Source organism: Mustela lutreola, chromosome 1, assembly GCF_030435805.1.
Source record: "Mustela lutreola isolate mMusLut2 chromosome 1, mMusLut2.pri, whole genome shotgun sequence".
Classification (NCBI taxonomy): Eukaryota; Metazoa; Chordata; class Mammalia; order Carnivora; family Mustelidae; genus Mustela; species Mustela lutreola.
In genome coordinates this window covers 7,578,362-7,722,041 of record NC_081290.1, presented here as the reverse complement: position 1 = coordinate 7,722,041, position 143,680 = coordinate 7,578,362, and the positions used below count along the sequence as shown (strand labels likewise).

The 143,680-nt window shown below is 44.1% G+C and overlaps 1 protein-coding gene across 1 annotated transcript; it reads left to right on the top strand.

The window, feature by feature from the left end:
* The first annotated feature begins 36,966 nt into the window (after positions 1-36,966).
* PARM1 (prostate androgen-regulated mucin-like protein 1) lies at positions 36,967-136,573 on the top strand. Its single transcript, XM_059159064.1, has 4 exons — positions 36,967-37,151; positions 100,075-100,866; positions 120,753-120,831; positions 132,701-136,573. Exons 1-4 carry the CDS (start codon positions 37,109-37,111, stop codon positions 132,783-132,785), a joined length of 999 nt encoding a protein of 332 aa, XP_059015047.1. The 5' UTR covers positions 36,967-37,108; the 3' UTR covers positions 132,786-136,573.
* Positions 136,574-143,680: the final 7,107 nt, after the last annotated feature.

Sequence of the window (143,680 nt, the reverse complement as noted above, 5' to 3'; positions counted from 1 at the left end):
TGAGGGACATCGCTCCAGAGGCTAAACCAGGGCGAAGCCCACGCGGGGTCAGCGTGGCCTCAGGTCCCGCAGGGTCACAGAAGGATCGGGGGTGTCTGAGTGTCGCAGAGCTTGCGGGTATTGGAACGGGAAAGCCGGCTGCAGAGACAGAGCCGACAGTAAGCTCGCAGCTCTGTGTTACCTTGAACCGGTCGCAGGCTCGGTGAGCTCGGAGCGCGGCCGGAGGTCAGGCAGACGGGAGTAACTGGGCGCTGTTCTCTGAGGGCGCACTGAGGAGTGGGGCCCTGGGCTCTCGGCTCCTCCGGGCCGGAGACCAGGAGGCCGCCATTTGTATTCCCGTCCTCCGGAACTCTACGGAAAGCGCTCAGGTAACAAAAGCTCCTGAAAGCAAACCCGAGCGGATTACTCACCCCGGCCCCGGGTAAGGGCGGTGTAATTCCGCCTGGGGCAAAGACACTTGAGAATCACTACACTAGGCCCCTCCCCCAGAAGATCAACAAGAAATCCAGCCGAGACCAAGTTCACCTACCAAGGAGTGCGGTCTCAATACCAAGGAGAGCAGCAGAATTCCAGAGGAGGAGAAAGCCAAACACGGAACTCATGGCTTTTTTCCTGTGATTTTTTTTAGTTTTGCAGTTAATTTAATTTTTTCTTTTTCATTTTTTTTTTTTCTCGTCTTCGGGTAAAATTTTTTTTTTTTAACTGTTACCTTTTTCTTTTTTAACGATTTTTTACTAGTTTATCTAATATATATATTTTTTCTTTTTTACATTTTTCTTAGGTGTTTTCTTTTTTTAAAAATTCTTTTCTTTTCTTTTTTTTTCTTTTCTTTTTGTTTTTTTTTTCTTTCTTCCTTTTTGAACCTCTTTTTATCCCCTTTCTCCCCACTCACGATTTTGGATCTCTTCTAATTTGGTTAAAGCATATTTTCCTGGGGTTGTTGCCACCCTTTTAGTATTTTACTTGCCCCTTCATTTACACTTATCTGGACAAAATGACAAGACATAAAAATTCAACACAAAAAAAAGAACAAGAGGCAGTACCGAAGGCTAGGGACCTAATCAATAAAGACATCTGTAATATGTCAGATCTAGAGTTCAGAATGACAATTCTCAAGGTTCTAGCTGGGCTCGAAAAAGGCATGGAAGATATTAGAGAAACCCTCTCGAGAGATATAAAAGCCCTTTCTGGAGAAATAAAAGAACTAAAATCTAACCAAGGTGAAATCAAAAAAGCTATTAATGAGGTGCAATCAAAAATGGAGGCTCTCACTGCTAGGATAAATGAGGCAGAAGAAAGAATTAGTGATATAGAAGACCAAATGACAGAGAATAAAGAAGCTGAGCAAAAGAGGGACAAACAGCTACTGGACCACGAGGGGAGAATTCGAGAGATAAATGACACCATAAGACGAAACAACATTAGAATAATTGGGATTCCAGAAGAAGAAGAAAATGTGAGGGGAGCAGAAGGTATACTGGAGAGAATTATTGGGGAGAATTTCCCCAATATGGCAAAGGGAACGAGCATCAAAATTCAGGAGGTTCAGAGAACGCCCCTCAAAATCAATAAGAATAGGCCCACACCCCGTCACCTAATAGTAAAATTTACAAGTCTCAATGACAAAGAGAAAATCCTGAAAGCAGCCCGGGAAAAGAAGTCTGTAACATACAATGGTAAAAATATTAGATTGGCAGCTGACTTATCCACAGAGACCTGGCAGGACAGAAAGAGCTGGCATGATATTTTCAGAGCACTAAACGAGAAAAACATGCAGCCAAGAATACTATATCCAGCTAGGCTATCATTGAAAATAGAAGGAGAGATTAAAAGCTTCCAGGACAAACAACAACTGAAAGAATTTGCAAATACCAAACCAGCTCTACAAGAAATATTGAAAGGGGTCCTCTAAGCAAAGAGAGAGCCTACAAGTGGTAGATCAGAAAGGAACAGAGACCATATACAGTAACAGTCACCTTACAGGCAATACAATGGCACTAAATTCATATCTCTCAATAGTTACCCTGAATGTGAATGGGCTAAATGCCCCTGTCAAAAGACACAGGGTATCAGAATGGATAAAAAAACAAAACCCATCTATATGTTGCCTCCAAGAAACACATTTTAAGCCCGAAGACACCTCCGGATTTAAAGTGAGGGGGTGGAAAAGAATTTACCATGCTAATGGACATCAGAAGAAAGCAGGAGTGGCAATCCTTATATCAGATCAATTAGATTTTAAGCCAAAGACTATAATAAGAGATGAGGAAGGACACTATATCATACTCAAAGGGTCTGTCCAACAAGAAGATTTAACAATTTTAAATATCTACGCCCCCAATGTGGGAGCAGCCAACTATATAAACCAATTAATAACAAAATCAAAGAAACACATCAACAATAATACAATAATAGTAGGGGACTTTAACACTCCCCTCACTGAAATAGACAGGTCATCCAAGCAAAAGATCAGCAAGGAAATAAAGGCCTTAAACGACACACTGGACCAGATGGACATCACAGATATATTCAGAACATTTCATCCCAAAGCAACAGAATACACATTCTTCTCTAGTGCACATGGAACATTCTCCAGAATAGATCACATCCTCGGTCCTAAATCAGGACTCAACCGGTATCAAAAGATTGGGATCATTCCCTGCATATTTTCAGACCACAATGCTCTAAAGCTAGAACTCAACCACAAAAAGAAGTTTGGAAAGAACCCAAATACATGGAGACTAAACAGTATCCTTCTAAAGAATGAATGGGTCAACCGGGAAATTAAAGAAGAATTGAAAAAAATCATGGAAACAAATGATAATGAAAATACAACGGTTCAAAATCTGTGGGACACAACAAAGGCAGTCCTGAGAGGAAAATATATAGTGGTACAAGCCTTTCTCAAGAAACAAGAAAGGTCTCAGGTACACAACCTAACCCTACACCTAAAGGAGCTGGAGAAAGAACAAGAAAGAAACCCTAAGCCCAGCAGGAGAAGAGAAATCATAAAGATCAGAGCAGAAATCAATGAAATAGAAACCAAAAAAAACAATAGAACAAATCAACGAAACTAGGAGCTGGTTCTTTGAAAGAATTAATAAAATTGATAAACCCCTGGCCCGACTTATCAAAAAGAAAAGAGAAAGGACCCAAATAAATAAAATCATGAATGAAAGAGGAGAGATCACAACTAACACCAAAGAAATACAAACTATTATAAGAACATACTATGAGCAACTCTACGGCAATAAATTTGACAATCTGGAAGAAATGGATGCATTCCTAGAAACATATAAACTACCACAACTGAACCAGGAAGAAATAGAAAGCCTGAACAGACCCATAACCAGTAAGGAGATTGAAACAGTCATTAAAAATCTCCAAACAAACAAAAGCCCAGGGCCAGACGGCTTCCCGGGGGAATTCTACCAAACATTTAAAGAAGAACTAATTCCTATTCTCCTAAAACTGTTCCAAAAAATAAAAATGGAAGGAAAACTTCCAAACTCATTTTATGAAGCCAGCATCACCTTGATCCCAAAACCAGACAAGGATCCCACCAAAAAAGAGAGCTATAGACCGATATCCTTGATGAACACAGATGCGAAAATACTCAACAAAATACTAGCCAATAGGATTCAACAGTACATTAAAAAGATTATTCACCACGACCAAGTGGGATTTATTCCAGGGCTGCAAGGTTGGTTCAACATCCGCAAATCAGTCAATGTGATACAACACATCAATAAAAGAAAGAACAAGAACCATATGATACTCTCAATAGATGCTGAAAAAGCATTTGACAAAGTACAACATCCCTTCCTGATCAAAACTCTTCAAAGTGTAGGGATAAAGGGCACATACCTCAATATCATCAAAGCCATCTATGAAAAACCCACCGCAAATATCATTCTCAATGGAGAAAAACTGAAAGCTTTTCCGCTAAGGTCAGGAACACGGCAGGGATGTCCATTATCACCACTGCTATTCAACATCGTACTAGAGGTCCTAGCCTCAGCAATCAGACAACAAAAGGAAATTAAAGGCATCCAAATCGGCAAAGAAGAAGTCAAATTATCACTCTTCGCAGATGATATGATACTATATGTGGAAAACCCAAAAGACTCCACTCCAAAACTGCTAGAACTTATACAGGAATTCAGTAAAGTGTCAGGATATAAAATCAATGCACAGAAATCAGTTGCATTTCTCTACACCAACAGCAAGACAGAAGAAAGAGATATTAAGGAGTCAATCCCATTTACAATTGCATCCAAAACCATAAGATACCTAGGAATAAACCTAACCAAAGAGACACAGAATCTATACTCAGAAAACTATAAAGTACTCATGAAAGAAATTGAGGAAGACACAAAGAAATGGAAAAATGTTCCATGCTCCTGGATTGGAAGAATAAATATTGTGAAAATGTCTATGCTACCTAAAGCAATCTACACATTTAATGCAATTCCTATCAAAGTACCATCCATCTTTTTCAAAGAAATGGAACAAATAATGCTACAATTTATATGGAACCAGAAAAGACCTCGAATAGCCAAAGGGATATTGAAGAAGAAAGCCAACGTTGGTGGCATCACAATTCCGGACTTCAAGCTCTATTACAAAGCTGTCATCCTCAAGACAGCGTGGTACTGGCACAAAAACAGACACATAGATCAATGGAACAGAATAGAGAGCCCAGAAATAGACCCTCAACTCTATGGTCAACTAATCTTCGACAAAGCAGGAAAGAATGTCCAATGGAAAAAAGACAGCCTCTTCAATAAATGGTGCTGGGAAAATTGGACAGCCACATGCAGAAAAATGAAATTGGACCATTTCCTTACACCACACACAAAAATAGACTCAAAATGGATGAAGGACCTCAATGTACGAAAGGAATCCATCAAAATCCTTGAGGAGAACACGGGCAGCAACCTCTTCGACCTCTGCCGCAGCAACATCTTCCTAGGAACAACGCAAAAGGCAAGGGAAGCAAGGGAAAAAATGAACTACTGGGATTTCATCAAGATCAAAAGCTTTTGCACAGCAAAGGAAACAGTTAACAAAATCAAAAGACAACTGACAGAATGGGAGAAGATATTTGCAAACGACATATCAGATAAAGGACTAGTGTCCAGAATCTATAAAGAACTTAGCAAACTCAACACCCAAAGAACAAATAATCCAATCAAGAAATGGGCAGAGGACATGAACAGACATTTCTGCAAAGAAGACATCCAGATGGCCAACAGACACATGAAAAAGTGCTCCATATCACACAACATCAGGGAAATACAAATTAAAACCACAATGAGATACCACCTCACACCAGTCAGAATGGCTAAAATTAACAAGTCAGGAAATGACAGATGCTGGCGAGGATGCGGAGAAAGGGGAACCCTCCTACACTGTTGGTGGGAATGCAAGCTGGTGCAGCCACTCTGGAAAACAGCATGGAGGTTCCTCAAAATGTTGAAAATAGAACTGCCCTATGACCCAGCAATTGCACTATTGGGTATTTACCCTAAAGATACAAATGTAGTGATCCAAAGGGGCACATGCACCCGAATGTTTATAGCAGCAATGTCCACAATAGCCAAACTATGGAAAGAACCTAGATGTCCATCAACAGATGAATGGATCAAGAAGATGTGGTATATATACACAATGGAATACTATGCAGCCATCAAAAGAAATGAAATCTTGCCATTTGCAACAACATGGATGGAACTAGAGCGTATCATGCTTAGCGAAATAAGTCAAGCAGAGAAAGACAACTATCATATGATCTCCCTGATATGAGGAAGTGGTGATGCAACATGGAGGCTTAATGGGTAGAAGAAGAATAAATGAAACAAGATGGGATTGGGAGGGAGACAAACCATAAGTGACTCTTAATCTCACAAAACAAACGGAGGGTTGCCGGGGGGAGGGGGTTTGGGAGAAGGGGGTGGGTTTATGGACATTGGGGAGGGCATGTGATTTGGTGAGTGCTGTGAAGTGTGTAAACCTGGTGATTCACAGACCTGTACCCCTGGGGATAAAAATATATGTTTATAAAAAATAAAAAAATTAAAAAAAAAATACAACTGACATGTAATATTGTATTAGTTAAAGGTATAAAACATAACAATTTGATGTTATGATCACAATTAGTTAACATCCATCACCTTTTATAGCTTTAATTATTTTTCTTATGTTGAGAATAGTTAAGATCGCCTCTCTAAGCAACTTAAAATATGCTGTAAGTATTATTAAGTATGGTCACCAACTGTGTGTCACCTTCAAGAACTTATTTACCTTATAACTAGAAATTTACACTTTCTGATCCCATTCATTCAGAGCTCCCACCTTTTACCCCATTTCTAGAAACCACCAACTGCTCTCTATTTCTATGAGTTCAAGTTTTTTAGATATCACATATAAGTGTGAGATCATACAGTATTTGTCTTTCTCTGTCTCACTTATTCCACATAGCATACTGCCCTTAAAGTCCATCCATGTTGTTACAAAAGACAGGATTTCCTTCTTTTTTATGGCTGAATAATATGCACTTATATATTTAATATATCCAGTAATATTCAGTATATCCATTAGGATATTCAGTATATCCATTAGGATATTCAGTATATCCTAATGGATATACTGAATATTACATGGATGTGTGTGTGTGTGTGTGTGTGTGTGTGTGTGTATACACCCTACTTTTTTTCATTGATTAATCATCAATGGACACACTGGTTGTCTCCATATCTTGGCTATTGTAAATGCTGCAATGCATAAAAGGGGACAGCTGTCTTTGACATAGTACATCATTCCTTTTGTATATACCCAGAAGTGAAATTGCTGGATCATATGGTAGTTCCATTTTTAATTTTTTGAGGAAACTTCATACTGTTTTCCATAGTAATTCCACCAATTTACATTCCCACCAACAGTGGGCAAAAGACCCATTTTCTCCACATGCTCCTCAGCTTTTGTTATCCCTTGTCTTTCTGCTGATAGCATCCTGACAGGTGGGATAAAATATCCCATTGTGGTTTTGATTTGCATTTCTCTGATCATTACCATGTTGAGCAACTTTCAGGGATATGTTGGCCACTTGAATATCTATTTAGGAAAAGTGTTACTTTGGATCATTTGCTCATTTTTTAATTGGATTATTTGGTTTATGGCTATTGAGTTGTGCAAGTGATTTATATATTTTGGATATTAACCCCTGATCAAATACATGATTTGCAAATATTTTCTTCCATTTCATGGATTGTCTTTTGATTTTGTTGACCATTTCTGAGGTTGTTCAGAGCTTCTCAGTTTGATATAGTCACATGTGTACTTTTTTTGTTTTTTTGTTTGTTTGTTTTGTTTTTTAATTTTGTTACTTGCGCTTTAGGTGCCATATCTAAAACAAATTGCCAAGAGCATTATCAAGGAGATTTTTCCCCCAAATTTTCTTCTAGAAGTTTTATGGTTTCATGTTCTACATTTAAGTCTTTAATTCATTTAGAGTTAATTCCTGTGAGTAGAGTAGGATAGGGGTCTAGTTTCTTTTTTCTTTTCTTTTCTTTTTTGTTTTTTGTTTTTTTGTTTTTTTGTTTTGTTTTTGAATATCCAACCTTCCTTGCATCATTTAAGGAAAAGCCTTGTCTTTTTTCCTTGAGTATTCTTGTCTCCCTTATCAAATATTAGCTGGCGACATATACATCAGTTTGTTACTAGAATCTACGTTCTGCTCCATTGGCCTATGTGTCTGTTTTTATGTCAATACCATACTGTTTTGACTGCTGTGGATTTGTAATATAGTTTGAAATCAAGAAGTGTTATGCTTCCAACTTTGTTCTCCTTTGTCAATATTGCTTTAGATTTGGGGGGGGTCTTTTGTGGTGACAAACACATTTTAGGGTATATTTTCCTATTTCTGTAAAAAAATCCATTGGAATCATAATAGAGATTGCATCGAATCTAGAGATAACTTTGGATAGTATGGACATTTTAACAATATTAATTCTTCCAATCTATGAATGCAGAATATTGTTCCATTTACTTTGTCTTTCTCAAATTATTTTTCAATGTCTTATAGGTCTCAGTATAGAAAACTTTCACCTACTAAATTAAATTTATTACCAAATATTTTATTGTTTATGAAGCTATTGTAAATGGGATTTTATTTGTTCATCAGGTAGTTTGTTGTAAGCATGTAGAAAATGCTACTAATTTTTGTATGCTGATTTTTGTATAATGCAGCTACCAAATTAATTAATTATTTCACATAGTTGTTTTTGGTGGAGTCTTTAAAAACTTTCGAGGGCACCTGGGTGGCTCAGTTGGTTGGACGATTGCCTTCAGCTCAGGTCATGATCCTGGAGTCCCGGGATCGAGTCCCACATCAGGCTCTCAGCTCCACGGGGAGTCTGCTTCTCCCTCTGACCTCCTCGCTCATGTTCTCTCTCACTGTCTCTCTCTCAAATAAATAAATAAAATCTTTTAAAAAATAAAATAAAATAAAAATAATAATTAAAAAAAATAAAAACTTTCCAAATATAAAATCATGTCTTATTTTTGTTTGTTTGTTTGTTTGTTTATTTATTTTCATTCCTTTTTTGATTTTTTACTTAGTTAATATACAGTGCAATATTGGTTCCTGGAGCAGAATTCAGTGATTCAGCACTTACATACTACACCTAGTGCTGCTCACAAAATGTAGCCTCCTTAATACCCTTCACCCATCTATCCCATCATCTGCAAATAGTAAAGTTTGACTTCTTCCTTGCCAGTTTGGATGCCTTTCATTTCTTTTGGTTGTCTGATTGCAGAGGCCTAAGTATTCCACTCTATTAAATAGTAATGGTGAGAGTGGACATCCCTTTCTTGTTCCTGACCATAAGGGGTGATATTAGTTTTGTGTCCTTCATATACGGCCTTTATGATGTTGAGGTCTGTTCCATCTACCCCTACTTTGTTGAGGGTTTTAATCAAGAAAAGATGTTGTATTTTGTCAAATGCCTTTTCTGCATTTATTGAGAGGATCATATGGCTTTTGGGCTTTCTTTTATTAATATGGTGTATCATGTTGATTCATTTGTGGATGTTGAACCACCCCTGCAGCCAAGGAGTAAATCCTACTTCATCATGGTGAATAATCCTTTAACGTACTGTTGGATCTGATTAGCTAGTATCTTGTTGAGAATTTTTGTATCCATGTTCATCAGGCCATTGGTCTGTAATTTTTTAGTGGGGTCTTTGTCTGGTTTTAGGCTCAAGGTAATGCTGTTCTTATCGAATGAGTTTGGAAGTTTTCTTTCCATTTCTATTTTTTGGAACAGTTTCAGAAGAATAGGTATTAATTCTTCTTTAAATGTTTGGTAGAATTGCCCTGGGGAGCCCTGGGCTCTAGTTTGTGGGGAAATTTTTGATCACAGATTCAATTTCTTTGCTAGTTATGGGTCTATTCAGATTTTCTATTTCTTCCTGTTTCAGTTTTTTAGTTTATATATTTGCAGGAATTTATCCATTACATCGAGATTACCTAATTTGTTGACATATGATTGCTCGTAATTGTCTCTTATAATTGTTTGTATTTCTTTGGTGTTGGTTGTGATCTCTTCTCCTCTATTCATAATCTTAACCTATTTGGGTCCTTTCTCTTTTTCTATTGATAATATATCTAGGGGTTTATCAATTTCATTAATTCTCTCAAAGAACTAGATCCTTGTTTTGTTGATCTGTTCTACTGTTTTTTTTTTTTCTATATCATTGATTTCTGCTCTGTTCTTTATTATTTTCCTCCTGCTGGATTTAGGCTTTATTTTCTGTTCTTTATCCAGCTCCTCTAGGTGTAAATTTAGGTTGTGTATTTGAGACTTTTCTTCCTTCTGGAGGGAGGCCTGTATTGCAGTATCTGTCCCTCTTAGAACTGCTTTTCCTGCATTCTGAAGGTTTTGGACTGTTGTTTTCATTTTCATTTGCTTCCATGTATTTTTTTAATTTCTTCTTTAATTTCCTAGTTAGCCCATTCATTCATTAGTAGGCTATTCTTTAACCTCCATGTATTTGAAGTCTTTCCAAATTTTATCTTGCAGTTGACTTATGGTTTCATAACATTGTGGTCTGAAAATATGCATGGTATTTTCTCAATCTTTTTGTACTTGTTGAGGCCTGATTTGTGACCCAGTATATGATCTATTCAGGAGAATGTTCCATGTGCACTTGAAAAGACTGTGTACCCTGCTGCTTTAGGATGAAATGTTCTTGAATATATCTGGTAAGTCCATCTGGCCCAGTGTCATTCAAAGCCCTTGTTTCTTTGTTGATCTTCTGCTTAGATGGTCTTTCCATTGCCATGAGGTGTTAAAAACATTATTATTAATGTTTCCTTATGTTTTTTTAATATTTTATTTATTTGTCATAGAGAGAGAGGGGGAGAGCCAGCGAGCACAGGCAGACAGAATGGCAGGCAGAGACAGAGGGAGAAGCAGGCTCCCTGCCGAGCAAGGAGCCCGATGTGGGACTCGATCTCTGGACACCGGGATTATGACCTGAGCCGAAGGCAGCTACTTAACCAACTGAGCCACCCAGGCGTCCCTCCTTATGTTTTTTATTAATTGATTTATATTATTTATAATTGTTAGATCTTCTGGATGTATAGACCCTGTAATTATGATAAAATGACCTTCTTCAACTCTTGTTTTAGTCTTTTTTTTTTTTAATCTAGTTTATCTAAGTATGGCTACTCCAGCTTTCTTTTGTGGTCCATTTACATGATGGATGCTTCTCCATCCCCTCATTTTCAATCTATGGGTATCTTTATGTCTAAAACAAGTCTCTGGTAAACAGCCTATAGATGGAATTTTTTTTTTAACCATTCTGAGACCCTATGTCTTTTTATTGGAACATTTAGTCCACTAACATTCAGAGTGATTATTGAAAGATATGAATTTGGTGTCATTTTATTATTTGTAGGGTTGGTGTTTCTGGTGATGTTCACTGTTTTTTTCTAGTATTTGTTGCTTTGGGTATTTCTTCCCCATTCACAGAGTTCCTCTGAATATTTCTTGCAGGGCTGGCTTAGTGGTCACAAACTCCTTTAGATTTTCTTCATCTGGGAAACTCTTCATCTCTCCTTCCATTCTGAATGACAGACTTGCTATATAAAGAATTCTTGGTTGCATATTTCCTCATTCAGCACATTGACTATATCCTGCCACTTTCTTCTGTCCTGCCAAGTTTCTGTGGATAGATGTGTTGCAAACCTGATCTGTCTTCTCTGGTGGGTTAAGGACTTTTTTTCCCCCTTGCTGCTTTCAGGATTCTTTCCTTCTCTATGTATTTTTGAACTTAACTATGATATGCCTTGGCAATGGTTGACTTTTGTTGAATATAATGGGAGTTCTTTGTGCTTCTTGAATTTTGAAGCCTGTGTCCTTCCCCCAGATTAAGGAACATTTCAGCTAGAATTTGCTCAAATAAACCCTCCTATTATATAAATGTTATTCTGTTTTAATAAGTTGCTTAGCTCCCTAAGCCTACCTTTCTGGCCCATTACCTTTGTTTCCCTCTTCTTTTCAGCTTCATTATTTTCCATAATTTTGTCTTCTGTATCACTGATTCATCCCTCTACTTTGTCTATCCTTGTTTTTATGGACTCAATTTGTGTTTGCATTTTGGTATAACATTTTTAATTTCAGTCTCACTAGATTTAGTTCTTTTATCTCTGCTGTAAGGGATTCTCTAGTGTCTTCTGTGCTTTTTCTGAGCCAAGCTACTATCCTTATAATTTTTGCTATAAATTCTAGCTCAGACATTTTACCTATATATGCATCGATTAAATCTCTGGTTGTCGTTTCTTCCTGCTCTTTCTTTTGGAATCAATTCCTCTGTGTAGAAAGGGGGAAAAAAGAAAGAAAATAAATTTTAAAAAATGAAAAATGAAACAAATGAAAGAAAAAATTAAAAACATAAGATAAAATAAAAAATATATAAGAAGCTAGATCCTAGGTGTGTTTTGGTCTGCTTGTTATGAGAAGCTTGTTAGCAAAAAAGGTTGAAAGAAAGAAAAGAAAAAGGAAAAAGAAAAAAATAGTAAAAATCAAAACCTTATAAAATAAAGTAAAATAATTTTTAAATGCTCTTTCTCTATCTTAAAAACAAAACAACAACAATAATAACAAAAAGACACAAACAACAAACAAAACCCCAAAGGACATTAGATCTTGTTTCCCTTAGAGCTGAAGCTCTGCAGCATTCTGTGATCAGCAGACTTAGTGTGGGTAAGGAGTTTGTGCTGATCTTTTGGAGGAGGAACCTGCTGGTTTGATTTCCAAGTGGAATTGCAGTGGACATATGCCTACAGGACACGGGGCAGGGGGCTGAGTTTGGTGCAGCCACCACATTCTCCACTTGGCACTGTTTAGCTCACTGAGGTGGACCAAACTCATGGATATGCAGAGAAAATTGTTTCCCCGTTCTCTCATCTCTGGAGCAGGAAATGCACGCTACCGCTCTTTAGTGAGCCCTCACAGATGTGCAAACAGTGACCCCTCCTGTGTCCCTGGTTGCCGTCAGAGCCCTGCCTTCACCCTGTCTGTGTCCCAGCTCTCTGCCCACCAAATGGTGCAGCACTCCTGTGTTTCATCTCAGGCACGGCTATGTTTCAAAACCCCACACTTCAGACACCACTGAGTTGCAGACCCATATTGATCCTCTGAGGGAAGATTTCCTTGCATTGTGGCTGTACTGGCTTATAGGCAAAGACACTGGCGTGATCACACAGCAGTTCAAAGTTTACAGTGAATCACATCACACAGCTGGCATCAAGGTTCACTGCCCACAGCCTTTGTTCCTGGTGGGTGGGCAGCTCGATGGTGCCCACAGGGTTTTTGCCTGTGGACAGGCCATATCACCTCTCCCAAATGCACTCCAAATAGGGGAACCTCATCTTCCCATGTGCCCCTAGGAATCTTCATGCTGCCCCCTGCCAGGGCTTGGCTCTTCTCCCCGACCAGGTCACTGCTCTGTTCCTCAGATGCAAACCTGGCTATACCACAAAACTCCCATACCTCTGACTCTGTCCTCCACTGTGTATAGAAAACTGGTGAAATTGTACCTCTCTCCTTTTCTCCTGTCAGTGGTTTTGAGCAACATTTTTCTCATTCAGACCCCTGTGTGTGTTTTCACTCATTTTTTTCTTTTTTTCCATGTTTTTGTTTTGTTTTGTTTTTGTTTTTGTTTTTGTTTCTTCTCTCCTCTGTCTCCCTCACTAGTCCCTCTTTGTTCAGGGCTCTCTGCCCTGGGGAGCACCCACCGCTCTTTTCTTCCATGAATCAACTCTCCATAGTTCCTACCTTCCACAGGTCATTTTTCTGGTTTGTAGACATGGCAGCTTCATTCTCTGAGACTTAGGTATTCAGAACAATTTGATACTTATCTATCTGTGTTAGAAGAGGCAGCCTTAGGATTGCCCTACTTCAGACACTATAAGCCAGTACAGCCACAATGCAAGGAAATCTTCCCTCAGAGGATCAATATGGGTCTGCAACTCAGTGGTGTCTGAAGTGTGGGGTTTTGATTGCCCTACTTCTCCCCCCTACCCATGTTATCTTTAAATAGAGAAAATTTTACTTCTTTTCTGACTCTGATATATTTTCATTCTTTTTCTTATCTTACTGCCCTGACTAGGACTTCTAGTGCTATACTGAATAGGAATGGTGAGAGCATGCTTGCCTTGTTCCTGATCTTAGATGAAAAGCTTTTAACCTTTCATCATTGAATATGTTACCTCTGGCTTGTCATACATGGACTTTATTGCTGTATAAATAAATCTCCCTCCATTATAAATCAACCTAATCCCTGATGGTCAAGCCTAATATGAAACAAGACCTGAGTGGGCCTCTAGGGAAGCAAGCTACAATGCTAGGGGAGCTGGATATCCACCTTTGGATATCCTCTCAGTATGGAGATGTGCCAACCTGCGGGAGGGAAAATGTGGTCAGAGCCCACCATTCCTCTTACCTTCCTAACGCTGTCTCTGGTCTCTGTGGTCCAAGGGGGTGCTCCAGCCTTACCCCATGTTCTGAGATTTTCACAATGGTGTCTTGTCGATGGATAGGTGCTAGCTGGTCTTTCTTTGAGAGGGAGAGAAGTCAGGAACAACATATGCTGCCATCTTGATAGCATCATTGCCAAAAAACCTGCTTTTCTGAGCCATTAGTCAGAATTTTTACTAATATTGACCAGTTCCCCCCAACCTCACTAGCCTAAACAGAAGAGGACTTACTAAAATATGATATGTTGTGCTTAAAGTAAAACAACATGACAGTGTAAAATTAAAGATGTGAGCAAAGGCGTAGTTCCCAATAAGGTGGCTGACTGCTAGTGCACTTATTATAAATGCAAGTTTCACAAGTTGGTAGGAATTTTTTCCTATAAAATGCACATTATTCAACAATATAGGCATTTTTTAATATATTACTAAATAAAACAGGGAAATACAAGGTGTAGTTAGATTTAAAGAATATTTCCCAAAATAATGAAACAGAACTGAACTTGGTAAACTCAAAGATCTCTTTTAACCCCCAAAGTTTGATTAATATCTCAACTTTGTATAAAACTTAACATGCTCCAAGCACTTTGAAAAAGTAAAAATTTTTAAATGTGATTATAATATTTATGGAGTGCTTGCTGTGTGCCAGACCCATTTAAACGTATTAACTTCTTAACCTTCTAAGTGGTTTGGTAATGCAGTTATTATTATTATTCTCTTTTTACAAATAACAAGTGGAATCCTGGAAAGATTAAGTATCTTGACTTCAAGTTATTCTCCCTTTATTTTGCCAGCCTACTGTTTCTCCCTCGCAGGAAAGGGAGTCAGTGGAACTGCAGAGTTGAGGATGGTGAGCAGGAGGCCAGATGAGGTAATATCCTGGGGCTGGAGAGTCAGAACCAGGGGTCTTGCCTCCAAGTTATTGGGTGAGGTTGGGTGGCCCAACCCATAAGTGTGTAATCCAAAACCAAAACCAAATCAATCACACCATGGGTTCGAGAACCAAGAAGCTCAAGCAAGAGCTGAGTTGCCCAAATTCAGCAAGAGAGACCTAAAATAGCCAAATTGCAAACGAATGATTCACTTAAAAAGCTAGGATTGTTGTGGTCATGGTGTGCAGCAAAGGGTCCTCCTGGAAAGGGAGGGAGATAACTCCATAGCTGGCAAGTGACCAGCTGCCTCAGTTCCTATCAGTTCTTGCAGTGCCAGGTGAGGAGGAATCCAATCGGATTGCAGAAAAAGAAAGCACTCCACAGAGTGAAAGACACTTGGGGCCATTGGTAAAGGGCAGCTTTAGGAAGCAGCAGCGATTGAAGAAAAAAGTCAGTGCTTAGGAATGTTTTGGACTCTGCCACTCATTGGATGTATGACTTTGGGGAAAGCCATTTAAACTCTCTAAGCCTTCATTTCTTCTTGTATAACCCTGAAATAATAACAACCATACAAGCCATTTGTTATCCAACCTACAATAATCACACTGGCTGAAAATCACTATTTTCAGAGCAACAGACGTCCTCATCCTGTCACTGGCCCCAGCCCACTCCTGAGCAGGGCTGCATCAACACAGTGCTGTCTAAATGATCTGTGTTGTTGGAGAAAACACATTTAACAGAACCTGGAACATAATAGGAATGTAATCACCGGTACCTGTTGTAAGTGTTGGGTTTCTTATACACAAAGGACAAGGGGAAATAGGAGAGACCTCTCTCTAGGGAGTAATTCTCTTGGACTGACAGATATTCAACTGGTTTCTCTCAATTAACTAAAGCCTAATCCGGCTCTAATAAAATTCATCTTGACTGTCTTTTAAGAGACAAATCTTTCAGCTGCTTTGTGCTTTCAGAGGTTTTAAAACTATACAGTAAGATTCAGTACAGATGTTTGCCAAATTGATTTCTTCTCCCTTGAGTTCTGTGCCTGCTTTGTACATGAGGAAATCAATGCCTGGGGAGGAGGTAGCAGGAGAGAGCTCAAGAAGCACTTTTGATATGATAAATATTTCTAGTACACAATTATCCAAGGCTCCTAGACGTGAACCACTACGTGATACAGGGGCTTCCATGGTTCATTGTTAACTGCCTTTTCTTCTTCATGAATTACTAAAGATGTACAGCACAGTGATTTAATATGTTAACTTGCCTATTGTAGTTTTTACCCAAAGAAATATAATAACTGACTTGAGGAAGGAAGGAAGAGAAGCAGGAAGAGGAGGAAAAGGGGAAGAGGAAAATAATTAAGTAGAATCAACATGGCCTCATCAACTTTGGTTCTGACTTAAACGTGCATTTGAAAAAATAATAAGACGAAATATTTAAAATCGATACTCCCGGAGGATCAGAGATGCATCATTTGCCATATCAATAAAGAACAACTGCTAAAAGCTAGCTGGTTTGTTCCTAGTCTGACACAGCAAGAGGACAGCTTACAAAAGCAAAGGAAAGATACAGCTAATCAGGCCATACTAACTACTCTCATTAGTTTCCATTTCAGATAGCACTGAACCAATTTTTTATGAGAATGAGTGATCATATCAAATCCCTTTGAAAACGTTAGTGCTTTAATTTGTCTGCCTATTAAAAAATAATATACATACAACAATATATGAGCCATCATCTTCTTTTTGTTCTTAAATTACATGCATTTTTCCTTAAAGATTCTCGCATATGATGTTGTGTATGCTTAGAACACTCTCTGAGCTTCCCACCTCTACCTCCATCCTTTACCGCTCAGCCTTTGTCTGATTCATTCCTAACAACATTTCCAACTTTAGTTTCAGAGTCACTTCCCAGAAAGGCCGTCCTGACTCCCTAGACTGGATGAGGTTCCCCTGCATACCTGTGCTCGCAACAGCCTGTGTCCTTATTTTCACTCATCATACAACTGACTTCTTTTCATTTTTTTAAAGATTTTTTAAATTCACTAATTTGACGGAGAGAGAGAGAGCACAAGGAAGGGGAGCATCAGGCAGAGGCAGAGGGAGAAGCAGGTCCCCTGCTGAGCAGGGAGCCCAACTGGGGCTCAATTCCAGGACGCTGGGATCATGACCTGAATGGAAAGCAGACGTTCGGCCGACTGAGCCACCCAGGCGTCCCTTGGTTTCTTTTAAGTAACTGTCTTCCCCTGTTTTTTTTTTGTTTTTTTTTTTTTACCCCCACTCCATTCCAACAAATCCACCCCTCACACTCTAAACATCATAAGATCCTGCCTATGTTTTCATTACCATATGCCCAACATACCGCCTGGCCTATAATACTCAACAAATATTTGTTGAATGAATGGATCAATAGGACATTAAAGGAGAGAACCACACAAGTATCCTGATAGAGATACTATATTCATCAAAATAATACTAGCTTTGATAACAAAAACATCAAAATTATAATGGTTTAATACAATAGAAGTTCTTTGCTTGATCACATAATATTTTAAGGCAGGTGTTCCTAGTTGGGGAGAGGCTCTCTTCTTCATGGTGAGTCAGAAGGTCCCTCTGTCCTGGGAAGGGAAGAGAGGGAGCATTAGAGAAGGCTCATCTGTATCTTAAAAGTCTCAGCCTGGAAGGGACACGGATCACTTCTGGTCACACTCCATTCAAAGGGACTAATCATCTGCCATCTCTGGAGGCACAGGTGCTGAGAAATGGAGTCCTCGTCTGGCTTTCTCCTCCCAGTGACAATAGCACATATGAAAAAGAGAGTCCAAATTCTCAGTGGACAGCTAACATCTAACTAGCATGAAGATACAATGATTGTCTAGGCCAATCTAGACAATTCAAACTGAAACAACCCTCCCTACCAAAAACACAGAAGCCCAAATTCTCGGGTCCACCCATTGCTGGTTAATGACGTACACTTCTGCTCCATTTTGCACATGAAATCAGGGCCCTGTGAAGCCCTTTTCCATACTGATATTTCACATTATTAAAAGTAAAGTCCCCAAAGTTCTCTTTAGCCTCCTTGAAGTAGTTGCAGCTTTATTGCGTTATTGTTATGGCTGTATTTAACAGTGTGTCAACATTCTACAGGCAGCAAAAATGACCTTAAGTGTTTTCAGCATTGCCTTGGCTGCCAATGTTCTCTTCTAATTGCCAAGCCTGCCCTTATTAAATTGTCAGTGGTATAACCTGGATATGGCTGTATACCCAGAAACAGCTTTGTAATAATAGATAAAAGTGTAAATAATTTAAAATAGGATGACACTGGGTTTTAAACTCTAGCTCGGTATATTTTTATGAGTATCAAGGAGAACTAATACAAGAATCTGTAATTGATTTTAGTGAACTCTTGCCACATCCGAAGACAAGAATTACTAGTTAATGTCTTTAGATATTTTATAGGCACACAATGTCAGTTAAATACTAGCAAGTGTACACCCAATGTCAAGTGGAATAAACAGAAAATAACTGCAAGTAATAGTCAAAACAAATGTGTTGAGGATCACAGACTTTCCCTGGATTTACTATAGGGAAATGGATTCCTATTTTAATGCAAATATCATTAAAATCACATTTTCAAAGGAGAATATTCTTGTGAGGTCACATTGATTTAAAAAGTTAACTGTGTGGGGGCGCCTGGGTGGCTCAGTGGGTTAAGTCTCTGCTTTCAGCTCGGGTCATGATCCCAGGGTCCACATCAGGCTCTCTGCTCAGCGGGAAGCCTGCTTCCTCCTCTCTCTCCTGCCTGCCTCTCTGCCTACTTGTGATCTCTGTCTGTCAAATAAATAAATAAAATCTTTAAAAAAAAAAAAAGTTAACTGTGTGGTGTTTACCGTCAAAGATAGATGATGCTGATTCTATGACAGTGGCTACCAAGATGACCATTTCTACTCTCCTGAGTTCTCAGGATGCTCCCATCCAATGGTTGCTGATGCCGTGAAGAAGTAGTTATTCAGGTCACCACTGGTGACCTGTAATATCCTCTCTATTTCAATGAGTAGACATATTATGCTCTTCAGCCAGAGGCAGCGGAGTTGACATTATTTATGTGGCTTTGTTTTCCTTTCAGACAGACTTATTACGACTTTAAAGATCAAGTGAAATGGGAGTCAGTTTTGGTGGAAAAGTTATACGGCTCCAAGTTTGCTCTCTCGCGTGAGTTTCGTCTAGAATGTAATAACATCAAACTTGGTTACATACTGAGGTTAGGTTTATAATAGTGCTGGCATTCCAGTGCTTACCCAAAAAAGTCTATTTCATTGTCTTGAAAGAAAACTGAGTTATCCAAAGAGTTGTTACCCCAGAAGATGGTAAAGCCATCTTTGTTAGTCTTCTAAGTTTTAGATTTTCACTTCTGAGGTCGTAGTGTCTGTTTTTCTTTGGAGACCTCCTTGACCAACAGGCGGCACTTTACACAAATTAAACCAATGAACTCATTCCCCTAAGATTTATAATCCTGTGGGGATAGTCTTAACTAAAAATGGATGAAGAAAAGTCTACTGGAACCTCGTGAAGGTGCTTGCCAAAGAAACAGTTTCTGAGTTCCTGCTGTTCAAGAGGACCCCTGGTTGCTGAGGTCTGATCTATAAATATTCCTTCAATTTTGAGTTGCCAATATCCTTCAAATAAACTGACTTATTGCTTAAGACTTTAAAATTCGTAATCAAATAGTTACCGCAAGGCACCAGATTTCTGAGATTTGACTGGATGTCATTTTTACAGATTTAAGAGTTGAACAGTTCCACCAAACAGAAGCATATGAAAGAAATTCTGTCAAGTTTAAAGATTTTACAGCTGGGTTAAGAGCCAAAGAATGCAATTGAATATTTTTATGCCAACTTCAGTCAAGCCACCTAGATGGCAATAAAGACTTCCATGAGCAGAGCAGAGAGGTGGGTTACATGGACTGGAAGACTAAACACTTTGCCTTATGAAGTCCTTCTAATAATTGGTGTGGAAACAAGAGTCCTGTCATCACCTTGGCTAATATCTTTAGTCATTACACATGTGAGAAGGTATTCTTAAATAGAATTTGGTAACTGTTTCTACAGTGGGTAAATATTTTAACCCAGGAAGATTTAAAATTAAGAAAAAAAAAACATTTCAGAGAATTATATTTAAAATAAACCAATAATAATAATAATAATAATATTTGTGGTTTAGGAATCTCCTCATATTTTGACTTTATATACTACTATTCTAGAAAATTTATCCTATTAATGAAGTTATTTTATAATTATCTTTTACTTTTTTTCCATTTTTATAAAAGATTTCTTTATTTCAGAAAGAGATTGTGCGAGCAGGATTAGGGCGGGTTGGGGGGAAGAGCAGCAGGAGAGGGAAGGCAGACTCTCCGCTGAGCAAGGAGCCCAGGCAGTGGGCCCAATCCCACAACCCCAAAATCACAACCTGAGCCAAAACCAAGAGTGGTTTTAGAAGAGGAGGGGAAACAGGTGAGCCTTCTGACATAATTTTCTTTTAAAATACACAAATATGTAATTTAAATTGGTGATTTTAAGTAGAAAATTTCTTATTTTATATAGTAGTTTAATATTTAAAGAAAGTAAAGAGTCACTGTTTACAAATCTAATTTGTTAGACTTAAATACTTAACAGAATTATTAGACTTAAAAGAATTATTCAAGAATTCAGAGTTTTGTTCACTGAGCCTGACACCAGAAATCCCTAAAAGAGAAATACAAATATTAAATTCATAATTGAAGTTTAAAATGCCATAAGATACTTAACTTGCTTTGTATAAGAACTTGTTACTCCAAAACTTTAAAAATGATACCTAGAATTTGACTAATTAACAAATAGAATAAAATCATAAATTGACATAAAATCATCAGTATTTGTAACTTTAATAAACAGAATAGTCCTATGTTCAAAACAACCAAAAATGGTAGGGGAAGGAACATAAGTTTCAAAACCAGTTAGGTTAGCCGTGTTCGTGTTCAGAGTGTGACATACAATATAAATGTATTATTTAATTTTTTTTTTTAACTCATCCTCGGAGTTAAATTTCTCCAGTGCTTTCTGAATACATGTTTTTTCTCTGAAGACACACGTAAGGTGATTAGAGCTTAAATTTATTCTCCTGAAGCAACCACTATCAAGCTTCATGGATTGCCTACCTTCACAAAGACAAGGAGATGAAATGTGACAGTCAGTTAAAGGGTAGGATGAACAAGGCACTGACCCAGAGGTTGTTGGAGCTGGATTTCTCTCTGAAACCAACTACTGTGTTGGTCACATCACTGAACCTCTCTGTTCTGTAGTTTCCTCATCTGCAAAGTGAAAAAAGACAATAAAACCACCAGGATTTTTCTACCTTCGACATATCATTAATTGTATTAATCCATTACAGTAATTGTAATTATTCTACTATTCTAACAAGAATTTAGACCAAAGACATTAAATAATATCATAAATTGTGATTAACCCGTAAAAAAAAATAGTTTTAAAAGGAAAAGTCATGACTCCTAAAATGAATGCCTATAAAACGTTTTACTCAGCTCCCTAGGAAATGAGAGCACCAGCAAGGTGTTACAATGGACTCGAAGAACTCAGAATATCACACATTTCAAGGCAGATGAGGGATGCTGAAGTGGATTTACCTAGGGATGCAAAATTGGCCAAACTCGTCACTCTCCACAGAGTGAGGTCCCAGTAGAAATCAGAAGTCAGGCTTGATTCCAGCCTCCCCCTCAACGCCACCATGTTACCAGTTAATAGTCCTATTGCCTTTGCCTCCAAAATATACATCAAGTCTGTTTTTATGCCTCCATCCCCACTGCCAAATGCCATCAGCTTTCATCTACCATCACCTTTAAAATTCGTGGCAGGAGAATATTTTGAACTATTCATCTACTTCTTAAATTGTTGCTGTACTTTTTTTTCTTCCTTTGCCCCAATCCAGACAGTCAATCCAGTTTTTATTGCTTGCCGGGTAGGGAGGAGGCAGACAGAGAAGAACGGTAGCAGAGCGAAAATCAGAAGTAGCTTGGTAACCTCGCAGGCCTTTGTTTCCAAAGACATAATTCCTACAAGTGGGAGAAAATTAAAGAGAGAACAAAAAAAGTATCTAGGCCGGAATCATCAAAGAAAAATGATTTCCAGGGGCGCTCCAGGCTCAGTCTGTTAAGCATCTGCCTTTGGCAGTTCATGATTCTGGGGTCCTGGGATGGAGTCCCTGATCCTTGCTCAGCAGGGGGCCTGCTTCTAGAGTCTGCCTCCCCCTGCTTGTGATTTCTCTCTCTGTGTGTCAAAATAAATAAATAAAATCTTTTAAAAAAAAAAAAAAAAGAAAAGAAAAGATGAGAAAAATGATTTCCCTAAAACAGGAAAGAAATTCCCAGGATTTTAGGGCATATGCTGCATAAAGAGAACAGAGAAATCTGAGGGTCTAAATTCAGAGGAAAGACCCTAGGCAAAGTCTGGGGAGGAATGGGGAAGGCTTCAGTCATGAAAAGACTACCCTTGGGCGCCTGGGTGGCTCAGTGGGTTAAAGCCTCTGCCTTTGGCTCGGGTCATGATCTCAGGGTTCTGGGATCGAGCCCCACATCGGGCTCTCTGCTCAGCAGGGAGCCTGCTTCCTCCTCTCTCTCTCTGCTTGCCTCTCTGCCTACTTGTGATCTCTGTCAAATAAATAATTAAAATCTTAAAAAAAAAAAAAAGAAAGAAAAAGAAAAAAATGAAAAGACTACCCTTTCAAGTGTCTGGACAGCCTTGCAAAAACTCCTGCGTCCGCACCCTGACAGCGAGCCCCTGGATTTGAACAGCTGTGCCGAAGGGAATGACTGATTCTCAGTAATAACATGGATTTCAAAATAAATGACCCAATAGCCAGAGGCTATCATCTTCACTCCCAACATTAGTATTGCAGAAAATTGGAACAATCCAGAAAGTTGGGGGTAAATCACAATGACTAGGGTTCAAGTTTTCCACCAGTTTAATGGGATGTGAAGCTTATAACAGAAATCGAGTTAGACAAAGCAAAGAGAATTAAATAGAGAAAACGGGAGGGGAAACAAAATACAAGGGACGTTCGTATCTGTAAATAGGTAAGTCTAGATATTCTGAAAAAAACACCCCCTGCAGCAAACAATTTGTAAGTTGCCGTATAAACGATTGTAAACTTTTCATAAATCTATCACTGGACTCATAAGAAAGCAAAGGCTTCCTTCCCCCAATGACAATAGAGCTGTGTGTAGAGTGGTCAGCGGTTCCTAAAACTGCAGATGCCCTAGAGTTAACGACCAGCTGGGGAACAAGAGATAAGAGCTTGACTTGCATAAGCTGAAGTAATAGGATTAGATTTCTGACCTCTTGCAGGGGTGATATATGACCACATATTTTGTTTTCAAAGACGTAATCCCCTTGAAGGGTGACTATAATTTTAATAAAAAGGTAGGCTAGAAAAAATAATATGTCTGTTGGTAAAAGGAAGCAAAAAAGGTAACCTGTCAGGGCCTCTGCTCAGCTCCAGGTAAAAAAAAAAAAAAGAAAAGAAAAAAATTGTAATAAGGAGAAAATAGTCCCTCATGACCAGAACCAGAGCCCTAACCTCACAAGGGTTTGAGGTGTGACTCCACCTTACGAAGTTCAGGAAACTGCAGGCTAATGGTTTGAAGTTGTTATAGGTTAGAACCAATTCCAGGTACCCAGCAGAATCAGATGCAAATGTCCTAAAGCAGAGGTTGGTGAACTCTGGTCAGGAGGCCAGATTGTCTTTGGATAGCCTGTGACCTCAGAATGGCTGAAAAAAAAAAAATCAAAAGATGTTTCCTAAGACCTGAAAATCATATGAAGATCAACTTCCAGCATCTATCACTGACGTTGTATTGGGACATGGCTGGACTCTCTTGTTTACATGCTGCCTGTAGTCACTTTCACACTAGAGCAGTGTGTTAGTTGAGGAATCGTGACAGCCTGTGACACTATCATGGGACACTCTCTGAATCTCTCACACACTCTGGGACACTCTCATGGCTTCACACTGCCGCTCAAACCACAAAGATGAAGTCACAGCCAGGCCGAGTTTAGCATATCACACAGACCACCATACCACCACGTTTTGGTTGACTTTTTATTATTATTGAATACCCATTGTGTCAAAACAAATTTAAACAATGAAAAGTAGACTCTAAGCATCATACTGTTAAAAAGCAATGAAATGTGGATGATGTTAGCTAATGGAACTGCCAAACATCAGGCTAAGTTCAATAGTACCAAACTAAATAATTGCCACACTCTTACCAATACACAGGATCAAACCCCACAATGGGCACCCCGCTCAACAGGGAGTCTGCTTCTCCCTCTCTCACAAATAAATAAAATTTTAAAAAGAAAAAATATAAAATTTAAAACAAATATCTCATTAAAATAGAATTTTCCATGAAAATTAAAAAATCAAAATGAAGCTGCAACCAAAGGAACATTCTCAGTAGCTCATTTGTTAGCCAAGCGAGGAAAACTGTCTACCAATTTTGAGTTAATTAAAGCATATTTGCTTGCAGCAGCCAAAAATAAGTGTCCGGAAAAAATAAACTAGTTTGGCCTATTAGCCTTTCTGTTGCTCCAAGTGTTGAGGACATTGGGAGCAACAGCAATGGTCAATTTAAAAACCAGGAAAACGATTTCTAATGGTTTTTCCTTGGCTCTTGATGGGTCAGCAGACGCTACCAATGCTGTTCGGTTGTAGTTATTTGACTGGGTTTGAAATGATGGATAAATTAGCCTCTGTGAATGGTCTGAATAAAACTAAAGTCGAGAATATTTTCGAAGAAGATAAAAAAATCCAAACTCAGGGAAACCTGAGGTAGAATCTACTAAGATGTAATACAACGGATGGTGGCAAAAGCATAACTAGAGAAGAAAAAAAAAGCTTAGTTGCATAAATTTACCAATATTATGAAAATGTGAGGTGTTTACAGCCAAGGTTATTCATTATAGTTTTCATTACAACAATTTGTGGAAATCCCTGGGATTTATCATGTATTTTAAGCCCATCATGTCATTGGTGAACTTCATTTTCTTTTATGAACTTCACCACTTTCAGTTGCATGAATATTTTTTTTAATAGAAGCTGAATATCCTAACTTGCTCCCATCATACATTGGTTAAATAAAACTTAGTGTGGTTTTGTGTGATTTTATTTTTTAGCTTAGAGCTGAGAATGGAATTTTCCTGAATGAGAAGACTCCCTTCAATCTCTATTATTGAACACTGAATGACTTTGGAAGTTCGCTCTTGCTGCCCTCTACATGAACAAATTTCTTTTGGTTTCAGGTGACAGAAACCCAATTTAAACTAGCATGACCCAAAGGGGAAATTGACTGAAATGCTCCTAGAATGACGAGAAGGGCAAAGGTGTGGTGGCATCACAGAGACAAGTGTGGCTAGGAACCAGAAAGCCCCAGACAGACCTCATTTCTCCCATTTCTCCTTTTCTCTGAAAATCAGTTTTCTGGATCTTACCTCAGACTAGCTTCTTTTCACAGGCTAGAGTGGTCCACAAGAATACAATAACCCTATCATTTCATCTTCAGAGAGCAGCTCTTAATGGCATTCCCTGGCCCCAAGTTTTAAAATTCTGGGAAGTACACTCAGTAAAGCAAACAGAGTCTGATCCACCATATACCAGTTACTGTGGCAAAACAAGCAGTGTACATGGGAAGATATAGTCAAGGGGAATAAGCATCTCCTTTAAAAAGAAAGAAAAAAAAGGTCTTCTTGGGACAGACAAAACACTTCACATTCTTAGCAAACTTTCAAAGATGTCTGACTACACCAGCAGTTCTCAACGAGTGGTCCACTAACTCCTAGGAGTCCCAAGATCCTGTCAGATCTGCAAAGTCAAAACTATTCTCATAGTAACCCTAAGATGATAGTTACCTTTTTAATTTTATTTATTTATTTACTTATTTATTGGTGGATGTTGACTTATGCATTGGTGCTACAAAAGCAGTTGTAGGTCAAACTTTGGTGTTTTGGGATGCCTAGGTGGCTCAGTCAGTTGTCTGCCTTGGATACAAATCAAAACCACGGTGAGATACTGCCTCACACCAGTTAGAATGGCTAAAGTTAATAAGTTAGGAAATGACAGGTGTTGGCAAGGATACAGAAAAAGGGGAACCCTCCTACAATCTTGGTGGGAATGCAAGCTGGTACAGCCACTCTGGAAAACAGTATGGAGATTCCTCAAAAAGTTGAAAATAGAGTAGTAATTTGTACTACAAAAAATGTAGTAATTTGAAGGGGCATGTGCATCCAAATGTTTATAGCAGCAATGCCCACAATAGCCAAATTATGGAAAGAGCCTAGATGCTCATCAACGGACAAATGGATAAAGAAGATGTGGTATATATATATATATATATATATATATATATATATATATATATACTATGCAGCCATCAAAAAATGAAATCTTGCCATTTGCAATGATGTGGATGGAGCTAGACAATACTATGCTAAGTGACATAAGTCAACCAGAGAAAGACAATTATCATATGACCTCACTGATATGAAGAATTTGAGAAACAAGACAGACAGAGGATAATAGGGAAAGGGAAGGGAAAATGAAAAAAAAAAAAAAAACCCAAGACCAGAGAGGGAGAAAAACCATAAAAGACTCTTAATCTCATGAAACAAATTGAGGATTGCTGGCGCAGAGGGGGTGGGAGGGATGGAGTGGCTGGGTTATGGACATTGGGGAAGGTGTGTGCGATGGTGAGTGCTGTGAAGTGTGTAAGACTGATGAATCACAGACCTGTACTCCTGAAACAAATAATACATTATATGTTAATTAAAAAAAAAAAAACTATCTGCCTTCGTTTCAAGTCATGACCCCAGGGTCCTGGGATTGAGTCCCGCATTGGGCTCCCTGCTCAGCAGGGAGCCTGCTTCTCCCTCTGCCTGCCACTCCCCTTGCTTGTGTGCTCTCTCTCTGACATAAATAAATAAAATCTTCAAAAAAAAAAAAAGCAAACTTTGGCATCTTAACGTAACTGAAGGCAGCAGCACTGCATTATACAGCTAACCATTACATTCCTTACACTGTGCCTGTTCAGTTTAAAGGTGTCAAAAAAAACAAGTTTCACTTAGTAATGTCCTTAAAGAAGTAGTAAAAATCATCAACTTGATCAAATTTCCATCTTAAGCCCACATCTTTTTATAGCCCATGTAATTAAATGGGATGTATGCATAAAGCATGCTTGTTGCATCCCAAAATGAGATGACTATCCCAAGGAAACGCACTTATGTGATGACTTTAAGTTGCAAGATGAACAAACCACTTTTTGGGGGGGCACAAATTTTATTTGAAAAAATTGCTAAGATAGGCAATCGTTATTCAGACTTGGATATTTACATGACATTTTCTCCATGATGTTAGCTTGTGACCTCAAGGAAAACAGTTGACAGTATTTGGTGCCAATGGTAAGATTCAAGCTGTCAAGTGAAAATTAGAATTTGGAGATACTTGGGTGGTCCAGTCAGTTCAATATCTGACTCTTGATTTTGGCTCAGGTGATGATCTCAGGGTCATATAATGGAGCCCCTTGTGGAGCTCCCACTGGGTGTGGAGCCTGCTTAATATTCTCTCTCTCCTTCTCCCTCTGCCCTTCCCCTGATCTCTCTTTTTCTCTTGAAAGAAAGACAGAAAGAGAGAGAGAAGGAAAGAAGGAAAGAAAGAAAGAATGAATGAATGAAAGAGAGAAAGGGAAAGGAAAGGAAATTAGAATTTGGCCAAACTTGTATCCTCCACCATTAACTTAATAGCTTTCTAATATTTAAAGTCTTTTCTGATGACAGAGGTGGAGATACTAACAAATGTAACTTTCTGATGTTGTATATAATAAAATGTGTTAAAATTTGGAAGGTCTTCATAACCCAGTATTTTCTATATGACCAATGCACAATGTTATAAAATCATATGAGTAAAAGATAAAAAGTGCAAGACAGATCAATGGATTTTGATGTATTTGAATATGAAAATTTCATTGAGATGTTTTCAGATTCTACATTGCTGCTCATTTATAAGAATATATTGCTTGTTGGGTTTTGGTGCAGAAAAGCCATAATTATCTGAAAGTGTCCTTAAAATGCCCCTCCCACATAAACAAATGGTTTTTGGAATCCTTGGCCCATTTTTAAAATGCAAGGGGGGTCCTGAAACCAAAATGTTTGAGAAATACTTCCCTAAAATCCACTGGCATACATAGACATCTAGAGACAAGCGATCTTGTCAATGCCTCTGAATAGTAAGGAACTTCTAATGCTATAATGCCAATTGGAAAGATTTTACTATTAATAATCATTTTTCATCATCATTATAACCATTCCTACCAAATAGACAGACTCTGCTCCGTCTGGCGTCTGTTCTAAATGCTTTCTGTGCATTTAATCCTTACAGTAATCCTTTGAAGCAAGGTATCATTATTTATCATCCCCTCCTTTTCATAGGAGGGGAAACTGAGGGTTAGAGAGGTTAGTGAGTTAGTGGAGGGTTAGTGAGGGTCAGAGGCCATGCAGTCAGCAAATCCTAGACTTCTAACTCCTCCACTGTTGGTTAAGAAAGTCCCACAAGCCCAGCTCTGTACTTTCATAGGACGTATCATGAGACAATGCAAAAGATGTGCTTCGTTGAGATAGCTGCTAGCCCGTTTTGAAAATGCACCCAGTCTGAATTGAGATGTTATGTAAGTACAAAATATACACTGGGTTTTGAAGGCTTAGAATGAGAAAAAGAATGTAAAATATCTCATCAACATGTTTGTATTCATTAAACGTGAAATGGTAAGTATTTTAGAGATATTGGGTTAAAAAACCATATTATTAAATACACTTTAATTGATTTCACCTCTTTCTCCTTTTTTACAATGTGAGTTCCAGAAATTTTAAAATTACATATGCGACTTGTATTTTACTTCTTTTGAACAACACAGGTCTGCAGCATCCATGCAACCACATTTCAGACTTGTTTTAATAAGAGTTTTCATTATGTGCATCACCTCCAAGAGGCCAGTTTCTTCCTTCCTGACATATTTTAAGGGCTTCCTTCTTAATTAAAATAAAAATTAGTGACATGTGGTTTTGTGCCCTCAAAGAGCCCATGTAGCTTCAAACAATTTTATTTAAATCAGGGAAGTAATCACATTTCATCATGCCCTTTTAAAATTGCTCTTGTTCAAGCAAATACTCCTTGGCTAAATTCCAAATTTACGCTTTTACACCTATCGCATAACTGCTTTTAATCTTTTTTTCGCCATTAATAGTTAAAAAGAAGGAATCAGAGTTAAGAAGAGAAATGCAAAATGATGGGAGGAAATGTAGCAGAACCCACGGAGACGTTTTTCCAGTGCAATGTGAGAAAAGAAATAAAACGAAGACAAAATGGATCAGTGGCTTCAGGCTGCTGCATTCCTGCCTTTGGGGAGGAGAGCAAGGTGGGGAAGGAGCTGTGAGAGCCAGTTTCAAGCCTTCCCCTGCACCTCAGCTGTAGCAGGGGTGGAATTACGGAAGGGCAGAGCCTGAGTCACATAACCCAATGTGTGAAGAAACAGCTGCAGCAGCAGGAATGTTTTGCTCCTGTACTTTAGATACAAAAATGTTTGTTTGTTTGTTTGTTTTAAATATATCCCCAAAGTTTCCCCTCTAATAACAGATAGCATTGATTGGCACAGGGAACATACATATCTAATCCATTTAATCTTCCCAATAATGCCAGGAGGAAAGGGAGATACAGCAGTGCCAAGTAATTAGAATCATTCAATGAGTAGATGGTAGAAAGCAGATTCAAATCCAGCCTTCAGGGGCCATGGGTGAGACATCAGAACCAGCCTCTAACCACTTCACAATACTGCTTCACCCAGCTCTCTCCACTAAGTTATTCTGTCTCTCCTAGGCTAGGAAGAGTTCCGGAACCCAAAGGTAATGCTTCTCTATTCTCTAACATACATTATTTGACATTATCTGTAAATTATAATAAATTCAGGATGTTGAAAACGAAGTCAACCAAGGGCAATTTTTTAGAGGCTGGTGAAAGTCTACAACCTTAGAAATTCATTTTAACAGTGATCAAAAAAGAGTGGGAGTCAGAAAAAGGCAGATTTATCTCAGATTTTATCCCAGTGGAGTATCATAAAGGAACTAAGAGAATTCTATGAAGAAACTGTTTTTGCTATAAGGCGCAACTAAAGAGTAGCATGCAAATTCCATCCCTGGCCCCACTCAGGACTGTGAATCCCCCTGGTGTAATATCTAGAGCATCTTTTGGTTTCCTTCACACTTACAGTCTCTTTAAGTATATCTCAGCTCTTTATTTTTAAAATTAGTATGACCTTACGGGGTATAAAGTTTAAACAGATTACATAAAATGTTTGAAACGATGCCTGATACATAGCAGAAGCCCAATAAATGTTAGTGGGTATTATTATTTCAAGTATTTAATATAATAATTTATTGCATATATTTTAAAACTCTTTACAAATTCAATTTATTTGAAATGCAAAAAGAGTTCACTTATTACTCCCATCCTCCATGTTTAACCTCATAAATTATTGCATTTTTTTCTGATTGTTCATTCAATATTTGACTCTCCACTACTCGAATATAAGCTTCCTGATGGCAGAAACAATGAACCACTGTTGTGTACATCACAAATATTCCTTGCTCTCTAGCTCTCTAGCTCTCCTCTCTATTTGGGCAGAGAAAAAGATTGTGCTTCCTTGCTTTCTTGGAGTAGCACATGGCCACTGACTTGCTTTAACCAATGAAATATAAGTGCCACTTCCAAGGAAGAGACATAAAGCCTGCATGGAACTCTCCACTTCTCTTTCCCTGTCTCAGTGAGTGTGGAAGTGGGTTTGGATATGGAGGTACAACATTGAGTACCTCAACACAGAGAATAGCTACTCTAGGAAATGACCTGGACCCACAGCAGATGTTGGTGAGCAAGGAATAAATCATTATTGCTTAAGTCTCTGAGACTTTTGGGTGTTTTATGACAGCAGCATAACCTCGCCTACTCTGATTATTCCAACCTGTGACACTCCCCCAGCCTAGCATAAGGTCTGGCATTTAGTAGCTTATCAAATATGTTTTTATTACATTAATAAATTGAAAGTTTTAGGAGCACCTGGGTGGCTCAGTGGGTTAAGTCTCTGCCTTCAGCTCAGGTCATGATCTCAGGGTCCTGGGATTGAGTTCCGCATCGGGCTTTCTGCTTGACAGGGAACTTGCTTCCTCCTCTCTCTCTCTCTCTGCTTGCCTCTCTGCCTACTTGTGATCTCTCTCTGTCAAATAAATAAAATATTTTTAAAAATAAACAAATAAAATGAAAGTTTTAATCATTAGTAAAATTGAATTATTTCAGTTAAAGAAATCAATCATTTTCAACTCTATTCTGTGTACAGTGAAAAGCTTTGGAAATTTTAACTGATTCAGAAGTGGAGATCACCACCCTTTGGGTACCAAACCATAATCTTAGGTATTAAAGTCAGAGTCACATATGCTTTGCACTCCAGGGAGGTTCCATTAAAGTTTTGCTGAATTTCAATTGAATATTTTTTTTTCTTTGCAGGGGTTTTGAAAAATCTTTATTTCTGTCATAGACTTACTTACTTAAATGGCCCTTCTTTAAAGGCACCATTACCTTATATAAATTTCACATAGAAATATACAAATTTCAGTTTATATATAAAATTCATCTGTGTGTGGACCTTGCCCCCATGACAACCAAAACCTAGATACAGAAATTCTTCATAATCATATAGATTATACTAGAAACTGGAAAAACCTCAAGGTCAAAAGCATGTTAAACACGTTAAACACGTTTAGCAATTAAATTTGCAGTTTCTCTGACCAAGGAGGAGGAAAAGGGAATAGGTATTTGGTTGTGACATCTTTTACTTTTCATTCCAACAATGATCAACAAATGAACCCAAACCAAACAACAACAACAACAAACAAACCATCAAAACTATGAACCCATGGGTCACAAATCTTGTCTCAACTAGTACCAAAAGATTGGGATCATTCCCTGCATATTTTTAGACCACAATGCTTTGAAAATAGAAACCAGCCCCAAGAGGAAAGTTGGAAGGAACTCAAATACATGGAGGCTAAAGAGCATCATACTAAAGAATGAATGGGTGAGCCAGGAAATTAAAGAAGAATTTTAAAATTCATGGAAACAAGTGAAAATGAAAACACAACTATTCAAAATCTTTGGGACACAGCAAAGGCAGTCCTGAGATGAAAGTGTATAGCAATACAAGCCTTTCTCAAGAAACAAGAAAGGCCTCAAGTATACAACCTAACCCTACACCTAAAGGGGCCAGAGGAAGAACAGCACAGAAAGCCTAAAACCAGCAGGAGAAGAGAAACAATAAAGATCAGAGCAGAAATCAATGAAATAGAAACCAAAAGAACAGTAGAACAAATCAACAAAACTAGGAGCTGATTCTTAGAAAGAATTAATAAGTTTGATAAACCCCTGGCCAGACTTATCAAAAGAAAAGAGAAAGGACTCAAATTAATAAAATCATGAATAAAAGAGGAGTGATCACAACCAACACCAAAGAAGTACAATTATAAGAACATATTATGAGCAACTATATACCAGCAGATTTGATAATCTGGAAGAAATAGATGCATTCCAAGAGACATATAAACTACCAAAACTGAACCAGGAAGAAATAGAAAATCTGAACAGACCTATAGCCGTAAGGAGACTGACCCAGTAATCGAAAATCTCCCAACAAATAAGAACCCAGGGCCAGACAGCTTCCCAAGGGAATTCTACCAAACATTTAAAGAAGAATTAATATCTATTCTCCTGAAACTGCTCCAAAAAATAGAAATGAAAGGAAAACTTCCAAACTCATTTTATGAGTCCAGCATTACCTTGATTTGAAAACCAAAGACCCCACTAAAAAGGAGAATTACAGACCAATATCCTTGGTGAACACAGATGCAAAAATTCTCACCAAAATCCTAACCAATAAGATCTAACAGTACATTAAAAGGATTATTCACCATGACCAAGTGGGAATTATTCCTGGACTGCAAGATTGGTTCAACATCCTCAAATCAATCAATGTGATACAATACATTAATAAAAGGAAGAACAAGAACCATATGATACTCTCAATAGATGCAGAAAAAAGCATTTGACAAAGTACAACATCCTTTCTTGATCAAAATTCTTCACTGTGTAGGGATGAGGGTACATACCTCAATACCATGAAAGCCATCTATGAAAAACCCACAAAGATTATCATTCTCAATGGGGAAAAACTGAGAGCTTTTCCCCTAAAGTCAGGAACATGGCAAGGCTGTCCGCTATCACCACTGCTATTCAACATAGTACCAGAAGTCCTTTCCTCAGGAATCAGACACCAAAAAGAAATAAAAGACATCCAAATTGGCAAAGAAGTCAAATTCTTACTCTTTGCAGATGATATGATACTTTATGTGGAAAACCCAAGGACTCCACTCCAAAACTGCTGGAACTAATATAGGAGCTCAGTAAAGTGTCAGGATATAAAATCAATGCACAGAAATCAGTTTCATTTCTATACACTAACAACAAGATAGAAGAAAGAGAAAATTAAGGAGTCAATCCCATTTACAACTGTACCCAAAACCATGAAATACCTAGGAATAAACCTAACCAAAGAGGCAAAGAATCTGTACTCAGAAAACTGTAAAGTATTCATAAAAGAAACTAAGGAAGACACAAAGAAATGGAAAAACATTCCATGCTCATGGATTGAGAGAACAAATATGGTGAAAATGTCTATGCTACCTAGAGCAATCTATACATTTAATGTAATCCCATCAAAATATCATCAACTTTTCTCAAAGAAATGTAACAAATAACCCTAAAACTTATATGGAACCAGAAAAGACCCTAATTAGCTACAGCAATGTTGAAAAAGAAAACCAAAGTTGGTGGCATCACAAGTCCAGGCTTCAAGCTCTATTACAAAGCTGTAATCATCAAGACAGTATGGTGCTGGCACAAAAACAAACACATAGATCAATAGAACAGAATAGAGAGCCCAGAAATTGACCCTCAACTCTATGGCCAACCAATCTTTGACAAAGCAGGAAAGAATGCCCAATGGAAAAAGGACAGTCTCTTCAACAAATGGTGTTGGGAAATTGGACAGCCACATGCAGAAGAAAGAAACTAGACCATTTTCTTACATGACACACAAAAATAGACACAAAATGGATGAAAGACCTCAATGTGAGACAGGAATCTATCAAAATCCTTGAGGAGAACACAAGCAGCAACCTCTTTGACCTCAGCTGCAGCAACTTCTCCCTAGAAACAAAGGTAAAGGAAGCACAGGCACAAATGAACTATTGGGACTTCATCAAGATCAAAAGCTCATTCAAGATCAAAAGGAAACAGTCAACAAAACTAAAAGACAACTGACAAAATGGCAAAATGGTAGAAGATATTTGCAAATGACATATCAGATAAAGGGCTAGTACCCAAAATCTATAAAGAACTTATCAAACTCAACACCCAAAGAACAAATAATCCAATCAAGAAATGGGCAGAGGACATGAACAGACATTTCTGCAAAGAAGACATCCAGATGGCCAAAAGACACATGAAAAAGTGCTCCACATCACTCGGCATCAGGGAAATACAAATCAAAAGCACAATGAGATACCACCTCACACCAGTCAGAATGGCTAAAATTAACAAGCCAGGAAATGACAGATGCTGGTGAGGATGTGGAGAAAGGGGAACCCTCCTGCGCTGTTGGTGGGAATGCAAGCTGGTGCAGCCACTCTGGAAAACAGCACAAAGGTTCCTCAAAAAGTTGAAAATAGAGCGACCCTATGACCCAGCAATTGCACTACTGGGTATTTACCCTAAAGATACAAATGTAGTGATCTGAAGGGGCACCTGCACCCAAATGTTTATAGCAGCAACGTCCACAATAGCCAAACTATGGAAAGAACCTAGATGTCCATCAACAGATGAATGCATAAAGAAGATGTGGTATATATATATATATATATATATATATATATATATATATGCACAATGGAATACTATGGAGTCAACAAAAAACCAGAATCTTGCCATTTGCAACCATGTGAATGGAACCCAAGGGGTATTATGCTAAGCGAAATAAGTCAATCAGAGGAAGACAATTATCATATGATCTCTCTGATATGAGGAATTTGAGAGGCAGGGCAGGGGGTCGTGAGGGACAGGGAGGGAAAAATGAAACAAGAGGGGACCGGGGAGGGAGACAAATCATAAGAGACTCTTAATCTCATGAAACAAACTGAGGGTTGTTGGAGGGGAGTGGGGTGAGGGGAAGGGATAGGGTGGCTGTGTTATGGACACTGGGGAGGGTCTGTGCTATGGTGAATGCTGTGAATTGTGTAAGACTGAAGATTCACAGACCTGAACCCCTGAAGCAAATAATATATTATATGTTAATTTTTTAAAAGGAAAAAGAGAAGAGACTATGAGTCCAGTTTAATCTGGTTGTGGAAGAGAGACAAACTTCACAAGTGGTAATGGTGGGGTCAGGCAGAGGGATGCATGTGGTCACAGGTACCGTGATATGACCCAAACAAGTGACAAAATGAAACCCGAGGCCCTGGTACAGGAAAAAGAAGCCACAGGAAAAAGAAAGCTGTTCCCAAGGTCTACAAACAGTCATGAGCTAATTAATTCCTTAAGAAGTATCGTTAATTCCAGCCGCTTCCCACCTCTGGTGACGAGGGGACCAGCAGACTCCTACCAGCAGAGAGAGCGCATGTGGATCTGGCATCTGGCCTGACAGAAGTGTGAGAAATAAGCAAGTGTCAGTTGGTGGGAAGGCCTAGCGCAGGGTCAGCTTTGATCTGCTGAACATACAGAAATCCTGGGCTTTGGAGAGCCAGTACCCTATAGGGATGACCCAGGGTGCCCCGGCAGGCATGCTGTCTGTACCACTGGCTAGTTGCGCGACCTCGGACAAGCAGTTAAACCTTCCTGTGCTTCCACTGCTTCCACCGAAAATGAAGATAGAATAGTGCCCAGCTCAAAGGATTGCTGTGAGAACTTCACTTGGTTAACACCCGTACAGCACAGTCGCTCAGCGCACAACACACTCACTCAGGAAACCTCACTCACTCAGGAAACCTCGGCCTTTGTTTTTATGGCCCTGATGCACAAACTGTTCGATTGCGGGGTCCAGTCCTTAGCAGCCATGGGACCTAGAGTGCATTACGTATCTTCTCTGTGCCTCGGTCTTCTCGTCTATACAATGGAATAATAGTAATTCTTGTGTCACCAGATTGTGAGAAGGAGTCATGATACCACACCTGGGAGGTTCCCTGGCTCAGTTATCCCATGATCACTATTACCTGACATTAGTATCATTTCTTCTGGTAAGAAGCTGAAAAGGATAAAAGGCATCCTGGCTCAGGCACCAGGAAGTGCAGTGGGGTTGAGTGTGGGGGAGGTTTTGAAGTACACGCAGGAACATTTTGAAGAAATGAAAGGAAATTCCCTGGAAAGTAAAGTGTATTCTCTTTTGCAGCAGTGGGGTCTTGGCTCTTGGAAGGGACGCCTAAGACGGCATATGGTCCCCTGTGGTAAGCTCGCATAAGACAAGCTGACATAAATTCCCGGGGGCAGAGATCCGCTCACACTTCTTTGAGTCCCCTCGGTTCCCAGCAGGGTGCTAGACGCCGGGACGTTCGCGGAACCCCGTCCCCCCTCTGTCCAGCAGAGGCCGCCCTGGGCCGAGGCTCCGGGGACCCGAGCGCCGGGAGAGTGGAGGCCAGGGGGTGGCCTCGTCAGCGCCGCGGGGCCCGGGTGGGAGGGGTTTGGCTGGGGCCCGCGCGGCGGCAGAGGCGGCCCAGGCTCGGGCGGCGGGGATGGAGCAGAAGCGCGCCGGGCGCCGGAGGACACGCCGCTGACGGAGCCGCGCCGCGCTCGTCTCGCTTCTCCGCCCTTCGCCCGAGCAGCCCGAGCCCGAGCGCGCAGAGCCGCCCTCGCCTCCCGGCTCCCACGGCCGCCAGCGCGGCAGAGGAGGAGCCGGACGCGCTCCGAGCGCTCGGTCAGTCGCGGAGCTCGGCACCGCACACCGGGGTACCATGGTCTGCAAGGCTCTCTTCGCTCTCTGCATCTTCACTGCAGGTATTTCGGGGCGCCGTCCTACCGGAGGAGCCGGGCGCGCTCGGGGCCCCGGTGGCCGGCGCCGGGGCTGGGGCTGGGGCTGCGGCGGCGACACCGGGAAGTAAGTCACCGCGCGCGGGTGGCCGGAGTGGGGCGAGCCTCCGGAGTTGCGTGAAGGTATGTGCGCACTTGGATTTGGGGTGGTGCCAGCCTGTCGGGATCCTGAGCCGTGTGGGACCCAGGGGATGGCAGGGTCCTTCCTGCCGCAGCCCGCGCCCACACCAACTCCGGGCGTTGTGGAACAGGTGGCTGCGCGACGCGTTCGAACCCCGGGTGGGCGACACTGCGTGCGACTCGAGGCTTCTCGGGTCTCCGAGCCCACCATGCCAGAGTCGGGCAGCACACTTCTAGAGGCGGCCGGACCCGGAGAGGGACGGGAGAAGAGCGGGGAACCGCGTCTGGAAGGCTCTAGCCAAGCTGTGGCTGCGCGCGCGGCCGGGGCTCGGCGGTGTCCCGGTCTCGGGTCCCCGGCGTCCCTCCGTGGTTGCGCGCTGGGGGCGATGCGGCACTAACAGCCCCGCCGGCCGCGGCACCCGGCTCAAGCTCGCCTCCTGGGTTTGCAGTTCTACCGTGTGGCCCGCCGCCTCCCAGAAATGCGTGCGGTGGCGGAGACGGCCAAGTTGGCTCCAAGTGCCCCCAGCCTCGACCCTGATTCTGGGCGGCTTCCCCGCGCGCGCCTCGCTGGTCTCGGGACCGACGGCGGCGGCCTCGGGCAGGGGCTGCGGAGAGAGGAGCAGGAGGACGGAGCTTGGCAGAGTGGGGGCCGGAGACAGCGCGCTCAGCCTGGTGCTGGGGACCCAGTTTTTCCAGAAAATGCAGCCGCACCAGGACAGCCGGCTGTGGACAAGGCGCCAGTGGAACGAGCAGCCCCGAGCGCGCGGACACGGGTGTTTCGATTCGAATGTTCCAAAGCCGCACAGCACAACCCGGCTTGACTTACGCTTCTGGTCCGTGATTTATTTTTATTTTTTATTTTTATTATTTTTCCTCCTGAACTGCCTGGGTTTGTGTTCTTGTGGACACGGGTCGTCTCAGTCCCGTGAAACGAAGCTAGGGGTTTCCCGGCCGCTCACAAAGGATAACGCAATTTTGAGGAAAAGTTTCCCAACTCAAGACTAGAGCGTGTTCTGTTTCGTTTTTGTTTTCTTCCTTTACTTGCTGAAAAGTCTGAGAAAAAGAAACCGTTTGCGTGTTGGGCTCCGCACCGTTTGCAGTCGCGGCCGCGGACGGTTCCCGAACACTCGCCGGCTTTGGCTCGCAGCCTCCGGCGGGATCCCAGCCGGTGTTAGCGGCCGCGTCCCGGAGCACGGGACTGTCCTGTGAGGCAGAACCAGCAACGCTCCGAGCAAGGGGTGTTCGCGAAACGACAGGACGGGTGCCTTCACTTTGCCCCTCACTAGACCTCTTTTCATGACGCCCGAGGCGCAGAACTTGAGCGAGCCAGTAGAGCCAGCGGGTAGGTTTCTTTCCTCATTTTACCCTGCGGCTGGTCTTTTTTTTTTTTTTTTTTTTTTTTTAATCGACAGCTCTGGCAGCTGACAATACCCGGATTAACCCTACCAGGCAGTGTAGTAGCATTTTTTCTAAGGAGCTCAATTTTTTTTTTTTTTTCCCTTGGTCAATTTTAGAGTTTAGTCCGGCTGTTCTGGGGTGAGACTATTGCCCTTGGGCATCGCTGGAGTGAGCGGGCGGGCGGGCCCACTGAGCAGCCTCATCCGTGCACGCATGTTGGGGACTGGGTCAGAACCAAGAGGCTCACAGCCTCCCAGTTCTGGGGCTCTCCTGACCCCGGAAGACTTGGCTGTGTTTCTGGGTGCATCTTACAAACAGAGTGATGAAGCTTCAGCCTTCCCTCTGTAAGGATCCTTGTGGTGTTAGAGCTACTTGCAATAGGCTGGGAGAAAATAATATAAAAATTGGCATAAATACCTCCTGAGACTCTCTGCATCCTAAAGTTGGCTGTTTTCAGAAACCGAAATAACGTTTTTTCTAGGGAAAAACAATTGCTGTGTTGGTCAAGGAGAGAGGGGTGAGGGTTCCTGAAATGAAAGTGCCATTCCCCAGCTCCCTTGTCAAGCCCTGGCTACTTTCATGCAGCAATTGCTCTTTGTCCTCCTGGTCCTCCTTCTCCTCCAACTTTCGGACCCACCCCTCCTCCTTTTCCACCTTCTTTTTAAAAAGGAGTCAAACTCTTAAGGTGATACTTTCTTGAGCCAGGAATGGGGTTTGGCAGGGGGCTTTTTTTTTAGCTTAATAAATCCACTCATTAAGTACATAGCATTTGCTCCTTCCTGACTAACAGACGCTTTCAAATACGTCGGCACTATCAGCAACAATCATCTCTACGTTTATTCACTTGTATCTTAAAAAGAAGGAAAGGAGAAGTATTAGACTGTCTTCGGTCCTTTCAAAGTTGATTGTGGTGTCAAACGATCACGGCTGTTTTATAGACCGTTCTCAAACATCTCTGTGTATAAGGCACATTGGAACACTGCCTCCAAATTAAGTTATAAGGCAGCACCCCCAAGCTTTGGCTACGGACCTGGTGAGGGAGGGAGGATGGCAGGCTTCAGGAAGCTTCTGTCTTCATCCCTGTCCCCTCTGGATTCTCTTCTGTTTTCCCACCATCATCATTACCCCCCTCTGGTGTCCTATGGCCCCATTTGTTTAAAAACTCCCTCACTGAGACATTGGAGAGATACTGGAACTTTCAAAAGGCCCTTTCCAGCACTCAAGGGGGACAACAGGGAAAGAAGCTTAGGTAAAAAGAGGCACAAACCCCATGATCCTACTCTACTGGTACCCTGGATTCTGCCATGTCTGTCCCTACTCTTCCCACAGAGAGACCATCACATCCCACCCCATGACCTTGGCCGCTGGTGATCAAACTCAGGAGAGTTAGACTCCAGCCCGCCACCCAGCTAGAGATCCCATCTGTGGTTCTGGGTTTGTCAGATCGCTCTTCTCTGGCCGACTAACATCTAGAATGTCCCTATCATTGATGGGAGACCCCACCTTACACATTTACAGCTCTGTTGTCACTGCAGATCCTGATATATGTCAACACCTTATCATAAGCATATTAAAGCTTCTTCATGAATCCTATCATAAACATATTAAAAATAAACCAAAAATGCACACACTTTAAGAGAATTGCAAGGTTGCCTGTGGTTGTTTGGGAGCGGGGGTAAAGGGTTACTCCTATTCCTCTGAAATCTGTATCTCAGTCCAAGAAGTGACACCTCCTTCCCTTGAAACCTGACCTGAGAAGGTGGAAGGTCTTCATTGTTATCTAATACATGAGCTGAGGCAGTGTTGCAAAGTGGTAAGCAGGTAGTTTCTGCTTCTAGATCATTCTGCCTCTAGATCGCCTAGGTACAAAGCTGAGTTTGACTACTTAACTAAAAGTGTATTTTAGGGCAAGTAACTTAACCATTCTCAGTTTTCTCATCCACAACATTGGGGAAATAAAACCTCATAAGATTATTGAAAGTTTTAAATGACTAAATGTACTTACAGTGCCTGGAACATAGGAAGCACTCAATAAGCATTAGCTGCCATTGTTTCTATTAATCTTATTAATAATGTTTACTAGTGTTTGGTACCCATTAGGTCATCCTCTCGGAAGCAGGGCTTCTACGTTTGCACTTAAACTATATAAATCAAAGATCTCAACTAATTTACCATCATAGTGCCAGTTGTTTTGGCAAACCTTAATGTGCAAATTAAGAAAATATTCAGCCTAGCCTACTAAATGCCTAATTGGCAAAGGTTAATAATGTGCCAGATTAGATTTAGCACAACAGTCCAAAAGAATGCTCTGTAATAAATAGATGGCAAGTCTCACGAAGGACTTTATTTCTTCCACAAAGTCTTTTGTAAACTGGTGTGTTTCAGAAGCCCAACTCAGCTAAACCTTTAAGTCAGGTTTCCAGAGCCACAAATTTTAGATGATTCCAATCAAAGGACTTAGGAAAAGGCAGCTCCTGGTACCTGAATGATCCAGAATGGCTTTCTCGAAAACCCAGAAGCATCAGTAATGGCCAGATCTTTAATTTACCTTGAGCATTTGGGCCAGGTCTAATTGTGCGTGTGTTTTTATAAGGAAAATATTGGCCAACTATTTACCCTGTTTGTTCAGATTTTCTTAAGCAATAATTTTCCCTGTGGGGGTGGGAAGGTAGGGACATGGCTATCACATCCACTGGAAACAATGGAAAGGTACATTTTAGAAATATTTTCAAAAGGGATTGGCTGTCTTAACATCCAAATGAACTGAATCCTGCCATAATATTTCTATTAATTTGCTTCCTTTCGGAAGTAACTGTCCCTTAAACGGGACATGTTAGTTTAGGAATCAGATATTTGCTTTGCTAATAAGACGCTGGCTGAAACTGTTGTTTGGAAAAATTAATGTTTCATTAGAGGACATTGACAGTTCTGAGAAGAGGTGGGTAAGTGGTAAGTGTGTGCCTTCGGCAACACTGGCTTTTTACTTGGAAATGCAAGGCTAATGGGTTATCGTCCAGTTGAGGTGACTATAAAATAAGACTGATTTGTGTGCAGCATTACTTTGCTTTTAGTCATAGCTTAAATTATTCAAATGACAGAATTTGTGTAACAGCAGATTTTCTGATGTAAGGTTCATCATCATCCTTTTACCAGCATAGCCCATTTCTTTTACCTGTTTTAATGTCATTTATGAACGTTGACACCTTTGCCACTTTTAAGTAACAGAAATCTTTACAACAAAATAGACAATTACGTAATTCTTTTTATCCGTGTTTTCCAATGGTACAGGGCAGTATAATGTCAATTGAAAATAAGCTGTTTTAATTTTCCTTTGGCTAGTATTGCCAGATTTAGCAAATAAAAATACAGATTGCCCAGTCCAATTTGAATTTCAAATAAAGAGTGAATTCTAAGCATGTCCTACACAATAGTCGGGACAAATTTAAACTAAGTAATTCTTCATGGTTCATCTTGAATCCAAATTTAACTGGGCATCCCGTATTTTATCTAGAAACCCTATGTTTGGCTTTTTATCTGCAGTTTGTCTATACGATGGGTTTGATATAGGATTCACTTTACTTTGAACCCTGCCCCCAATCTAGGTTAAGTTGCCTGCTCCATTTCTGTCTGTTCATGGGAAAACTGGGAAATTTCAGAGCAGCTCTCTCTCTCTCTCTCTCTAGTCTATGGCAGTTGCCAGGAATGGGGTTCAGAGGCAGCTCTCCAATGAAATATTTTTAATCTGATTGTATTTCTTTTTTTTTTTTTTCAAGATTTATTTGTTCATTTTAAAGAGAGTTGGGGTGGGGAGGGACCGAGGGAGAGGGAGAGAATCTGGAAGCCAACTCCTTGTTGAGTGCTAGAGCCATAGCTGAGCTGGAGTTAAGGCTCAAACCCTGGACACTGAGATCATGACCTGACCCCAAATCAATAGTCAGACACTTAACCGACTGAGCCAGCCAAGCAATCCTCTAATTGCATTTCCATTAACTGTACATTGTTACGTGTTTCTGAACACCTGGGATTTCTATAGGCTTCCTGAAGCTTCCTTACCTTGCCTCTGGTAATGACTCTGACTTTTCTCTTAAAAAAAAGGCATACGTATTTTAAATGGTAGCAATGTTCTTGCCTGGGAGCTGGAACTAGAAGCCCTCTACAATCCAGCTGGCAACTGATTAAAAAAGAAAGTTATAGAATAGCTTTGGATTTCAATGCTCTTTTCTGTGCCAGGATCTTAATACATCTCACAAATATTAATTATTATAAGGTTTACATAATTCCTGCAGGATAGGTCTATTGGTACACTTGAAATCTGTAGGTATGAAGCCTGAAGCATCATATTAGAATTTCAAGGCAAATTGGAAAACAGCAAGAACAACAACAACAAAAAAAACCCTTAAGCAATTAGACTGAGGTGGAAATTTGCACTTTTGATGGTATCTATGACAAAAATCTGTGAAGTCTATGAATAGGTAACTGTTAAGGGGAGGGGATTGTGGCAAGTTAGCAGCATGATATTTAGGAAAACACATCTGTTCAATACAAAATAAGATGCATAGATGCATGGTAGACCACAACTTTGATGATAATATCTTCCACTTCCAGTCCGCATTCTGCTACTGGATTTTGTTTTCTATCAGGGAGGAGATAAGGACGTAGGAACTTGAACACAGGTGCTGACCATGAAAAGAACTGGAGCAGAGAAAATTTTGTTTGGTTTTGTGTGTGTGTTTTGGCTGTGATTGAATGAAGGTGATCAAAACATGTAACCTTTTAAATGATGATATTCTAGCCGGTATTGTGTTGTCCAGAAGCATAACTTCATTATGGACAATTTGTTCACTTACTATCATGTCCTGTGATGATGCTTCTGCTTCTTAGGAAATCTTTTCAGTTTGTTAGAAAAGCTTTTGTGATCCTACAGATGGACAGCAGACAGATACCTTTCTACTGGTGTTGAACATTTCATTGATTGTTACACACTCCACACCATGTGATTCTTGCTTTGTACTGTCATTTAGATTCTTTAGGAAGAATGATAACAATTATCTAAGGATAAAAGGATGCACTCTTTCTTCACTGTACAAAAGCTACAATGCCTTTTCTGTAGGTGTTTAGGGAAATGTTAAGATGCCATCATTCTATTGAGCTCCTGTAGGGTATCAAATTATGTCAAATTACAGGAAGACTTCAGTACATCCCAGTATTACAATATAGGGGAGTCTCGATGCCCGTTTGTTCATCAGAGGGACATAAAGAAATCCGGGGGGCTGAACACCACTTTGTTGGCCTGGGAAAGGGGGCAAGTCATTGGTGAATCACACACTCTGCCAATGGGAAATTCTTGCTCTCCGTGGATCTGCTGCAAGAGAGGCAACACCAAGATGAATATGGCCATCACCCAACTGATGAGGAACCCTGGATGTTTTGTCTTAAAAATTACAACTTTGATAAGGACAGCATTCAAGATGAAAGAGCCCTGGAATTCTCCCTTTGAAGGGCTATTCAGACAGGTCTGAGCAAGGACATGATGGTTTTCAAGGACATAAGATCATTCATTATTTGCCTTCTAAGAAATGTTGGTGGGGAAGTAAGTGTGATATCAAATTCTGTGTGGAAACTGATAAGAAATGGTTAGTAGGAAGGAGTCATGGCTGTTCCAGAAATTCTGCATAGTACCATAGGAGAGGCTGGGGGGTGGTCTGTTACATGAGACAGAGAGTATGTCAGATGGCTGAATGTGGTGGCTGTGGAAGGATAATTGGGGGGGTAATAAGTAAAATTATTGGGGGCTACTAAAGACCAAACCACCCCCTTCCTGCTGCTCCTGCTGGGAATGGAAAATGCATCAAGTTTCGTTTTAGGTGGAGGGGTTGGGGGAGTGGGGTAAGAGATTCCTCCTCAGACTGATGTGAACATAGAGCCTACTTTAGTACACCTTTTTAGGTTTGTGAAAAGTTGCAAATTGAGCCTTTCAGATGAAACTGTGGTGGCCCTTAATGGCAGGTAAGCAAGGTATTCACAGCCTTGTAAAAGGGGACAAAGAATGAGAAAATGCTTTGAGATGTCAAAAGGAATATGCTGCTTAGTTCAGATCCATTAAGGGGAGCTGAGTGGCCTGGGGGTGCTTACTTCAAGGCAGCCATCTTAGACCTCCACTTCAAAGAGTTCTATTTTGAGCAGGCCCCCCTCACGTGCTTATAGGATGAGGCACACAGCCCTGATATTTATCAGGTGAGGATGAGACTTTTTTAAGATTTTATTTCTTTATTTGAGAGAGAATGAGAGAGAGCATAAGAAACGGGAGGGTCAGAGGGAAAAGCAGCTTCCCACTGAACAGAGAGCCCAAGTGGGTCTCCATCCTGGGATTCTGGGATCATGACCTGAGCTAAAAGCAGATGCTTAACAGACTGAACCACCCAGGCGCCTGAGGATGAGATTTGTGAGAAGCAACAAGGCTGAACCAGGATTTGGCTAAGTCAGGCTGGTATGGAATACCAACTCCAAGATCTCAGTCTTCTGCCTTGTTAAGTTATGATATATACATTGATTACCCTGTGAGTAAGCATTCAACAAATGTTTATTAAATAGGTACACCAACAAATAGAAGATTTAATTTATTTTACTTCATTTGTTTGCCTGCATACCACTACTAGATTGTAAGGTGCAGGGAGAGCAGAAATTTTAGCTACTTTGTCCCCACTGTGTCCCTAACATGTAGAACAGAGCAAGATACATAACGAGTGCTTAGCAAAAATTTGTTAAATTAATTTTTAATTGAGAACCTACATGTACTAAACATTATCCAAGATTCTGGAGAAACAACAATGAAGAAAACAGAACTCTACCATCAGAGTATTTTCATTCTTTGAAGATGATGAATTTTGACTTGGTCAGAAGGAAATCAATGGTTGACTGTCTAATAGTCATCTTAAACTCGGTATGTCTGAGTCTGAACCCCTGGACTTCCCCCCCACACACACACCCCGCCAGGAGGCTAGGCATGAAACCTTCCGCATATCAATTAATGGCAAGTCAACTTTCTCATTGCTCAGGCTGGAAATCCTGAGTCCTCTCTGAGTCCCTTTCTACCAACACCCCTCATCCAATCCTTTCAGATCTCTTTGCCCTACCTTTAAAATAGACATATATTCAAACATTTTTTGCCGTTTCCACTGTCTTGCTCCAGGTGAACCATGTCTCTTTCGCCTGGAATACAGCCGCGGCCCCCTCTCAGATCTGCCAACTGGACCCTGACTCTCCTAATGTCTGTTCTCCACATGGTAACAATTGATCCAATGGGAATACAGTAGATGATGTCATTGCTCAGTTCACGGCTTTGCAGTGGCTTCCTGTTGCATGCAAAGCAAAATCCCGAGTCCTTCATGTGACCATCAAGCCTTACATGAGACCCTGCCCCATTCATTCTTGGACATTCTACCTCTTCTTTGCTCACCCTACACCAGCCACACTGGCTTCCTTAGAGCATACAGCAGCTGGTTTCTCTGTCTAGGACATAATTTTTCAGACAGCTAATTCCCTCACCTCCCTAAAGTCTTTGCTCATTTGTCACCTACCGTGAGATTCCTCCTGACCAGCATTTTAAAATTGCAGTCTGTTCCACCGGACAACACCACATTCCCAGCGCCCCTCCACTGCCTTTTGCCTCTACTTTTTCTTTAATGTCAATTTTCCTCCATCCCCTACCCATTCCTGCCCCCTGGGATTTTGTCTCTTATTTTCTGTGGTTTCCCCAATGCTAAATACTACATGGCACTTTGGGTATACTCAGAATATATTTGTTGAACCGAATGACTAAACATATTTTTGAGAGGCACATGTGACTCAGTGGGTTAAGCCGCTGCCTTTGGCTCAGGTCATGATCCCTGCGTCCTGGGCTCGAGCCCCACCTGCTCTCTGCTCAGCAGGAATCTGCTTCTCCCTCCCCCTCTGCCCTTCTCCCTGCTCATGCTCTCTCAAATAAATAAATAAACTCTTTTTAAAAATACATTTTTGAAGGTTGGCAAAATGAAGACTCAATTCAAATTTTGCCTTAGATCACCCCAAAATGAGACATTTGGCCAACCTGCCTATAATCAGGTGCTTATGCCTAGTGTTTCCAAATAGCTTTTTTAAAAAGATATGAGTCAGCCTTTAGTTTTCTTTGAGGGTTACAAAAGCTAAACTTTAAAATCAGCTTTTTTTTTTTTTTTTTGAGCATGCCCTTACAAAACATTTCTTTTAAAAATGTTGATTTCAGCCCCCTTCCCCACCCCATGGATATCACTTTGAAATAGCTGAAATGTAGGGAAAAGAAGAAGAAGAAGAAAGAAGAAGAAGAAGAAATAGCTGAAACATTTTAAGTTCTCTGGCCAATTAAGAAAATGTCACTTTTGAGCTCAGCTAGAAACGATAAAGATAAATCTCCACTATTTGAACATTTTTGAGAATTTTCTGAATAAAAATAACCTGATGATAAAAAGTGAATTGAGTCTAAATGAAGCATGACGGGCCATTTCGCAGTGATGTTTGAGGACGTTAAGTAGATTCCAGTGCTGCATGTTGAGATGGTAAGAAGAACAAGGCGTTCTCTTGGCCTTAAAGACTGCCCTGAGCCCGCACGGATGATTCTGATGGTGTTGTCGTCCAAGCAGTAGTTCCAAGTGGTGGAAGTGCTGACTGGTATCAGACCCGCATTCCTGTGAATGCTTGTTATCAGCACTGCAGGGCGGCCCCCCTCACGTGGCTGGTGTTACAGTCACCGAGGCTGGCAGGGCTGTCCGCTTCATCATCCAACAAATACTCATGGTACTTTCGGGCTCAAATAGAAACATTTAAGTATTTAGCAACTGCCAAAAAGAACATGGGTTTAGGAAATAACAACATACTTGTATTGAAGCCTCCGGGACAATGGTATAATTGAAGATTACGCTTGCAGAGCAACCTATAAACAAACCAAAGAACAGAAAAGATGACACTTGGGTGCCTGGGTGACTCAGTTGGTGAAGCGACTGCCTTAGGCTCAGGTCATGATCCTGGGGTCCTGGGATCGAGTCCTGCACTGGGCTTGCTGCTCAGTGGGGAGTCTGCTTCTCCCTCTGACTAGACCCCCTCTTGTGCCCTCTCTCTCACTCTCTCAAATAAATAATTTTTTTAAAAAAGAAAATATGGCAATTTATATTAAAAACATCTGCCTTGCTCGTTCAGTGAGGTCTACTTGCCCCTTTTTGAGGGTTACAGGTGCTGGGCAGCTTGAAGGAGTATGGGCTGTACACCGGGGAGTGGCCAAGGGCAGTCAGCCCGTCCTGGTGCTGGGGGGGCCGCATGGGGTGAGATGAGCATGACACCAGAGGACTGGGGACCGTTCTGCCACTTCTCCTCTGTAGGAAGGACTGGGTTCCTAAAGGAAATATAAAGCACGGCTTATGGCAACTCTAGGTTTCATTTTTGAGGAACTGTCAGATGGTTTTCCAAAGTCGCTGCACCGCTTTGTATTTGTGTGCCCTATCTCAATACAGTGATTCAAATACATTTTTTTAAGAGAAGAAAGGAAAAGCCACATGCGCTGACAAAGAGAAGCCTTCCCAGACCTCAAAGACAAGTGTGGCTGCTGAAGGAGGGAAAATTATTACATCACTGAGAACCGTTGGAGTTAGGAGGGATATCAGCAAGTGGAAGATGGGGTTTTTGAAATGAGGAAATTTACAACCAAATTTTGATTAAAAAAATAAAATGTCATTAAGTGAAAGTCATGTCTTATAACACTTTTTCAAAGCTGCCCTCAAGCACTTCTTTTTAACCATTATGGAAACTATAGCAGGCACAGAAATTGGCAAGAATGTATCTCTCACCCACCCAGACCTGATTTCAGAGTCTGTTTTGATAAAGAACTTAAAAAATATTAATATAGTGGCAATCATATAAATGTCTAACTATAAAGTGCTAGTCAGAAAGACTAGCATACATTCAGTGCTCATTCAAATGGGCAACATCAAGCGGGTGCTTAGAAGTGTGGGGCAGTTGGTTCATTTATGTACTAACACATTAAGTGGTTACAATATATTGAACTAACAAGTGTGACTTTATATTTCACAATTATATCAGAAAAGCAAGCTATAGAAGAAATGTACATTGTGATGAAATATTCAAAACATTTTTATGTGTGTGCCTGTAGAGAAAATCACTTAGAAGAATACAGTGGTTATTTCTGGCACCTGAGCTTTGGGTTAGTTTCACTTTTTATGACCTTCTCTTTTGTCTGAAATTGTTTAACTAGTTTGTATTGCCTTCACAATTAAAAAAGGAAAGAAAAATGGGATCCAGGTGGTAGGTATTAGAGAGGGCACGGATTGCACGGAGCACTGGGTGTGGTGCAAAAATAATGAATACTGTTACGCTGGAAAAATAAAAAAATTTTTTAAAAAGATCTTAATCCCTCTTTATCCACACTTAATGTTGCTATCATAACTGCTGGATAGCTACTTCTAACCTCAAAATCTTGATTCAGAAATCCTTCTGATGGATCCCTCAAAAAATACATCTTAGAAAAGCAAATAACTTCAGAAAGGTTTATAGGATATCACTAAGTAATGGGCGGGGGTGGGGGGAGGTTCTGGGAAGAAATTGACTTTAATATTATATTATATAAAACCAGAGTGCTACATAAATCATTGATCAGAACAACCGTTTTGGATAGTATTTTAAGAAACTCTGACTTAACTGATCAGTATTTGAGATACTTTGTTTCAATACTTTGGTTGTCATTTACGGGAGCAATTTTTAAATTAAAACATTATTCTAAGCTTTTCTATAATGAAATCTGTCATCTTAGATAACAAGAAGAAATAGCCCTCAGAAGAATATATGATTTGTTTTCCTTTGACAACATTAAATCTGTTATGTTATCTTTTTAATAAAATAATCAATAAAATGTGGTTTAGGCAAATGCTGGAGCATCCGTTACTAATAATCCATGAGCAGATAGGCCAACCCCTTCATATTCTAGATAAAGCTCAACATGCTGGTGTGGGAAGGAGATTCCACATTTGTAACGTTTTGTAGGTATCACACATTATATGATGTTCATTCCATTTCCAACTTCATTTAATGCCCCTAACAACCCCATGCGATGGACCATACCAATCCCACAGTGTCACCAAGTCTCAGAAGTAATGAGATGAAGATCACACAGTTGGTAAGTGACTAAGCTAGGCTTTAACCAAGCCTATCATCTTTTACCCTCCTTCATCACTACTGTCTTGAATGACCAAATCAGACTATGCAAGCTTAGTCGCCAAAGTTTCTCTCAACTCTGATCCTCTCTCCCATCCCCACAGCTACAGACTTGATTGAGAATCTTGTCATCTCTTCCTAGCCTGCCACGGTAACTCCTAAATGGTCACTGGCCACCCTTTCCCTTCTCACAATCTCTCGCCACTCTTTTGGAAGTCCTTCAGGCCAAGCCAGACTGCCCGTTCCCCTCCCCCCCAAAGGAGCAGAAGCCAACCTAAATCTGCTTCAGAGTTTTCCAGGTGCTTAGACTATGGCTACTAAATCCCATTTCCACCAAAAAAAAGAATGAAGACTCCTGGGAGAAGTGGTTACTTCCAGGGGTGGGCTAGAAACCATGTAAGATGAGTCTGAACTACCTTGTCATACCAGATAGCCAGGAAGCTGTCAAAGACAACCGTGGCTCTGGTGGAAAGGACTCAGAACGCCTTAATGAGGCCCCCAGTGGCCAAAGATGGAGCAAACTGAGCAGCAGTGAGGATAATAACTGCAATGGGCTGAGTCACATTGTTCCAACTCACGAGTTAATTATCATACCAAGACAAAGCAATAATAACACGAAACTTCATTTGTCTCCATTGGAGGATACTAATAAACTGACACATTATTTTGAAAAATAATAGATAAATGGGAAGAACTAAAATTCTTGATCGATCGATCGATTGATCTTATTTTTGCCTTTATTTTACGAGGTGTATCCATGAGCAACCAAATATTAGATGATGGGAGGACCATCTTTATACATGTTTTCCAGCTAGTAAGTGAAGATGGCCCAGTGGAAGCAGGACAGCACCATATGGCATCACCCAGTGAGTTAGTGGTCTTGGCGTTGACCTCCCGTGACTGCCAACATTATGAAGTGTGACATCCAGATACCATATCTCCAGATGGAAGGGTGCAATACCCCCTGTGAAACAAGCCTTGCCACATTGAAAGGAACCCAGATCTGACCAAGCCTCCACATCCAACTATCAAGGCACAGGAAATACAGAGGACCAAAGAAGGTATTAAATAAAACCACAGGAGTGAACTCAGCAAACGCCAGACCACAGAAAACTCTACATGACAAACAGACCAGCTTCTTCAACAAATAGATTGCAAGGAGAAGAGAGAGATTAAAGAGAAAGATGACAAGGCAGGATTTATTGATGAAAAAGAAACTTCAAGAACCATAGCAACCAATCACAACTGGGGACCTTGTTTGGATCAAACCAAAACTGTGGAAATAAATTGTGACCTTCATGAGACGATTGTGAATTTAATCATTGACTAGACATTTGATGATATTAATGTATTATCATTTTCAGTATGCTAATGACTTAACCTGTATGTTTTCAACAGTAGCCCTTATCTTTTAGAGTTACACACTGTTATATTTATATAAGAAGCGCCACTGTGCCTGGGATTTGCTTCAAAATAATATGGGGGTGATATATAGGTGAGGGTATTACAGAAAAAAAATTGTCATGAGTTTATAATTCTTGAAACTGAACAAAGGTACCTAAAGATCCATTATGCTCTCCTCTCCAAATTTATAGATGATTAAATTTTTCCATTATTCAAAGTTTTTAAAAAGAATCTTCTAGAAGCCCCCATTTCTCTAGAAACAAGTCTCAACCCCTTACCAAGGGGCTTACGATCTGAGTTAGGGGCAGAATGAAAGAAAGGTGGTGCAGGTAGTCACCATGGGAGAGGCTAGAGAAGCAAATAGATCATTCTTGTTTGGAAGGTCTTTGCCAGGCCACATAACTTCAGGCCTTTGCCCTTGCCAGTTCCTTGTTCTAGAATGCCATCTCCGTTGTCTGCCGGCCAAAATTCTCTAAGTCCTGCACGTTCAGTGTTCCCCTCCACTTGTTTGCATATGTTACCCCTTTAGACTTCTGGCCCTTGGAGAGCAGGGATCTTAGTCTTCGGTTCGTATCCCTCAGGCCCATGTGTAAGAAGATTACACTTCTCATGTATAAAAGAACAGGAGTCCCCTGAGTTCAAAGACTCCAAACCCCCTTCCACATTGCTTGCTGGCATGCCAACACTTGAGCGCGACGCGGGAAGGATGCGTGATCTCTGAGAGAAGATTCACGTTCACTTAGAGCAGCTGAAAGTGATTTATGGATTGGCAGGTAGAAGGGCGGAGAGCCTTGAAGGGCTGGCATGTCGGACAAAACGGGCAGAGAGTGCAGAGTGGTCTGTGAGCTGGGATATCACGTGGGGAAGGAGTCCCCGGGTCCCCGGGGAAGCACAGAAAGGGTAGGAGATCTGGGTAGCCTGCTCATGAAATTTGGAAAGAAATTGTAACCACTTTCCAAACAAGCCTGCTGTCTTTGGGCAACCATACTTAGCTACACGTATTTATGAAATAGAATTTCACTCTAGACCAGGAAATCCAGAAAAGATTGTCCTTTAAATCTTAGAAGGCCTAGGGGCGCCTGGGTGGCTCAGTGGGTTAAAGCCTCTGCCTTCGGCTCAGGTCATGATCCCAGGGTCCTGGAATCGAGCCCCGCATCGGGCTCTCTGCTCATCAGGGAGACTGCTTCCCCCTCTCTCTCTGCCTGTCTCTCTGCCTACTTGTAATCTCTGTCAAATAAATAAATAAAATCTTTAAAAAAAAAAAAATCTTAGAAGGCCCAAGTAGAGGAATTCAAAAGAAAGTGTGCCCTCCTGGGTAAAAGCGGGAACAGGCCCCTGCCCTCTCTGTTACCCAGCAGCAGAGGACGCCAGCAAGTGCCCTGCCCCCAAACACCACTCCCTCCTTCTGCCGCAGACTGTTTGCTCCCTTGGACTCTGCCCCACTGCCAAGCTGGGGATAAATATAGATTAGCTATTGTCTTAGTTTCCTAGGGCTGTCATAACAAATTAGCACAAACTTGGATGGCTTTAAAAAACAGAAATTTATTCTCTTACTGTTCTGGAAGCTGAAAGTCTGAAGTCGAGGTTTCAGCAAGGCCATGCTCCCTCTGAAGCCTCAAGGGGAGGACCTTTCTTGCTTCTTCTGGTTCCTGGTAGCCCCAGGCATTCCTCAGCTTGTGGAAGCATTAATCTCAGTCTCTGCCTCCGACGTCATAGGACCTTCTTCCCTTCGAGTCTGTCTCTGTCCAGATCCCCTTCCTGTAAGGACACCAGCCATCCAGTCATACTGGATTAGGGCCCGCCATAGTCAGTGTGACCTCATCATAAATTGATTCTTTCTGCCAAGACCAGATCTCCAACTAAGGTCCCGTTCACAGGTACCTAGAGGTTGGGGCTTCATTATAAATTTTTGTGAGGACACAGTTGAACCCAAGTCAGATATATTGTTCTCACATCTAAGCCATGTTTATGAAAGACCCACCTGATAAAAGCAGTTAATAACTTGATCAATTATAAGTTACTTTTATTCAAGATAACAGCTGCAATCATTTCAAGTATTTTTTTGGTTAACTTGTTTGCTTTTTTACTTTTTTATTGCTCTCGATGATAGAAGAATGGTTGATACCCTTTAAATCCGGCATTTCTCAACTAGAGTGCTATGGGCATTTGGAGGGGATGAAGCATGCAGAGACTGCGTCCCTGGTCCCTGACCACTAAGCAACAGTAGTATCCCACAGACATTGTGACAAGCAACATAGAAGAAAAATGGAGGGGTGCGGGGAATAAAAGGAAATGCCTTGGCGTATTTCTAAAGTTATCAGCCTCATTGAAAACCAATGGTGTAAATTAATGAGATTTTTATTGGCTCTCCTTAGGACACAGAGCGGGTTGCACTAAACAATAGCAGTTCTGCTTATGTAGCCAGAATAACTTCAAGAATCCTCTGGATGCTTCCGGAACATTCTGATACTGGCATGATTTGTAACATGTGTGCTTTGGGGAGGCATGGGGCAAATTTGAGGGCATTGTTTCACTTCTTCTCAGCCGTGGTTAATACAGTATTTTTTCTAACTTTTTGCCTGAGGTAGAGTCAGAAAGAGAATAGTAACGAGCAAAAAGTTGCAAGGGATAAAAATAGACTCTGCTCTTTTTCAGTGTTGCTCGTTGCCTGTAGATATGATGCCTTTCCTCTATGTGGAGGGAAAGCTAAAAAAGAAAAAAAAAAAAAAAGCCTCTTTTCCTCTTTCTATGTAATGTGTTATTGGATGTGGGGCATAGGTCACAGAAATATTTCATGGGAAACTTGAGAAATTGTGACATTCCAGAACAGTGGATTATTGTCTTCCAGTGTGAAGTGTGTGTGCTTGTATATGTAACATATGTATATGCATATGCGTGGGTAGCATGTGTGTTTCCTCCTTTCTCACCTACATCATTCCTTACCAAAGTAATTAGAAGAATTTTAAGAGGAGGAGGCCAGGTAACATGGGGAAGAATTTTTTTTTTTTTCAGGGAAAATTAATACTCAAGGAATTCATACATTTTCTATAGTATCTGAAATTCAACTCTGCCTCTGCATAAGAAATTGAATATTCTATATATATTTAATTATCCATAATCATATGCATCCACATCTTCTGATTAGTAACTAGGATATTAGGTAGAATGTGGTTCTATAGCTATTTGGTTTATTTATTTGGTTCTTTTTATTTGGCTCCATAGCTACCTAGTCATTTATTTGGTTCTATAGCTACCTAGTCATTTGTTTCGGAATTATAGATTTCCTTACAAGTCAGAGTGAAAAATCAACACTCGAAATTCTTTTCCCTGGAAAAAATACAATTTCTCTTATAGGAGATTTAATTACTCAGATAGTTTTGCTTATATAGGCAAGAGAAATATTCTAAGAAGAGTGAGAGGTGTGCTGTGTAAAGTCATTACTGATTTGGGTTATTCCCAAAGGAATAAAAAATTTAAGGCTATAAACAAAGCTCCTTGATGAGAACTGAGTTCATGCTGAGATAAAAAGTTACAAAGCAAGAGAACGGCCTCATTATATTTTTAAAATCCCAGGGAAAGCCATTGTTTTGCCAAAGCAATGTGGTAAAGCAGCCTGGGACCCAACATCGGTGCCCAGGAGACTAGGAGTAAAGAGCTTTAGAAGCTTTGAATTTTTTTTCTAAAACAATTAAGATTAAAGGAGTTAATCAGGAAATCTGAGGTTATATAAGGGTTGAGCAAGTCAAGCAGCTCACATATCTGGTTTGGGGCACATGCTTGGGATGACCAAACTTTTCCATGGAAGATTGTTCTTTATGATAATTCTTCCAGAATGAAAGGAGTGACAAGAAACATTAAAGTCTGAAAAACGATCCCCACTGCTGACATCTGAGAACATCCTGGCCTCTCCAGAGACATCTGACCGAGGAAAGCAGATGAGCCAGCTGGGGCTCGAACCCCCAAGGGCCTGACAGGAAGAGGAAGGAAAGTGGGTCAGGTCTGGTGAAACAGCTTGTCTCCCTTGGCAAGTCAAGCTGGTCACATTAGAGGTTACCAATCCCATCGTGACTGGCCGGGCCACCCCATGACCTCCTCTCCAAACTGGACGTGGCAGCTGCATGGACTACGAGGCACTTGAGGCAGAAACTGAGAGCAGATCTGGAATGGAAACTCTGAAGGTCTCAGGCTCAGTCCCCACAAAAAATTCTTCTTGGGAGAGACGAGATCATTCACTATTTTTACAGGAACTACCCTAGAAAAATTAAAAAGCCTTCAGAGACGGTGCATGAAGAGACAGGAGTTCTTGGGGAAAGACCCAGTTTCTCCTTGACCGCATTGTTGTTGGGTTTCTAGGAAGGCACAGAAAACTTGAACTAGGGACACAGGCTCCACGACATGTGCCAGGTAGGACTTCACCAGGTCGGTGCTAGCTAGAGTGACCTCATTTCTCTTCTTTCTTCAGTTGTGCCTAGTCTGGTCAGACTATTAACAGTGGCAACTTGGATTCAAAAGGGCACCTATGTTTTTTGCTTACTGCAAAGGTTTGTTTTGTTTTGTTTTGTTTTGTTTTTCCTTCCAATTTTTAAAAATCCTGATATGGTTAACATACAGTACTATATTGGTTTCAGGCATACAATATAGTGATTCAGCAATTCTACACATTACTCAGAGCTCATCACAGTACGTGTACCCATAATCCCCTTCACCTGTCTCACCCATCTCCTCACTCACCTCCTCTCTGGGGATCATCTGTTCTCTGTAGAGTCTATTTCTTGGTTTGTCATCTTCTGTTTGTTTTGTTTCTTAAGTTGCCCATTTGAGTGAAACCATATGGTATTTGTCTTTCTCTGGCTGGCTTATTTCACTTAGCATTACACCCTCTAGATCCATCCATGTGGTTTGCAAATGTCAGAATATCATTCTTTTTATGGCTGAGTAATATTTCACTGTGTACATACACCACACCTTCTTTGTCCATTCGTCTCTCAATGGACCCTTTGGCTGCTTCCATAATTCGGCTATGGTAAATACTGCTGCAATAAACCTAATAAGGGTGCATGTAACTTTTGAATTCATGCTTTCATTTTCTTTGTGGGTGGGGAGTGGTTTCCATAGTGGCTGCACCAGGTTGCATTCTCACCAGCAGTGCACAAGGGTTGCTTTTCCTCCACTCCTTGCCAACACTTGTTTCTTGTGATTTTGATTTTAGCCATTCTGACAGATGTGATATCTCATTGTGGTTTTAATTTGCATTTCCCTGAGGGTGAGTGCTGTTGAGCACCTTTCCATGTACCTTTCAGCCATCTGTATATCTTCTGTATATCTTCTGGTGAGAAATGTTTGTTCGTGTCTTCTGCCCCTTTTTAATTAAAAACTATTTGGATTTTTTGGTGTTAAGTTGTATGTGTTCTTTCTGTATTTTGGATACTGACCCTTCATCAGATATGTCATTTGCAAATAACCTTCTCCCATTCAGTACGTTGTCTTTTCTTTCTTTCGTTCTTTTTTTTTTCATTTTATTTTATTTTATTTCTTTTCAGTGTTCCAGCATTCATTGTTTATGCACCACACCCAGTGCTCCATGCAATACGTGCCCTCCTTAATACCCACCACCAGGTTTACCCAACCTCCCACTGCCCACCCTCCAAAACCTTCAGTTTGTTTCTCAGAGTCCACAGTCTCTCACGGTTTGTCTCCCCCTCCAGTTTCCCCCAACTCACTCTCCTCTCCATCTCCCCATGTCCTCCATGTTATTCCTTATACTCCCCAAGTAGGTTGTCTTTTACACAATACAATGTTTTTAATAACCCAAATTTGGCCTGTGTTTGATCCAAAATGACTGACAAAATTTTTAAAATGCTGCTATTTTGAAATGGCCCAGTGAGCAATGTGTAGATCAGACTTTGCTGTAAACTCAGTGTTCTAAACCAGCTCATTTGCTTTTCACTTGTGACACTGATGGTATATTCGGGCATCATGTTCAGGAAACATGAGCCAACCCACTGTACCCCAAGAGAGAAATTTCTGTTGGTTGTGATGACAGTGAACAAGTAACAAGCACCAGATCCCCATCTGAGAGTGAAATGTTAGCCTTCATCACCTGGACTCCTTAATGTGGAAATTATATTGTTCACAAATTTTCTTCATTTAATTTTATAAGAATACGCTTTTTTAGTATCAGACTTAAGCAACACTCGATTTTTCTTTTTGATGAGGAATCAGGCAAAACATAAGCAATTAGCTAGTTGCTATGCAAATTCAGAAAGCCTGATTAATACTTAGATCAAAATTCATCTAAGAATTTAGGTTTAAGCCCTGGTAGATAAAGTATCCTTCTAAAAGCATTACCAGTTTGGCTTTAAATGGGACATTGGATTAATTCAATCTATCCTTCCTTGAGACACAACATCCTTTCAAGGTATAAATTCAATTTATGGTATGGAAAATGGATGAGATATGCATAAGCTTGTCTTGCTTAACAGGGATGACGAATTTGATATTTGGGTAAATAAAATACTCCAAATAACTGAGCTTTCTCTTTGCAATACGGGTTGTCGGTTTTTAAAAATGGAAGAACAGTGTTTTTCAAACTATATTTGACATCGGCGGCCAGGTCCCTGATGCGTCCCCAGCTCCATGCGTCCATGTGTCATCTGTTAAATAAGTCTTAAATGCAATAACATTTGGCATCTGCTCTTTACGATCTGCAACAGACTTAATCTGAGGTCCACCAAAGCCTAGATGATCCATGAATGAGTACCAGGAAGTCCATGAAATGCCTAAAATTGTACCCAACATTGCATGGGATTTATGTGTCTTTTTCTCTTGAGAGAAAGAAACTCCATGGATTGCATCCAGTACTTGAACTCTGGGTCGCAAACAAGGAGAAGGAACATCTGCCGTTCGTTCTGTGATTCATTTTACACTTTGGTGATTTACTCTTTCTTTGAAGATCCTTAGGCCTCCTTAGGATGGTCTGGTGCTAGAGGATGGCCCTAGCCTAACGCTAGTGTTACCTCGTGTTGACACGGCTTCCAATGTGCAGACTGCTGTTGTATGTATCCATGTCACCCTCGGATCACCCACAAAGGCAGAGATTGTCCTTTCTGATTACAGAGAAGGAAGTCACGGTGGGTAGGGGCAGAAGAGTTCAGAGACGTGTCCCTGAAGTGGTGGGTTGGTGAGAGCCCTGGGAGTAAGCCATGGGTATTCTGACTTCTCGGCTCTGGGCTCTTTCCATGGTTGTCTGTTCTATAGAATGACATAAAAGCCACATTTTAATGCACGGTGTAGTATTTTGAAAACCACTTGCGTTAGTTGAAGTCTTTAAACTCTAAGCTTCCCAGATACCTGATCCAAAATAAATCAGAGTAGTGGCAAGTATGAATTTCAATTTAAAAATGGAAAATACTACCCTAAGCATATAGGTCTTTCAGGCTTTTGATCCTTAACTTCTGATAAACACGTTCGAATAGCCCCTGTGGTTTCCACAGAGCTTTCTGGTGCAAAACGACAGTCCATCCTCACAAGTTCTCAGCAGTTGGCTCACACCCCCATTATATGGATGAGATAAATCAAGACTCAAAGAAATGAGGCGACATGTCTGAAGTCCCAGTGAAGGTCACTGAGCCAGAATTCATTGCCAATCTCACGACTCCAACTCTGCACCTTCTCATTATACTGCAGCTGTCTTTACAGCGTCTGAGAGTACTGAGCATAGGGAAGGGGTGGACAGGCTGGGTAATACGATGTCACATGACAGCATCTGTGAAAATGTGAGACCATATTTGCGGAGACTCATGCATCGGACAGGAAGCTTTCTGCAGAAGAAATTCCATGGCGGCATCAGCAGTGCATTCCCCGAAGAATCTTCCACCACACCAAGCAAAGAACAATTTTATCTCCAGCCAGCAAGAAAACTACTGAAACTGAAACCCTCTCCAGTCCTCAACGCAGCCTACAACTTTTTACCAAAAAAATAATAATTTTTTTTTCCAGAAGAATACATAGCCTACTTCAAAGCAGGGGGACTACAAGAGAGATTTAGGGCAGAAAGGCTTTTGTCCTCCCGCCATGTCTTACTGGCTTTTTGCAAATTCCGCAGGAACGGAAACCCAATGATTACTCTATTATCTTTTGCCGACATTAAACCTTTTTCCTAAGTAGTTTTATGACATTAAGTGGCTGGCAAAGACATTTTTATGAGCAGGCTGTGCTGAAGGTACCTTAAAATGTAGTGGGAGACGCATGACTTACGTATTTTGATTTTGATTTCTGGAAGACTTACAACTGGGCATAGATATATCAAATAATGGAGAGAGTGTTTGCCAGACCACTCAAGTTCAGCTAGTGGTAGAAAAGCACCTCGGTCGAGTTCTTATTCCAGGTCTGCAAAGAACTTCGGGTTTGGAGCCCATGACCCTGCATTTGAACTCCAACTCAGCCATGTAGCAGACAAGGGAAGGGGGAACTAACCTTAAATCTATAAGGTGCCAGATACCACATTAGGCCTTTTACAGAGATTTTCTTGCCCAGCTCTACAGCTGCCGTGGAAGGTTAGTACTACTGGTCTCTATTTCCAAATGAGAAAACAGAGACATAAGGAGATCCAACAATTTGTTCAAAACCAAAGAGCTAGCGACACCCAAATTTGAGCCCATTTCTCTCTGCCATGAAGTCCTGCCTCCTTTAATTAAGCATTCTTGTAATGAATAATTGTAATTATTTTAATTATTTAACTATTTAATTATACAGCCCAGCGCCTATATCCTGGGCTTCAGTATTTCCATCTGTAAAATGTGATCATTGGACATGACCTTTTGGCATTGTTGGGTTACAAGAGATTGATTCACCCCAAAACAATGCTGCTATGCAGGAGGTCTTCAGTAGATAATATTTCTCTTCCTACACCTTGTTGTGTCCATAGCTCTGTTTTGTTTTTGTTTGTTAGGTTAATCGGTTAGGGGTTTTATTTTGTTTTGAAGATCTGGATCTAGCTCAGTTCTTTTTAAAATGCAGAAGCAAATGGTAACTCCAAATGCAGGGGCGTGGGTGACCTTAGAGAAAAGGAGGGAAAGCAGGGCTAAATTTTGGTTCTCCTGCTTTCTTTAGTGGGGAAGAGCTGCAGGGCAGGGAGACCCACGGCAGGGAGTGGGGTCACGCTGTTCTGTTCCTGCAGAGATTGTGTGGGGTTACCAGGTAACTTTGTAACTGTACACTGGGAATAACTTTAACATCCTTCAGAAAGCGCTGCCATCCGTTGCTTTGGGGAGGGTGTGGAGCAAGACAGTAGCCACGCTGCACCCTGAGAGGCCTGCAGGGTTTCTGCATGTCCTGGGTCACTGTAGGCACTTAGTCCAGAACAGTGCCCAGGCCTGGAGCCTGGTGGAAAATGTGGATACAACTTCACCAGCATTGGTAGGAAGCAGGAAAATCTCCTTGCCTATAAATGACAGCTTGTTTGCAGAGAGATTTGTGTCTCCAAAATAATGATCATGTATGTATGTATACATGTATTGAACTTTGCGCCCTGTTTGAAAGCCCCAGAACCCCCTGCTTGTCTCTAACCAAATGCATCTAACCTGCAAGTTCCAGGGAAATGGAGAGCATCTCGATAAGCTGGAGTAGTTGGAAAAGGTGGTGACTCTTGTCATCCTAGAAAGATATTTGGTATTTTTGTTCAGAAAACATTGACTCAGCACCTTTCCTGAACTGAGGACATAAAAATGATTGAGGCACAGACTTCATCTTGAATGCACTGACAGTCTAGTAGGAAACCAGACTTGCAAATAGATGTCCTAACAGAACCTCCTGGGCTCTGTGCTTGAGGCATAAATGGAATGTATCGGAAACCGAAAGCTGACAGAGTGACTGTTTTGCCTGATGGACAAGTGATATCTAAGAAGGATAAACAAGAAGTTGCCAAGCAAAGGAGAAAAGGAGAGCAAGGGCATCGTACATACAGCATGTGCAAAGGCCCCGTGTCCACCCCAGGAGAGACTATGAGGAGTCCAAGAGGCTTGGTTGTAAGACAGTGAGATGAGAAATCAAGCTTAGGGCCAGGGTGAAATCATCGGGGGCTCTAGACTGTGACAGTCAGTGGGCTCAAGACCTCCCCCTGCCACTTCCAGGTGTGGCTCTGAACAACTGACATAGTCACTCTGAATCTTGTTTTCCTCATTTATAAATAGGGAAAATAACAGCCCCTACCTCTAAGGGCTGTTGTGAGGATCAAAGCAAAATAGCTCATTGCACAATTCTAGCAATAGGAGTGCTCAAAAAACGTCATCTCTTCATTGGTAGCAATAGTTTGTGGTAGCCATTGTTAATTTTACAATAAAATCAATCACTAGGAACATGAATAGTGTTTACATTAGACTCCTCAAGAGTCTCCTTCAAAGAAAACGGTCTAGAACAGTGCGTCCAAAAAAGCTTTCTGTAGTGATGGAAACGTCGTCTTTCTGCCCTAGCTATCACCTGCATGGGCTGCTGAGCATTTGAAATGTGACTAGTGCAACTGGGAAACCAGCATTTTCATTTAATTGTATTTCATTCAAATAGCCACGCATGCGTAGCAGCTACTATATTACACGGTGGAGGTCCAGCATCATGGAATCATAGAAAACTCAAGTTTTTAGGGACCCTAGAGATTGATGTAAACATTCTTCAGACCTCCCCCTCCACACATCATTATCCTAATGTGGAGATGGAGGCTCAGAGAGGGACATTGACTTGCCCAGGGTCACGCAGATCGTTAATGACAAACTTAGTGTTGAAACCCAGCAGGTCTTCGTGCTCCCTGGGCGAGGCTCTTATTATCCTCAAGTTTGGTTGGATTATCTTTTTTCCACACCACAAAGTTCCTGGTGCATAAGCCTTGTGGGATCAGAGCCTTGGGCCACCTCTCCTTCCCTCGCCATAAACATTTCTGCTCCTTTTGTTTCTCAGACACATGCTGCGTCCAGTAGATCCCCAGTAATCCCCAACTCATTGACATATGATATTTAGTCCCTGGTTTTGACAAACGGTAATGGCGGCATTAGGTATCAGCAGCAGCTCATTTGGTACAAAATGCTGACCACTTCTATCTTTATAACTAGTGATGTGTTGTTGTGGTTGTTATACCATTATGATTTTTTTTGTGGCTTTGCCTGGTTGTTAATCAAAACCATGGACAAAAACATGGACCTTATTATACTATTTACAAAACACGAGCCTGGACTATCATTGGAAAACTGAGGCTGTTGAACCATTCATCAGAGTCACGGCTTGAGGAGGGATGATAGTGGGGAGGCATGGGGCCTTTGCACATGCTGTATGTAGGATGCCCTTCCTCTCCTTTTACAAGTGGTCTTTTACAAGAACCACTGTGGTTTGTTATCCTTGAATTCAGAGGCAGGAGTGCTCAGGGGACCAGTATGGTGCCAGGTACAAATGTAGCTCTTTGCTTCTTCGGTGAGGGAGACGTCTCCCTTTAACTGTATCAGATGCTGGTTGGGAATGGTGTCAGGGAGCTGACCTTCGGGTTTGCTGTCTTGCTGTCCTTCTTGAGATGCGGGTGTGGGTGTAGAAGGAGCAGGGTGGTCAGTAAGGGAGGGAGGGCCAGATGTGTTAGTGTGGACCTGCAGTTCACACAGGGCTCTTCCACCTGATTCCAATTTGAGTGGCGCCTATACTATCAGCTTGACTCCTACCCAGGTGATTTCATTTCACCCATCCTCTTGGCATATTACAGACTGGCAGCAGAGTCCCCTGCAATTTCCCATCCAGCAGCTGGATCGTGGCTACTAGCATAACTGGGTTGATATTCTATGAGCCAGTTTCCTCCCAGATTGATTGGCTTTGGGGTTTGGTAACAGCAAGCTTTGAGGATTTGGAACGCAATTTTGCAAATGCTTTGGTCCCAGATTCCACCCAGCAGTTCTTTCCCAGGGCAGAAGTCCTTTTTCCAAGCAAAAATCCTTATGCAGTTGTAAGAACTTTGGATATAGTGCAAACACGAATTCCACAAATCTTCTAGTTTAGGTCAAGAAGATGAACTATAGGAGGCTTTTATTTCCCTTTGTGCCAGTCTAACACATTCATTTGCACAAGCATACCCAGGTGTGCAAGGCTTTGCAAAAATTGATAAGCTCAGTCTCCACTTTGCGTTGCTTTTGGTGGAGAATGTCAGGGTTGTTTGTCATTTGGTAAGTCCCGGAGTGGTGTCTCTTCCTACAGAGCCAAGCGATGAAATGGGGACAGCCAGGCCATTTCGAGCAGAACCAGTTTTTGGGTTGGGCCTGCACTCTGACCTAAAATTATCTTCACAATAGTCCCATTTCTCCAGCTGACTACGGAGAGACAGACTGGGTCATGGGGAGCTCGAGGCGGGACAACCTGTCGTGGGGGCCGGCAGAGGTTGACCTTGGCACGTGGGCCGTGCGGGTGAAAACTCAAGTTCAAAGTTTTCTTCTGTTTGTTTTTTTTGTTTGTTTCAGTTCCAAAAATAATTTCATGAGCTAACACATTCTGACTCTCCCAACGCCTTAAATAAGTTCTGAAAGGACATGAAAGAAGGTCATGAAATCCAGCCAAATCCATGCCTACCTGTAAAGTCCTCTTGTTCTCATATTTAACTTGTGGTTTTTCCTTGGGGAATATTTTAAGATACCAAGAGGGTGAACCAGTGGCTAGACTATTGGGCAAAATGTAGCCATTACTAAGCAACACAGTGATGGGTCCTCTGCTAGTAACCCCAGCACTTGGGTGGGTTACTTAAGTATCCGAACCAGCACAGTGGCCAAGGCAGCAAACACAGGATTCTGATGTCCTGGAAGAGGGCGGGGAGGATGTCTAGCGGTTTCCTTATTTCTGAAGTCTTCCCAGGATTTCTTCCTGCTTTTTATTTTCCTTCTTGCAGAACTCTTTACTTTTAACGTCATCTCTTAGCTGGCTTTCAAAATAAAACTCATCTATGTCTATGACTTCATTTCTCTTCAGCAGTTTATGATATTTAAAGACAAGCCAACCATTATTTATAGAATGTGGTCCCATTTCGGTTTCTCTATTTTGTCTCCTAGAAAGCAGAGGAAAATAGCTCTAAATATATCAGAAAAATTAGACATTGAACTTTCCGTTCCCCCAAATACTACAAATAAAATTAGAGCATTTGTCTCAAGAAAAATTAAGGAAAAGAACATTGCATCATTTGGAAATCAGATTACTGAAACATCAGGTCTAGATAATTAAGTTTGCACAGGTCAGGAAATAAGAAAGTCGATTTATTCTGGTTTTATGCCTCACCCTTTATGTGGGTATTGTATTCTGTAATAAGACTTCTGTGCTTCCTGAATTCTATACCATCTCAACCTCAAAAGAGATTTGAAATTTTCATATGTCATACTCTAATTATTTGTCAGTGTGCAGAGAAGAAGGAAAAGGAGAGAAAAATAATGCTGGCACTTAAATGAACTGAAATAGTAATTAATTGTGAAATCAGACTCTCTCCCCCTGACATGGTCCCACTGACTCCAGAGAGAAAAGGCAGTTTAGGATCAGTCATCCATTGTGTGTTCTTTGACCAGTTTTGCATCCAGTTTCTTTCTTCTTTTTATTTTTTAAGTAACTTTTCCTTTTGATCATTTATTTCTGCCTTTCCATTACTGAAAGGTAGTGAAATACATGATGTAATTTCAGCAGGCTGAATTAAACCAAAGCTGAAGTTTGGGAGGGTGTCAAAATCGTATCTTAGACATACAGGCAGATCTGCAGGATTTGGGTTTCTGCTCCTTCTGAGAGTAGCAGTGTGTTCCCATAGGAAGCAAGAATGTCTCCAAGGACACGATTAATGTCTGGAGGTGTGACGCTCACGCCTTCCCGCCCTCCCTGCCCTACGCCAGAACACTTCAGCCTGAAACTCTGGGAGTTTGGATACTGGTACTTTCCGAAAGCCAAACTCAGAGAGCTTGGATCCTGGTACTTTCACAGCATCACCACGTGCCTCTGATGCATACCTCAAGTGAAAAACCACAATTGTAAAAATATTTCTTTGCAAAAGAAGAGGAAGGAAATGCTGCAAAAGACAAGAGTAGATTATGAGCTAGTTTGCCTGAGCTGTTCATGTTCAAAAATAGAAATAACCTTCCAGACAGAGAACCGGACTAGATGGAATTCTGGCTGGAAGTCAATGGCATGTGGCTGCAGGCTCTCAGGACAGGAGGCTGTGGTCAAGGTGGCCTCAGGGGATGCACATAGGGCTTCAGCTGGTGATGAAGAGGAGGGTGGGGAGTAGCGGCCCATAGCCTCCCACTGCTCCGGCTCACCTTCGGGACTACCCAGAGAGAGACCAGCTCACAGGCCCCTTGTGGTCACGTTGGGGATACAGGGCCTCTTCCTGGCTATTAAGTAGCTTAAAGAGGGTCTGTCAGCGGCATTAGGAAGGAAAGCACAAACCTGAGCTCCTACGGAACACACGAGAAGGCACTTAAACCAGGCCCTCCAGAATGCTGTGTTATCCAACTTGCTGCCGTGCACACACCAGATCCGAATGCCCTTGCCACCCCACCTTCTCCAGGTTGGCCCACGTGGCCTGCCTTCCCGAGTCCCGCAGCAGTCCTATAGAGAAGACGGGGGCGGGGGCAGATGGCCTCCCATGCCATCCTGGGAGCTGAAGGGGCTGTCTTGCTTGTGAAAACAGCTTCTCCAGAGGAATGATACATGTTCTCCAGCAACGGGTAGAAGGCAAGGCTCCGAGGCTGTTTCCTTTCTTCCCTAGGCAGGGAGCACCAAGAAGACAAAGGCCAAAATGCCTGGGGTCGGCTTGATGGGAGCCAATACCGCGGGGAGGCAGTGCCTCGGTTCCTGTCCCGGCAAAGGCCGCCTAGCCGCTCCGTCTCTTTTCGGTGCTCTCGGACACCTTTCTGTCAGGCCAGGCAACCAGAGAGTGGCCAGGGTCCAGCAGGGTTTTGTTTCCTGTGCTTTTGAGATCACAGTGCCCCGCACTCCCATCTGGAGATCTGTGGGCTCAGCTCCCAGGGCTCCTAACCAGGGGCCAAGTGAATCTGGGTGACCTTTTTTTCTTTCTTGTCTAAGGCATTGGCATACTCAGGAAAGCACGGTGGTTCACGGCAACATGACCAGCCCTGGGCACAGGGGTGGGGCGTGGTGAGGGGATGAGAGGGACATTATGCACAGTCTCCTGCAGTCCAGGTCTTGGAATGCTCCGAGTTCAAGGAGGCTTGCGCCCCACCTCACCCCCCATGAGGAATTAGAGGCCATGCCTCTCGGAGCTAAACTTAGAAATGACAGTATGTAGATAAGAGGTACACAGAGGTTCTTGGGTACCAGCCAGATGAGACATTCCAGATCATTCTCTTCCAAGCCTAATTTGTGCCTTGAAGCCAGCCTGCCCAGAAGAGGCACTGAAGAGGGGGCCATCCCCCCACGTGGCCTTGGCCCTCGTACCTGAAAATGAAGAGCTTGGGGAGGCCAGCTCTGAGGCTCTGAGTGCCGCTTCGCTGAATCATACATCACCGCCCGCCCCCTGCCTTCCTCCACAGGTGGGGCGAAGGGGGGGCTGGCTTCACCTTTTAATAACCTACGTGACCCTAACTTTCTCCCATCTGGGATTGCCCTCTTCATTGCAGAAGAAAGTCTTCAGGGAGTCCCAGAAGCCAGAGATATCAGAACACGTTCTTCCTGCAGCACAGGTTGGCGGGGCGGCACTCCTCCCCGCTAGGACCCGAGGACAGCCACCAGCAGAATGGCTTCTTGTCACAGAGCCTTCTTTATTGACCTACGGCTCCTTGACATCAGAGGTCGTAGGGGCTGGGCTGGGGTGTGCAAGGGTGAGCAAGCATGAACGGGGTCTTGACGATATCACGCCCCTGTCTCTGAGCAGGTCGGGGGCGGACACGTTGAAATTCCCGAGTCCTGCCCTGCGGCCTGCCTCCCCTTCCTGAGGAACCGTAGCGCCGAGGAAGGATAAGCTAAGGTTGTTCCCTCAGCTCTGGACTCTGCCGACCATCCACATCTTGTGCCCCTGTGAGGGATCCCTGCCCTTTGTCCTAAATATCGGATTTGTGTGCTCTGTTTTTTTACAATGTTAACAAAAACATGTGTGAGGAACACCGTGTTCATCCCCTTGGTTTTCAGACCACACGGTTTCCTTCAGAGCTGGTCTATGTATCATTGAGTTGTATGTTTATCTGTCTGACCCTGATAAGATACTTTTGGGGACCCTGATAAGATACTTTTGGGGCGCCTGGGTGGCTCAATAGGTTAAGCCTCTGCCTTCGGCTCAGGTCATGATCCCGGATCCCCGGGGTCCTGGGATCGAGTCCCCCATCAGGCTCTCTGCTCAGCGGGGGCCCTGCTTCCCTCTCTCTCTGTCTGCCTCTCTGCCTACTTGTGATCTGTCTTCTCTGTCAAATAAATAAATAAAATCTTAAAAAAAAAAATAAAATAAGATACCTTCGGAAAGAAGCACAAATCCAAGTTAAAACCTTTTTGAAATCTTTGCCTGTTTAAACAGCGCAGTGGAATCCAAATGGTCTCAGAATTCGTAGTGCGGCTCTTCCGTACTGGCGTTACTGGGGCTCTGACATTCTACTGTAAGTAGCTTCTCAGGAACAAGTGTTATGTTTGAGGAACTTATCTTCCCGTTTTACACCATTGTGGAAACTCTCCTGGGAAGCATCCAGAGTCGTTGTCCATAATTCTGTCTTCAGATCGGCAGAAACTCTAAGAAAGTGATGCACTCAGTCTGAGCCTCATCACGTGACTGGTCCTCTGTGACCTCTGGATGCCTGCATTTTAAATGTAAAGTCCTTGATGATGTAATTTTGATGATGCACTGTGTTTCCAGGCAGAGAGATGAAATGAAAGTGTACAGTTTAGGCTTAGGAGAATTGAGGGGCGTCTGGGAGCTGGTCCAGAGTCGCAGAGAAGACATGGGTTTTGCTTTCAGGCAGGTGATGGTTGAAAACGCTGGCTCTGCCCTTATCGGCTAAAGGGTCTTTGTTTCTCTGAGCCTCATTTTCCTCATTTGTAAATGAGACAATAATGCTTCAGAGTGTTATACTCTCTCTCTTTTTAAGATTCTATTTATTTATTTGACAAAAAATGCATAAGCCTGGGGAGCGGCAGGCGGAGGGAGAGGGAGAAGCAGGCTCCCCGCAGAACAGCATTCCCCCGCCCCACCCCGCCGCCAAGATTGTGACCTGAGCCGAAGGCAGAGACTTAACAGACTAAGGCACCCAGGTGAACCTCTCAGAATGTTAGCCTTTTTTTTTTTTTTAAAGATTTTATTTATTTATTTATTTATTTGGCAGTGAGAGAACACAAACAGGCAGAGGCAGAGGGATAAGCAAGCTCCCCGCTGAGCAGGGAGCCCCCCTGTAGGTCTCCATTCCAGGACTCCAGGATCATGGCCTGAACTGGCAGTCAGTTAAGGCAGATGCTTAACTGACTGAGCCACCCACATGCCCCCTCAGAGTGTTATTCTTAAGGTGAAGCAAAGAGCTTCCAAACGTACCTGCCACAATCCATCCCTCAGCAGGTAGTTACATTTTCTCCTTCTTCCCCATTTCCACACGCTTTTAGAAGCTTTCGTCAGTATTTTTGTTGGTTTGAATTTTGGTTTTGCCTTTGTATTTCAGTCGGCAGAGTGTAAAATCTGGGTATTCTCACAGCAGTACACATGTATGCAGCATAACCTTGAAAGAGAATAAGTAGCAAAACCTGCCATTTAGGCGATGCTGGGGAATATATGTGGAAGAAAATAACATATTTTTCCAATAAATGTGAACAGAGTTTTAAAGAGTATAAAAGAGTAAATGATCTCAGCATATAAAATATCTCTGTTTCCCGCATAAAATTCTCAGTATCTTGAAAGCAGTCAAGTTATTTCCCGGCATTAAACCACAGTGCAGGGGTAGAGCTGGGGACACTATCTCTTCTGGAGGACACTGGAGGAGAGACAGGTCTCCTCGTCTGTATCTGAGTCCTGGAAGGGAGGATGAGTTGAAGACAAAGTCCTGCTGTGGCGTCTGGGTCACCTCAGATCCTCCCACAGACCTTCTTGCAGTGGCATAAGCTGGCATAAGTGGCATAAGGGACATTGAGTTGAGCATACATTTTTCAGGTGTAGAAAACCCATAGTGTCCACACACTGTGGATTCCGACTCTGTCCTCTGTCCTGGTGCAAGGGAGCCCAGGCCACGTCCCTCAGGTTTCAGGACCCTGAGACCCTCAGCTCCCTCCTGACCTAGCAAAGAAGTGCTGGGAGAAAGACCCCTGGGAAGTGTGGAATAGCATCCCACAGAGGTCATGTCCAGCTTTCTGGACTTCCACATCCGTGCCAGTCGGGCTCTGTCTGTCCCCTTGCAGGAGACGTGGAGACATAGAAGACATTCATTGGCCACACCAGCCTGTCAGAAGCTTTTCACTTCCTGTTTGGGTTTATCAACAGACACCGTGGAGGTGCCTGCATCTACAGCAGAGTCTCCCGATTTGGTCCCCTGAAGGGGATGCATTTTGGGGCAGCACCGGACACAGCAACGACTCTCTCACCCCACTGCGCTTGTCAGTAAGGCTCTGTCCAGCACTACCCTGAAAGCTGCTGTCCCAGCTCATGTTCCTCAGGAAACAACTTGCACATTTCTCCCGTCCCCACCCCCCCTTTGATTGTCAGCACAGCTTCTGAAAAGCCAGAACAGGTGAACCATAGCTTCCAGTTTTTGAAAGATTTTATAGCCTCTATCAGAAGCATTAAATTTGGGTGTATCATTTTTCTTAAAAGCATCTTTAGCCTAGCGTTAGAGTTCAGTGAGCTCTAATTAGACATGACCAGACAATGTAGTTAATGAGAGCTTGGCATGTCCCAATCAAGCTAGATTATGATTTTGTTTTTGTTTCTGGAAAATAAAATAAAACAAAAATATGGGATACAAAGCTCCAAGAGCAGTAGTTCACTGATCTCAATTTCCTTGACCTAGTCTGTGAGTTTTGAGGACGTCGAAAGACATAAGCCTGCCCGGGAATACAAAGGAAGGATGTGCCTCTCTAGGTTTTGACCCTTGCCAGACATTTTATAGGCGTCCAGGTGCCAAAGTTTGGGAAACACTGGTATCAAGTCACCTTTGACTCCATTCATTGTGTTGATTAGATTAGTATAGTTAGGAGAGGCAAATGAATTGGTAGTTTACCAAACCCTGTAAAATCAACCTTTCAACAATGGCTTGGACATAGGTTTTTTTTTTTTTTTCTTTCTTTTTTTTTTTTAAATGAGCTTTGCATTATTATAGTTGCAGTATATATGTTTTATAGAAAATTAGAAAATTCAGGGGCGCCTGGGTGGCTCAGTCAGTTAAGCATCTGCCTTTAGCTCAAGTCATGATCTTGGGGTCCTGGAATCAAGTCTCACATTGGGCACCCTGTTCAGTGGGGAGCCTGCTTCTCCCTCTCCCTCTGCCCTTCCCCACAGCTCATGCATGCTCTCTTTCTCCCTCAATCTCTCTCAAATAAATAAAATGTTTTTAAAAAAAGAAAATTAGAAAATTCAAACCAACAAACTTTAAAAAAAAAGTTAACTTCCTCTTCCAATCACCCATAGATCACCCCTGTTAAATTTTAATGCATGAGTATATTTTTCAAATAAAGTCACTGTGACCTGGAATTAAGGTTTCAAACCTGGCCACCACTGGTGAATGTGAACTTTAGTCCAGAGGCAATGGCCCTCCATTTCCAGGGACTTCTTTCAGGAATATTTTCGGAGAAGTTCAGTCGAGCTTTAAAAGAAAAAAATTCTAAAGCAATTTCCCCAATGATATGCCTGAATTAAGTTGCCATTATTCCAAGGAGTAGAGTTTAGTTCTAATTCTTTTTATACAGAAAATCATTATCACCTCTGGAGTCAATCAGCTCACTATTCAGAGGAGTCCGGGCCCTGACCCCATAAAGGGTGCTTCCTAGTCTCATGCATATTTTCCTACTTTTCCACTAACACTTTAACAGGGAAAAAAAAAATCAGGTCTCCCTTGCCCTACCTCACTCTCATTAAAAAAATTGTTCCAGGGACCAGATACCATGACAGCTCAGAATCTTATACTCCATGGGAGGAAAACCAGAGAAGCCAATGGCAGGTAGGCACCAGGATCGGTTTTTGGAGGGGGATCTGCACGGCCTCTCACATGCTAGGAGAGTCATAGCAGAGCGTGGCTTTTGTACTAGTGATGGTCTGGAACAAGGTAGTTCAGAAGATGAATATCTCTACCCTTTTCCGGAGGGATGTGTTTGAAATCTTGACCCCTAACTCTTTTATGGGGGAAATCGTTCTGAAATAGATGGTTTCCTGACTCTACAAACAAAGCGGACTGTATGTACATCATTTTCGCATCCCCAGGTGACACGAGGTCATTGTTACAGGAGTGCCGAGATGCAGCAATGCCGTGGGATGTGGGCGTGTCCAGCCACGAGACCCCAGTGGGAGTGTCCTCCCGTGTGCCGGGGGCCATGCCACAGCTGAGGGCTAGTGTCCCTTGTCACGCATCTGCTTCCCTCTCCTTCCCATTTACTCTTCTCTCCCACTACTTTTCCTCTCTTCTTTTCATACCTTAGGCTCCAGAGAGCTCGCCTTTCGAACCAGTGCCTGGAAAATCGTGGAAACTGAGCTATCGCTTCCCTCTGACTATCCTCTCTCCGCCGACCCTTCACCTTCCTGTCTAGCCATCTTCCAAGACTTACCTTGTCTTCAGTCTTTGTGTCCCTGATGTCTTCCTGGCTGTTTGAGGCCATCCTTCTCCTCAGAGGCCATCTGGAGCATTAAGTTAACCAGGTAGTGAGACTTACCTCAGCTCATGTCCTGTGGGAAAAACCGTCCCCTAGTCACCTGGGGTCAGTAAAAAGGACTGTGAGCCCCTCTGAGTCCCAGGCTCCCTACTCTAGTCACAAATAGTGATTTGAAAAATGTAAACCCCCTACCCCCGTAGACCAGAGCTGTATTTTAATCAAACAATAACTTACTGGCTTGACACAGAACTTAACAACCCTGATCATGTTAAAAATGATAACGTTTGCCCAGCCCATGGGGTAAACAGAAGAGAGTGTCCAAGCCTGGTTGCCCAGCTGCCCTGAAAGCTGAGGGGGTATATGTCTACACCCACACTTGTAATCTACTCTTTTTTTTTTTTTTAACCTGTAATCTATTCCTGGCTCTGCATCAGGAAGCCTGATAATAAAGAATTTTCCTGTAACCAGAAGCAGAACTCACTTGCGGGAATGGAAAAAACTGGTCCCCGTGCATTACATGTATACCAGAAAGTTCTCCATTATTTGGGAACATTATTTTGAGTACTAAAAGGGTTGCCTTGGGTTTAGAGATGAACAAGCGAAGAGCATGAAGTGTAGGAAGAACTAATGTTTTCTGCATTTTCACTAATCCAGTACAGATTGTTTTAAGTGCTTTAGGTGGGTATTAGGGAAGAACACCAGCTTCATAAAAGCAGGGGTCCTATCCAGCTCTCACTATTTTTGTTCAACGTGTGAGTTGAAAATGGTTCTCACATTTTGAAAGGTCGTTAAAAGAAATTCACAAAGAAGAAAATGCCGTGTAAATCATATGTGGCCCCAGAGCCTAAAGTACTGACCGCCCCTACCGAAAACGTTTGTCGACTCCCGTCACAGAGGATGGCAAGGGGTAAAAAGCCTCCCCTCCCCCCAAAATCCAAAGGACATGAGTAAGCAAACAGGAAGACTGGCTTGCCAAAACTCCATAGTTGCCAAAAGTAGACAATGAGCCTCAACAGATTCCAGCAAGACAATTTTTCCTTATACTGTGATGAGCAGTAGGGGCGTCGCGTGATGGTGCCGGCACAGGTGCCATGAAGACCCACACAACAGGATGGAACCAGATTGTGCCTCTGCAGGCAGGTGTGCTCCAGCCGAGGAATCCAAGGCCAAGGGCTCAGCACCTCTTAGAGCAAGTAGCAAACAAGCCAGATTCCCCCTTGGAGCTCATAGTCTGAAGGCAGTCACTCTGTGTCACCCTCGCTTACTTAATTGGTTGCATGACTAGCTACAGAAATGGCTTAGCGTCGGAGGGCGGTTGGGCCTTGCAGTTGGGCACACTCAGTAGGGAAGTTTCCAGATGCTTGGGTCTGGGACACACTGTCTTTTCTAGAGGTGGATCGGTGGATAGGTGGATCGGTGGATCGTCTGTTTCGTCCTCACCACAATCCTGTAAAGAAACAAATACTGCAGATCTCCCATTTTACAGATGAAGACACAGGCTCAGAGGAAGGAAAACAACAAAGTAACCTGCCCAAGGTCAAAAGTAACTTGCTCCAGATTACATAGCTCAGAGGAGATTTAACCGAGATCTGTCTGAATGCAGAGCCCTGAGCACACTTGCCTCGTTTAATTCAGCGGGAAACTTAAGACCACAAGGACTAGGCGTACTTTCTATACCCGATAAAGTAATTCATTGTTTTGTCTTCTTGCTGAGATGGCATTTTAAATGCATAGGGCCTGCCATGCATAACCGCTTAAAGATTTACACGTGTTTAGATGCCAGCAAAAGTTTGCCACAAACTTTCCTGGTTTAAAAAAAAAAATGGATTTGGCTAGGTTTTACTTTTCTCAGTTGTTTTGAAAGGTTTCCTTTGCACTATGAAAAGCAAAACACGGATTTAATTACCCTTCTCTAGCTAATGTTGGAACTGCCTAATTACACTAAAAACATTAATTGCAGATATATTACAGACAGCAACTCACAATAAAATGTTTTCTCCTAATTTATCCAGGCCCATCAATTAAGCAAAGTCCCAGGCATCTTCTTCCAAAACCCTTTGCATTATTCTCATTACATTTCCACAAACAAGTAACCGATTTGTATGTATAGCGTAGAAGCAGGTGCAAAGATGGCATGCGTGTGTTGAGTATGCACAGAAAATAACACAGCAGCAGGGGAGGTTGCTGGAAGTGGGGATGGGAATGCGTGCACGTGAAATTCAATGACAGAACTAGGTCTGACATGGGGTATCAATGAAGGGGGCGGGGCTGTTGTATATGACTTTTACACAGCAGGTAACAGAAACCTCTGCAGTTGTTTAATCAAAAGTGGGAGAATTTAATAAAATAATTTGGTCTTGGGTGCCTGGGTGGCTTCAGCTCAGGTCATGAGTCCAGGGTCCTGGGACCGAGCCCCATGTTGGGCTCCCTGCTCAGTGGAGAGACGGCTTCTCCACTACTCCCTTTCCGCTTGCCACTCTCCCTGCATGTGCTCTCTCTCTGTCAAGTAAATAAATAAAATCCTCAAGAAAGAAAGAAAGAAAGAAAGAAAAAGGAGAATAAAGAAATTGGTCTTCCTTATAATATCCACAGGCAGAAAGTTCAGACAAGTCTCAGGTTAAGAGGAGGAAATCTGATGAAGGAGCCAGCGGCTCTGCTCCCTGGGGTCTTGGGGCCCCGCCCCATCTCTGGTGCTGGGGAGCAGTCTAAGGTCACGCTAACAAGCCCAGTTCTGGATTCTGACTGCTGGAGTCACATCACAACACAGGCATTTCTATTAACCTCTCTTTGCCTTAGTTTCCTTGACTATAAATGCTTGAGTTTAATTGAGTTCTCTGAGAATTAAATGAGATAGTACTTGGTCACCTACTAAATGCTCAGTATTATTTGTGTTTCTTTTTGATGTTTGCTTCCTTCTGTTCCATCTGAAAATCTATCTCCCTTTCCTTCTTCTTTATGCATATGGGATGATGTCATCCCAATGTAAACACTAATTCTGACAAACTGCCTAATGTTTCAGTCCCAAATACAATTAATTTTCAGGAGGAAGGGGTTGATTGGTCCAACTTGAGTCACATGTTTACCCCTGGTCTGGTCAGCTGTGCTGGAGGACAGGACCAGTGTTTGGGTGTGACTACAGGGCCCATTCCATTGTTCGTTCTTAGAAGAGAAGACACAACATTTTCATAACACCTTTGTATTCCTTTTAATATTAACAGTTAAAAGTTAGAGGTAGTGAATATTCTCAGAGCCCTATCTATAAACCATAATTATATTAAGAAAAGCTGTGTGTAAAGCAAACCCTATTTAAAATGTATGTAAGAGGACCATGAAATAAGATTATTTTTATGTAAAGATTTCTTTTAAATTTGAAATAATAGCTTCACTGAATATCTATTCTGTATATTAAAAATTAAAATATCTGAGGTTATTTAAGCCAGATGTTGTCAAGGTCAACAGATGAAATTGAAGTTTTAATGTCTGCCATTCAATTAGCTTAATTTCCTTTTGAAGAAACTAAACTTGACAGATTTTGTGCTGCTCGTGGTATTCCCTTATGTTGATCACTAAGGACAGGATCCTTTCTGATTTGAAAGGGATTAACGTCAAATAAAAAGAAGTAAGTAAGGGGCTACTGGGTAGCTCAGTCAGTTGAGTGGCTGGCTCTTGGTTTTGGCTCAGGTCACAACCTTGGGGTCCTGGGATCCCTGGGTCAGACTCCGTGCTCAGCGGGGAGTTTGCTTGAGATTCTCTCTCCTCTCCCCCTCCTGTTTGTGTGCTCTCTCTCTCTCTCTCTTTCTCTCTGAAATAAATAAATCTTAAAAAGAAGGCGTAAGTCAGCATCTACCTCCTTCCAGGGTATTAAATGACCTTTGCCCTCCTTTCAATTATTTAAGATATAAGCAGATTGTCAGTATCCTGACTTTTGTTTGAGCTACATTTATTTCATTAATTCAGAGGTCATTCAAAGGTCCCATGAAAGAAGCCAGGAGGAAGAAGATGTGGTCTTTTCCTTTGGGAACCTTGTTGGGGGAAAAAATGGCCATGTATGCAATGGACACATTCACAGAGTCATGGAAAAGAGATACCACTTGGGCAGTGGCCAGTTCACATTGCTATGAGAGAGACAGACATATATACTTTGACAGGACCATACTGTGGTGGGAAAGATAGCCAGGTATGCACTGGACACATTCACACTATTGTGGAAGAGACAGCCACATATACAGCAGACATTCACACTGCTATGGAGAAATGGATGTGTGTGTACAGTGCACACATTCACACTGCTGTGGGAGAGATAACCATGTATACAGTGGACACATTCACACTGTGGGAGAGATAACTGTGTATACAATGGACATATTCACACTGCTCTGAGAGAGATAGCCATGTACACAGTAGACACATTCACACTGCTTTGAGAGAAATGGACCATTGTTAGTGAACTCTCTAGCATGGAACCTTGCACATTCATGGGTGCTCAGTCATTTCTTGTTGAAAGGATAAACTAATTGGTGCATCAAGGCAGGATAATAAAAGTGCTGTTGGACAAGTACAAAATGTTACAAAAGCATAGAAGAGAAAGAGTCATTCATTCATCAGATAAAGACTTCATTTGTGCTTCTGTGTGCCAGGCACTGTTCTAAGCATAAGCTCATGGCTATTACTTCTGGCTAGAAACTTTAAGAAAATGACATGAAAGAGTTGGCATACATGCTGGACTTTGAAGTTCAGACTCATATGTTTAAAGAGGTGTAGCTGGGCCAAGAGAATTCCAAGAGAAGAAACAAGTGGACATGGCAGCTATGGGGTGAGTCACAATGGCTAAGATCATAACAGTGGTATAAGCCAGAGTCACTGAGGAAAGAGCCTCTGGTGCTGGAGGATGTAGAACGGACTGGTGATGGAGAGGCTGGGTGTCAGGGATGAGGCCTTGAAGGAAAGAAGTGATGATGGCAGTGTAGAGAAAAAATGAACAAGAGAAACACTGGAGGGTGAGAATCTATGGCATACAGAAGACATCATAAATATGAAACTGCTGGAACTAGCAAACAGATCAGATGAAAACAGAGTCCTGAGCTTCAAGCTTACCTAATTAGGAGACTGAAGGTAACATTAATGAAAATAGGAACCACAGGGAGGGATCAGAAAGGCAGGAGAGATAAAAAAGTGAATTGTGGACAGACTGGGCTGGAGGTGATGGCAGAGTTTCCACATGGTTGACAGAGTTTCTAAATCAAGTAAGCAAGGCCTGGGAGTCACTGCAGTAGGTCTTTAAGGGAATGACTTTCACCTATGAGATAGTAATTTCATTGATATCTTCATCTACAAAACCAGTTTTTCTGGCTGGAAGAATTTTGCAACTGCAGTATAAATAGGGATTATTGAGCTCCTTCAGACTATTGTTGGCCTCAGCGCAAAACAGATCTAGCCAAAGATGAAATTTAAAACAGTACCAGAAACAGCAAATGGACCTTAGGCTCTGTCTGTGCTCCAAGGGACAAAGACTTAGGATCATCCAGGAAAAGTCTTGGAAAGCCACAGTTTGCAACCATCTTAGTTGGGAAGACATTGAAAATCACAGCAGAGAGCTGGAGCTCAGGATCAGAAGGCAGGGAGATGGCCAAAATAATGGGAGTCAACCAAGTGTAGTAATTAAGATAATCAGACTAATTTTTTCCAGATGGCAGGTATTTTTTAGCTGTGTTCCTCTTTAAGATGTTTGGCACATAAATTCAAATTTGGGGCCTTCTGGTGTTGTAAAGCTGCCACTTAGGATTTAACAGAGATAATAGTTGAAGCCATCAGATTCAATGGCATTATACAGAGGAGCTCCTGTCTCTTTGTAGGGGTGAGAAAAACTAAATGTGGAGAAAACAGAGATAAGAGAAGGACCACAAGGATGCACTATTACAGAACAAACAGAAGATACTTCAGTCAGCCCTTCCAGGAAACTGTAAAAAGAAACATCCTTTCCAACATTTGCATAGCACAGTATTAGGTGCAAAAGAAGTAAAACAATACATGTTCTGTCCTCTGGGAGCATTTTTTCATGAGCATAAGGGATATATGAAAATTGAAGGAAGGAGGGTAAACTGTGTTATAGGTTACTAAATAAAGTATAAGGAACAGATTTCTACTTCTTTTTTTTTTTAAAGACTTTTTTTATTTATTTGACAGACAGAGATCACGAGTAGGCAGAGAGGCAGGCAGAGAGAAAAGAAGGGAAGCAGGCTCTCTGCTGAGCAGAGAGCCTGATGTGGGGCTTGATCCCAGGATCCTGGGACCATAACCTGAGTTGAAGGCAGAGGCTTTAACCCACTAAGCCACCCAGGTGCCCCCAGATTTCTACTTCTGAACATAATGGAGTAACAGAGACCAGATTTAACTTTCTGCCTTAAACAACTAAAAAACAAAAACAAACAGACAAATTATATAAATCAATGGTTTCCCAGTATTAGACAATAGGCAGGACTCTCTAAGAGAAGGGAAGCAAACAGGATGAGCCCCACAATTGCCTCAGTTTAATACCTAGACAGAGTGTGAGGCTGGGGTACAGAGAAAAAGAGCTTAGGGAGAACCAAGCAATCTACCTGAGTTGAAGAGATAGAATTGAGAATCTTAGAGGAGGACAAAGCAGCTAAAATTCCCAAGGCAGTGTACCAGAAATACACACAAAGAGAGCTCCAGAACCTGAAGAAGTTTCCTTTCAAGTCCTGAGCTGAGTACTAAGAACCACATGCTTGCGTGGAAACTGCTTAAAGTTGAGGTAAGAATCACCACACAAGAACATGATTTGACAGAAAAATTTCTGACATTCATTCAAGACTGGAATTAATTCACGTTCCCAGGAGCCAGAGGAGAGAAACTCCACAATACATGGGGCATTAGACTTAGTACTCAAAAGGATATTCCCTAAATAGAGGAGCCAAATTAACCTTAGCCTAAAGCCAGCTGTGGTCCCACTCAGCAAAGCTTAAAGGTAACCTGTGAAAAGATCAAAATGATTCCAAATAACCATGTTACAGAACAAAGTTCATAAACAGTTTCAATAATGCAAAAATAAATAGATATATAAATAAACACCCAACATGATAAGATAGACTGCCTGCCGCCTAATCAGAAATCACCAGACACATAAAGAGGCAATAAAATACAACTTATAAGGAAGAGAAAATTAATGAATAGCATTTTAAGGAGACATGTGGGAATTTTTAAAAGAGCCAAATCAAATATATAGTGAAGAAAATTACAATGTTGAAAAACCAAACCAAACCAAAAAAATAAAAGCAAAGCAAAATAGCACTAAAGGGAACTAACAGAACTTAGACCTGGCAAAAGATAAATTAGTAAATTTAAGGACAAGATGATAGAAATTTTCCAAAATAAGATAGTGAGGAAAAAGAGCTAAAAAATAATAATTGAAAAAGGCAGCAGTAAATGGGAAGGCCTTTCTGTGTGGCCTCAAGGCCACATGTTCTTGAGGGAAATGGGGAATTCAAGAAAAAATATTTGAGGACCTTATGGCTGAAATTTGTCCAAACTTGATTAAAAACTATAAACTTAGAAATCCAAGAAATTCCATCAAACTCCAAGCAAAAGAAACATGAAGGAAACCACATTAGGCCACCTCTTAATTGAATTGTTTAAAACCAGTGAAAAAGAGAAAGTTTTTAAAGCAGTCAGAAAAAAAATACAATGAAAAACAAAGATAAAAATCATAGCAGATTCCTCATCAGAAGCAGTGCGAATCAGAAGAAAGTGAAGTAACAACATTAAAATACTTGAAAAAAAAAATACTGCCAATCTAGAATTCTGTACCTAGCAAAAACAAACAAATAAACTAACTTTAATAAACAAAGTGAAATAAAGATTCCTTCAGACATGTAAAAGCTAAAAGATTGTGTGTGCAGCAGCAAACAAGAAATGTGAGAAATGTTAAAGGAACTCCAGAAGGAAAATGATGTCATGTAGAAATCTGGATCTAACCAAAGGAATGAACCACTCTAGGAACTCTTTCTAAAACAAACATGGTAACAGCATGTTGTGCTCTCTACAACATAGGTACTGAAAAAGCAAAACAACAACAGCAAAAACAAAAATTAGTAGTCCAGTCCTAAAATGGCTCCCATTTATCCCCAATGCCTGGTATAATCCCTTTCCCTGTGTGTGAGATAGATTTGGAAACTTGCTTCTGGTGAATGGAATAGAACAGGAGTCCTGGGATCTCACTTCCATTTTGCTGACACTCTCTGTTTCTTCTTTCTTGCCCACTTGGATGAAGCAACCCACCATGTTGCGCTGCACTATAGAGAAACCCATGTGTCAGGGAACTGAGGGTTTGACTTCTCGCCAAAGCCCATGACAGAATTAAAGTGTTCAGTCTAAACACTCTTCAGGACCTGAATCCTGCCAACCACCAGATGAATGAATTTAGAAGCAGCTCCTTCCTCAGTTGAATCTTGAGCTAACTGAAGCTCTAGATACTTTGTTTACAGCTTTGTGAGAGACCTGGAGACAGGGGACCCAACCAAGTCCCATATTAATTCCCGACCCACAGAAACTGTAAAATAATACGTGTTGTTTTAAGATACTCAGTTTTGGGGTGATATGCCAGGAGAAGGGAAACGGGATATATACAGGGATAAATGTAAAATATTTTGCCCTATTTTTTTACATATCTTTATAAGATAATTGAGTATTTAAGGCAAAATAATTTTATAACAAATGAAGAAATGAAATGTTGGCAATTTTTTTTTTTTAATTTTTGTGACAGAAAATAGATCAGCGTTGTTTAGAAACAAGACGAGTCAAAGAGGAATGGGATTTCAAGGGGCCACAGGGAAACTTGGAGGCGAAGGATATGTTCATTCTCTAGATTGTGGTGAGGGTTTCATAAGAGTACATATATGCTAAATCTCATTGATTTTGTATGATTTAGGTATGTGCTGTTCATTGTGCATTATTTATATATTCAAAAAGATGTGAATAAAAGAATAAAAAACAAATAATAGAAGTTTGGAGAAGGAAAAAGTCCATGTAGGTTGTAATTATTACCAAAAACAAGTCACAGAGGACAGAAGGCCTAGCAACAGAGTCAGGCTTGGTAGAGTGGTAGAAGGGAAGAAAGGAAGCAGTGAGGCAGAAGGTAGAGTACTCAAGACCAAGAAACAGGAAGTGGTATTGGTGTGCGGACGGGAGATTTAGCCAGAAAACCACCTTCCTCAATCTTTCAAGGGTTATTTCTTCCTGAATATCTCCATGGGGCAAATTCCTATAAGTCTAAGACATAGATAGATCCTATTAATTTCAAGAAATGCTGATACTTCCTGAACCCAGAAATTAAGCTGCTTATACTAAAACAATATCAAATCCCCTTGAAACGGACACTGTCACTTAAGTAAATGACATTAGTTATCACGGTGTGGCCTTCCAAGGCAATTTCCTCTCATCAGTTCCTCTGTGATAAGGCTGAATGCTTTAGTTCAGCCCATTTATGGCTATTGTTGTCCCATACATTTAAAGGTTTACTATTCTATTTTAGCCAACAAAAGACAAAATCGATCAATAAAAGCAATGTAAATAGTGGATCAGATTGTCCTACTGTAGACTTGCAAACCAAAATTACTGGGACTCTTGCCACTCAGAAGATGACCTCATAGGGGATCTTGTTTCCTGGCGCTCGGCAACTTGGGAAGTACCCACCATCCAAAGCAGTTCTCATAAATATGAATAAAAGCATCCTCATAACCAAAAGCCAATATTACATGAAACTCCTGCAAATTTAAATTCTTGTAAGCCAGAAGGGCATACTCTGGGATATAACTATAATGGGAAATAAGCTTAAGGAAGAGCAAATAAGACCAGGTTAAGGAAGGGTTTTATTGTTAGACTAAGAATTGGGGACTTAATTGGGAGGCCTCTGCTGTCTGGAAAAGAGGAGGGGCAAGCTGCCAGGTGTGCTGATGGTCCCATAGACGGCATGAGCAGAGTAGAGTTAGGCAAGGAAGGAGCGAGACGGGAGGACTGAGATGTCACCACAGGGTAGATGACGAGCATGAATAAAGCAGGTGGCAGCGTAATACCAAAGACATGTCATACTAATAATTAAAATCAATCACTTCTTATGTGCCTGGCCCTCTTCTAAGTGCTGATTTATATGAGCTCTACATTGTGTACTTACTACGGGGTGTATACTGTTATTATTTCTAGTTTACATTTGAGAAAACCAAGACACCATGAGAAGAAGTAACTCCCCTCATGGTCAGAGAGCTAATGAGGAGCCGAGCTGAGATTTGAAGAGGGTGGTCTGGCCCTGCCGTGCCATGTTGGCTCTGCAGACCCTCGGATGTTCAGGGTGTATGGGCCCCATCATGGTACCAAGAATGACATGAAAGGAACCCAGTCCGCAAGACCCTGAGGGCACTTCCTGCTCTCCATGTCCATGGCCCCTGCCTTTGTCCAGGACAGTGTTTTTTGTTTTTGTTTTTGTTTTCCTTGAAACAGCCTCCAGCTGTCTTCCCCAGCTCCAGACTTGTCAGCCTCCATTCAATTCTCTGCCCACCTCAGAGCGATCTTCCAGAAGCCATACGCTGATCACCCCCGCCCGACCCCCCGGGTTCAAATCACGGGGATGAAGTCCAAAGCTCATCCGTGCCTTCTAAGGCCCTACACGATCTGGTCCCAGATCCTTTGATGTTCTGGGTTCCAGATATGACATGAGACTTCAAGTTCTCTCATTCCTGGGATTTGGTACATGATGCTCTTTCCATCCAAAATACTGCTCCCTCTTCTTCCTACCCTCACCATTCTTCATGGACGAATTTCTACCCATCCCTTACATCCAACCTGAGCCAGAATTTCCCTCGGAAATTTTATACCAACACCCTGAGCCGCGTGTGCCCGAGGCCATTCCTCTGATGTGTCTGATCAGCGCCCCGTGCCTTCACTAATTACACGGCAGTCTAACCGCACACTTCGTCATTGGCTCACTCCCCTGAATAAAAGCTCTATGAGGGCAGTGACCTTGGTCGTTATTATATCCCCAGCACTTAGCGTGGGACCTGGGACATAGTGGGCTCAAATAACATTTTAAATTGGAGGATTAACAAGGATTGAGTTTCACAGGATATAGAAAACAAAACTGAGAGAGAAATCAAACTTTCTTCTAATACGCCGGACCTAACCAGTGCCACTGGCAGCACCAAGGGGGTATTTAGGAAAATCGTTTTGGGAATTGCTCAGGTTAGACTTTGTTTCAGCAGACTGGGGCCTGCTGAATCTGGTAATAAAATGTCATCCCCAGAAGAACTGGTCTGCGTGCAGCTGGAATGATGGAACCGGGACTCATTTGTGAGTCTGGAGAGCCAAGCTTGCTACTGTTACCGTCTGAACATTTCCCCACCTTTTTAAAGAAGAGAATCTTGCCTTCCCTGTCTTTGCGTGGTACTTTTTACTTAGACTGATTGTGGCTTTAGTACAGTGAAACAGACATTGAAGTATCAATATCAAGCATATTCCTCTCTTGGTTGTGTGTACAACCATACACAAGAAGGAGAATTAATTATCTATGCACGGTTCACAAAGTTTGCTTTCTGCTGTTCTTTGCTTAGGTCGTAAATGAAAGGGCGGATTTCGGAGAGAGACGCCAAAGCCGAAATGCTCTTGATTCAATTACACAGCAAATAGAAAGGCTATTCCTGATCTGGCAAAGAATAATTTGGCTTTTCTATAGATCATCACTTGAGAAGGACTTAGTAAAAGGTAGATTTTCTGGATGAAGACTTGTGACTGCAATTCCAGGCCCGTAGCCATACCAAACCGAAGTGGTTCTGCTTCTGCCTGCAGAAACCCAGCTAAGAGTTGATAAGTGCTTTTAGGATGAGATGTGAATCTGTCATGTTCAAAGTAGTCTCTGAGCTGGAGAGAAGGCGTGTCGATAGTCTGGCTGGCAGACAACCCCTGCCAAAGTGTATGTATGCATCTGTCCTCTAATCTAAGAATGACCCACACATTTCCTTCTAGTTAAATAGACAAGGAATTTCTATGTTTGGCTGGACTCTGTGTGTGTGTGTGTGTGTGTGTGTGTGTGAGCGTGTGTGTGCGTGTGTGTGCAGTCAGGTGTAGCTTAATATTTCACCAGAGTGCAAACAAAATGCTTCCCTTTTAGCCTCCACAGCCACAGAAATACAATTTTCCTTACAAAAAGACCTGAAGGATTACTTGAAAGAATTAGACACATGAGGACCCAAACCCCTGCTTTGCCTCCTGTGGGCTGTGTGGCTTTGCATGAATGCTAAAGAAATTATAGCATATGTATTTATATTTTTAATCATTAAAAGAGCTCCTGCCATTTGCAATGACATGGATGAACCTGGAGGACATTATGCTAAATGAAATGAGCCAACAAAGAAAGAAAAAAACAACTTAGTGATCTCACTTATATATGGATTCTAAAAATGTTAAATATATAGAAGCAGAGAATAGTAGAAGTGTGGTTACCAAGGGGGCTGGAGGTGGGGAAATGGGAGATGTGGTTTAAATGATACAAAGTTGCAGATGCATAGGATAAATAAGTCTAGAGATCTGATGGATGGCACCGTGACTAGCCCAGTTGGCTACACATCTGCCTTTGGCTCGAGTCAGTATCCCAGGGTCCTGGGATGGAGTCCTGCATGGGGTTCCCTGCTTAGTGCAGAGCTTGCTTCTCCCTGTGCCTGCTTTCCCCCTTCTTGTGCTCTCTCACTCTCTGACAAATAAATAAATCTTTGAAAAGAATACTTACTGAATATTGGAAATTTGCTAAAAGAGTAGATTTCGGGTGCTGTCATCCTACACCCAAAAAATGGTAACATACATGAAGAGATAATATGCAAATTAGCTTGACTATAGTAATCGTATCACTCCTTAATCATCATGCTCCTTAAATATATACCACATTTTTTAAGAATAAAATAAAAGGAACTTGCATAAAGGGAAGGGTGATGACAGGAGTAAGGGAAGCCTGGAGGAATTGGTTTGATGGGGAAAGATAAACCAGTTGCTGGACTTACTGAATTTGAATGCAGAGCCCAAAATGAACAGAGCGAGCCCTGGAACCCAGGAGAGCACAGCAGCCTGGATAGGTAGACCTGGGAATTGCTTTTAAAGTAAAGCCACGAGGTAGAGCTGCCTCTGCCCCAGAGGAAGCACGTGTGTGTTCCGGGCATCACCACGCTGTTCCAACATTGCTGGAGGGGATTTAGGAATATATTAAAGAATATATTCAGAAGGTGTCAGAAGGTTCAGAAGGTATCAGATGGCAGAGTCACTTTTTGAATAACTCTTTTTCTGAGCCGCCGCACTTACAGATGCATTCTAAGTAAGTATACCGAAAGCAGAACGACCCGTCAGGTTGAGCTACCGATTTTGAATCATCTTCCGCAATTCACCCATGTTAGCTCACGTCGCCAGCTGCTGTCCTTCCAGATCGATGCGATTGGTAGCACCTGTCAGCCAGTGGCTACAGGGCAGCATTTTAACGGATCCCAAAGACTTCCCTTGGAATTCGCCGGACGCCGCTCACAGGGCCAGGGCACCGGTCGCGTTGGCGTTGCTGATGCTCTTCCCAGCCGAGGTGGCCTGGCTGCTGAGATACTGAGGGAGCAGCCATTGCAAGTCGGTTAACAAATGAAAGCCTGAAGCTCATGTTTATGTGGCTGTGTGTTCCCAACTAGTGATTTATGGTATTTTAAGCAGAGATGTAAACTCTGTGATTAAGGGCAGTCAGCTAATTCTTTCTGGAGTAGTTCAGGAGCAAAAGCCTAAGAGAGTCTGGATTTTTAGGCAAATTAAAAATCAGAAAGCTTTCTTTACACAAGTGACAAATTAGGAGGTAATTAATCATATTAAATGAGGATTCACCGTGGAATTCCTTCAAACCACCAGTTTCCCCGCATCAGTTAAAGAATTTGATTAACATTCATCACCCTCTTCTATCGAGCATGGTTCCTCATACTGATTTCAGCTCATTTGGTTCCTTGCAAAGAACGTTTCCGCAGAGAAGAGTCACTCCCGCAAAGTGAACAGGGAACAGCATGTGAAATGGAAGTAAGATCTGTTCTCACTTAGCTTCCGTCTTCATACCTTCACGTGAGCCATGAGCTCGCACATGTGACTGCAACTCCTCCTGACCGCGGACCCTTCTCTTTCCTCCCGGAAAGAGCGGGCGCTTGGTTCTCTCTCCCCCTGGGATGGTGGACCTCTCTTTGTCCCCGTTGCTCATTTGTTTCATTTCTTAAATTCCACAGGAGTGAAATCATATGGTATTTGTCTTTCTCTGATTTATTTCATTTAGCACAACACACTCTAGCTTCATCCACGTCATTGCAAATGGCAAGATTTTATTCTTTTCTATGGCTGAGTAATATTCCACTGTGCATATGTGTGTGTGTGTGTGTGTGTGTGTACACATATATATGCACATATATGTCTATATATCTTCTTTATCCATTCATCTGTCGATAGACACTTGGGCTGTTGCCACAGTTTTTCTATTGTAGATAACGCTGCTATGAACATCAGGGACCATGTATACCTTTGAATGAGTCGTTTTGTATTCTTTGGGTAAATATCTGGTAGTGCAGTTGCTGGGTCACGGGGTAGTTCTATTTCTCAGTCTTGGAGGAAACTCCAGACTGTTTTCCAGAGCGGCTCCACCAGTTTGCATGCCCACCAACAGAGCAAAAGCTTCCCCTCTCTCTGCGTCCACATGAACACCTATTGTTTCTCATATAACATTATATAACATTAACATTATATAAGTTCAACAACAGTTGAATTTAGCCATTCCGACAGGTGTGGGGGGATATACCTCAACGTGGTCTTCATTTGCATTTCCCTAATGATGAGTGACATTGAGCATCTTCTCATGGTGACATTGTAATTTCTTAAACCTGTTGTTTAGGAGAAAGCTAAAGCACAGAAATTACAATTAATTAATTTGGTGTGTCATTTAATAGGCTACCGATCCCTTGCAGCTCGTTGTTTATCTGCTTCTGTCTTCATCTGTCCAGACTGCTGCCACAAAATCCCACAGACTGGGTACTAAGAAACAGCAGAAATTTCTTTCTCCCAATTCTGGAGGCTGGGAAGCCGAAGGTTGTGGCACAGGCATTGTCTCGTTCTGTTGAAAGTCCTCTTCCTGGTTCACAGCGGGTGTCTTCTCTGTGTCCTCACATGGTGGAAGGGACTGGAAGCTCTTTGGGGATCTGTTTTATAAAAGCACCGATCCCATTCGCGAGGGCCCACCCTCTGACGCAAGCACCTCCCAGAGGCCCCACCCCCCAGAGCTTTCAGGTTGAGGGTTAGGACTCCACATGTGAATTTGGGGGGGAAAGCAGACATTCAGACCACAGTGTCAAGCTTTTGGCATACTTGGCAAAACAGATGATCTGTGGGGAGAAAAAGCGGTCAAGGGGCCATCACGACTGCACCAGTATCAGAGGTCTTTGTTCAGAAGGGTCAGGTGCAGAAGGCATTAAGCATCAACATACCCGAGGGAAAATAGAGCCACCCTGCCACGGTCAGTGGAAAGCCTGTGTGAGACACAAAACCCACTTCCATCGCTTGCAGTACGTCCTCTTCCTGAGCAGGCACTTGACTGGGCCTTGTCATGTTGGACCTAAACAAACAAAAGTCTAACTGCGTTTTTAAAAAGCAAACTGCTGAGCGAAGTCTACAATTTGAAAATAACAGGAGAGTGCCGTTCTGCCGGCGCCGAGGAGGGCAGGCCAGCCGGTCTGGGAATAAGGAGAGGAGGTCCCTGGTGGCCATTCGGCGCTGCTTTCTCAGCAACCGAAGCCCAGCAGCCTCCTTCATGTCAGATCAAGATTCATGGTGCAGCTGCCCTGGAAGTTTCTGATTTTTTTTTCCAATAAAGTGGAAAAACACACATCACCTTTAGCTGGGTTTTGGTTTGGGTATTGTTCCCTTTCTGCAGCATTCTCTAGGTGTGGGAGGCAGCTCAGTCTCACACGCATCAGCCTAGCAAATGCCTCCAGGAACGCTGACAGCTCCCGCTGCCTGTTGCTTCCTGGAAGGATGTGGGGAGCTCTCTGTCCCCGGGGGCTCACAGCCGATGCCATGAAGAGTGATCGTCTCCCTCGGATTGTGCCTACAAAGTGCCTTTTGCAGATTATTAGCAGATTAAAGGAGGTGAAGTCATGAGGGCCCACTTTCCAATTAAACAGAGGTCAGCACAATAGCCTAATATTTATTGATCTCTTACTCTGTATGAAGCACATTGTGACAGGCCTTTGGACGTGGTCTGTCATCTATATTGCAAAGAATGGAAAACCTGACCAATGGTGCCTTAATCTCCAAAGGCATTTATGATTTATATGGCAGGAGGTCTGGAGGTAGGCAAACCAGTCTTGGCTTGGCAAGATCTACAGTGTTGTCAAGGAAAAAGGCTCTTTCTTTCACTCTCATCCCTACTGGATTGACTTTCATCCTTAGCTTCAGAAGATGCTGTCCCTCGGCCAGACATCACATCTCATTAAAGTAAGGAAGGGGGAAAGAGTAGGTACCATGGGAATTCCCCTTTCTTACATATCCCTTTTATAAGGAAACAAAATTTTTCCAAAATCCCCTTAACCTACCTCCCAACAATCTCACTGTGCAGAACTGGGGCTCACAGATATCTCTAGCTGCAAAGGAGACCAGGAAGGGAGCATTGAACTTCCATAGCCTTTATAGGGAGGCAGGCAAGAGGGACTGGGGAGTGGATGTTAGCATAGTCAAGCAACAGTGTCTGCCTTATATGGGTTCTTGATTTCATCCTCACAATAGCTCTGTGAAAGGAGTACTGTTGTTACCCCAGTGTGCAGGCGAGAAGACAGAAATTAAGAGACTTTCCCGAGATCAAGCAGCTGATAAATTGTCTGGCTTATAACTTTCACCATCGCAGTCAAACCTCCAGTAAGACGGTTAGGAAGGCAAGTCGCTGAAATGGATTACCTTCTAGACTCTGAATCCAAACTCTCCTTCCTTCTAGTTACAGCTATTTAACCTCTTTTCACCTTGGATTGCTCGCCTGGAAAATAGGGGTAACCTCCCACTTATGGTGAAGATTAAGTGACTTAATCCTTATAAGGTACCCAGAAAATTTGGCTTGGAAAAGGGCACTAGCAACATGTTAACTAAGAAATTATGAAGCGGGCTCATTTATAACAACCCTAAACTAGAAAGAACCAAATGCCCGCCATTGGCAGAAGGGACGCATAAGTCGTGGTATAATCACACAGTTGAATACCATGCAGCAATGAAGAAGAATGGGTTGTTAACACCCATGACAACACAAGACAGTCTTACAGGGAGTGAAAGAATGCGGACATGAAAGAGTACTCACTCCCATGTACATGAAGTTCAAGAACAGGCAAAACTGATCTACTGTGATGAAAGTCAGAAGAAGAGTTACCTTCGGAGAGTTCTGCCTGCTAGAGGGGGTGAGGGAACTTTCCGGGCTGCCGAAGAGATTCTGTATCTTGATCTGGGTGGTGATTATGCCAGTATACACACAGGTGAAAATTCATTGATTTGTACACTCAAGATGTGTGCCTTATCCTACGTGTATGTTATATTTCTATTTTAAGAGTACATTAAAAAATGTTAAAAAGAAGAAAACAGAGATGATGACGCATCGCTGTTTACACTGACGGGCACTTCTGGAGGACAGTCTTGGAAAGAAAATGGCGGCAGGAAGAGGAAGAAGGGTTATGGGTCTTCTTTCAGAAAGCCTCTCCTGCCCACCCCCTCCCTTCAGCGGAAGCTTCCTCTGAGTCATTTGCCCAGTCATGGAGATATGTTTGCGCTGGAGGCCTCCTCGCCCTCTTGCCTGACCCCTGGGTGGTCAGGGGTGACCTTCAGTGGCGAGGCAGACAGAAGTGCAGCATCTGATTGCATTTCTCGGCGTTATCCTGTGATGAGTCAGATTGCCTACTAACTGACTGAATGCCCGGACGCATCAGCCCAGGATGACCCCAAGGACTGTCCTTCCAAAGGTAGGCTGCCACGGAGCTGACCCCCTGAAGAGCTCCAGCTCTTTGTGTGGAACAGGGGGTCATGGATGGTGCCCTCAGCTGTCCTGGCAGCAATGTGGGGGAAGACGGCAAGGGGGTGCAGGCTGAGCGGGCCGTGGTGCCCATGGCCCTGGGCTGCCTCGGCCATTTGAGCAGTTTGAAGCCTGAAGGGAGATCCTCTGAAGGAAGAGGTTCAGGGTCAGACCAGGACAGTATTAGGGGCTCTCTTACATTTATGGTTTGCAAGGGCTACAGGGGATGAGAAAGAGCTCGTTTGTGATCTGAGCTTATCAGGGGAAGGGGGGAAGGAAAGATATGCCGCCCCCCAACCACGCAAGAGACGCAGCATCTTACAAACACCCAAACACAAAGATCTTCTCTTCTCTTCAATCCCATGAAGATTTTCTTTTTCTTTTGGAATTTCAGTAATTGGGAGAGCAAACAGGAGAGGGATGGGGGTGCTGAATTGCGCCCCCAGGCTGGAAAGTGTGACCAGCAAGCACTCCAAGGGGTGAGGGGAAGAGAGATTCAAAGCCTCGGGTCTGGGTAAGTGGAGGAGTGGCGGCCTCTGCTTAAATTTGGTCACTACAAGTCAACCAAAGTGCTACCTGCGCTCTGTCCGTCCCCTGTGCTTGAGAATGTCTGGAAATCCTGCCATGAGAGTGAGGCCCAGGGAGGGGGAGCCTGCCCACCAAGGCTGCCCGTGGAATGTGTCTGGGGCCGTCTCCATCCTGGCTTTGGGTGGGCCCAGGCCTGGCGCTGGCCTGCAGTGCCCCAGCAGATCCCCGGGGGGTGGGACACGTGTTCCCAGGGCATGGAGGGATCCCCTCGTTGTAGGCTGCAGGGCCCTGGATGGAACGCAGACTGGGCCACAGACACAAAGTGACGTATAGTAGGTACATACTGAGACGTTCTCTGTGCGGACCTTTGCATGTGCTCTCGTCCCAGATCCCACATATGTAGGGACTGGACCTAAGGAAGAGAAGAACAGAAGAACCTGACGCTTGTTCAGAAATTCCCCCACACACACACCTCACGGAGGTGATGGATTGCCTCCTTGCAGCCTGCTACTCACGGCACACACCCGTGTTCCCCGCGACCACAGAGCAGCCATCAAGAAGGGTCTCGCCCTCCCTCCGCTGTCTCTTTCTCTCCAGTGCTCCCCCCGTGGAACCCCTATATGGTACCTGTGGGATTTCAGGTACCAGTGGGCATCCGAGCTCAGCACAGCCGCTGCCTGAGCCAAGCACCACAGTCCCCACACAACCAAGGGTCATGAGTTGTGGGAGAACATCCTGGGACAAAAAACAGTTGTTGCTTCTGGAGGGAGGAAAGAAAAATCTTACATTTTTTTCCTCCAGGAAACCCAACCTTCATCCCAAATGTTATTCTGTCATTAGCCTTCCCAGCAGTCTCAGGAGAGGCCGGTGGTACCGTGAGCCCTGACTTTATGGAGAGAGAAATTGAGTCACACACCACTCAGGTTCGCATTTGTGGCTCAAAAACAGAAGCGTTTTTCCTCTTTTTGGACTAGGATTGCATCTCATTTCCATAAACAAAACACTCTGGAGAATAGGGCTTTTCTACTTCAAACAAGTGTCTTAAACACAGTTTGATGGCTTTGGGACATACACATTCTGTCTAGGCATATGATAGCTGTCGAATACCATATGGTCGGACCAGCCTCTGATTAGTGGTGGTTTTGCAGATGTTAGAGGAATCTTCTGGAGCGGTGGGTGCCCTCAGTTGGGCATTTTTGCGAGTCCGTATCAGTGGCTTCACTCAACTAAAGAACGCAGAAGCCCAGTTTTGATATTAAAAAATATTTATCACCGTAAGATTATTTTTACTCTCTCTTTTTCTGTCCCTTGAACAGAAGGGTAGCCCGTTGAGTAAAGAAAAAGTAAGGCCGGCCTGTGTTTGGACCAACTGATGGATGGCCAACCCCTCCAGGGCTGGCGACTCTGGTCTGTATCACGCCCAGAGAAAGGAAATTCTTGCAGTCTCCAGCGTGGAAACGAGCACGCAAAAATAGCAAACGTCTGCTTGGAGACCCATCTCCAGTTTCGTATTAGCTGATGGTTTTTATGGAACTTACAGACAGATCAAAGGGAAGATGCATTTGTGCTCTCAGGGCCCAGCCTATAAGCCAGAGAACATTTCTGTCTTTCAAAGGGTAGAGAATCCGTGTTTTCACTCAATGAATATTTATTGAGTCCCTTATCTGTGCCAGGCACTAAGACACAAAGACCAAGCTGCACTCCCTATGAGTAAGGCTCCCAGACTAATGGGAGACAAGCATGGAGAGAAAGCATGGCTCGGGATAATGTGTGCTACAATTAAAATCTGTGCGAAGTGCTGTGACCCCCCTCAGTTTGGAGAATACCTTACAGAGGGGATAAGGCTCTCAGAATCGGGCCAGGGAGGGGGATTCGGGGTGGAAAGAACAGCACAGGCAAAGGCAAGGAGGCAGAGAGTCGGGCGTCGTTCAGTTTGTTCAAATATGTTTATTTTAGGGATTGCTTGAATTCCTATTATGAGCCAGGCAAGGAGGATGCGTGGTGAGCAGATCCACTACGGCCCATGGTGCATGTGCATTTTGGAGGACGGAGAGGGAGGCGTGTGTTAAACAAAGCTTCTTGGAAGCAATCACATAGTAACACTCAGATGTCAGACGTCAGTGCTAGGCGGTTAAGGTAGGGGAGGCCCTGAGCCCAGGAGGGCTTGGGGGTGGGGGAGGGAGGGATTTAAGGAGAGAATCGGCAAAGGCCCTTCAGCGAACACTGGTGAGCACTGGCGTGATGAATAGGAGTAACCCAGGCAGAGACCAGAGAGCGCGCTGTTTAGGCAGAAATGCCTGGTGTGTTTGAGGACCTGGTGGGAAGCAAGGCTGGATGGACGGACTGGGCTGGATTGTGGAGAGCTTTCCAGGCCTTGCTGGTGAGGGAGCCAAAGGCTAGCTGAAGACAAAGCGTAAAGAAGCTGACACCCGTCCTGGGTAGGACACATGTGACATTCTTCCAGGAGTCTCCCACTACATTAGTGTTAATACCTTGCTGGAGAGGAAAACAAGCTTAACTTCACAACGGCAAGGCCTCTGGTATCTTGTAGGTATCTGGGGGATGCCTGGGTGGCTCAGTCGGTTAACCGGGTGCCTTTGGCTCAGGTCAGGATCCCAGGGTCATGGGATCGGGTCTGTCATTGGGCTCCCTGATCGGTGGGGAGCCTGCTTCTCCCTCTGCCTGCCGCTCCCCCTGCTTGTGCTCGCATCTGCTTGATCTCTCTCGCTTTCTGTGTCAAATAAATAAAAAAAAATAACATCTTTATTAAAAAAAAAAAAAAAAGCATATGAAACTTCCCTTTTCCTTACTTCTCCCAACTCTGGAGCATATAATCACCATTCCTCAAGACCCCAGTGCAGCAGCTCTTTCTGTCCAAGGGTCCCGTCCCTGGGCTTTAATAAACCACCTTTTTGCATCGAAGACGTCTCAAGAATTCTTCCTTGGCCATTGGCTCCGGACTTCACCCATATTCCAAAATGACATTGTTGCGGGGAATTTGCAGTTTTTGCCTTCGGTCAAGGGAAAACCAGCGCGGCTGCCCATCATCCTCTCAAGCCTCAGGGGGTGTGATGTGGCCCGGCTGGCCTTTCAGGAAGCTCACGGTGGTGGCCGTCTGGCTGACCTCAGCGGTCATTTAGCATGCAGCCCTTCAGCAGCCCTGGGGGCCCCTGTCAGGCAGGCCTGGCGTGAGCCGCGAGACCACAGGCAACGGCAACACTCAGCCTGACTTGGCAGCAACGGGAAAGGGCCCGACTGCGTTTTGATCGAGTTTCACTGAATTTGCCAAAGCTTTGTCACATGTTCCCTCAGGTACTTGACAAGCGAAGGGCAGGAAAGGACATGTGGGGGGTGGGAAGGTAGGGGGGTGGGGGGTGGGGGATGGGTAAGCAACACCCAGACAACCTGGGACGCTGGCACCGGCCCATGTTGCTGTTCATGAAACCCAGGAAAAGGTGACAGTTCGGGGCGTTCATTGTCCACTGGCGGCCAGCCTGGCCGGATGCCGCTGACGCCCCGTGAGGCCAAGAGGTGGAGCACGAGGGCAGAATGCAGGCTTTCTACCCCGGAGTACCTCCGCCTGGGGAGAACTCGCCTACCCAAACCGGGCAACCCCCTGGAAGGCAAGGCAAGAAACTGGGGATCGAGCCAGACACCTTTCTTTCATACACCAAAGAGATAGAAACTTCGATACTGGTCTCTCCCATAATAATGGACAATGTACACGGAAACGAACGATTTTCTTTCCAACTAAGAACCCGCTCTTCTTCTGAGCAGCATTCAGCTCCTTTTGCAACAGAAAAGCTCCAAACTTCTGACCAAAGTTCAGGAAAGGCTGCCATCTGTAAGCCTACACAGAGGAATTTCGGCTTAGGTGAAGTTGGCCATCATTCCTCTAGAACTCTCCTCTGGGCCAAGTCTAAGAGATTTCCTTCCTTGAGTCAGCCCCTTCCAGGCACAGAGGCCTGTCACTGCCGAGGCCGGGCATGCCACATCTGGCAATGTCACTGTTTTGGAACAAAGCACATTCACCTCTAAATTGAAAGTAATGGGTTCGATTTCTTCATTCTAGTTTTTCTGCCATTTCCTCAAGGAAATATGAACGCTAATTCTTTTCTTCCAGGGAAAGTGGCTCTATTTGGAATGGGAAGGTATACAGGGCATTATTTCAATTATTTCAGCTTATTCAGCTGCCTGGCCTCCCGTGGACCCTCCCCCTCCCCTGCTTATCCCATAATGGCAGTTGCTACAGTACATTTTACCACTCTTTTCAGGTCAAGGACACACTGTATGTGTATTGGGGGAGGGGGGCGCAGGGTCAGAGGTGGAAGCTCTAAGTCTGATTCTGACCCTGTAGGATTCTCTCTGGGCCACATAGCCCAGCTCCTGCTCTTAGAAGTATGAGTTCACTTATACCACTCCAGCTTCCACGTCTGTCCTCCATGTATCAAATGAGGAGCTGTGCTCACACAGCATACTCCCTTTCTAGCTCTAAAACAAATTTTTTTAATCCTGAGAAAGTATACATCCTTATATGTTTGACTTATTTAGTTTGGTATTCCCCTGGAAACACAAATCCATCATGAGAAAGTAGAAATATATTTCCTCAGACCATCTCTGTGATTCTGAACGTTGAGGTCCTAGTGGGATGGTATTTGGAGATGGGGCTTTGGGGAAGTGATTAGTATTGGATGAGATCATGAGAGTGGGGCCCTCAGGATGGGATTAGTGCCTTTCTGAGAAGAGATAGCAGAGAGCTTGCCGTCTCTCTCTCTCTCGCTCCACGAGCACATGTGAGGAAAGTTCATGCGAGGACACAGAGAGAAGGTGGCCACCGAAACTGAATGTGCCCACACCTTGCTTGGACTTCCTAGCCTCCAAACTGTGAGAAGTAGACTTGCGTTGTTAAAGCCACCCGGTCTGCATGGTATTTTGACCTGGCAGCCTGAGCAGATGAAGACAGCAGGCATTCCCTAGGATAGTCTTAATGGGCCTTGGAAGTCTTCTTGCTGAGAGAAGACCCAGAGAGGGAGAAGTAGGCTCCCCACTGAGCAGGGAGCCTGATGCAGGGCTCGATCCCCGGATCCTGGGGTCATAACCTGAGCCAAAGGCAGTCAATTAACCAACTGAGCCACCCAGGTGTCCCTAGACTTTAAAGTATTGTAAATAAGTACTCAGAAGGTAGCCATGGGAGAAGACACCTCCGGTCTTCTTTGGAAGCAGGAAGGATAAAAGCTATAAAAGTATATCAGTCAGAGTTAAACAAGGAAATACATATTTCTAGCAACAAAACCAATTACCAGGCATGTTCCTTTCAGCACTGTAATGATTTCCATGGTCCAGCTTTTAGCTCCACTGGAAATGACAATGCAGCTGTCACTCTAAACATCATACACCATAAGTGGCATCATATGTGTTCTCATTCTTTCAGAACCAACTCAAATGTCATCTCTTCTGTAGCTTTTCTAAATGTCATTTGAAAATGACATTTGTATACTTTTGCATTTCATGGCCCCCATACAGAATGTATCCCTCGTACTTCAGGGTTCCCACTATAACCCACTTTTACTTCAGTGAGGCACTTACCACATCATATGACAGGAAGTTGGGGTCCTTTCTGTCTTGCTGGATAGTGAAGTCTCTGAGGGCAAAGCCACGGGTGTAGAAGCTACTCAATAAAAGAATGAATGAATGAACGAATGAATGCTCCTTTGTGCACAGCTCATTTCTCAGGTATCCCTGGTTCCTAAAGGCTCTGACTTGGCTTTCAGATTGCAATAATCTCTGCCCCCTTCTGTCTCCGATACTATCAATAGTAGTTCAACATTGCCATTTTGGGGTTTTAGCCACAGAATAATGAGCCATGGGAGTTACTAGGATGCAGAGCCAATAAGCTCCAAAGGTTGCGTGTGAAGATCCAGCATTTTAATAATATTGTCCCAACTGTTGTTCTGTCCATATTTTAAAGATCTCTTGCTCTGTATTTGTTCTGAAATCATTGGCACTTCCGAGATGCCAGAACTCCACTACCGCAACATGGACTGTTATATGACCTAATTTAGAAGGTGTGCCCTCCTATTTACTAGGAGAGTAACTCTCTTATAGTTTATGGCTTTGACTGATTCCTTTTCAATAAGATAAAACTAAGGACTTCTATAACAATTCAAATGTTAAATTCAGTTAAATATGAGAAAACTGCCTTCAGGATAGATTCTGTAGCACAACTTGTCATCAGCTATGGTGTCTCCTGTGTGCCAGAATGAAGAAGTAAGCAATTTTCCCCCGAATGCCTGAATGCCTCCAAATACATCTCTTGCCCTGTCCTCTGGGCTGGAATCTAACCTATGTTTCATTCCTTATGAATTTTGTCATGGTTGGCCATTTCTTGGATGCTATCTCCAAGGAAATCTCCTCAGAATATGGAGACTTAAAGAGTTGAAGACCTAACATGACATCAGGCATAGGTATGTGTTGTGGTAGAAAGACAGAGAGTGAGGTTGGCTTTGAAAGCAAGGTTCCCGTGCTCATGTAACACCAGGCAGGCAGCCATTCCCGAGGTGGCTCTGGTGGATATGGCCATACTACGTGAGATGTAGAAGAGAACAGAGAGATTCTGGAGTATGTTTGGATAAACTTCTTAAGTTAATCCATCCTCCCTCCTTCTCCTTTCCTTCCCTCCTTCCTTCATTCTTTCCCTCCACAAGGATTTACTGAGCACTTACCATGGTCTAGGCACTGTCCTAGGCTTGGGGGAAAACATTAATGATTAAGACCGGGTCCCTATGCCATCATGGAGCTTACATTCTGATAGAAGAGAGAGATAACAAGTAAATAAATAGTAATGTGATTTCAGGAAGAAACTTCTATTTTATGAAAAAAAAAAAATGAGCAAAGGATATGGTGGTTCATCAAGAAATCAAAAATAGAATTACCATATGATCCACTACTTCTGTTTCTGGATATATACCCAAAAGAACTGAAGGCAGGGTCTCAAATGGATACTTGTACACTCAGACTCATAGCATTATTCATAGTCACCAAAAGGTGGCAACAACCCATAGAAGTCCATCAGTGAATGGATGGATGGATACAATGTGGCTTATGTGTATAAAAGTCTATTATTCAGCCTTTAAAGGAAGGAAATTCTGACATATGTTACAGTATGGATGAACCTTGAAGACATTAGGTTAAGTGAAATAACCCATTCACAAAAGGACAATTATAATATGACTCTACTTACATGCATTATCTAAAGTCGTCAAATCCACAGAGACAAAAAGTGTAATAGTGGTCTCCACCGAATAAAGGAGAGTTACTGTTATTTAATTGTACAGAGTTTCAGTTTGGGAAAGATGAGAAAGTTCTGGAGATGGGTTAGTGGTGATGGCACTGAATTCCACTGAGCTTAAAAATGGTTAAAATGGGGCACCTGGGTGGCCCAGTGGGTTAAGCCTCTGCCTTCGGCTCAGGTCATGATCTCAGGGTCCTGGGATCGAGTCCCGCATCAGGCTCTCTGCTCAGCGGGGAGCCTGCATCCCCCCTCTCTCTCTGCCTGCCTCTCTGCCTACTTGTGATCTCTCTGTGTCAAATAAATAAATACATTTTTAAATGGTTAAAATGGGGCACCTGGGTGGCACAGTCAGTTAGACCTCCAACTCTTGGTTTGGGCTCAGGTCATGATTTCAGGGTTGTGAGATGGAGCCCTGACCAAGCCCACCATCAGGCTCTATGCTCAGTGTGGAGTCTGCTTGAGACTCTCTCTCCCTCTTGCTCTACCCCTTCCCCCAAGCCCTGCACTTCCTCTCTGTCTTTCAAAGAAATAAGCTGGTTTTAAAATGGTTACAATGGTAAATGTTACATGCACTTTAACAATTAAAAAATTCATCTTTTAAAAACGGAACAAGGAGCTGGAGTGGGGATGATTTCAGTTGGGATCATCTGGGAGGGCTCCTCTGAGAAGGAGGTGACATCTGAGCAGAGACCAACCTGAATGACGAGGAGAGCACGGAGCGACACAGGGGATTAGTTTGGAATTTTGTTCTAAGTGCAGCAGAATGGCTTTGGAGGGTTTTGACCAATTAAAGAACATGCGCTGACATACCAATAAAAGATCATACCAGCTGCTCTGTGGAAACAAACTGAAAGGGAGAAAATCCAAAAGGCAGACGACCCATGAAGAGATTGTGGCAGTTGTCTCGGCAAGGGACTGGTGGCTGAGGTGATCTTGAGATGATGGAGGAGGTGGAGAAAAGTGGTTGGGTTAGGATGTATTTTCGAGGTAGAGTCATCCTGACTCACCAGTGGATTTGATATGGGGTGGGGGGAAAGGGGTGCATTAAGGGCGATGTCTCCATTTTTAACTGAGCAACTGACCGAAAGAAGGTGTCAACCACTGAATGGAAATGACTAGAGGAAAAGCTCGTTGGGGGATGGGGAGGGGCCTGGGGACTCAATCTGAAGGTGGTTTACATAAAAAGTGAAATAAAAATTCAAGACTGGGTGAGTGATAGCACTCAGTGATAGAAGCCATTTATTAAGTACTTGAATAAATGAAAGAATTAGTTAATTAAACGGAATATGTAAATGGAGGGAGGAGGGAAGGAAGGAAGAACAGAAACTAATTCTAAATGTTAGGAAATGTGAAGGGGAACCATTTTGCAAAATGATATGATTGTAAAGACCCGAGGCTAGAATTTGAAAGAATTACGTTCCAGTCCCAGATAATAGTTCCAAAACATATTCCTCCCGTCAGGTTTTCTTCCAGGACCTCCTGCCTTTCCCCCTTCACAGAGAATGTGTTCACATCTTGGCTCGACCCAGCAGCAAGCCCACAGCCCTAGTATCCCTGTGCATAAACACACAAAAAGCACACACACACACACACACACACACACACACACAGCAGAGCTCACAACCTCTGGGCCGGGGAACAGCGGACAGAGGAGCTCCTCCAGCTCTGCCCTCACCAACCCCAGATCCAACACTGTCAGCGCAGGAACTGGGGTTCACACACACACACACACACACACACACACACACACACCCCCAAACAATCCAGAAAGTTCCCGGGGAAGGTCAGTTCCCCAGTTAAGGGCAGTTCCAAGCAAGCAGGGGACAAGACAGCTCCTTCCATGTGTTGGCTACACGTGTGTCTCCCTGGGCCTTCAGGCTGGTTCCCACTGAGAGACACAGCGGGAGGAGGGAGAGGGAGTGCGGAGAAGAGAGGCCCGGGTCACCTTCCCAGCTGGGAGGGCGCCGCGCAGAGCGCGAGAGGCCGGTGGAAGCGCGGGGCGCCGCCGGCCCCAGGCGTGCGCGCTAACCGCGTCTGTGCTGGCTCTTCCACAGGCCTGCGGGTGCACAGCCTGCCGCCGTCGGCCCCCTTCCCCGGGTCTCTTCCGGCCAACGCCCTCCCGTCCACGGCCGGCTGGACCAGCGCGCCCCGCAGCCCTCCTGCCTCCCCGACCAGCGGCGCGCCCGGCCACGCGGTCCTCCCGGCTCCGGCCTCGGCCCCGGCGCCCACACGCCCCAGGAACGTTTCCGCAGAGCCCGGAGAAGCGGGCCCGAGCGGCCCAGCCTCTCCCTGGGGAGGCCCGAGCGCGGCGGCCTCCCCCGCCAGCGGCGGGGCGCCCTTAACACCCACACCCTCGGAGCGCGGCCCGAGCACCACCGAGGAGCCAAGCGCGCCCCCGACGGGGTCCCGGGCCCCCTCCGAGGCCCCCGCCGGCTCTCCCACGCTCCCCTCCCCTCAGGCTCCGGCCTCCTCGCCCCCACCCCTGTCGACCTCTCCAGCCGGGGAGGTTTGGTCCGCCTCCCCCACCAGCGCCAATCACAGCTCTGCCCACACCAGCACCGAGCCCACGGGGGCCCCGACCCCACCGGGGTCCCCAACGCCACCGGGATCCCCAACGCCACCGGGATCCCCAACCCCACCGCGATCCCCAGCCCCACCGGGGTCCCCGACGGAAGAGCCGAGCTCTGCGCACACACCCACTTCCCATGCCACAGCCCAGCCGAGGCCCGCGGACACGACGCCCCAAGCCACGGCGCCGGCCAAAGTGACCTGTCTGATGGTGGACATGGAGACCACCGCCTCCCCGGGCGTGATCATGCAGGAAGTGGAGCACGCGCTCAGTTCAGGTGAGTCTGGGTCCCGGAACCCCGAGGTGCGAAGAAAGCAGCCCCGTTAACCCCGCGCCATTGGACTTGAATCAGGGGGGCCACGCCGGCGGTCCATCCGCAAGAACTTCCAGCGAGGGGCCAACGTGGCTTTCAGTCCCTTGGTTAATTCCCACATGCTGCCTCACTGATTGCTCGGGTCCTTATGATTGCACTTCACATATGTCCCCGACAATGTCAGCAGGGGAGACAGCATCCACAGAGGGGCGATCTGTGTGGCTTTTGGCCCAGCTTCCTGGGTTTAAAACTGGCGCCTGCCCTTGGGCAAGTGACTTCATCTTTCTGTACCGTTACTGTTCTTCATCTGTAAAATGGGAACGAAATAGGTTCTGTCGGACATGATTCTTGTGGGGCTTCAGTGAGAGGACCTGTGAAGTGCTTAGAACAGTTCCCAGAGGGGAGGGAGCACTCAGGAAAGGTCAGTTATTAGAATTTTGCTTGGTGTATTAACGGAGTGCTTACCTCATGGAAACCAGTCAAGCCAAGTAGGATAAGGGGTGGGGGGGGGGGGTAGAGAACTGGCTTATTCTTTAAAGTCACTGATATATTTCATGAGAAAGACAATAAATTTTACAGGCCATTGCATTTGTTTGAATTCTCCCAGTGGTCCTCTGAAGTCAGTGTGATTCTTATCTTGGTTTTGCAATCTTGGACATCATGGTGGAGAGAGATTTAGGGTCTCTTCTGAGGTCACATGCCTCTGACATTGACGTAAAGATGGTCAATTTCAGGGTATCGAGAAGGAAAAGGCCTTAGTGGGAGTGTTTGGACTCTCTAGTGAGAAACAGTGAGGTGGGAACAGCCAGAAGGTGAAGGGGGAAATGGAGCTATGGCCCCTTCCCTGGGGAACGCTCAGAACACAGCCACATGACCAGCTGGGGTTGGACGCACAGCATGGCTGTGACTGAGGAGAAATGAACATCTTTTAACAATCGGTAAGGAACCCGCATGAACAGAAGCTCCCATAGGCAGTAGAAGTGGAGAGAGAGGGCTGAGATGAGCAAGACCTGATTCCTCTGGGAAGAGCTCACAGTTTACTGGTAGATAAAATCCCAAAGAAGCAGATATTCTTATTTCAAAGGCCGAGTATATCACTGACCATCCCAATGAGAGAGAGAGAGAGAGAGAGAGAGAGAGAGATTCAGTCACACTGAGATAAAGAAATTAATCACAAAGGTCTTGGCTGGGGTCTGGGGGAACAACAGGGGAGCATAATAGCAGAACCGTTATGAGTCAGGCCTAGGAGGGGGGAACGATCACCAGGACCCAGAAGAAGAGTCTGGTGGAACAGACGACCTTAACAGAAGCAGTGACTCTTGGCTGAGACACTGCTAACCCAAGGTTCATCTCCTGGGAGTGAAGGAAGTAAATCTTCCACTCTCCCCGGCTCCCCTCTGCTATGCAGCCAGAAGCCAAGAAGAGGGAAAGCCACAGCGTTGTCCATCAAGCTCAGCCTCCCGGAGGGCTCATCAGAAGGTTGGAGAGGGGCACAGCCAGTTCGAATGTTGATTTCCTCTGCAGACCCTGAACCCACTAGCACCCTGCTTACACGTCCAGCCAACACTCATCTCACAGCATTTCGATACACTTTCCACATCAAGCCCACGCCCCCACTTGCTGCCTGCTACTCACCATGGCCCCAATGTGCAGGGACCATCTTAGCATGGACACGGTTCCTGGAACAGGGTGGGTGTGGACTGGACCTGGCATCTTAAGGCATCTTAAGGACTGTCCCTAGCAAAGGGGCCAGCAAGATACAGGCTCGAAGAGGTCCTGATCTCTTCCCTCTGTCCCAGAGATCTCCTCCAGATCTCTGTCCAGATCTCTTCTCTCTGTGTCCCAGGGCGGCCCTTCCTGCCACCCCACCATGACATTGTTTCTTCAGTTTTCCAGCTGATTTCCCTTTCTCCACTTGCTGCCCCTCCAGGATAGTCCAGACATGGTAGATGCATATTCCTGAGCACAGACTCTGAGCTTGGAAGCAAGATTCTCCATAATCTGACACTACCTTTCACAGGCTGGGAAGGCCGTCCCGTCCCAGCATTCTGGCCTGTATTGTAGAACCTGTGTCTTGATTTCCTTAAATCTGATCCAGCAGGGTCAAGAAGCACCAAATCAGTGACGGACCTGGGTCATGAGCCGTGATAGTTCTAGGGGTACCGCACCCAGGGAACCTAAGGAAGGATTGAGGGACCGACTCAAGAAGAGATCTGGGGGTAGGCTACAGAGAGATCCGTCCAGGGTACATTTCATAGATCAAGAAGGATTCATCCTGTGACTTAGTAAATCAAAAGATATTTACTCTGCATCTGCCAGTCCCCTGTGCTCGAGGCAAAGAAGGAGAAGACCAGTCTTTGAGAGTTCATAGCTTCAGTAGAGAGAAAGGGCCCGAGTCACTCCTCATACCACTAGCATGACCACATTAGTTTCTAATCTGAGAAGGAACTGGAGTGGGCGCAAGGATCTTTGAGCAGATGGGATACAGTCTGCTCATTTCAAAGGTGAGGAAATTATGCCGCACAAGTTTGGAGTACCTCGCCCAAGGTCACACCGCCCAGTGGCAGAACTGGGCCCAGAGCCCAGATCCCAGAAACCACAATCAAGCCTTCTTTGACCGGGCGGGGATTGTTGAGCTGCTCCTTCCCCAGCCCCTCCGGCCAGCAGCACCCAGAGCCGATGCTGACAGATTGCCAATCGGGGGTCTCATTTAGAGATCCTTGAGCTGCCTTCCATAGTGTCAATAATTATACCACACTTCTGATTAGTGTTTTTGTCTTGTTCTTGATGGAGTTCACATGGCATATTCTTATTCATCCAAGGACTTGTCCACTCAGCAGATACCCAGACATGGTCACCAGTGAATAATGCTAAAACCAAGTGAATGTCATGGCAAGGCGACGTGACTAGGGTCCAAGGGAAGGTTCCAGGATGGAGGGAGCCCATGAGCTGAGTCCAAGGAGAGGAAGGGAATTTGGACCTAAAGAGAGACAGGGCCAGGGAGATTCAGGGAACTGATGGCAAAGTAGCTGAGAACCCACCCAGCACTGCAGGCACCAGAACCGGTCTTGCAGAGGGGCCCAGTGCCCTCCTCAGCTGCCGTTTGTTTCAATGTAACTGAAGATGTGTGTACCCAGCTGTCAACCAACATGGCTCGTTGTCATCTGCAGTGGCTCATTGTCATCTCGCACTGAATAGGTGTACGGTGAGTTCCTGATTTCCTCACCTGGAACTGCTCCTCCCTTGCCTTCCAGAAACCCTGGGCTAGTCCTGAGCTCCTCCTTTCCTCACAGACTCCTCGTGCAGACCGTCCGAGCCCGGGCTCCCCTCAGCCCTCTCCCTCTCCTCACCAGTAGGACTTTAGTAGTCCTATCACGGGTCCCCACTAGCTCTCCCTTGCCAGAGAGATCCTTCCAACACGGAGGACAGACCCTGTTGCTCCATCGCTTCCCCTCCAGAAGCACAGCCAAAGCGGAGTCTGCGCCACCCCTGCAGGGCTCCCACAGTCTAACCCATGCAGCGTCTGCTCTCCTTTCCTTGTCCACTTTCACCGGCAAGCACAGGGAAGCCTTACTATTTCCGGAACACACTAAAGACAATCTTGCCTCTGGTCCTTTGTATATGCTGTTCCCTCTGCCTGAAGTATTTTCCCTCTAGGTCTTCAGTGGCGCTCCCTCCTTTTCACCTGTCGAGACTTTGTTGACGTCCATCCCCACAGTGAGCCTTTCCCCTTACGTCTTTGTAAGGTCGTCTTCCCGTCACTGCTGCTTCCGTTACCCTCACTGACTTTCCTTGGGAGTGCTTACCCCTTCTGACTTTATCTCATTTTTTTAGCAAGCGGGTGTCTGTTTTCGGCCACTAGACTGTCAGCGCCGTGAAAGCAAGGAATTTGTTCACAAAGAGGAGAATGCAGGCTACATCCCGGATCCCTAGAATAGAGCTTGATACGTGGGAGACCCTCATTAACGTTTGCTGAATATGTGAATCAAAGAGTCAGTCAACCAGTAGCAGAGGTTGTAACCTCTCTGAGCATTGGTCATCTCGTCGGTAAGGTGAGATAAGGCTAGTATCCCCGTGACGGGATTACTGTAAGGTTTAATTAAGAAATTTACAGCTTAACAGCTGTTGACCAATGGCTCAGTCAGTGTCTACGATTGTTATTGCACTATGATTTATCATCATCATCATCATCATCATCATCATCACGATTTGCATTTTACTATTTTTACTGTTATTTTTGTTGTTGTATTTATCATAACGAAGAATGCCCAGCGTCTTCAACAAACTTCTACTGAGCTTTGGCTGTGAGGCTGGGTACGAGGCGTTCGGCCATGAATAAGGCATCACTGTCCTCACAGAGCCTACAAGGTAGCATGTGCCCAGCATGGCGAGTAGCCTAGGTTAGCGAATCCCAGACTGCACTGAAGGGGGACTTGTAGAAGCAAGAAACAAGGTTTCAGGACAAGTGTTAGAGGACCTTAGTAACAGGAGGAGGTGGTTTACTTTACTTGCCAGACCATTGAGAGTCATCAAAAGTTTCCACAGAGAGAAGAAAATGCTGAGAATTTTATTTTAAAGATATTCCTGTGGCAGGAATAGGTATGGTAAGTTGCAAGGTATTCGGTATCAGAAACACGGACCAGTTTCTACCTGGTTTCCAGTTTCCCATTGTCACTGATAGACCATGTCACTTCATTACTCTGGCTTTAAGGGCTCTTAACTATAAACCAAATACAAGAAGGGCAGTCTTCCTGGCTTATCATGCCAGGAAATTGTGCAATACTATTATCCTATGCTGAAGAAATGAGATTCATATTCATATGAGTCTCAGAATATACGTGTTCTGAGAGTCCGGCTAGCAGTGGGCACAGGAAAGACCCTGGGTGATCCCCAGAACATTCCAGTTAGGTGATCTTGATGGTATCTGTTCTGCCAAAGAGTTAGGGTTAGGATTAGGTTTCGTTGACTGATATTGCACACCAAGTTATATTGGAGATATCTTCAATTCTTGCAAATGCAAACTTTAAAATTATAGTCACTTTGCTGTTGCAGAGTGAATATTCTCCTTTGTCTGTAAAATCCAAGTGTCCACTGCCTTACTGTGCCACTCACACTTCTCAGGACAAAGGGAAGGCCACATAATTGGGAAAATTGATGAAAGTCTTTGAACTTTAAATTACTAGTCTGAACCCCAGTCTTTATTTGGTAGGAACTTCACTAATCAGTCCCCTTCCATAAATGGCATTTGGCAGACAGAGACATCTAGACAGCCCTGCCACCATACCTGCAAGGGACTTTTAGCTCCACACGACATTTCCTTATTCCATGATGAACTCTTGGGAGGAGACAGAGATCTGAAAAAGAATGAAGTCCTAAAAAAGTGGAAGACTACTTTTTAAAGTACACATGGAAAACTTTAAGGGAAAAAAATGTGTATATTGTTAATACACTGTTAATAACCACAATATTTAAATGATGTATTGTTAAAAATATATATGACCTATTGAAAACACAGAGGTGGGAAGATCATCTAAAAGAATGTTAGGGCGCCTGGGTGGCTCAGTGGGTTAAAGCCTCTGCCTTCAGCTCAGGTCATGATCCCAGGGTCTTGGGATCGAGTCCCACATCGGGCTCTCTGCTCAGTAGGGAGCCTGCTTCCCTCTCTCTCTGCCTGCCTCTCTGCATGCTTGTGATCTGTCTCTCTGTCAAATAAATAAATAAAATATTTTTAAAATAAATAAATAAATAATAAAATAAAATAAAATAAAATAAAAGAATGTTAAACATGGGCGCCTGGGTAGATCCGTTGCTTAAGCAGCTCAGGGCATGATCCCAGAGTCCCGAGATCGAGTCCTGCCTCCGGCTCCCGGCTCAGTGGGGAGTCTGCTTCTCTTTCTCACCCTCTCCCCTCTCGTGCTCTCTCTCTCACTCTCTTTCTCTCAATTAAATAAAGAAAATCTTTTTTTAAAAATGTTAAACATTTACCGATCAGATTCTTTCAGAATGCCCAGAATGTGTCAGGAAGCAGTAATCCTAAAATGCGTTCTATCCATCTTAGGCTCGGTGGTACAGACATCCCATCGTCTTACACGCCCAGGCCTGACCTCTTACCCTAGATGGTGCCGTCACCTTTCCGCGTCGCTCCTTCTTTACTCCCTGTGTCCTCGCCATCACCAAAGTCTTAGCAGCTGCCAAACGCATCCACTTCTCTTCATTCTCCTTCTCGCGTCCAGGCTCCCATAATCCCTTTATGTGATCCTCTGCCACATGCTCCCCTGCCCCAGCCTCGTCCTGCCCATTCTCCACACGGCAGCAGAGGGACGGTTATGCACAGATCTGCTCAGGTCACACATCACCTCACAACGACCTGCATCCCAGCCCCTCCGGGGCCTCCCACTGCCCTGAGGATGACACCCACAGCCCAAAGAGCCCTGTAGGGCGGGGCTGTGCCTGCCTTCCCTGCTTCTTCCTACCCTCTACCCTTAGGTCTTTGTACCTTCCACACTGTGCTCCCTCTGTCCCATGAATATGCTGATATCTCTCTCTCTCTCTCTCTCTCTCTCTCTCTCTCTCTCGACACAGGGCCTTTCCTCATTAGAATGCTTCTCCTGGGAACCCCAAACACATCCCTTCACCCGTTAATTCTAACTCATTCCAGCTCAAACATCACCTGCTCAGGACACATGTCCTGGCCCCCAGCCCCACTCTGTCCTCGGGTACACACTGTCACAGTTCAGTTGTATCTCTTCTTCACATATACTCCTGTGGCTTTTTATTCACTGTTTATGCTGTGTTTCCAGGTACATGAGAGTGTGGCCTTGTCTGTGTGGCTCACAGATATATTCCTAGCACCGAAGGTCTGGTTTAATGACTAAATATCAAACTTTAGATAATAAACTCACATATTTTCTTAGCCTCAAAAATGATGACTTTTGATCGAGAATAAGAAAACACTTTCCCCTATTGTCTTAATCAGTCTGGGCTATGAGGACAAAAATCCCATTAGGGGTGGGTGGCCTAAACTACAGGTGGTTCTGAGAGTTCTGGAGGCTAGAAAGCACAAGATGAAGGCACCTGCCGATTTAGTGCCTGGCAAGACCCCCTGTTTCTTGGTTCACACACAATGGTCTTCTTACTGTGTTCTCCCATGGCAGAAGGCGCACGAGAGCTCTCTGGGGTCTCTTTTATAAGGACACTAATCTCACTCATGAAGACTCCACCTTCACAGCCTAATCATCTCCCAACGGCCCCGCATCCTGCCTCCTAATATTACCTTCTTGGGGGTAAGATCCAACGTATGAGTTGGGGATTGGGTGCAGACATTCAGTTCATAATACCTGCGCACACAGATACCCCCTAATACACAGCCATCGTTATAGACTGTCTGAAGCTCGCTCTGCTGCCACTGTGGGTTCCAGGGCATCCCCCTTCCCACCACAACGCTCTTCCTACCCTGTTAACCCCCTCCTGCTTTTGGTTCCCAAGGACTTCAGAGATGATGAAGTTATGGATTGCTATAAACCCTCACTCACAATTTTTAAATTTTGGACCCACTTTTTGACACTTAGCCTAAACCTCAAAGCTTGTGAATCCCAAGTAAATTCCCACTAAGAAGCTCCAATGATCAGATTTTATTTTAGGTAAAAATTATTCTGAATTCTTGTCTCTACTACTTTTATTTCTCCTTTGATTTACTTTTACTACCTAAATCTTAATCTGAAATCTAACGATGAAATATTTCCAAATTATCCTTTGAAAAATATATGTCAAGGTAATAAAACGAGCTAGTTACCATTTCTGTTGTTACCTGGTAACAGCTCAACTCCATCCCATATTTTAATTGTCTCGGTATCACCTTTCATTACATTTGAACAGTTTCAGTCTCGGTGGAACACTTTTCTTATTTTCTGTCTCAAATACTTTCCCCAGTCATATATGACTAAAGTGATTCTGGAAATGCTTCTCTGAGAGAGTGGGATTTCACTTATAAGCACAGCTGATATCATTAATGAATCTATGGCTGGCTGTCTCACTGGGGAGACTGACTGGAGGAAACTCAATTCTATATCCAGACCCTTTACCGTAATCTTCTCACTCTAAAGATCGTGTCTTTTCATTATCAAATGATAACAGGGAAGTGAAAATGGATCAGCACCAGCCATCGTCTTGATCAGATAAGAGCCTAAATATCGCCCCCCACCCCAGAGTACTGACCAGGGAGCATTGTACTAGGAGAACACATAATGGGTGCTTAATTAATACTGCCCTCGGCATGCCTTGTGCCTCAGGTCTTATGAAAGAAAAATATTGGCCGATAAGAGACAACATTTCATTGAACAGTACCTTGCTTTTATCATCAGACTCGTGGTCTTCGGGTGGGAACCACAGTCTCAAAAATGTAGGTGTGGCGTGCCTGGGTGGCTCAGCCGGTTACGTGTGGGACTCTTGGTTTTGGCGGCGCAGGTTGTGATCTTAGACTGATGAGACCGAGCCCCCTGTCCGGCTCCACACTCAGCGAGGTCTTCTGGAGATTCTCTCTCTCTGCCTTTGCCCCTCCCCCCTGCTTGTGCGCGCTCTCTCTCACACACAAATAAATAAAATCTTGGAGAAAAATAAAGTAAATTTACAAATGAATGTGAATTTACATTAAGATCATAAAATCTCAGTCAGTCCATGGAAGTAGGCCATCAAAAACACTTTGCCATATTTCTGTTTGGAGAGATGGTGCGGTCGTTTTAAAGCCTGGCTCTAGAAGGGCTAGAAGTAATATTCTTATATTAATTAATAATACAAACTCTGGCCTCAGACTGCCGGGTTCAGATCTCACCCACACCACTTGCTGGATGGGAGACGTGGGCAAGTGTGTTCTTCACTGGGTGTCACATCTTCCTCATCTCTAAAACGAAGGCCATAGAGTCGCTGTCCTTGCCGCAGAGGCTGCTCGTTAGGATTAACGGAGACGAGGGTATGCAGTGTGTCTTGCAGAATCCGCACTAAAGTACATATTAGCGATTATTATTACAGTGCTAGCCAGCTCTTCGCACAGATACCCACACAGGCTTGACTCTTCTAGACTTTAATCTTCTTAACCTGGAAAATCAGAATGTTTGTAAAACACTTGCAGACTCCCAAAAGGATTATTACTGTAAATCTTAGGGAATAAGGATCCATTTAAGTACCTGTCTATAACCCCAAACAGAAAACAGTGTATGAAAGGGAAAAATAACTCCATCCACCCGTATTCCGTGATAAAAATAATAAATTTGCACACTGCGTGGCACACGGGGTTAGGACTCTGTTTCTGGCTCTGAGGTTCCTTCCTTCTCACTCATGGCCTTGGAACCGAAGAAATAGCCCTGTGGAAAGTCTTACTTGCTAAGGCTGGTGAACCCTGAAGGAACCTGAACCTCATCTGCCTGGCTTAGTCTCAAAAAGGCAAATGCCAACTTCTCTGGTTTATTTTACCCTCAGGATTGTTTTATCCATGGTCACACCTCACTGTCATCATTGAAATACTAAAGAAATAACAACGAAAAATCTCTCCTTCGGTGTCCATGGAGATAAATGAGAGCTCTTAAGCAAGACGGTGGCTTGCTTCCCGCCATCCATTATTTTTCCCCTCTGAGTCATTCACAAAGGGATGATTCCCAACCTGGTCCTTCAGGTCTTAAGTCCGAGGCTACAAAAGGCGGACCAGCCAGCCTACACTTTCCTCCTCCTGCCCCCTGCCATGCAGCTAGTTGTCCCCAGAAGAAAAGAACCCCCAGGAAATTCTTTTGGATCATTTCAATGCTAATTACATTAAGGAGGCTTTGGTGGCAGAGAGGTTTAGGGATTTCTTTTCCTCTTTCTGGTTGACTCCTAAACCAAAATACCTATGTCCCCCAGTGGAGGAATTTGGTGAGCCAACGTGACACAGACGACCCACTCACACTGACAGATCAGAATTTTCAAAAGAGAGTTCTTCTCATCCAGGGCAAACAATAGGAGGGATTCTCTGTTAGAAATCACTCCAACCCGCCCCCCACTTCTTTATGCCCCCAGGAATCTGAGCTGAGATTCCCACCCATGGCAAGTCGTGCTGCTCTCAGCTCCTTAGAAGTTCTGACTCCCAGCCCAAGCTCAATTATGTTCACTGTATAAAGTAATTTAAAAAACAGTGACGATGGGCTGTGATGCCAGGCACTGTAAATCTGTGCTACAGGAGAGACGGAGAAGAGCAGAACGGACATGGGGCATGTGAGGGGACAGATGCCTGGGCTTAGTTAGCATCATGGACCCAGAAAATCCGGCCTTCCTCCGTGTCTGCACTGCTCCTGGGAGAGGCTGAGGCAGGACTGCTGTCCCCCTATGTCACATTTCCACCAACGTGGGCCTCCACCGAGCAGCAGTATTCATGAAGCTGCCGCTGCCGCACTCCCTAGAGCGGTGGCAGGAGTTGACACAGGGGCTGTTGGCCCCAACTTTCAACCGTCCATTCTCTGTGGCCTCTTCCAGGGGCCTGAGGGCAGCTGCTTTCCCCCCAGCCCGACATCTCCTCCCTGAGCCCGTTTGAGAAACAGGTGGTCATGGGAGCCGTGTTCCCAAAGTATGGTCCCTACATGGGTAGCATGCAAGGTGCTGAATATGTTTTTATCCTAATAAAACCTGCTTTGTTTTCATGTGAATTTAAAAAAAAAAAGAATAAAATAGCACTGAACTCATGACTCCATAGCTTTTATCATTAAACAATATGTAGTAAGTATGTAAAGAAAAAAAATGACTTGATTTAAAGACATATATTAGGAAAATTAGAGTGTGGGTGGTGTGGAGGTGGCAGAAGAAAAGCCATGAGAGTGATACGGAGATGTTTGAACTTTGGAAAAAATATGCCGTGAGGTAGAGGCCAGGATCTTATTATCCTCATTATTGTCTTAGCTACCAGCTTCACTGGGGATCAGTCCAAGAACTAGAGAATTTAAAAAAACTGCAAACCAGAAATCAAAAGCTAACGAGTCCCAGCTCTGCAGTTGATGGAGTCTGATCTCAACCAAATCCCTTAATTTCTATAACCTTCCGTTTTATCATCTGTAAAATGAAGACGTTAGATTCAATGAGCCTTCTTAGAATTTCCTTTCAGCAATAAAGACATTATCCCATTGGATATGTCAAAGTAAAACAAATGTCAAAGTAAAATAATGTCAAAGTAAAACAAAACCTGAATTTGAGAGCCAAAGTCATTTCTGAGATACCCAGCTTGGCTCACATCTCCTCACATCAAGCTTTCTTATTGGTTTTAGGATTTTATGGATAAGAGGTGCCCAGAGACTGTGAGACCCTTGTATTGCACTTCCTGATGAAAAAAAAAAAAAAAAAAAATTTTTAAATACACTATTTAATTTGGAAAGATGCTCTGAGAGGAAGAGTGTGTTTCCTCAAAGTCTGACACCTCGTAAACAATTAACATCAGCTGTGGGAATGATGGAATGAATCTTTATTTTACAAGCAGAGATAGAGACACAACTGAGGCCAGGAAGGCGGGGAGCAGTAACGTGACTTGCCCAAGACTATTCGACTCATGGGAGCGCCTGGGTGGTTCAGTCAGTTGAGCCTCCAACTCTTGGCTTCAGCCCAGGTTTTACTGTCAGGGTGGTGAGATCGAGACCCCCGTCAGGCTCCTTGCTCAGGGCAGAGTCTGCTTACCCCTTTGCCTTCCCCTCTGCCTGCTCTCTAGGATAATTCAATAAAATCTTAAAAAAAAAAAAAAAAAAAAAAGACTATTGAGCTTGTGTCTTATGAGGCCAATCTCTGTGCCAGATCTTCTGGATCATATGAAGTAGAAACGCAAGTGTTCGCGGGATCCAGCCTTAAAGGGTGTATCCCATTTCTGCCCACTAACCGATTGAGCTGGTAACTTCTCGAGTTACTACATTACTTGAGTTTTGGGGAACCTCTTGGAGTCTCTATTTCCTAAATGCCCAAACAGAGATTGACACATCCGTGCCAGGCTAGGGAAGCTCGAGGAAACAATGGCGGCTCTGACTTGGATGACCAGGGCTGCTTTCCTTTATGATTTCTTTACTGTTCTTGGCACAATACTACACATGTCCCCTGAGAACAGTTGAGCCAAGAATGAACTCAGGGCAGTCTCTAAGGAGACTCTGTGACTAGCATTCAGATGGAGGCTCAGCCACATTTCAGGAGATTCTCATTCCCCGCAGGCTCCTTTGGTCTGGGGAGTGCTGAGCGAGAGGAATGCTCCATGACATTGGCTGGAGCCTGCCTGGGACCTTTGAAATGCTGTGGGAGCGCCGTTCGCTGTTCCCAGAAGCCCAGTAGTTCACATTGCAAGTGTCAAAGGAGAGTTGGGATCGGGGGGCCTGAACACGTAGCTCCAACAATTCCAGCTGGGAAGGAGGCTTCATTTGTGTTGGGAGAGACTATAATTGTGAGTAAAATGAAGAAACTTTAAAACCATGACTAACGGACAGTGCCCATTGGTGTGGCCTGGGTTATGTTCACGGCAAACCCTGGCTCCCTAAAGTATAGCCCCTTTGCCCACATGAGAGGGCCGTGAGGAAGAGGAAAGGAGCATTTGCTGGATTAATATTAAAATTAGTTAATATTCATGTTTCCAGGACACATCTTTAAAGAGATTAATATTTTCAGTATACATTCTTAACTATATGCTACCTAAGTAGGTCAAATGCTTAGATAAAAGGGAAGCCAGTCCCCATACTAGGTCTTCTTATTATAAGAGGCAAAGGTTCGGTTTTGGCTGTCCCGCCCCAAAGATTGGACCCCTGATGGGCCCACTAACCAATTCTGCCTGTGAATGAGCATCTAAATCAGCAAATAAACATGAAATAAAAGGTCCCAGTTGTGATAATATTTGGCCAAATTTGATAAAGTTGACCTCTGCCACTCTGTGGAAAGGAATGAGTAAGCAATCATTTAATGATTTAAAGATTTGGGGATGTGGGAGAGTAAGGAGAAAGACTAACTTACTGAGACAAATTTAGGTTTTGCTAGTTAAAAACATTTCTGTGGCTTATTTGCATGCAAGCTGTATGCCTTATAAAGGAGCTCCATATTTGCATCATAACTTCTAATAAAGTCCAATTTTAAAAATAGCTACACTTTCAGAAGAAATTGTATATCCTATGAATTTTTACTTTGGGCCTAGATAGATGAAGAAGTATGTTTGTGTCCCTCGATTTAAGGGACTCTCAATCGAGAGAGAACTGACATAAAGTCATGAGACGGCTCACATAAAACCATTAGTGTAACAGCATATATTGTCTTTATCTTGTACATATGTGTATAACGATCTATAGCTACATGTGTCAGTATTAGCTATATACTAGAATAAGTTTACTAAATTGTGCCATGCTAAGTAAAAGGCAAACTTCTAGAAAAAGAAGGCTCAAGATGAACAGGCATCATTGTGGATGAGTTCTAAGAGGAGACTGGGTTTGAGAAGGTTGCATATCAGCCCTCTGCCCAAAACCGTTCCATGGTCCTCAGTCCCCACACTGTCATAATGTCCTCAAACACATGTCTGGCTTGGAGACTACTCCCATGGTCCCTACTCATTTCCATCACATTCTTTTATGTAAACTGTGGCCTTGGTTTTGTCAGCTCCGTGAATTGGGTGACCTTGGGTAAGTTGCTCAGCGAATCCCTCAGTATTAAGGTCTCTTGAATCCTAAAGTGGGTTATGCAGAGATCTCAACAGTCCCCTCAATCTGTGCTAATTTACAAAGCACTTGGTCTCATTTGGTCCTCCCCATATTCCTGTGAAATGGAGAAGATAAGGATCATCCCACTTTTTAGAGAAGGACAAGGACACCAGTTGAGGGTGCTTCTATCTCTAGACCCAGTGCTGAATATTCAGTCCTGCAAATGTGAGGTATCTATTCTCCGTCTCGCTCACTCCAGCCTCACAGCTTCATTGCTGTCCAAGGCCTGCCCATCCTTCGAAGAACAGCTGCATCCCCGAGATTCTAACTTTTATGGACACCCCCCCCCCAAGTTAGAGGCAGAAATACAGAGTTTAGTATCATCTACCTCCCACATTAACTATCTACTTATCTGTCCACCTAGTCCTGCACTGCTGAATGGTTCCGGAACCTGACAACTGTCTCTGCAGCTGGGTGGTGAAACCTGGGAGCCCCGCTAGTTGCTTCTCCACGCCCTGCACTGTCCCAGCTCAAGGAACCCATGCAGTTTATTCAGGAGAAACTCATGGGATTAATTCGGGATCAGAGAGAGAGAAGCTCAGCTTCTTCCCTTGTTGTGGGGGAGAGTAGGAGGAGAACCAGGAGTGAAATCCAAACAGAATTCAAGGCAAGAAGTCCAAGTATACTGAAATAATGGTAAAATTAGGATCAACCTAGGTGACAGCATCCAAAAGCTGAGATGTCCTTTTTCACTTTGTCTTCCCCATACCACATCCTACCTACATGGAGGGACACACACATGCCCCAAAGCGAGTTGCAGCTAGCGTCTACCCCAGCTCACTTCATACACTGCAATGAATAACACTGGGCAGGGTTCTCAGTGGTCCTTTTGGACCACAACTCATGCTGGAAACCAATGACATGGGCCCGATTAGCGCACTGTTCTGTGACTTGTCCACCTCTAACAAGTCCTGCCTACAGTTACTCTGAATTAATAGAGTCTTAACCAACCTTCACCAGGACCTACAAGAAGACCCAAACCACCACACAGCCCCAAGTTAGGCAGTGCATCCCAGACAACAAAGAGAAAGCAGGTAAGGGAGGGGCTGGGCCACGGGGTTCATCCCTGCGCAGACTCGCATGGACCCCTACAGCCCAGGTTGGCAGGAGAGCCTATGGAGACCCCACGTGGACCCAGGAACCTGTGCTGGGGTCCCAGCAATTCCGGCCATCAACTCTGTGCTTCCCAGCCCTTAGTTTCTCTGTGCCTTGGTGTCTTCATCTGTAAAATGGAGATACTGAGAGTCCCTACCTTGCAAAGTTCTCATGAGCAGGACATAAATTCAAAGAAGTGAAACTCACAGAACAGACCCAGGTCCAGAGTAAGTAACGAGAAAGTGTCGGTTGCAATTATTTTTGTCATCGTTGTTAATGCTATTATTAACATTGTTGTTTGGAGGACGGAGATGTGATCTGAGACTATGACTGTAAGGATGGGAGGGGCTTTTCCTAGTGTCAGAGGCAGAGATCCAGGCCCCCGTGGAGGTCTAACCTCCAGACCCCCACCCCCCACCCCCTGCTCTCGCCTCTCCTCCAGCACATGCACAGACCATATTGTTAGGAAGAATTCTTTTGAAACAGAGGTGCCTTTTCCTTCTGCAACCTTGACTGAAGGAGCAGCCCCACACTCTAAAGTGGTCTCCTGCTCCTCTTCTCCCTTTCTTACCTCCTTTCTAGAGCAGGGAGAGGAAAGAAAAGAACAAGACGTGTCTGTTGTGTGAGAGGCAGGTGTGGGGAAAGAGACTCCTTAGCTGCATGCCATCCTTTGTTCCGGGCCAGCTCAGGGCACAGAACAGACTCAAAGCAGGGTAAGGGATGACCTCTAGGGCAGCCACCTGTCTCCTGGGGGTGCCAGGTCTGACCGGGAGCGCAGTCTTATCGGAGTTGGCTGTGGCACCTCAAAGATTGTTAGCTGACTCCGTTGGGACAGTTATTCCCCAAATAACTCCCCTCCAGTTCCATCATCGGTGGGAACTCGCAGGCACGTGGGGCAGGGGTTGGACCATCGCTGTAGAGTCATAGGAGTAGCTGCTCGGGTGAGACTAGGCCAGGGGATTCCAAGATGGAAAGATAGGAGATCTGCTGCTCGGGAAATTTCTCAGCACAGCGACTGGGCTCAAAAATTGCCAGTACTCACTTATCTTTCTTTCTTTCTTCTCTTCTTTTCTCTCTTACTCTCTTTCTTTCTCTCCTTATTTTTCTTTCTTTTTGCCAGTATCGCATTTACTATTCTGACATTAAATAAATGAGTCAAGTGCCCACGAGGAGCTCGAGACTGTGCCTGGGGTTTAGAGCGCAGAAGAGAAGTGGACGAAAGTGGTCAGAGCCTGCGGGGGGGCGGGGGGCGGGGTGCTCATAACACAGCAGGGAGCGTCAGAAAGAAGCAAGCACAAAGAGCTGAGAACCCACAGTAATGCGATCATTTGCATGGGGGTGTCAGGAAAGCTAATCAGAAGGGCTGGTATTTAGTTAGGTCAAGAAGAAAGAGTAGGAGTTGGCCAAGCTGAGAAAAGGGCCAGTGGAAGTAACCTGCTGGTGCGTGATTACAAGTGCCAAGCCTGGAATGAAGTGGTCTCGGGTTTGAACGTCAGCTCGGCCATTGATCAGACTGTAAAGCCTGAATCAAGTTCTTTTCTCTGAGCCTTAGCTTTCTCATCCATAAAATGGGAATCAATCCACTCATCTTGTAAAGAGAGTCAAGTGACGTGATCGCTGTAAGGCTCTTGGCGTGGTTCTAGCCCAAAGCACCCACAGGTAGAGGTAACTACGGTTGTTCTTTAGTCTGCTTATTTTTGTCCTGCATTGTTGTGAAGCTGGAAAAGTGGCCCCCTGAGAAACCCCAGCTTCTGGAGAGGCCCAGTGTTCCAGGAGGCTTTGCATGGCTCTTTGGCAGCCCTCTGGTCAGGCAGAGCATGTTGGCATGGTGGAATGTGCGAGCACAGTAGAATTTTCTTGCATCTCAGCTTATACGATATACAGATAGGTTTCCTCCGATGCTCTCTAATTCCTTCTGGCTCCAGGGCTTTTCAGCGTGAGTCACACCCAGTGTGTAACGGGCAAATCCCACTGAGGAGGAACTGAAATGCCAGCCATCTTCCCCTTCCCCACTCTCAGCCTCCTGCCCACTAAGGGTCCCTACCTTCCTCACAGGGCAGAGCCTTCCCTGCTCCAGCCGCACCTTCCTCATTGTCTGTCTCCCTGGCCCTCCTTGAAAAAAGAGTAAGTAGGAGGAGAAGGGGAATTCTAGTTGAGTTCAAACAGAACTCAGGGGGAAATGACATTTGTTTTCACAAGGAGGAAATCACGCTTTTTCAGTTACCATAAAAATTCTGCTAATGTGGCTCAGCAACCCCCTCATAGGCTCGAACCATAATGCCCTGAGGTGTGGAACTTCCCAGGATGAGGTTCCTGGCTGCCTCTGTAAGTAGTAGGTGCTCTGGGGGTCAGAGCAGGCTCAGCCCACAAGACCTCCTAGGCTCAGGGCCTGATAGAGATCGGCCTCCAGGGGACCCTGGCTCCCTTGGTTGGCACCGGATGAGAAGAGCCAGTGGCTGGCAGAATAATTAAGATGTCCTGAATATTTAAGCATAGCCTATTTTACCCCACACCTCTTAGCCTCATATCAAGCAGTACCAACCCTCAGAAGTGCCCCTTTGCTCAGTTGCCCTCAGGAGCCCATCAGGGGGAAATCACCTGCTAATCTCAGCTCTGGTGATGGAGGCTGCCCGATGTGAACCAGGAAGGATGGCCTGGAAAACCCCATTGGAGGGCTCCGGTTACATCCAGAGCTAGACAGACAGCCACCAGCCACTGAGAGGGGCAGCGGGTCACTCCGTCACTTACCATGCTTTGAAAAAGAGGAGCACTTTAGTTAGGGAACTGCCGGATTTATCTTTAGGAAGAGGCGATGTATAAATATATCCAGTAAATAGCATAATTGGAGGCGATCCAACTGCCTAGGGTTAGGAAAGAAACTTTGAAAAAGGTCAAACCTACAGTTTCCTGCATTAAACTCTGCCGGAGCAAGAAAGAAGAGTCTTACAGAGAAATCAGCTCTAGTCTGTCTCTTCTCCCGGTTTTTGTGGGGGTTTTTTGTTTGTTTTTTTTTTGTATTTTTTTTTGAGGGGGCAAATTAAATGTAAAGCTCAATTTTTAAACAGCTCCTAATTACAACCACTGTATCTCTGACTCTCGACAGACCATGTCATCTTCCCTTGCAGACATAATCCTCATGTCACAAGTTCCTAAAAGAGCTTTTAAGAGGCTTCAGTGAACGGAATTTTCTCACTTCAGTACAGCTGGAGGCCGTGAAGCCGAGTGCAGCCTTTCCAAGCAGGGGTGGATGTTTTCCCCGAGGGGATCTGACCTTGAATTTTTCCTACTTGATCAGATCTGCACATCTGAGCATTCCATGCCATAATTCTGTCTTTACCGTGGTATAAAGGGGAAGACAATTAACCTGGTAATTATATGAATCTGGCTCTGAAGGGGTTCCGGGTCCGAGGAGGTGAGCAGTGAGCGTCGACGTGTGTGGCCCTTCCGAAATGGTGGACCGTGGTCAGTCCATGTGGACACATCAGGCTCTGGTCTTCCCCTCAGTGTTGGTTAGCAGTGGACCTCTTTGGCTCTCTTTTAGACATTCTCACCAGCAGAGAGAGCCTTCTTTCACTCAGAACTTTTGGGGGTTACTACAGAGTTAATAACTAGACTGATTTGCTTCTTAGCGCTGCTCTAATTCCCTTGGTGGAAGCACTAAGGGGAACAATATACAAAAGCGGTTCCAAAGAGAGGGAAAGAAAGAAAAGGAGAAATGACAAATAACCTACAGATCTCCAGATAACCTATAAATCTCCAAAAATGTGGGGGAGATCCATCACCCTTGAGATCCAGTACACGACAGGTGGGCACTGGTCCAGGGCGGTATATTTTGGATAAGACTTTCACTTGGTGTGCATGGCACCTCATTTAATCCCTCCTAAAGTCATGAGGGCAGGGGGAAGGGCAGCTCTTCCTCCTCGGTTGCCACAGGTGATTGGTGTGCGAGTCAGCGTTACGTAAGTAACCCACACCACACACGCAGCTAATGACATGGGTTCACATATCTGGACTCCAGACCCGTGATGTTCCTTCCAGTGTGGCTGAGTCTCGTCCACTCGCTGAAGTAGTAACACGGTTTCCCGGTAGCCTAGGAGAGCACACGGAGTCCCCGACACCAGCCTTAGTGCCAAGAAGGTCACTCCCACCATTAGGAGACAAGAGCCCAATTGATTCTTTGCATTTCTCAGGTGAAATATAGCCAAAGTATATACATTATTAGCCCAAAACTCACACAGAAAAGAGTGTTGTGCTTCTAAAGTGGTAATCTTTGGAAGCCGTATGGTTATTCTTACAAGGCTACGTGCTCGATGGGTTTTCAACTGCCCCGTTAAGAGTTGCCTTTGGAGCCAGATTTCAGATTGCACAATAAAACATTCATGTTACTTTGTAATTACACCTGGTTATTTCCATTCACAGAAAATAGTGTCACCTCTCAGAGCAGCCCTTGGTTGTACAGCATGCTTGACTTTCTTCTCTGCTAAAGCAAACTCACCTCTCAAGGGTGGAAACTCAACACACTCCCCCAAAAAGGAGTTTTTTTAAAAAGTGCTTTGATTTGATGGCGTCATTTAAATGAGTGCATCTCCAGCCAGGATGGTCCTTTTGAAGTGGACACGACTGATACAGCTGTGCGATTCTGGTTTATTTAAAAACCAGCTGTAGTGCTTTGCAGTGACCCTTGAATAAAACATCCTAAGCCTCTCAAGATCTCACGAGTCGTAGAGAGAGGAGCCAGGGCCTGTAACAGAAGAAAATAAGATGTCAGGAGATTTGAAACCACCTACCAGCAGCAGCAGCAACAGATCGCTTTCTCTCCTAGAACAATAAATGTTACTGGAGGCTGTTTTCTGAACTCCAGGCAGGCCCGAAGGTCTTAATAATTTTGCCATTTACCCAAACTCTTAGAGGCTGAGAAGAGTACTGGTAACAGAATGAAGAGCCCGGTTCCGTCCTAGCTCTGACTTGTGTGCAGACTGAGCAGCAGTGAATGCCCTTCGCTCAACTTCTCCCTGTGCCTCTCCTCCTCCGCAGGTAGCATCGCCGCCATTACGGTGACCGTCATTGCCGTGGTGTTGTTGGTGTTCGGGGTGGCAGCGTATCTGAAGATCAGGTGAGACGCACCCTACTCTTCCTTATGGGGAAGAGATTCCATTTTTCAGGTTCCAGGCGGAGAGCTGGTGTGCCGAGTGCTGGTGTCCTGATAAGCGTGTTAGCTCTTGGAAACGCTGGTCGGGACGCGACGAGGGCCACAGTAGTGTGCACTGGACGGGAACCCACGGTGCGGTGTTTGAACCTTGGCCGCGCTGAACAAGTACACAGCACGATGGTGAGGGAACATGCAGTCAGGAGACGGAGGCCTTGGCCCCCTGCCCATAAGGCCCCTCCTCACCTCAGGAAAGCCCCATGCCTCCCGAACCTCATGTTCTTCATCTGGGAGATGGGGTAGAGACGGGAGCTCAGTGGGTTACAAATACCAATGTTTGAAGTTCCACTGTGGGAGTGTGTCCAGTCTGTAAGGAGGTTTTCACTGATGCTAAAGCAAAATGTTGAAAATACAAAGGAAAGTGTTGTGTCTTCAGGGCGCCTGAGTGGCTCAGGTGGTGAATCGGATGCCTTCAGCTCAGGTCCTGGCCTGAAGCAGGTAACCGGCTTCTCCCTCTCTCCCTCTGCTTCTCCCCTCTGCTTGGGCTCTCTTTCTCTGTTTCTCAAATTTAAAAAATCTTGAAAAGAAGAAAGAAGGAAAGAAAGGAAGGAGTAGTGTTTTCTATAAAATTGGATTTTTTCCCCCTCTGAGGTTATGTCCTTATATTTTTGGCTTTAAAATATCTCATCTCTTTGAAATGAAGGTGATCACGGACGGCAGCTGAGTTTTTATCTGCTTTAGCCAAATAGACAGTTGCCACAGTCTGTGAGCCCCCAACTTTGTGGTCTACTGCTTTGTGAAATCCCCAAAGTCTCCAAAACCACATTACTTACCCCGAACATGCCTAATGGCAAGTGGCAGTCTTATGTGCCAGTCTGTGGAGCGCCTCTAAGGGACAGAAGCCCACGTGCCACCAGGATGAGCACAGCCTCCCTCTGACCTCCGACCCGTTCTCTTGTCAACTGCTGGGGGCATCTTCATGGCGACTCTGGGCAGACCCTGTCACTCCGTCCCTTAAAAGCCCTGGTGTCTTCCTTCTGTGCTTAGAACTAAATTCCAACCCCGCAGCTTGGCCCTCAAGATCACTCATGGAGCCTGCTCTTCCTCTTCTCACTCGTCACTTCTCCCTCTCGCTCAACCACCAGCCGCAGTCACGCTGGCTTTCCGCCCGATTCTCAGAACGCACCAGGCTCCTTTTCTCTCCACATTCTTGTGTCTTGCCCGACCCTCTCTGAAGGCTTTTTTGGTACCTCTTGCTCATGCAAGGTTTTCACATCACGTCCTCCAGAAGACTGCTCTTCCAGTTTGGTGCCTCGTTACTTTTGTCCTGGCTAGGACCACTGTTTATTATTTTATTCATTGTTTTATATCTTTGTTTACTTCTTTATTGTCCCTTTTCCCCATACACAAAAAAATGTTAAGCTCCATGAGGACCCAGACTTGGTGAGCACAGCACTGGGCGCAAAGAAGATACTCAATAAACTGAATTAGTAAACCACATACCTAATCGATCATCCCCTTCACACAGTCCCTTGGCTGCTCTCTCTCATTTCCTCTGCTCAGCCCGGCCCAAGCCAAGACCCACCAGGAACCTCCCCGATCCTCTTTCCCTTCTGTTCTAAGGCGTGTCGCCCAGATCCACCGAGTGATGGTGTCAATTATGAGATTGCCTCGTATTATCACCTCTCTCTAAGGTACGAAGAACAGGACAGCCAGATTTCTAAGAGAAGTTGGAATTAAAGGGCCAGCCTTACCTGTGTCTAAAACCCTTTCCGGAAGCATCTTTGCTCCTTCATAGCTTAAAATAATCTCTTTTCTTCACTAAGTCTGTATTTCCTTGACCAGTAAACGTGATTTTATGAATTTTATCTCACTAAATGATACACTTTTCCGTCCATTTTGTTATTAGTTTATCACTGCAGATATGCTGTTTTCATTAGGAGTTCAATTGGCTTTTATGAGCTAGTCTGGGACCCTCGTTCCCACCTGCAGCGGTGTCTCTTCGTGTCAGGTGCAAGGAGGCAAGAACGGAACTTACCGATAGCCTTCAGAATCACTTTGCAGTCACAGTGGTGAGGTTCTGAAGGGCTGGGTCACAAAAAAATATGACCTCCCCTGGAGTGTGGAGTGGAATAGAAATGCTTTCTTCTTGCCACACACTTGCCAAAAATGCTCTTTATCCTGACTCCAGGCAAGAATTCAGGTTCACCATCTCAAAGCACCAACTATAGACAGGCAGTCTAGAACACTAAGAACTCAGACTGCGGAGGCAAGGAGACCTCAGTTGGAATCCAAGCTCTCCCAGCTTTTAGTGAGTTCTGGAGGGACCTGAGCCTGTCTTGGAGCCTTACTAACCCTCACTTCTCCTTCCCCTGTAAGATGAGGGCCGTGGTATTACGTGGTAACACTGTTAGGCAAATTCATGGACACTGCTTCCCAAGTACACAGCCCTGCCATCACCATCACCAGAGTGGTCAAATGGAAGGAAGGGCCCCCAGTAAAGCAGTTGCTTGACAGTTCCTGAGCGATAGCAGTGTGCCAGGCCCCCCTCTAAGCACTGGGGGCCCACCAGTGATGAGACACGATCCTGCCATCACAGGACGCACTGCACTTGGAATGTTTTGTTAGCAGGTCATTAAAATCGGTTCTAATGAGTGCTGATTAAAATTGCATAACGTTTTATTTTAAAAATTTAAAGAGTGTTTTCTCCAGACATTCTCAACACCAGATTAATTCAGTGGATGATTAAAATGAAGCAGTCACTGTTGCTCTCCCCCATGTAGGTCCTCCTCTTTCAATGCAGGAAGGCCCCAGTGGGATGAGTTTAAGATGGTTATTTATCTTTGGGATTATAAATTTAAGGACGGATCAAGAGATTAGACCCCTGTTTAGAAAGCCCCTAAGGAAAGCCCCTTTCTGCTGCTCTGTTAATTATTTTGGCAAAATGATAACATAAGGAGGTGAAGAGCCCTCGCGGATTTTAAGGCTGTGCCACAGCCCTTTCAAGTGTTACTTTGCCAGATTCTTGGAAAGCCCCACTTGTCTCATTCACCAGAAGTACACGCGGGTCAGTTGACAAGTGCGTGTGTGTGCGTACGTATGCAGAGACACACACGCGGGTGTCTGTACCTGAGGTGACGTTTCCCCTTGGCTGGAAGTTTATTCCCTTCCTATGATCCCAGTTTCTGAGGAGAACCACATGACAAGAGGTCTGTCTCCTGTGGTCCTTCAGCTCACTTGGCTGGAGCAGGAAGAGACTGAAAGCCCAGCCGGCGGGGAAACCATTCGCTCTGGCCTGTAGCCAGTGGGCCGTGAGCCTGGCCCAGCCTGGGTCCCTGCAAACGCCAAAGAAGAATCTTCTTCCAAGGGCAGCCCCACAGCCAGGAGAAGGGCATGTTGTAAGCTCTGCTGCCGGCTCAGTAATCTCACCTTTTCCCAAACCCTGGTTCCCTCAGAAGGCGTCGGCCACCTCCGCCCACCCTCTCTTTCCATGCTCCTCTTCTTCAGGGACACGTGACCCTTAGTCCTGTCACAGTGTCCCCTGCCTACAGGGCCGACTCCTTCTGTCACTAAGCCGCTGGTGGAAGTGACTTATAAACACGAACTGCCCTTGAGCCTGGCGGCTGTTCTCCATCACCGACGCGGCATCTTTGCTGGCAGTTGGGGGTGGGGGGAGAGAGGAGCGTGGCTTTGTGGTCAGGCTCAACACGGACCCTTCCCCTTCCTGCTGACGTGGACTTGGGTGAATGATAATCTCCCTGAGCCCTCATGTCTTCATCTGTAAAAATAGAGTGGATAACACCCATCTCTCAAAGTTGTTCGGAAGATGAAACCAAGTAATAAATGTGGAGCCCTTGGTGGCTAAGAATACGTACTCTAGGCAAACTGTTTAGTCACTCCATGATCAGTTTTATAGTTCTGTGACCATACATGGTTGTGTTAGTATTATGGCACTGGTGTCTAACTCAGGTCAGGTAATACTATACATGACTAATATAAGGTCTAATACCTAACTCGGGATTGTTACAAGGATTAAATTATAATATAGAGAAACATTCCGTGCCGGTGGACAGGGTGAGTCCTGTCATCGTGATTGCTGTTACAAGGGTGCTTACCACCGCGGTGCTCAGTTAGGTGGTCGCCGCCGACAGTGCCATTCAGTAGGCACCAGGGATTCAGAGAAGGGGAGGAGGGCAGGGGAGCAGACGACGCAGCAGCTCAGTTTTCTCCTTCTGCACTGACGGGCAGACGTCCAGGTCCCATTTGATGGTTTCAGGTGTGTTGTTTTCCTCGCACCTGGGAGGTTGCACCCCTGTTATAGGTTCATCAGCAGAACCTACTTGTAAGCAGTCTTGATTCCAAGGCTTGTCTGCCAAAAAGAAAGCAAGAGCCCCGTGTGCCTCTTGCAGAAAGTTGCCTTTAGTTAGTGCTGATGGAAGACCGAGGGAAGTCGTTTTGTTTTTGTGGAAATTGGCTCAAAACTCTTCTGCCACGAGATAATCCCCTGCTCAGGAGACCGTATCTGCTGTCGCCAGCAGGGAGGACGCTGCCATAATTAGGGGTGAGTAACCCAGGCGGACAACACGGGCTGTTCCCTTCACAAAAATAAATGTGATCGTGATTTATAGACACGACAGGGCCTGGCTTGGAAGGCGTTTTGTCAGAAGTCACCTGTTCTGCTTTCAGTCTTCCAGCGATTATATGTTATACAACTGGATGCCTTTTGGTGGTTGTGGCTTTCAAGATTTGGCCCAGGCAGCCGTAAGGTCCGAGATTGTCTAGAATTTGTTACTGACAGGTTGGCTTTTTAAGATCTGCTTTCGGCGTTCTCTGGGTCCGGCTGACTCGATTCTCCAGCTCAGTAGTTCTGAAACGTTAATGTGCATAAGAATCGATAGGGGAGCTCATTAAAAACACAGTTTCCTTCCAGGTGATGACTGGGCAATGTTAGCAGTTCTTCCTGAATGTTCTCCTAAACCCAGTTGAGTCAAGTCTTAACGTATTTTGACAAAAATCAAAAAACAGAGGAAGATGCTTAGAGGTGATACTATACAAAGTCCTCAGGAAGTAGGTCTTAAAAGAAATTAAATGAAAATGAAATTTAATTTAGTATCCTGTATTGTAGCTGCAGGACGTGCCCATGGTTCATCCAAGCAAAGTTAGGTGCTCCTCTCTGCTTAACATTGGAAAACAGCTTCGACGGGTATTGGACAGCTCATTGTCATGTTCCAACTAAATATATCTATGCTTAGCAAGCAATCCTATCCACTTAGAGGCCGATACCAATCTATGAAAACGTGGGATTAGCAAATACCGGTCAATAACAATGTTTATGATTGAAAAATCTGTATTTATATCTGAACTCACTCATACAACCCTTTCATCACTCTGTCTCCTTCAAGGGTCTAGTGCGTTCCTTATAACCATTGTCCCTGTTCCCATATCTATCATTGGGGGTCTTTAGAAGAAATACATTTCAAGACATGTCCCCCCAAAGTCCCCCCAAAATCAAAAACAAAAACATACCAGCACCGCTTCCTGGGTCCGGCCCCCATAGGAGCTGAAGCAGTGTGGCGGCTCACAGATGAGGCCAGTGCTGCTGTCTGGGAGAACCCCCTCTTTGAGTAACCCTGATCTACCCGTTTCCCGACACTCCACACACATGTTCTAGATGCGGTGCTCCCACTGTTCCGTGTCTTAGTGACTTTGCACGTGCGGATCCTCCAGCGGGAGGTGTTTGAGTCATCTCTTTTTCTACCTGGCTAATTCCAAATTGTCTAGCTTGAAAGAGATGCTCTCTGGGAAGCCTCCTCCCCACCATCTCCATGGACGCCCCTACCGCATGTGTCTCCTTTGTAGGACTCCGTTCCTTATCCTGGAGTCACTGCCGCCTTTGTCAGTCTGCTCCACCAGAAGGATAGCGAGCCCCTGGCCGTACCCGACATACAGTAATTGTTTTACACTTACACTTCCTGGAGGAGTGAATGATTCTGGGTAGCAAAATTTGGGGTACAGCAGCAGTCTTCGTTTATTCCAAATATGGCGAAACAGGGTTTAGAGAAGGGGAAGCTTGCGGGAATCCGTTAAAACCATATACTCGTCATTACTTACTCGTGACTCTGAATTTCTTTACTAATAAGTGTTTCAATATATGGGCCTTTTCTGTGGTGAGCGTCTGCCAGGACGATACCAGCAGATAATTGAAAAAGAGAAAACAAACAAATTCTATCGACTCCTTCAAAGGAAACGTGTTTATTTAAAGATAAATTCAAAAGTAACTGCTCTTTTTGGGAGAGGGGGGTGGGGTTATGGACACTGGGGAGGGTATATGGTGAGTGCTGTGAAGTGTGTAAACCTGGTGATTCACAGACCTGTACCCCTGGGGATAAAAATATATGTTTATAAAAAAATAAAAAATTTTTTAAAAAAAGTAATTGCTCTTTAAAAGAAACGCAGACTGTGGGCAGAATACCTTGAAAATGAGTGATTGGAAGCTTTCCAACATTGGGATTTGGGCAGAAAGACAGCACTGATAGGTTTCCTAAATTATGATACTCATCCTGCCACTATCTTGCTATAGTAGCTGTAAATTCGCCCCTAATGGTCACAGCTTTCTTAGCCTCAACACCGTCAATGGCCATGTTCCTTTCCTACTTTGGACAGTTGTGACATGGCTGTACACCATGTCACTAACAAGGGAAGCAGGGGAAGGGCATACCCCAATTCTTTGTACCATCTTTGCGATGTTTCTGTACATCTAAAATCATTCCAATAATTGAATAATTTCTTTTGAAACAATTATAGTTTGGTAGCAGCCACACAGAGATGTTGTTTGCCGCTTCCTCAGAGCCTCTGCACTTTCTGTCCTCTCTGCAGGGTTTACCTCAGGCATCCACGTGCCTCCCCCCACACCTCATTCACCTGCTGTTCACCCGTCATTTTAGTGAGACTGTTTTCCCATCGCCATATTCCTAATGACCATCCCCACCTCGCACTGGAACTCCTCATTCCGCTCAGTTGCTCTGTTGTCCTCCACGGCACATATTAACCATCCACCATATTATTTTTCATGACTTATTTGTTGTGCCTTCCCCCCACCAGAATGGAAGTTTCCTTAGGACAGGGGTTTTGGTCTGTTTAGCTCACTGAGGCATCTCCCAGCCCCTAAATAGGGCCTAATGGGTCATAAGGTTTTACTGAATCTTTAAATGAAAGGAGCCAGGCAGAAAAAGGACAGTCAGAGAAAGCAAGAAGCCCCCAATGGAAGCAAAGGAGACAGTGGCAGCTAAACCAGACTGGCTTTGCAAGTGGATGTAAGAGTCTGAGGCTTAATTACTAATGAGCTATAAGTTAGGCTGTGCTTTCTCAGCACTAAGCCATATTTTTTCCATCTTTATACCCTTCCTTCTTAGCACATGATGAGCACTCAGGTTTGAATGACAGAACTCACTTGACTCGAGAGGAGAGAACTTGGCGGGGGGCGGGGGGGTGGGGGTGATAGTAAGCAAAGCTGGACCCTGGACGCAACCCTGAGCTTGACCCTAAGAAAGGAGAAGGCGTTATCGCCAACAACTATGTGTCCACACAAGGGAAGGAAAACACTTCATTTTCAAAGACAATTGGGTTCCATTAAGTATTGCCGCTGCAGTTATCTTAAAAGAGGTACCACAGGGACGCCTGGGTGGCTCAGTTGATGAAGCATCTGCCTTCAGCTCAGGTTATGATCCCAGGGTTCTGGGATCGAGCCCCGCCTCAGGCTCCCTGCTCAGGGAGCTTGCTTCTCCCTCCGCCATGCTCATGCTGTCTCTCTCTCTCTCTTTCTCTGTCTTTCTCTCCAATAAATAAATAAATAAATAAAGTTAAAAAAAATAGGTACCACAGAGAAGTTGCGGAGAAAGCCTCCAACCGCAGATGTCATCGCTGCACGTACCAGTTGTCACAGGGCATCAGCAATTAGGACGTGGGGAGAAGGAAGGGCTGCTTCCTGTTAGAGCAAGCCATTTGAGAAGGAAGCTGTGAGACCAGGACTTGACATAAATCATGCCCTGTTTTGTCCCCCGTGGGTTCTGCTTTTAGCTCACTAAGCCGCACAGTAGCAGCAACACGGGGCTCACAGCACAGGGCCATTGATTCACAGGGACCGTGAGCTCTGTGCTGCGTGCTTTAAAGCTACATCCTTGCCTCAGAGAAATTTAGGTAGAATTCTCTTTCCTCTTCTCACAATTAAGGTCAAAATGGTGGCTCTGACCCGTTGGCTTGGTTAATAGTATTTCCCCTCTGCTCCGGTTATATTACACTAGGAATTGCCCCGGACTGTACAAGTCCCTGCTGGTGCTGACGGAGCAAACTCTGTCTATACTGTTCATGTGTACCTGGTGGGAGCCCTCAGCATCGGGCATTCGTGAAAGTACTGCTGCCTCGAGAGCAGCGTGTGAGATGTGCAGAAAAGTCAAAGAAAAGTAAGAGGCGCTCTGCCCCCAAGAGGTGTACCGCCTGAGGGAGCCGAGGCACGGCGAGGCTGCGCTGGCTGTGTGGGACGGCACCGGGCTCGACGAAGAAATTGAGGAAACCAAGCTGCTGTGCCCTGGCGAAGATGCCGTTGGTACCCACTGCTCTTCTGGGTGAGAAGAGCTGAAGGAGTTCTGCACAAGAGAGCCAGGAGACCCGGATTTCAGCACCAGCTCTGCTGCTAAGGCACATGGACACGGCATCTGGATTCCTCGAGCCTCACCTTCCCTAACTCGAAGGCGAGGTTGTTCCCCATCGTGGGCTCCCCGAGGACCAATATGAAAACCTCCCCTTTGCCATCTAAGACGTGCATGATTGAAGAAGTTCTGACTAGAGAGAGAATTTAAAAGGATCATTAGTTATTCTTGTCATATCTCACACACACGTACACACGTACAAACGTGTTTGTCTTCCTCTCTCTACAGTATTAGAGGATTGATCCAAACCTGGCTTGCGTCCCAGCACGCCCAGTGCTTCTTGCTCAGACACATTCATATATTAAAACAAGCCCTCCAGCTTCAGTACATTCCCCAATACGGCTTACCTATATCTCTGGCTTCACGTTCCTTGGTGTCGGTATTTTGCTTAACTTCCTGTTCATTCCAACAAGAGGGCAAAGAAAAATGAAAGTAAAGATCCATCCTTTGCTTTTATTTTTCTGATATTCACGTAGGGAATGTTTCTTATAATATAGCAGATTCAGGCAGAACTCTGATCAAATAGTCTTGCCTGGACTAACTATAAGCAGGAAAACCCGATGACCAAGAGATTGTTAAACCTCTGACCCTCCAGCATAATGCTTTTTTTAAAAAAATGCCAATAATCTAATAAGAAACCGGTTTTATAACTGTGCCCAGAGTGTGCTTTTAGGAGTTCCTGGCAGGAGGGAGGCTTGCTTTTCCCTCCGTGCCCTTTTCCACTGTTTGCAGGTTTGCCATGTGCTTTTGTAAGTTTCATTATAATAAACATCACAAAGCGGTACTGGCCAACACTTACTGTGCATTTACTATGTGCCAGGGCTTTATATGCATTACCTCATTCCACCCTCCTGCCAGCAATAACACATTTTAAGTTTCTCCAATTTATAGGTGAAGAAACACGGGATTAAAAAAATAGCTGAGGACATACATCTGTTGACCTAACTGATACTTCGTGGGAATAAAATTATATGATAGATATAAAACGCTGTGAGAAGTTATATTACCATACAAAGGTGAGGCAGGAGTATCCTATCAATAAAGGAGCAGGTTTCTTAGGTAGATGTTGGCCAGGCTTGCAACAGTAAGTCATACTAAAATTTAGGCTTGGCTGCAGTCGAGCAATCCCCGGGTTTTTACTTGTTCACTGAGCTGCCATTTCTCAATCATCCCATCCTGTTGGAGGATTTGGTCGAGGCCGGAGGTGTTAAATGTGGGGGAGGGGGTGGCAATGTGTGGCCAGCGACCTTGTGTACCAAAACTGGCCTCCCCTCTTCCCGGGGATCAGAAAATCACTGGTGTGTTATCTGCGGTCTCTGTCCTTTAGGGTGGGCCTTTAGGGTGAAGAAAGGGTCTTGTGGAACATCCTCAAATTTGCAGGTGCCCAGGCTGGGTCAGCTGAGCAAGTCTGCAGAATCCAGAGGACTAAGAATCTGAAACCAAGTCTGCAGGGGCCTGGTGCTTTGCAACAGATCGTCTCTTTTCAGATGTCTGGCATACGTAAATAACTTCAGAAGAGCGACAGCAGTGATTTTAGCAACAGATAGAAGTATAACAAATGCCTCTTGTGCCTTTCAGATTGTATTTTCATTTTGTTCAGTTTTCCTGTCGAGCTGAGAAAAAAATTAGGGGGAGCGGCCTGTGTGTCGGTACTCTATACAGCCAATGTGATTTCCAGTGGCCGGGTGTAATCATCCACGCACGAACATGAACCTGAGAGCCAGTCTATGCTCATTTTGTGATGTTCTAATCCTGACCGCACTTTTAGCCATACAATGACTGGGAAGCTCCCTTCTTGTGAACAGATTGGCTTTCAGAGATTTTTTTTTTTTTTTTTCCAATCACTGTTTCTTCTGCAAACATTCATTAAGGACTTCCTATGCGCTGGATATTTTTCTGGGCACTGGAGATAGTGCCAAGCACAAACAAAGCGGGCAGATCATCCGTACATACAGTTTCGTCAGGGAAGGTGACAATAACTAAATAAATGAGTAAATTACATAGTATGTTAGGAGGTGATGAGAACTTTGAGGAAATTAAGCCAGGAAAGCTGGGAGAGGGGAGTGGGAGTTGCAAGTTCGGGTTCTTAAGAAAGGCCTCACTGAGAAGGGGACACTTGTGCAAAGACTTGACAGAGGTGAAGGAAGGAGATCCGGAGGCCAGCTGCTGCAAGCGGAGGGAACGGTGTGTGCAAAGACCCTGAGGCAAGAGTGTGCCAGACGTGATAGGGAGGAGCAAGGAGGCATGGTTGGAGCAGAGGGAACAAGAAGGACTAGAATGGCAGCTGATGCGCTCAGAAAAATAACAGGGGCCGGATCCCAGAGGGTTTTGCAAACCAAGCTAATGACTTTGGCTTTCACTCTGTGAGATAAGGGGCCACTCTGAGGTTTTAAACAGAGGAGTGAGAACTATCTGATTTCAGTTTCTTACAGAAATAATATTGTGAGACAGTTTCCCAAAGTGACCAATCAAAGCCTGTTAAACCCAAGGTGCCATTGAACTAATGATGTTAATCACACTCGAGGAAGCTCAGAGCACGGGATCTAGACCCAGGAGGTGAGAATCTGACTCATAGCTCAGTTGGGTAACTTCGTGCCCATCAATCAAGAGCTCGGAGAGAGAAATCTTGCCCTCTCAGAGAAACAAGCAATACTGGCCCTTTGGCCTTATTTTGAGGATCAAGTGAGAATGGCACACAGAAACATGGTGTAAATTGTAGAACACGATACGGTGAGAGCAGTAGTGGTTGTGGTGGCGTCCTCATGACTCCTGGGAAAATTCGGTCCAGGACCGAAGTGAAATCCCAGGAACGCAACCTTCCCTTTGCTACTACTTCTTACTCGGTAGCCAGAGCCAGAGGAATGGGTCCTTGTCCTTCTCCAGCACTAGAGATCGTGTACAGAGACCAGGACCTGGGTGATCTCAATGGGAGGTGCCAGCCGGGCTCCCACGTGAGCAGTCCTAACTTCCAGGAGTTTGTAGACTGAGGCCTCCAGAGCTGGTGGGTGGAGAAAACACGTGTCCCCTCCTGTGGGCCCTGAAAGCCTCCTCCAGGCAGGCTGCTGGGCATTCGGCTCCCCTAAGACAGGCAACTGCTCCAAATAACCGCAGCTCTCTCCTCCCCCGACCAGGCATTCCTCCTACGGGAGGCTTCTGGACGATCATGACTACGGATCCTGGGGAAACTACAACAACCCTCTGTACGACGACTCCTAACGAAGGAGCGAGGCTGGACGAGGAGGAACTGTTTATTTATAAGCGCTTTCCCAGTAGAATTAATACAAGTTCCTGACACGCATCGAGCGACAATCTCTTAAGCCCTGTTTCGTTGGTTTGGTTGTTTTGTTTTCCTCCCTCTCCTCTGGCTGCTATCACTTCCCCTTTCTGGTACAAAAAGAATCCTTGTTTAAAGGTGAGTGGAGGCTTCTCTGCAGCTGAGGGAGGCAGACCCGGAGCCAGACCGCTGTGGTGGAAGCCTCCGTGCCTGCCGCGGGATCCACTGTTAAGAGGGACCGAGGGCCAGGGAGTGAGTCCTTGCATCGGGGGTTACTTTTAGGGGAACTTTTAGCTGGTGGTACTTCTCAAACTTTTGAGTTAGGAAATTGCATGAGATCTCGGTGCGGGGAAAGGAAATGCACCCCGGGAGTGTTTTACCCTGCAGGTGAGGAAGCAGGGGGCTGCTCCGATTCCTTTTTAATCTCTCTTTCTACCTGGTGTATCGGACAGGTTGCCTGCTTGGCTCTGTGAGCTGGATCCCGGCTTCTTAACGGCCTAATTAGTGGAGGAGGAAACTAGAAGGTGCCCCGGAGGAGGCCAGCAGGCCGAGGGACAGCGTGGCATGTCGCTGTCAGATCGCAGCGTGCCCTCTACCTGTTCCGCCCTCCAGGCCGCCCAGCTCTGCCCGAGATGCCCATCGTGGTCGGCCGCAGCAGGCTGTCCCCAGGAGAGGAGATGAGTTAGAGAAGAGAAAGGGGGAGGGGGGTAGCCTGCGGTGGGCAGTGGAGGGGGATGGGTCAGGAGGGAAGGGGCGACCCGCACAGACGACCGCCTTGGGGGAACAAGGAATCAGGCCCCAATAACTCACAGAGACATCCACTGCTCGAAGGAACCTCTAGAAAGAACCCTTGCTTTATAGGCACAAAACAGCTGGCTCACTGCCTTCTGTCTGTTGGGAAACGGCTGCAGACCGTTTTGTAAAAAACTGTAAAGGATTCGTCTATCTGCAGTAGCTCAGTGAGGCGTTTCCACAGGAAACAGACACCCTGATTAATCCGTTTATTCTTCCCATACACTTACCTTCCTAATTCTGCCCTCAAATTAATGAATACTCCTGGGTACATGGCCTTACGCTCCTCAACCTCAAATTTTGAAGAACTGGTATGGTTTGCAGATGTCCAGATACAACCGTGGTTACCAAAAAGCAGACAATTTTGCTCCCCCCGCGTGAACCTTTTACAAATGTCTCGTGACATTTTTGAGAGTCTCGACTTGGGGGTGCCACAAGGAGGTAGATGTCACAGATGCTCTAAACATCCATGCAAGGCACAAGACAGCCCGCCGCAGCCAACAATCACTCGGCCCAAAATGTCGGGAGTGCTGAGTTCGAGAAACCCTGGTTTACTGAAATGCCCGTGGTGGATAAAACAAGACACTCCCAGATTAGTAACATTTTTTACTTTTAACTAAATGAAATGATTTGTTAAATTGTTCCCTAAAAAGTATTCAGTTTGTGGGCAGATGGATTGTTTTGGCATGTGTGGTTGCCTTTTTATTTCCGTGTGTTCTCTAGATAGCTTTATGTCATGGTGAGGACTCTGTCCTCCAGAAGCACCTGATGTCAGTGACCAGCCATCTTGTGTCCTGACTGCGGGAGGAAACTTCATGGATTAGGAAGCATCCATGAGGTCCTGATTCAGAATGCGTCCTATTGTCCTACAGTGACCTAGTGCCATAAAGAACTTAAAACTGATCAATTTCTATTTCTAAACTTGAACCTGCTGCCTTGCTGTTTCCAGAAATTTGACCCTCAGCTCGACCTGTCACTTACTGTGGTCCAGCAAAGTGCCAACAGGAAAATCGCTGTGGCCGCGCTATTCCGAGATGCCCAGAGCTGTGCCACTCTCCACAGCCTGCCTTCCCACACTCTGAATTTATCCCTAAATTCCTTACATATCAGAGGAGAATGAGCAAGCCCCGGAGGTATTTTACAATAGGACTACATAATAAGAAGCAGGCCGCCAGGAATTCTGCTAGCTCTGATTATTTAAAAAAAAAAAAAAAAGGGGGCATTCCCAGAAAAATGCCCAGGGATGACCCATTGTGCCCCCTGTGGCCATGCTGGGCCTGAATAATTGTCTCTCTTCTCTACCCTCACTCCCTTTATAAAGCCTGTAGGCCTTCAGTTTAGCAAAGGACAATTCAATAAAAACAGGACATCCCTTTTATTCCTCCCTCGGCCACAAACATTTTGACAAAATGTCCATGAAACACCTTCAGAGTGGTTCTCTCCTAGATGCTGTTCTAGTCCTAAGTACTGGGTCAGAGGGACCGGCGTCTTCACGGGGTACACTGACCGATTATGACCACAGACTCAGTAAGCATCTCCCCTTACCAGAGTCTTCTATTGTGCAAGAGCATTTGATGGGTTTGTTGTGCCTATTATCTTCCAAATCCTTATGGCAAAGAGAGGGATCTGGACCTAAAGCAAATATATTCAGCAAGGTGACAGCTCCCCATAAAAAACTCTAACTTTCCTTGTTATGTCAGTATAAAATACCTATAGGTTGAACCTTTTTTTGCCAAGTCCTTTTTTTCTGAGTTGGCCAAAGAATTTGAACTGTATTCAACACATGTTGCTTGAAACACACACACACGCACCCCAGAAATACACGCTGATAGTTAATGTCATCTACATCGGGGAGAGATTCTGTCCAGGTCTGTCCAAAGGAAATTGCTCCAGGAGGTCTAAAACCATCATATTTCATCCAGGAATAGGACTAGTCATAAAGTGATAGACTGTCAGAGCAGGAAGGAGGCAAGCAGATTCTTCTAGACCGTAGACTGCAAATGATGAAGAGTGGGATTCGACTTTGTTTTCTTTGCTTTTGGCCCCCGTGAGGTCTCCTGCCCTCCCTGGATGTCTGTCTTCACTTCTTAAATGAGGGGGATGCTTCCCTATTGACCTCACTCCACGCTACCTCACAGATGTGTTGTGAGGATTCACGAAGTGACGTCTACAGTGTTTTCGGTTTCTGGAGAAAAATATTTATAGGCATCTTAAGTATTACCTAGATATATAAGTGATCTCAGTTTCAGTTTCTTATTTGCTGTTACACTGGTGTATTGTTTCTACTTAAATCTATAAAATGACAGCTGTATCTTGGCCACAGCAGGCAGCTGGCCCAGCTCTGAGCGACCCCTCAGTTCGGCTGACTGTGGGGGAACTGTGCCCGGGACCAGGAGAATGGTTCCTGTCTCCAAATGGAAAGGCAGCCCCAGAACTGGGTCTCACAGACTCTTGAGTTAGGATCCAGGAGGTTAGGGGAACAGAAGATGGACACCTGAGTGCTGAAAGCAGTGGGCCTCTGGCCTTCACCATCCTGAAGCCTTCTGCGTTCTTGGTGGAGTTGGTTTTGGTTTGATGTCCTCCGTTTGCCCTTCATCTTGCTTGCAAGGATGCATGGTTCGATCCCTCATGTGTGGGAAATGAATTTTGCAACTGGGCCATGTTGATCTGCACGTTGATTCACCTTCTTTGCCTTTAACCTCTTTTTGGCAAATGAATGTACCATTTCAACTTTGATTTTTAAAGTGCTGGTTGGTACTGGTAATAGTGCTAACCAAGAGACCAATGCCAGATTGCTTTCTTGGGGTGAGTTAGCCAACATCATTTAAAGATGGATGTGCAACTTCTTTGATATTTGATGTAATTGTATCTACATTTGTTGTAAGACATCTTGCATACTAATTATAATTATATCCATTAAAGTTGTTAAAAGCCTGCATCTGACAGTGGTGATTCACATTTTGATATGTTTTGTTATTCCGGCCATTCAGCTGATATGCTCATATTAAGTAGCCTTGACTTGTTCTTAAAAAAAAATTATCCCACATCAATAAATAGTATTTTCTGCACAGCAGGAAGGTCTCTCTGATCTTGAAACAGAATTGAAGGATGTCAGAAATGAAGAAACACTCCAAGCAGTGATTTTGCTTTTAACAATACACCATGTCTTCTAAAATCGATGTAAAAATAAACACGTCGATTGAATAAGTAGGCAGCGATACAAAATCAAGTCCGATTAAAGCAAATCGGCATTAGCAGTACATTTGATACCTGCTTGTTTCATCCTCCTTCAAAAAAATTAAGTTCATCTTATGCATCCTGACAGTTAAAATAGCAAGTAATTTCAATCATTCAGAATATAGTATCAACCCTCGTGAGCTAAGCAAAGATTATCCTGACTCAGAAGAAAAGAGCAACAATAAAACCCATGCATTTTGCAACATAAGAGAGGAATGGAAGCACCTGCAAGCTAGAGCGAGGTGATCTGACGGTTTGAAAACTTGGGGTCAGATTTAGTAAGTTTAGGTGCCCGGTGTCCAGTGGCATAGCATGGAGGATTGACTGGATAGAGTCAGGAGGAAGAAAGAGGACCCAACACGAAACAGACCCTTTCCTGGTGGTAAATCAGCCATCTCTGGAGGCCCTGCGTGGGCACAAAAGCAAGTACCAACTCCATTATTCCAAGCTTGCCTGAACACCGTCGCTCAGAAAGCACTTTAAATGTGCATGGAAAGGAAAGGCCTAATGGTAATGTGTAGTGTTGACCTATTACAAATTATTGATTCCAAACGATATGTTTTCCTACATTATAGCTTTTCCAAGTCAGATCATAGTACCCTTCGACTATTTAGTAACCTGTCTGCCACCTATAACTCTTCTAAAGGTCAGCGGTACTTACCAATAGCTGGCTATATTTTTATTTTCGTCAGAAAGCATGGAGCTTGAAAAGTAACGATCAGATTGAGGAAAAAAGCCTGAAAGAGGTATGATCTCTTCTCTGAAAGGATCTAAACTTTGGTAAGTGTAGAACTGACTCCATTTACTGCACTAAAGCAGCATTTATCAGTTTGACTCAAGAAACATATTGCATTTCTATTTTAAGCAAGATACCGAATGTTTACTATAAAACAGAAGGAACATAGTTTCCAGTAGGAACTTTGGGTGCCTGTGGGCATTGTCTGATGCCATCCTGCATCAAGGTCATGGTCACTGCGCTCTCCATGTTACAAAGGGGAAACTGAGGTTCCAGGACACAGCATGCAGTCCTGCAAGTACTGACTCCTTCTATGGACTCTGTATCGGGTCAGAGGGCCCCTGCTCACCACATATTTACAGTTTAGTCGATGGCAGGGCTGGGATTCCAACCAGGTCGGTCACCGAAGCCCGAGGTTATTTTCCACTCAAGGGACTGGTTTCTGATCTAAGTATAACCCAGCGCTCACACCTTCTACTAAAATGGGACCTTCCACCTCTTGCCAAGTCTCCCCTCAGCTATTTTAGGTGATCTCAAGGGGGGTCTGGCATGTGGCCCAGAGCAAGCCCGGTCAGCTGCCAGGCTCTGTCACCTCCCTGCTGGTTCACGCTGTCCTACTGGGCTGTGTTCTCTGCTAAGGAAGAGGCTGCCTCCGCCGCCCCAACTCTGTTCGAGCGCCACCACAGGCCCCGTTGCCTCCCAGAGTTGAGTGAGAAACCCCCCCTCCGTTTCTACCTGCAGCCTCCCCGCTCCCCGACAGAAACTGGCGTGAGTCCACAGCAGCCTGGACTAGAGATTCCATCCTCAGACTCTCTTCCCCCCTTGCCCTAAGGTTCCATTATTTCCAGAACTTGTCTTTCCTTGGTATCGTAATAATAGCTTATTCTCACCTACCACTCCATGAGAGAGATCCTGTTCCAAGTACATTACCTGGGTTCACAGCCCTAGGAGGTAGATATCATAAATGCAGTGCGCCCACTGTACAGATGAGAAAAGTAAGGGCCAAGGGTGTAGAAACTTGACCATGGTCCCGCAGCTCCTAATTGCCAGCAGTGGGACTCTGGAGTCCGTGCTCTCCACCCCTTCCACGGAAGCCCCCACTCAGTGCCAGGGGTTCCCGCGTAGCCGCGTCACTCACCATCAACATGCTTGTCTGCGTCTGGACCTGGTGTGGTCAAGGCTGGGCACCTACAGCAGAAGCGAGATCCCTTCCATCAGAAGGGCTCTGGCCTCACAGACTCTGGGCCGCCTCTGTCCAGATTCTGGTGCTTCTGGGCAAGGTCGCCCACCTGACAACCCCCAGCTCGACAGCAGGTGACTGACTCCAGGCTGACCCTTCTCTTGTCACCAGACCCACACGGTGGCTGTGGTGAGACAGTACAGAACACTCTCGTGTTTTCCCACTCGCCGTGCCTGCCTGGGCATGGGGATGGAATTCACCACAGCAAACACTGCTGGGCAAAGTGCTGAGAAATTCAAGCCCGTCAGAAGCAGGGGTGGGCAGGTGATAGGAGAGACAGATGAGTGCCCCCACACCAGGACACTGAGGCTGGGAACAGGCAGTCATCAGAAAAAACAAAAAACAATCGTCCATGTATTCCTGGAATATTAAAATCTTAACACAAAGCTAAGGATTTCACATAGAAATCAGTCTCACCCAGACTTTTCGAGAGCGGGAAGAGAAGTGGGTAGGGGAGCCATAGCAGGTAATGGCTGAAATTCTTGGGTGTCTGGGAGCCTGCCCCCATCTCTGGCTCCAGCAGGGAGGTAGTGGGGGTAGGGAAGAGATGGGGTCCTCAAGAGCTCACTGGGGAGCCCCAGCTGCCCCCACACCTGCTGCAATGGTTTCCGGGGAACGGCTTTCCCTTTTTTCCATCTTTCTTATCTCCCCTGAGAACATCTCATGGACAACCTCCAGCCAAACCCTACGGGAAAGGGAATTGGAAGAAATGCAATTCTGGCTTTCCCCCTGGCCTGCCAAGGAGACCTTAAACAATGTGGGAAGGATGCTGAGCAGTGAATAGGTGAGCACAGTCCACCCTCTCTCCTCCAAGATTAGAACTTCCCCAAAAGGAAAATAAACAACATCATTTGATCCCAAAGGTGATACAACTGTCGCTTACACAACTAAGGGTACACTCACCTGCCCCCCAAAAAGAAAGAGAAAGACATAGAATATGCCATGTGTGACTTGAGCTCTGGGAACATTCACTCCTAGTCAAGATGTGATCTTCCTTTGATATCCAATAACTTAAATGCCCCGTTATAGGGTTAGCCACCTTACACTGGATACAGGTGGGGAGGATGAAGAAAGAGAAGAGGAACTGATGAATACACACACACACACGTGTAAAATCAAGGAAGAGAATATGCATAGCTACAAAAGGACTTCCTTGCTGCAACTGGTCACGAGACAGACAGCGCTGGTATTGAGAACTTCCTTCTTCGGACACCCTTTTCGTGTTCTTTTGTTCGGAGCCACATCTCGTCTGGACGTGGTTCTCTTTGTGGCAGGGGGACTCAGACCTTCTGCTGAAATGTGAGGAAAACCTGGGGACTGGAAAAGCAAAGGAGCTCCTGAACTGGATACTACAAACAAATGAACATGAGAGAGAGAGAGAGAGAGGCCCACATGGTCCCCAAGTCCCCAGTACTCTCCTTCCCCACTTTCATTGCTCTTTCCTCTCTCCACCCCAACCCTCCAGCCCACCTCATCCAGCCCCATGAAACAGAAAAAAAAAAAAAAAAAAAAAAAAAAAAAAGGGTAGAGAAGAGGTTCAAAACCATTCTCAGCACTTACCTTGCTGCGTGCAGAGCCCTGGGTCATTCCACGCCCCACCCCCACCCACCCACTCCTCCCGGCCCCTCACTCTGCTTGGGGCCTTCTAAGGACAATGGTGCGTGGTTCAGAAAGCCAGAACTTGATAAAAGGCCAGCTGGGAAGAGTTGGGGGGGGGGCAGGGGGCAGTAACAGCGAAGGTTTCCTTTCATGCATTCACTTACAACATAGTTGTTCCATGGCCACTCTGCCCTCCAGCACCCCTAATCCTGATAAATGCTGCTTTAGTGCAGTAAATGGAGTCTCTTCTACACTTGCCAAAGTTTAGATCCTTTCAGGATCTAAGCTCTGGAGCTTATATGCAATGAATTGAAATACTCTTAACTTACAGGATGAGTGACCCCCAATGGCAATTCATCTCAAGTCCTGAGGCCCCAGGCCTGCTTGAGGGACTGTGCTCTGTCCTTCTGAACAGCCATTTCTGGAAAGCAGCCAAACTCACTAAGCAGCCCTAACCATGGGGGCACAGCATTGAAGCCTTTGCCTGGCCCCAGCCAAGGGTTCCTGGCAATACCTGGCTGCTGGACTCTTCTCCTCTAGAGTGGAGAGGCTGGCTTCCACGTCTGTCTCCCGCAGGCCAATTTCAATGCACCCATGAGTTCAGGTAAAGCCTGAACTGGAGCCTCAGGGACTGACATCCTGAGCTATCCAGGGAGCTGACAGGTGACTCTTCAGCTTAAAAAAAGGCAAGTCATTAAGGACACCTGGGTGGCACAGTAGCTTAAGCATCTGTCCTCAGCTCAGGTCACTATCTCAGGGTCCTGGGATCAAGTCCTGCATCAGGCTACAAGGAGCCTGCTTCTCCATCTGCCTGTTGCTCTCCCTGCTTATGCTCTTTCTCACTCATAAATAAATAAACAAACAAATATACTCTTTAAAAAAAAAAAAAAAGGCAAATCCTTCTTTCCTAGCCACCACAATCTCCTGGAAACTGAGGCAGCTGGTCCCCAGGGGAGTAACGGGCTCTCAGTCCAACCATAGTCAAAACCATGGACAGAGGAGAAGTGGTGGGCTAGGGATTCTGTCCTGCTTCGTATCCTTCCCTCTCTGTGTCTTCTCAATGCTTAGGGCACTAGCTATAGGAAGGGAGGGGGCAGCGGGAAAGCCAGGGTGCTACCTGCCAGAGGCATTATAGGACTAGGAGCCAACTGGGAGGCACTTGTTCTTGGAGAGCTCACTGCTCCATTAAAGGCCCCATGGATTCCAGTCAGGAGTACACTGTGGTGGAATGTACCACTGGAAGCAAAATTTTCATTTATTCACCACTCAACAAACAGTACTGATTTACGTATTCTAGATATATAAACAAGTGAAACAAAACATAATCCTCAAGAGAATATTCATCCTCAAAATGCTTACAGTCTAAGAATAGAACAGTCTAAAAATAAAACAGGGACTCCGCACAGAATCACGGGTCGCTAGGTAATGTGTAGAGACACCGAGAGCACAGGATAGGATGTAGTAAAAAGAGCGGACAGTGTCCTGACAAGCTGAGTTTCATCTTCCTTATTCCCAGATGTCTCGCTGATGCTCATTCCCCCACCACCTGCCTGATCAATTTCCTGGAACTGAACTTGCCCTCTAGGCTATGCCTTTGAAGATCTGTCCTTTGCCATCAGTCCCAGATTTTATCTTAGAAATTTAATTTGTTCCTCCTGACTGACATTTGAGCCAAGGGTCCTGGCTTCTCGCTACCCTGGTCACAGCCAGGTCAGCCCTTGCTCCCAGGGTTTGTCATGGCCCAGGATGCCTCAGCTGGAACGTGGTAAGTATTGTGTCTCTCAGCACAGAAAGGAAGGAGGAGTGAGGAGGGACCAGGGAGAGAGAATATCATCCTCTCTTCATCTTGCCACATTTTCTATGATCATAATTCCCTAAGGATCACCAGGAAGTTTAACTGGTTTTCCTCGCTGTGTCCTCTGATGGAAGAGAGACAGGGAGAAAGGAAATGACATTTGTTGAAGGCTTGTGCTGTGCCCACTACCCCAGGAGGAAGATTGTTAGGTCTTTTTAGAGACCAGAAAACAGGCTCAGGAAAGTTAGGTGGCCTTCCCATTGCTACAGAGCCAGTAAGAGACGAAGTCTTGATTTCAACACTAGACTCTCTTACTCCAAAGCCCGTATTCTATCTAGAATGATGATGCTTCTCAAACTTTAATGCGCACACAAATCATTGGGGAATCTCATTAAAATGCAGGTTCTGATTCACAGATGGGGGATCAGGGATGAGAATCTGCCTTTGTAACAAGCTCCCAGCTGGTGCTGATGCCAGGGGTTCCCCGCTGCCCTCTTGATTTTGAGAAGTAAAGGAGCTTTCTACGCATAACTCCAGGTATGCCCTAGCGAGCCCTCCTCAGTAAGACTGATAACACACCTCTTACCCAAGGGCAGCAAGGTGTGGCGGCATATTTTGGTTTGGGGTCTTAGTTGTTGCTATGACCGGCAGAGTTACCAGCGTTTCATATCTGGGAGTTAAAGATGCCTCAAATCCTTCAGTGCATGAAATAATACCGAGTTGATTTTCTTGGGACAGTCTTACACAGTACAGACTGTCTCACCTGAAATTCCTAAAGCATCATCATCAAGGAACCCTGAGCAGCAGCTGGCCCGGGGAGAGGGGCACACTACTGTCAGATGCAATCCCTTTGGCTGCCTTACCTTGTTCTTGGTCATTGGAAACATCAGCTCTGCCCTCCAGCTGCTCAGCTCCAAACTGTCATCACTGACAGCTGCTCTACAGCATATCACTGCACACGAGTGCAGGTGGTTGTCTTGCTTCCTGGAAATCCAGCATTTCAACAGAAAAGATGATCCAAGAGGAGTCTCATCAGAGAGAGGTATGTTCACATATTTCTTGGCACCCCCAAAGACCACAGGGGTGCCAAAAATGTCCAAACATGGACATTTTAGTAAAGCATGTTGGCCGACTGATAAATTCACATTTTGCCTCCCATGACAATTTCCAAAGCTATTTCTTGAGAAGATGGGAAAGGAACTGACTTCTACTTGGCCTTTGCTGTGTACCGCAAACAGGAAGGGTGCTTTGTGGCATGGAATAGACATTACACACTCAGACTCTGGAGCTCAAGGATCTGGATTTGAATCTCACCTCAGCTACTTACCAGTTGTGTCACCTTGAAAACAATATTTAATCTCTCATTCTCTCAGTTACTTTATCTATAAAATGGGGATCAGAATGGTATCTGCTTCATTAGCCTATTACAAAAGTTTGA

Bases quoted from the DNA above. Each gene is read 5' to 3' on its own strand.
- PARM1 (XM_059159064.1), top strand. From the start codon at position 37,109: ATGGTCTGCAAGGCTCTCTTCGCTCTCTGCATCTTCACTGCAG. The intron at 37,152-100,074 runs GTATTTCGGGGC...GCTCTTCCACAG, and splicing joins TCTCTGCATCTTCACTGCAG to GCCTGCGGGTGCACAGCCTG. The intron at 120,832-132,700 runs GTGAGACGCACC...TCCCCCGACCAG, and splicing joins GCAGCGTATCTGAAGATCAG to GCATTCCTCCTACGGGAGGC.